A 141,666-nucleotide genomic window follows, 5' to 3' on the forward strand; every position below is an offset into this window, starting at 1 on the left:
GGTCTCCTATGCACATCTCTGGTCTGGGGGTGTGTCTGTAGTTCTGGATTGGAGGTGTCTGAAATGGATGTCCTGAGCTTTCTGTCTGTAATAGCATTAAAGCTAGCAGAATTGGAGCACCGGTAGAAACCTAATTTGAACTCCTATGATTAATTCGGGCCAATCTCCACCCTAAGCCTAATCTATATCTGTCTGGAGATATAAAACAGTGTCTCCTTGGCTGACTTCCTATCAGAACAGAAAAAAACCCAGCACAATGGTGTCTGCCATGAGTGAGGGAGCGTGTTCTCTGGAGACCAGAACTTTTGGGAGCTCACCAACTGGAATTTCTGGCTCATCCATCTAACAGTGCTGTGCATAGGCTGCCTGGTACATGAGAGGAGACCTTGTCATCACTTTTCTGACATGTAAACGGTTGCATGCAGCCCAAGTGCTTTGCAACTCCAAGGCCAACATTTTTCTCATGGAACTACTTACTCTGGGTGCATCCATTTTGAGGCTGCCCATCCTCGAGACATTTTGTTGCTTGCTTTTTTGAGATGAGATGAATGGAAATAGGAGGTAAACCTGTTTGTGCTTCAGCTAGAAGGAAAACAAACAAAAACTGAAGTGAATGGGCTGAGTCTTAACAACTCTACCTCAATCTAGTATTGCATTGGGAGCTATTCCTATGTCTGAGCTGTGGGTCTGGTGCAGACTTATTGTTTAGCCCCTGTTTCCCCTCTCCTGACCAACTCCATGGCTGCTTCACTGGCTCTTCCCATGCTTTTATCCACAGGCTATACTTCAAGGTGAAAATACATGTGTAATGCTGCAGCCTGACATTGTCTTTCCATGATGTCTGTAGCAGTGAATGCAGTTTTCCTTGTCCTCACTGACTCCTGGACCACAGAGCAGGCTGATTAAGTCCAGATGTTGAATTGAGTACAGTATCAGGCTGCCTGGAGACCAGGGATAACCACTGAGAATGTCCTGAGTCCATTTTGGACTGTCCCAGCTGCAGGCAGAGGTGCTGAATAAGCCACACATCTGAAGGTTCTTGCAGTGACTTCAGTATAATGTAGACAGTCCTACAGAAGTTGAGGGAGCTGCTTTGGGAGCTGGAAGTGCAGCCATACTTTTTCCCCATCCAAAAAGTGAAAGCTGAGCTCTCCTTTATTCATTCTATCTGGGTAAGGTTCTGTCCATGGGGCGACCTGGGTATGCTGCTGTTTGAACTGGAGGGAATAAAATAAGCAATGCCACGCAGCAAAGCTGTGGCAAAGCCTTTGTCAGCTTCTTCAACCCAAAAAATCACATTTGGATGAAATCCTTATTCCGAGGTGTTGGAATAATACTGGGTGGACATTATGTTCAGCTTTATTCCATCAGTGTTTCTCCTTTCAACTAGCCACCAGCGTGGGGTAAAATTGCTGAAGTGGCAGACACAAAGGATAGACAGGTTGAATGCAGCTTGCTCATGTATCTTTCCAGTCTATCTAAACTGCATTGTTAGTGCAGCTGTTCAGCCAAATCGTCCACAGGGTTTATTTTTGTGTGTAGAGGAAACAGAGATGAGCTTTCTCTCCGTGAGGGCAGATGGAAGATCAAAGAATCATTACACACAGCTCCAGTGAGACCAGCCTCTCTGCTAAATGTGTCCTGATGGGAGCAAGATTATTAATAGTGACCCTTGAGATAAGCCAAGATTCTAAGAGGCAAAGGCTCTGCCACAGTGTGACAGGTGCCTTTCAGGTTAGCACTGGTACTTGCTGAAGTCCTCCTTTCACTTTGGTGTGGAGGAATAGAGGAAGGAGTCTGCTTTTGAAAGACTGATCTACTGTTCTCCTGAAGAAGAGTAATGCATCTTCCAAAAGATCAAGTGTGCAAAATGTAAGCAGTTTGGTGTTTAGAAGCCATTGAACTCTCTCCCTTCCCACGTGTCACTCACCAGAATGTTTTCAAGGCTCGGAGCAGGAAGAGGTGGTGATGTTTATGGCAAGGTTTCTGCTGGAACTCGTACAAGGGTGGGCTTGAGAAATCTGAAGAGTGCTTTTGTGTGCAGGGCTAGTCTGCTGTCCAAGGCTAGTGTTTGCTTATGGATGTTGTGATAATAATTAACAGAGCAGGAAGTAAAGGACTGAATGATTTATGCACGCGCGGCATTATGCATTTAAACTTGGACAGAAACTGAAATCCTGAGAGGAGGCAGATTTATTTATCAAACGTGTAAGAACGTAAGAATGGTCATAACGTGTCAGACCAAAATCTTTCCAGACTAATATCTTGGACAGCATCCAGCAAGAGATACCTGGGGATAAGGAGCAGAACATGGCTTACCCTTCCATTAAACTGCCCTCTCACTCTGATTATGTTTCTAGACTTAAATCCAAGTGTTGTCTTCGACCGGTGACACCATCTGTACCGAGTTTGGGATTTGGCCTCCTGCAGTTCTCCCCAATGTCCTGAGCTGTCTGGTCATCTGGCTGCCATCATTAAAGACAAATACATTGCAGCTCCAATTCAGACACCCAGAGAGCTGGGTCACCTTGGTGCAGTGCTTCTCCTCCATCCCTGAGACCAGAGACTGCCTGTAAATCCATTTCTCCTCGCTATTTGATTCTGTAATCTTTTGGCTACGTTGCTTTCTAAATTCAGGTCCAGTGAGTGATGAGCTCTGGAGTTCAGTCTTATCATCCGTAATGGAGGAAACACTTGGCTGAAGCGTTTGACATGACTTAGTTCAAAAGCAAGAGCTTCAAATTGATGTTGGCTTAATGGAGCCAAAGTGTCCCTCGATGCAGATATGGTAAATGAGCTGGTGGCTTGTATCCCAGTAACTCTCCTGTATCATCTGGGCTCTGTGGTTTATAGAGATGCGCTTGTGTTTGTTTCCCTGGAACTAATGTGGCCTGATCTTAAAACTCCCTCAGAGTCCCAACAGAAAGGGTCTGGAATGGAGATTCCCATCCAAACCCATCCATTGCTTGGAGCAGTTTCCAGTTATGATGGCCTTGGGCCCATCCCTTTTAAAAGGAGTGGGAGGATTGATCTGTTTGTGTTCAGAGCAACCTCTTTCCTGCACGGTAGGACTTCAAGGGTCATCTGCTAAAGATGTGGAATCGCACACACTTTCCTGTAGCCTCAGACCAAGAGTGGGACAACTCTGAGCCATGCCTGAAGAGGTGAATATGAGTCAAGGAGAATTCATTCCAAAAGGCAGGCTGCCCTGGGAGTGCGTGAGGCAGGATAATTCAAAATAGAAAAGTGGTGCTTGTTTTTCTGATTCATCCTCCACCAATTATGCCAGAGCGATTTTACATTTGCTACAGAGGATTTCTTGAGCACTGGCCAAAGAGATTCTTTAAATGTTTCACTTGAAAAATAATAATAATAATAATAATAATTCTCTTTTATTTACAAATTTTCCTCTTCAGTGTGGATCTGACAGGGTCCTGGTCCTTACAGCAGGCAGTGGGATGAGTCCTCACTCAGGGAAGCTCTTGGGCTCATCATGTCCTTATAAGCAATTATTTTCTGTGTGCAAGGTGCTGTAAAGTTGTACAAAAGCACAATACAAATATCAAATGTGGTTATTAAGTAAAGATTAATTATCTTTCTGGTTAGGTTTTATTTATTTATTTATTTATTTTTTTTTTGTGAAGGCCTCTGGCATGCATACCTCAGACACACTCAAACTTATTAATTACTGTTATTATGTAAAAGTTATACTGAAACATTATGTTGATAAATTGCTAATGGAGACAGGTATGAAACGGAAACCTGGATCTCACAGCTCCAACTGCTCAGATAATTTCCCTTGTGGTTTTGGAACTAAAGGACTGAATTCAACCACAGACCCAAGTGCCCACAGCTGGGGAAGCGCAGCTGCAGATTTGTCCACCTCTGCTCTCTACTGGGTACCTCCATAGTGAGAGGTGCCTTGGGGAAAAGCCCTTTCCAGCTACAGCATGTTTTATTTAGTATTACAATGGGTGATGTTCAGAGACATCAGGGTTTTTGTTTGCAACACACTTAGATGAAAACACAACCCCTCAAAAATGTGGTTGAACAGGGAACTGACTTTAGCTAATGTGTCAGGGAAGGCAAAATAAATGCCTGAGTGAGCTTTCATCTTGTCTTAGCTCATCACGGAAGGTTTCGGTTCTTACAGAATCGTTCCTTAACTGGAGAACCCTATAAAGGATCATTTTTGCTTCACTAGAATTAGCTGCACTAATTTTTACTTGTTTTCCTCCTGTGGACTCATGCAGGTGAAGCTCTGGCTCCATGGAAGCTGATGGCTGCTTTGCCATGGGTATCAGTTGGTCTGCATTTCTCCGTCAGGCAGGGAAGCCATTGGCTGCCCAGCCTTCCTGCTGTGTAGCTGAGTTGCATTTACCTTTGGCAAGACTTGTGGTCCTGGTCAGGTTAATAAGGTTTATTGAATGGGATTGGAAATAGAATATAGGGTGAGCTGTGCCTGCAGCCTCTGATTCTTTCCTCCAGGGAACTTTGCTGAACACTCTTTTGGAACACCACCAGTCTTTGTTCTCCAGTGCTGCACTTAGCTTTCCCTGCAGCCTCTGTGACACCATTCCCATGGAAATGTTGGCTCTATGCACTTCAGCTGACCTTTGGAGCTGTTTTTGGAAGTTTTCAGAATGTCCCAGAAGTACCCTTCAGGAGAGCATACAAGTGGGGGTAGCATCTCTGGAAGACCATCTGTGGCAATGTTTTAAAGGCCACACCACACAAAAACACCAACTCAGGTCTTGGAATCTGTCAAGCTGTTGATGCCGTATGCTCAGTTTAATTAGCCCACCTCTTTTCAGGCCATAATTAGCTCAGGTGCAGTCTCATCATGGCTCTGCTTCCCGTCCTAGAAACAGCCAAGGGATCTGTGCACAGCACCAAACTGCATGGCATGAACACCACCCAGGTCACCTCTGAACTTCAGATTTGAGCATCAGTCAATGATGGCACACCAGCGAGGAGGTGTTTTTCTCTTCTTCACTTCTCTTTTCATTTGTCTTTACTTCCCAGGGGCTTGCATGGATCTTGGTGAACCACAGCATTGATCTCAGGAAGAACCTGATGCATTCTGCTTTCTTGCAGTTAATATTCACAATGCAGAGCTTAAGGAGAATGTTAAAAGCAGAACAGTGAGCGTGTAATGCTTGAACTTATTCTACTACTCTGCTTCTTTTGCCTCCATTGCTTTGATCAGGGCTTGCTTCTTCCTTTCAATGAGCTGCCCAGCCCTCCAGCAAAAGGGAACTTTCTGAACAAACCCGATTCCTCCTTGGTAGCCTTTTGTTTTGACACTCAGAAGAAGGCAGATTTATAGACTTTCCTAAGTCGTAAGTTCATTTTCTTTTTATTTACCTTTCACTGCAGCCCATTCGGAGTGAGATTTCATTCTGCCTCCGAGCAGGGCTGACCTGCCAAGAGGAGCTGATCCATAAATCTTCCCTTCCTTTTTCTTTCTTTCCAAAACAGAATTAGCTGAGTTTGCCTGTGAGGAAAACTGTTCTGCCATTGCCGGCAGTCAAACAGTGCAATTAATTAGTGCTTTCCCTTTTCTCTTCCCTCTAGTCTCTGTCTGATGGGGTTGAAAGTAAGCCAGGGAGGAGGGGGAAGGGACAAAAGAAGGGAAAATGTTTTGTTTGAAGTATTTATATTCAGTTAAAAAGTTTGCTATGTGATACAGCTCAGTGGTGGTGTCCCTTTTGCATCATGTCTAGTGGCCACAAGTTTAATCAAAGCATCCCAGCAGAGGAGCTGGAACTTAGGACTTTCTTGTACAAAGCCACATTTTAAGAGGTCGTCCTCTTTATGACCTCCTGAATCCTAAAACTGTGGCAGCTTCACCGTTGTGCTGCCTTCTTGTATCTCAGCTGGGAACATCAGAACACTTGCTGTGCTGCTTGGGTAGAGAACAAATTCCTCATTTCGTGGTTCAAGTGGGCTGCTGTTTGGGTTTCAAGTACAAAAGGATGGTGGGTCAGAGGTGGAAAAGGTGTTTGTAAAATGATAATGGAAAGTATGCATTCAGCTGAAACTGTTCTGCAGGGCAGGTCTGAAAAGGAAGATGCTCCATCTCTGCTCCTTCCCATTGTGGAAGACAGAGCATGTCACGACAGTGCTGAGCAGACGAGAGCTGCTTGCCAGCATTTAATTTGCTGAAGATTAGGAAATTATTACAACACTGTGGCAGTCCAGAAATACCATTGAACTCTGGGGGATGTGAAATGGAGATCTAGCCTCAGATTTTGTTGTGTTTGGAAGCCCAAGCTTTATCAGAGTAAAAACTGTAAGGATTGTTTAAGCCATATTGATAGTGTACCTTGACCCAATGGACTGGCTCAACATCAGCCACCTTTGAACTCTGGAATAACTTATATCTAGAACAAGGCTGAACTTGCTCATTTTCTTTGTGATCAGAAGCAATGCAGAGATGAGCTATTCCTGCTTTTTGTCCTCACTGCAGGGAAAGGAGGCTGCTAAAACATTGCCCCTTTCTGACCTCCAGCTTTCTCCACAGAAAGCCTTGAACCCCAGGTTTTTCTCCTAGTGCTGTCCTTGCTCTGTCCTACCCATCCTGTGCCCTTATCACGCCAAGGACAGCAAGCTGAGAAGCCTTCTACATGGCCGGACTGAACTTCAGCTGATGCTTCCATTATTTACAATCATTTCTAAAAGCACTCTCATGACTGTTGGGGTCGAGCCATAAGCAAACGCTTCTCTTATGATCACATGTGATAAATAGACATAAAGCTCTTGGTGTCAGCAGCCTCACCAATCTGTTTACCACTTGGAGCTCGCAGCAGCTTAGCAGTTGCAAACCATCACTTGTCCAGAAGTAGAAGAGCAGTTTCAGAAGTGCTGTAAGTAAATAAGAGTTCTGACGTGGGCACCAAAAATAAGCATGCACTGAGCTTTTCTGAGCATTTGGCCAGGTCGCAGTTGCTGACTGCTGAGCAGTTAGGAAAAAGTATCCCCTCTTTCAGGTGCTCAACACTTGAACAACCCCAGGTCATCTGCTTCTCTCATAGCTAGCACTGTTTTGCCCTGCAAAAATAACCAAGGTTGGAACCAGCACCACCTGACCCCTAAGGGACACAAGAAGGTTAAGTCCAGTCCTTTGTGGCATCTAAACTGGAACAGTAGCTGAGGTTGACCCTTTTAGGTCACTTTAGCTGAAAAATGGGAGGAAGTCTGTAACTGGCTTGTGTTGATGGGTGCAGAAATACCATTGAGGGCAGATCTGGTACTGCGAGGCACGGGAGGCTTTCTCAACCCTGATTTATGCTCTTAGAGCTGCCGTTGCAGTGGTAAATCAAGGCAGAATGTTTGCCAAGCTGCTTGGTGATAGTGGAACTGCACAGGCATTGGCTGAAAGAAACCCACAGAAAGAAAATGCAGATACACTTTCCGTAAGAAGTTGTTGGCTTAGCAATTCTGGTCTCATCTCTCGGGTACTTTCTGGATGGTTTAAGTGAAATGGTGAAATAATTTAAATTTAATGGAAGTGGAAATATTTTTTTTTTTTTTTTTTTTTTTTTCGGTGTTGCAAAGATGTGGAGGAGAAAAGCAAGGCTCAAACTATTCCTACTTTGCTGGTGTAATGGCAAAGTTTTCCAAGCTTGCTTTGCAAGTGGCTGGATTTTGGATGTGAGTGAAGCAGATGTGAGGAGAAGTGCCAGCCAACAAGACACATGGCTCTGATCTACCCCTGCATGGCATTTTACCTGGGACCTGAGTTGTGATCCCACAACTGTTCATGCTGGGGAATATGGATCAGCAGCAGGCCAGGCTGGCAACACCTTTCTCCTGCTGGTGAAGAGTTACTTGCTAAAATAGACTCATTGAGACCTATAGATTATTATGTTCATTAGTGGTGATTCATACTAAGAGTTTCATAATCAGGCCTGCTGGTGTAATATGTTCCTTTCCACAGTACCATTTATCTTAAAGATCTCGGAATACTTTATGTACATTGAGCTTTAATCCATGTTTTACCACCAGCGAGGGCAGGTAAGGAGGATTGTTTCCATTTTGCAAATGAGGAAAACTGAGGTACAGAGTGAGAAAGTGGGTTTGTCCAAGATTCTGGAGGTTGTTTGCAGAATTGTGTGCAATGGCCATCTTTGAATGAGTGTACATTTCCCATGCGTGGCCCCAGAGACCTAAAAGGGATCTTTACTTTCCCTGGGCTGAGCAGAAACCTGTCTATAGTTGTAAGGTTTGAAGGGAATCAGAAACTCCTGCAGCGTCTGGGGATGTTTAAATTTGCCATCCCCAACCGAAGTGTTGGGGCAGAAGTGCTAGTTTGCTTTTAGGGCTGGTTTCAGCCAATTGGTCTAAGATGTAGAATTAAGAGGTAGTGAAGAAACACAATTTGGAAGAGAAATCTCTCTACAGCTCCCATTTTCCATCCGTATTTCCACTGAAGTGACCTTTGTCTGCTTTCTTCCCTGCCAGGGTCCCCTTCTCTGAGGGCATATCCTCTCATCTCCGTTATCACCAGGCAGCCCTCTGTGGTCCCTCACCTCGTTCCAGCTGCCACCAGCTCCCATGTGCTGCCAGCCCAGACCTCAGCGGCTGCGAGCTCAGAGACGCCAGCCAGCGAGACCCACGGCAGCAGCGAGTCGGAGGCAGAGCAGCCCACACCTCGGTTAAAAAAGCCACGCCGGAGTCGGACCATCTTCACAGAGCTCCAGCTGATGGGCTTGGAGAAGAAATTCCAGAAGCAGAAGTATTTGTCTACACCTGACAGGTAGGAGTGCGCTGGGCTGGGGAGGGAGATCCAGTTCCTACCACCAACTGCGGTCCTTTAGCTGTGCAGAATGCACTTGTCTTCATCTGGTTTACTGCTTTATCTGAGCAGTCCATTCAGATGCTCGTTGTTCCCTTTTCTACATTCTGGGATTATTGCTGGCAGCCACTGACCTGAAAGACAGATCACACCTTGTGCACATCTGTAGCTCCCTTCTGTCCCTCCTCAACCTGGGGACAGCCAGACATGGCTGAAACTATCTAGGCTATAAATATTGCTTAGAAAGGAGCAGGAAAATACTGTTTTCTAACCTAGGAGAAGGACAGGGAGCAAAAGGGTTGAAGCAAGCCTGCTCAGCTGTCCCCATACTGAGTGCTCCCTGGCTGCAGAGTGCTGCTTTCTAACTCCATGGCGATACCTCTGCTGCTGGCCGAGGACATGGGCAGATGACCTGATTAAATTTCAAGGCTAACTTCTCTTGAGATCAAAGATGACACGAATAGGCTGTATCAATGGAAATGTCACATGGTGATAGATGTGCCTGCTAGCAGGCATCCAGGCTCAGAGATGTACAAGAAGCTGAGCAAAGGCTCTTTCTTCTTTTCTGTTCTTGCTCCAGACCCTTGGGAAAAGATGTGGCCTGGTTTCCTGCTGAGATGCTGAGGTGGATGGCTCTGTCTCTGTGGCAGCTGGGAAGTTGGCTGTAGCTTCAGCTTGCTGCTGAACTAGCTCTCATCTGGCAAACATGGCTAGCAATTCAGTGAGCAGTTAGTGGTCTGTCCATCAGGGAGAGAGCCTGGGATGCATAGGTGTGAAGGCTGCCTTGCTCCATCTTGAATTCTCAGGGACTGCTTGGTAGCAAATAGACAAACTAAAATAAGGAGAGGTTTTGTTTGTTTTAAAGGCTTTGAATGCTACCCTGCAAATCTAAATTACAGGAAAAAGCCTTGTCCGATTCCTATTCAGTTTGTAAACCTAGGGAGGGTTTGAAAGGTTCACCAGACCTTGAACTCCACGGGTGGCAGAATCCCAATATTAAAATGGTTTTGAAGTCAGCACACTCCACTTGTACTCCCTGTCACCAAAGGATCACAGCTAGACCGAATCTCATGAGCAAGTCTGAATGTCTCACACAGCTTTAGATCCCAGTGCTTCTTTAGTGACTCCTCCCAGTGTCACATAAGCAGATTGTTGACACCATTGATGAAGCACTCAGGGCTGGTAAATTAATTTAGTAGTATGACTGTTCCTTGGCTTTGTCTGTGTTAGAGCCTGGTGAGCGATTCCTGTCCCTGCACCACTTCCCCTGTTTGTTTCCTTGGGTTTCCAGGCAATGCTGACTACAGTAATGTGTGTGGCAAGAGATGGCAACTGGCTGCAGGTAATCAGAATGTGATAACATGCATTATGGCAAGCTAGCCAAGCAGTGTTTCTCTCTCTGAACTCATGGCTGGAAACGTGATCGTGAAGCAATGAATTGTGATCTGTGTTCAGTCCTGCAGCTTTTGGCCTAGACACAAGATTGTGCTGGTTAGAGGGCAAATAGAGCACCTGGTTTGTTAGTAGTAAAGGAGAGCAGTGCGATGCCTCTGCCACATTCTCAGACAAACTGGTAATATTTTTAAGTCAATGGGATAAGACATAGACATTGTATAGAAGTGTAGGCAGCAGGGAATCTCAAGTGGGGAAAAGCATGAAGCCAGGAGTGTGTATGTGAGCACAGAGCTGGTGTGGGGTGCGTAGGTGCTTGTAAATACACGAGTGAGCCTGACCGCCCGAGGAGCCCAGCTGAAACAGAAATGCTATTATGAACAACTTGGCCTTGACAAGTGTGCTTTCTCCCGTGCAGAAATAGGGAAATATCTGTCAGAAATCTCATACAGTCCAGAACACGTCGGAATGTGGCTCTGGGTTTGGGATGTCCCACCTGTGGGGTTTGCGTGACTCTGTGGGGCACTTGCCTGGCGTTGCTGAGGATTTCCAACTCTGCCTGTTGTGCAACTCCATTACAACACTGCCAGATGCATGGTACCATCACCTGTGGGGAAGGATAAAGAGCTAGCCTGAGCTGCATTTGCTTCATATCCTGAGTTTTAATATAGAAATAATGAATGGTTTCAGATGAACTTGCACAGGTTGGAGAAATGCGGAGGATGAATCAGGATTATGGGCTGTCTGCCACACGTACCCTTAAGCTAAACACGCAAATAATAAATTCGTTTATAAGCTTAAATTGCCTATAATAGCACAATGCATAAGAAATTAATAGATTTAGATGTACTACTGCTCTTTGAGAAATGAAAAAGTATCATTATCCTCATTATGTAGGTAGTGAAGATGAAATATGATACAAAAAGCAACGCTTTCACAGGCAGACTGATGCCAGGTGTCTTGCTTCTTACGTGGTTGCTTCAGACACCATGGGCCTATTTTTCAGGAATGCTGTGTAGCAGCAGCTCCCTGCCTCATGCACAAACGTGGAGCATCAGCAGTCAGCATACAGCTGTCCTGTGTTTGAAAAAGAGCAGGCAAGCCTTCAGAACTTTTAGAGTTGGCCATTTGTCCACCAACACGTTGACCATTCTTTCTTCTTCCAGCGACTATCTTTACACCCTGGGAGAAGCAAAGCAATCCTTTCTGGCAGTCCTGCTGCTGTGTGGTTGCCTGCCCTTGGCATCTGGGTGCTTCTCATCCTCTGGCAGCTCCTTGCAGTGTCTGTCTTCTCTTCCAGGCTCGACTTGGCGCAGTCGCTGGGGCTGACCCAGCTCCAGGTGAAGACGTGGTACCAGAACCGCAGGATGAAGTGGAAGAAAATGGTAAAGGGTTTGGTACCATTTCTCTCAGTCCTTACAAACTGTTTTTGAAAGAATAGATTCCGAAGCTGAGTGTAGCGTCAGTGATTTGTGTCTGTTTATACTAAATCTTGTCTTCTTCTTGCCGAATTTGCCTACAATTTTCTTAGAAATGTGCTTTTTTTATCTTTAAAAAGCTCACGTTGGAGCATAAGCGGTAGGCTGGAGGTACAACAAGCAGTAGGAAGAATGTGGAGCTGAGGGATGAAAGAACTTACAACAGAGGGAAGAACCAAACTATGTACCTCTGCATTTTTGGCATAATAATATTAAATGCTAATTTAGAAGCCAAAGTGGAATTGGCAAGAGAACAGACAGTCAGAAGCAATCCTGGCTAAAGTTTGAATGTTCTTACTTGGGCTTTAAATAGATCAAATGCTCATGAAAGGGTCTGAATTGTGCATAAAATCTTTATGTAATGTTGAGGACTGCGTGATCAGATCACTTTTGGGGCTGCTGCAGAAACTGGCTCAGATGGCTCCATCTAAATTCTGAGTGTCCTTGCTGGTATTTTTTGCATTTAGTTTTAGATATATGAGAAAATGATTGAACTCACTCTGTGAATGCAGGGAAGTTCTCTGAAGCTGAATGGTGACCACAGGTCACGTCTGAAGTCGCATTTCATCCTCTCTCTAAAGGAAGCCTCACAGCAGGGAAGTTCAGGTTGATCTGACTGTTAATCTCTTTGCTCCAGGTGTTGAAAGGTGGGCAGGAAGCTCCAACGAAGCCCAAAGGCCGTCCAAAGAAAAACTCCATTCCCACCTCAGAGGAAATTGAAGCAGAAGAGAAAATGAACAGCCAGGCTCAGAGTCAGGAGGCGGAGGGATCTCAGGCGCCCGAGGAGCCTAAAGTGACAGAGGAGAAGCCAGAAGTCTCTTTGGAGACAGAAGAGTCTCCAGAACATATACCAGAGCCCTCCTCAGAGGAGGCAACGCCATTAAGTTAAAGGGAAAAAGAAAAGGGAAAGGGAAAAAAAGAAAAAGCAAAGAGAGAAACCAAAACCAAATATATATGTGTGTGTATATATATATATATTTAAATATGTATGTAATTGTTGGTGTGTACATATATATATAAATATATATATATATATGTAGACCTTGTGTATAAGCTGAAAGATTGGTCACTTAGTGCCTTTGGGAATCAGCCATCATGGGCCACGGTGGAACAAAGGCATCCAGTGTGAGCAGTGGCACATGTTTGCCTTCCCACAGAGAACGATGGAGGCCTGGGTGTATTTCCAGAGAAAACCATGTCCAGAAACCCCAGACAGCTCCTGTCAAATAAAGGAGAAAGCCAGGGCTCCTTTCCTGCAGAGGGAGGCGGATGTGTAGTGGTGCAGCTGTGTTGGAGGGTTCCGTGTGTTCGCTTGGCTTTATCCTTGCCTATAAAAGTAGTGCAAATGGACTTGGCCTGGTCTTGGATCAGGGACAGCAAAGAAATGGGGAGCTCTGACAGCACCATTTCGACTTGTAACCAGCACTTATTTCTGTTAGGGATGGGCCCAACTTAAATATTTTGGGGGAAGAGTTCAGACACATGGGTTTGCTTTGGCCCAATACAGAGACCAAAGCTTCTGAAGAGAGACTCATACCCAGGTCAGCACTCAGATTTCGTGTCTCATGGTTATTTGGGTGCCGTGTCTGTGAATTTGCAATGATCCAGGATAAAACATCGAAGGAGATGAGGGTTTGGATTTGAGTCTGCTCCAAAAGCTTTGGAATGCTTGGATCTGGGATTTTTGCTTAGGGCCCACTTCTAATTTTTCTAGGGTTTTTAATGAACATTTAAATATTTCCAGGGTTTTGGGAGAAGGATGGATTTAAGAAGTTGCTGCGGAAAGTTTGCGTTTGTTTAAGATGTGTGCCAAGAATAGACGTGCATCATGTTTCCTAAAGTCTTGTTAAGGGTGCATTTTGCCCAAAGGCTGCAAGAGATGTATTAAGATAACCTTTATTTTTTAATTAAAACTGAAATATATAAACAAACCAGTTGTTGTTGTTTCTCTTTCAGAATGCTGGGCAGACTTTTCTGGGTCAGGTCATTTGTTCTAACAAACCTTGGAGAACAGGGGTGTCATCCAGCCTCCTGTAACCCTCCTGGGCAGGAGGCACTGTGCATGCTTCTTGCAGCACCTTGCTGAGGTAGGTGAGGGTGCTGCCCATGTCACCTTGTCACTGTGTGCAGGGCAATGTCTCAGGGTGTTGTTGCTGGTTTGTCACTTCCTCTGCTGCACATCTAGCTAATAAATGGGCATCTCTGACCCTGCCCTGTTTGGGGGAGAAGTGGGGAATAATAATTCACACACATAGTTCTCACTTGACTCATCCAAGGTGTGTTATATGAGGAGAAAGGGTTTCTTTTTCCCCCATTTCTTGCTCAGTGATGTTTGAAAGACTCTTAATCCACCTCAGCATCAGCTCTGCATTTTAACACACATTTACATCAGTACTCCATGCATAGCAAAGCTCCCACTGACTTCAACCAGGAGCATTGCTGCACACACTGTGCAGTGCTGACTTAAAACACCGCAATCAACTTTGAAAAGGCTTCTACAGATTTCAGTGCATCTTCAAAAAAAAAAGAGAAAACATCCACCCGAGTTGAGCAATGTTCTTTTTAAGAAACATAGAAAATCTCAGGCATGTTACACCATTTAGCATTTGTACCTGGAGGTAGAAATGGGACCAAAGAGTTCCCACTTACCTGCTGTGTTGGAAACACGGTCTGGGAGCTACAGAGAGTTTCCTCTGCCATTAAAACACACGGAGATCAGTTTTGGAAGCATTGTTCTTTCCACAGAGCCCCAACAAATTCGTGACAGGCCCAAAGAGAGGCAGGGATGGCAGAGCAGAATTTTGGCCCTTGTTGGATGGAGTCGTGATGCTGTGTGTTGTTTCAGATTCTTTATCTGTGGAAGCCTTTTTTAAAGAAAAACAACTTTAGTTCAACCATATCTGTTGGACTTGAAATGGCATTTAATTTTAAAAAGGCCCACGGCCTGTTTATACAAGAATGAGATTAGATGGTCTATGAACTGTGTAATTGTCAGGTATTGTTCTTGGATAGTAGCAACAGCACTATTATCTCAAAATAAAACGCTTCTACAAGTCTTAAGTGTGGTATTACTCAGGATGAAGGGAGCAATTTACTGGAAACAATTTTTCTGATGGGTTGCACCACTTAGTTTGGAGTTCACCGGGTTTGGAAGCAAGAAGAGGGGCATGGAATCAAACCATCAGATTTTGTGTGCACATCATTCCACAAACAACAGCAAGAAAACAAAACCAACAGGAAAAGCCAACAACTTCTCCTTCAGGGAGCATCAAAGATCTCCTGGTTTCTCTGACTTCAAAGTGGAAAAGAAATCCTCCGGCGCGTTTTTCTATAGCTTTTTGGAGATGGATATTGAGCCTAGCATCTTGGAAGCTTTAATTGTCAGTGTATACACTTTCTTTCATCCAAAATGTGTTCCACAAAGTAGAAAACAGATGTAGGTTTGTATTGATAGCCAGTGCGTTTATCTAATTTGAGGAATTTTAATGGATTTTTATGGGGATGGGATAGAAATATAGAAACAGGAAAAATGGGTTTCTTCCCCTGGAGCAGGAGGTGGTGTTTGGTGTTTCTGTGCTATTCAAGGAAAAGGAGAAATTCAAAGTTACAGAATTCAGAAAATTCTAAGGAAGATGAATTTCTAAATCACGAGCAAAGTTGGTGATTTTCCAGCAAAGAGCTTTGGGGAAATGTCACTTCCCACTTCCCAGATGAAAATAATTGTTTCTGACTCAACCCTACTTCACGGTGGGAACAATTCCAGCGATATTTTTTTGGTTGTTAATCCCATTCTAATCACTTATGAGTCAATCTGGGTGAGAATGCAATACTCTAGCTGCCTGGGCTAGTTTTTAATGAGGCCATAAGACACTGAAGATGTTTTTGTTCCTCTTTTGGATCAGTAGCAATCTTAGCATTTTATTTTTCAATGCGATGAAGAGCAAAATTAGCTCTCTTAAATGCTGTTTCATTCTTGCTTACTCTGAATTACTTTCACTCACTTAGCTGAGAGCTTCTTGAATGGAAAGCCTGTTCAGAATGTGTGTCTGTTGAGATGGAATGAAAACAGCAGGGGATAAATGGTAAAACCATTGAATTATCTCTTGGATAAATCTTTTCAAATTTCTCAGTTCTATGTCACATCTGCAGATGGAGAAAAACACCTACAAATTCTGGCAGAGTTGAACATGCTGATCCCACCCATTGATAGTAGACAAGAGATCCTTCTCTTGTTTAAGGACTCTGCTCCATTGCGTTTATTTCTCCTCTCATCACTGGAACACAAACAACTGAGAAACACTCCTCCTTTTCACTTCGGGCTGAGCTCAGATAGGCTTCAAGGCTGTGCTGCAGAAAGCATGGCTGTGCAAGACCAGCCTTCATTTGGAGCTGTGGTGGACGCTGCAGCAATGCTCATCTCTCAAGCCCAACTCCAAGTTGTGTTGGCTTTGTGCTCCTGGGATCGGGAGAAACATGACAAGTCTCCCCCTAGGCAGCCCCTTCAGAAACGAGGGACTTGAGAGCTTCTTTGCAGAGCCAAAACCTTCCACATTAATAATTTAAGGCTATTTTTTAGGGTTCTATCTCCCAGCTACCAACACCTCCTGTCCTAGAGTGGTTTGTCACTTATCAGGGAGGTCAGATCAAAGAGGTGCCTTTGGGGTTGAGCCTTGCGACTTCAGGGGCGTTTGGCTTCCAGTTCTAACAGCAAGAAACAAGCACTGATGTTGAAATCCAAACTCCCCTACAGGGATGGAAAGCGCTGATATCCGGAGCTCTGGCTGAGACCCACCTTTTGTTGTACCCACATTTAGATAATTTTGCAAAGCACTGAGCTCATCCTGCAAAATGGTATGTTTCCCCCAGGTCCCAGCAAGGATGAATGGGCTGTCGTCCAGTATTTTAAAAAAAAAATGGTTTAGCTCCAGGCACAAAGGCATTGGTGTTGGGGTGGGTTTTCAGTTCCCCTTTGTTTGCATCACTTGCTTCAGGAAGAAAACGGAGAAAGAAAGTAAGAAAGCTATGGGGTGAACAAAGAGGGGAGAACGATGTGAAAGGAAAAAAGCTGAAAAGCTTAACTGCATCAAAGTATGAAAAATAAAAACCAGGAGTAATTTTCTTGAAAATTCAACTTTCCTTAGAAGAAGATATGATAAATGAAGAAAGCTCTGGCTGTGTAAAGGCAGATTCATTGCTGGGGTTTAACTACAGAGGCAGTGAACAATGTATTACAGGTTTTTCACAAGTTTCCTCTTACACCGTATAATTAAAGTGTAACTGAGTAAAGAGCATTTGGATTACATTTATGCAATAGAAGATTTGGGCCCAAGTCTACATCTTGAAAAAGACATTGGTTTGAAGCATAGATCTGGAATCTGGGGTGTTGAATGTGAACATCCTGTGAGAAAGCTGCTCTTCTCCATCTCAAGGTGTGGCACCACCAGGTTGGATTTATCAGGTTTTACCATAAGCTTTAGAATAAGTGGTCTGGGGGCACCAGTCCAGAACAGAGTAGGCTTTCCCCAGCTCTAACTCCTTCCCATGTTGCTCATCTTGAACATACTGTCCCAACACACAGAAATAATTACACCTTAGCTTGGTAGTAACAGGAAGGAAGCTTCTTATCATGCTGGGATCCACGGATGCCAAAAGGGAGATGTGTGCTGCTTGGCTGCCGCCAGTGGAGAGAGAGTGTAACCCCTCCAGGGTGTTCTGACATGTCCGTTACCTGCTGGAAACACTGAAGCACTTGTTATTCATACAACTGAAAGTCATAGAGTTACTCACTGAGAGAGATTCCTGAAATCATCCTGGTCGTGGGCAGCCTGCAAGCAATGGGAGCTTTTGTTCCCCGGAGATTAGTGAGAAATGCTTTCTTCAGAAAGAAATTTCCCAAGTCAGAATTTCCTGGGGAAGAAGCCTGCTGAGCATGCCAGAGCACTGCCAAGAGCAGGGGAAGCAGTGGTACCCCTTGGGCAAATACTTCTGATAGTTGCTAAAAGCCAAATGAACCAAACCCTTCTAGAAAAAAACAATAGGAAAATGTCTGGGGCCTTTTGCATTTTCCATCTATGGGCCATCAATGTCTTTCTCCAAAGAGCATCTAGCATTCTTGTCAAGGGGCAAAAGCAGCAGCATCCTGGATGCTGAAGTCCTTGCCCCTGTCAGTGCACCCAGAGCCCAGCCCTCACTGAAGCCAAAAGAAAACTACTGTTGGCTTTATCAGAGCTGTGGTACCCAGTTCTGATGCTGAATGGATTCTTACAGGCATGCAGCGAGCTGGTGGGGTTTGGTTAAGGCAGAGCTACAGAGATTCCGTGTCCTGCAAGGTGCTGGAGAGGCTATTGCAGCAGCTGAATTGAGTACAGCAGAGCCGAGAGCACCTTTCCTATGTAGTTCAGTCATTCCATCCTTGTATACATGCAAGAAGCAAACCCCAGGGAGAAAATTATCAGCAGCATCCTTTCTTGTCACAACCAGGACATCACATGCCTGCTCCCATCACATCACCCTGCAATTATGGTGGGATGGCAGAACTCTGCAGAAGTCATAGGAAAGAGAGAGGTGTAGAGGCTCATGAAAACAGCAGGGCTTCTTCCTTGAGGCTGCAAGGGTGCAGACAATCCCTACAGATATTTCTGGCCTTCAGGTAATGATCAGCAAACTAACGCTCCCAAGCTCATCACTGCTGCTGTCTGCATGCAAAGTGACTGCTCCAGCTGTGCCCATGCCTGCACTAATGTGGGATGCAACACAGCTCCAGGAGCATCTCATTCCCGAGGCACTGATCCCTTGCAGGTTAAGGGCTGTACTGTACAGCAGCAGCTCTCTGCAGCCCTCACTGAGAGAAGCGAGCAGGAGCCCCAGCCACCCGAGAAGAGCTGAGTTTGCACATAGGAATTTCTACATGATCAAAATTAAATGCAGCTAATCTGTAACGTCATCCTTTTCTCCATATTTCACTTAATAGGGTGGGGGAGCATGACTCAGAGAAATTATTTCCTCTCTTGTCCACGCTTCTCATTACTGGAAATACAATGGTACATTTTCCCCTTCATTTGGTGTTATAGAAGATAATGATGCTGAGGAGGTGTCTGATAATGGGATTAGAAGCCCAGACTGGGAGTTACCTGCCTTATTCTGTGTGCCTGAGTGAATATTTACCCCTGAGGTAACAATTAGCTCAGTTTGTGCACTGAAAAGTCACCCATCAGAGGTAATGGGAAGCTGTCAAAGAGCAGCGGCCAGGCTGACATGGTTTGCAGCTCTTGCCAGCAGAGATGGGATAACTCCTCAGATTAGAAGGGTCCCTCTGGGCCTTTCAGTTGTTGCATTGCATGTATTCATTCATACTTCCCCTTTCACAAGTCTTTCAGGTGCTGTTTACAAACACATTAAGGGTGATGGTACATTTCTGCTCCTGGAAAGCTGTTTCAGAAGCAAAGTCCTGTGGCAGTCCTTCATTAGATTCCACCTGTGCCTCAGTACATCCCATTTAGCTGCCTGATTTTCCTGTCTTTGCTGTTGACTGGCCACTGGCACATGCTGTGCTCCCTCTCTGATGCTTCCATCCATGGGTTTTGTAGGTGGGCTCACGTCTTCATACAGCTTCCATCTGCTGCAGCCCTGTCTCATGAGATGAATTCTTTCCCCATCACTCTGGTGATCTTTTGCTGCTGAATTTATCTTTCTTGAACTTAGGTGTTGAAAACTGCACACGTTGCTGCTGAGGTGCAGCACTGTTCCCAGCAGGAATCTCACTCATTTTGGTGCTTCAATTTCATTTTGCTGTGTGTGCCACCTGGCTTTGTTAGCCAGAAACCTGGGATATGCATTCCCTGATTACCACGCTGGGATTTTGCTCCTCTCATGCCTTGTGCCTCTGCTCCAGCCTTCAGCTCCTGCTTTTCCTGCAGGTTATACAATCCTTTTCGGTATGGCATTCTGACTCAGCCTTTTGTCATCAGCACACGTTGATGGCTCAGCCCTGCTTCTTCTGCCCAGGGTTTTAATTAAAGCCTTGTAAAGCCCAAACAGCTCCATTAACAAACTTTCCTGAGCCCACTTGTCTCTCCCTGAACTCTTTCCTCACCTCCATCTGCCTCTGTACCCTGTCATAAAAAATCCCCATGTTTGTCAGTGAAGTTATTAATTCTCTATACGGAATTATACAGCTCATACAAATGACTTCTGTACCTCATTTCCTCGTCTGTAAAAGTCAATTTGCAGCCCTTTTGCTCTCTTCAAATTTTCTCCCCAGGTCTTGGGTACACGTGGCATTTCTCCAGTGCCACATCTGCTCGTGTTGTGTTATTCCAAGTGTTGCTCTTGGACTCCTCAGCTCTGTGATAAGCATCTTGTTGGCAGCACAGCCAATCTGAGATTGGTTCCTTGCAGAACTGTCTCAGTTCCTGCTTTTCTGCCCTCATTTCCTCCCAGATTTGATTCCTGCTTTGAGCAGTTTGAGTATTTACTCTCTTGGCCACACAAAATCAAGGCCTTCCACAAGAGCAGAACTGCACTTTCCCTACTTCAAGAAGCCCAAATGAAGTGGATACCAGTGCGGAGCACAGGGAGATGGGGGCAGAGCACACAGCTTCCAGCCAAGCCTGTTTCCTTCTGAGAATTCAAAGGTTGGACAAATAGGGGCAGGGAGTGGGAGCAATCCTGCACAGTGCCATTTCAAGCAGTTTTGATGACAATATCCCTCCACCTCTTTGGTGTTGTTAATCCTTTTTTTCTCCCCTCTTCCTCTCTGTTTATTTTTGTTGCAGATTTATTAGGTGCACATTTAAGTGCCATTTAGCTTTGCAGAGCTGTCATCACCAGCTCTTTATGAATGGGATCATTCACTGACAAACTATTTAAACCCTAAAAGGGGGGAAATTTACTGCTGCAGGTCAGCGAAGAAGCCAAGATCAACTGAAACTCAGCTGCATTTCTCCTTGAATAGAGGAATGTGACGAAGGAGCTCAGAGTTTTCTTTAACATATCCTCAACCTTAATTTATCCTCAAACGTCAAAGCGAATGTCACTCTGTTTTGCAGTGGTATTTTACCTAAAATAATGCCTTTCTTTGTGACAGCTCGCAGGAGCCAGCCTGGAGATGTGCACTGAGGTTATCACACCTGGTTCTCCCTGCTCACCTTTGGCTGAAGCATCCCATAAGAAAACAGAGGAATTCAGTGAAATTGAGCTTTCTTTATTAGATATTCTCCCCATACATCAAAAGGGAACAGTCTGCCTCCTACTTGCAGTGTGATGCATGCAGCCTCCAAAGGACAGAGCAAGGCCGCCTGCTTGCCTGCATTGCTTTGTGTGTTTAATCACATCCTCATCTTTTGCAGTCGACTTTAGTTACTTGGGAGCATGCAAATAGGTGCTTTGTTGTATGTGTGTGATGATAGCTTCCAAGAAGGACTGGAGGAGCTCAGGAGGGAGCGAGGTGGACTCTGGTTTCCCATCCCTTATGTCTCTGATGCTCTGACCCTATGAATTCCATCATTTTTTCCCAAGTGAAAGTTTTTCCTTCACCTGACCCTGGGATATTGCCAGGCTTATGGCTCATTATGCACGGGGGATCAAGTTGTATTGTAAAGTTGACAAAAATGACAATTTCATATATTTCTCTCCAGCAATTCCACGTTGCTGTGCAATGCTTCTTGACTAATCCACCTGGATTTAGAGTTAATCCTCGTGCGCTCCGTATATTTGTGTGTAAGTAAGTATTTGAGAGATTTAAATGGACACCAGCAACTCCTATTGGGGGTCTTGTTTCTTAACATACCTCAGAAACATAATCTGATGGAGGAAGATGGACACAAAGGCTTCTTCTGTAGCAATCGGCTTTAATTTCACTCTCTCTGCAGGGTGAAATAAAGAAATCAAGATCTACATGACCATCATTTGAAATGCTTTGCCAAAATTAGGTGCAGTGCCCATTTTGCAGATGTAGAAACTAAAGGCACAAAGAAGTGGGGCACATTTCCCAACTTAAAAGAGAACCTTCTTGCTCCTGTGCCAAATCCTTCTTGCCCATTAATAATGGGCTCATGGACTTCCCTGGGCAACCTTGGGTGCATGGCCCTGCCTGCCTCACCGTGCTGAGATCCTGCAGGGTCAGAAAGTGAGAGTGAAGTCAGGCCATAGCCTCCATAATTGCTGGTGATTCTAATTAATGAAGTTCTATTTTTACCCAGCTTTTTTCAGGAGGCATGGGTACTTTGGCATAATAGCAGGCAGCGCATTAAAAATAGGTGATCTTGCTGAAGTGGCTGCGAATAGTTACACTGCCTTCTGTTCTTTGTTTTTGAACTCGGGGGAAGTGGAGAGAAATATCTGTGGTTGCTTAATGGAGTATTAATAACTCACTGCTGCCATTATTCCATCTGTCAAACGTGGAAATGTTCCCCAGTGCTCCGTCAGTGTTTTTGAATGGAGACAGAACGAACGTGGCTGAGGCTGTACGAAACCTTCTATTCATAGGGCACCGTTCTGTGCTGTGCCAAATCCCTTTCCTTGCATTCTAGTTACACTGTCAACGAATTCATTAGCTCTTGGTGCAGAGTCAGGAGCAAAAGAGCTGTAATTGCAGCTTCTGGAAAATAATGCCTTTGGAGGACTGCTTTTTTTTCTTTTTTTTCTTTTTTTTAATTAATATAACTTTGCATTAAAAAAAAAAAAAAAATTGAAATGACATGCATCTCATTTTTAAATCTACTGGATTTTCCCAAATGGAAAGAATGGATGATGGAGACAGCAGGAGTGACCATACACAGTGCAGCCAGCTGAGCACTGTGCACTGTGCCACAGTTATGGTGGATTTTGCCACCATATGGGGAATACTGATATCCAGACTAAATTTCTCTTCTTAAGAAGTTTCCCCTGGTTACAATTAATTCTCTGCCTGCATTATGAGGGAAATGAAGGTGGGTTGCACATAGATCTGCCCTCACCATGATATTTTCCCATTGGCTCCAGCGCTGTTGGGATTACTTTAGGACAAGGGTGAAACCCTGGGGAAGCAGTTGAATGGCAGCAGGTAAAGAAGGGAGGAACAGGTTCCCTCCCTCCTTCAGGATGGACTGGAGTGATGGAGAATGTGGAGAAGGCATCTGTTATTGTGCAAGGTTCCCATTTCTCACCCAGTCCATAGAGCTCTCCCTTGGCTGTAAAGAAATCATCACCAAGATGCCAAGCATACCTTCTCTGAAGTCATCTCCCATGGATCATAAAATGAACTTGGGATGCTCAGCTTACCAGATATGAGTTTAGAGGAGATTTATTCCACCCATGGAGCAGGTCCTGAGCTTTGGGTGTTACAGACGTGCTCTGGACCCAATGGTTCAGTGAGTGATGCATGAACTCTTCAGCCTGCAATGAGCTCTTCTAGGCTGGGGATGTGCCAAATGCCCATGCCAAACACTCCCAGCTTGCTTCTGCAGTTTATTTCCTGGTTTGTTTGTGGTTGTGTTTGCAAGTGTAAGCCTCTTCCTTTCGATACTTAATGTGCTGTTTGTGCAGTGTGCCCTAACTGCTGACTGAACAAGGAAAATAAAAGCGGATAATAAAACAAGGTGTAAAGAACTTCAGGAACTTGGATAAATTTAGATGGTAGTACGTAGTCTGTTGAGGCAGGAAGGACACCCCCCTTGTTCTTTTCACCTGTTGCAGTAGCTTGAGATTTTTTCTTAGCTAAGATTACTGGGTTCAAGTGCAGCATAGTGCAATGCTATATAGAAACTCAGAGATGTAGTGGAGTCATATTTTTGGCTGACATAAATCAGCAGGGAGCCATTTATACCCTCCGAGGATCTGACTGGGGATTAGCTTGCTGCTCTGCTGTCCGCCCTGCCAGAGGCTCACCCCGTGGAGAAGGAATGGCTTTGACCCAAAGAAGTCATAAAGAGAGGTCGGGGTTACACACGTGAGCTCCCACGAGTCGGTGTGTGGGAATTCACAGCAGGGCAATGACTGTGGGCAATTATTTGCCTCTTCTGTCCAGGAGAGAGGACAGCGTGTTTCCCTGGAGGGAGGGGTGGAGGCAGAAACGCTAAAGGAGCCCCAGGTCTGTGTGACAAAAGCATGGAGAAGATCCTTGCAAGAAAAGGGCAATGCTAGGGAACAAAAGGAACCTGTAATTGCAGATAAACACTGCGAAAGCCATGTGAGTCATTAGCCAGTGCATTAAATTGTTATATAAGTTCTGGAGAGCAGAAGCAAGAGACCCAGTCAGTGAAATCTGGCACTGACAGGAAAAGCTGTTCCCACCTACTGCCTTCTGAGGCAGACAAAGGGTGAAGAAAAAGGAAAGAAAAAGCAGAAACCACATATAAACATTAATTAATGCTCTGCAGGCTTCTTCTTCTTGGCCACGTTAAACCCATAATCCTTGGGATTTTAGACAGTGGCTTCCTATTGGTCTCTGGATAATGAGTGTGGAAAGGAGTGCTGAGGGAAAGCCTTCTCCAGCACAGCTCACCCCCAGCAGCCGGGGGCACACGGGGCCAGGCACTGAGAACACTTCTCCAGCTATTCTGCTGCTCTCTGCCAGGGGAAACACTCCCTTGGGTGAACTCTGAGGTTAAGCTGAACCATTCCTGAATGTCATGCAGCGCTTCAAGGTGCTGTCATAAAGATGACACAAGAATTTGTTCTGAAAGTAATGTTTCCCTTCATCCCCTGCTCTCCCTTGGGGCTCACCGGCCTTGGAAGCGCTGCTGAGGAGGGGAGGGCTGAGGGCTGCTCAGTGCTGTAGTGAGGGGCTGTGTGCCCTCCTGGGGCACAGGAGCAGGGCACACAGGGCCTGGATACTTCCTGGCTGTATCAATGGACTTCAAGCCATTTATTATCATTTCTGGGACCCTTTTCCTTTACCTCGACAGGCAGGAGTGAGCCTGACAGCAGCCCCGTCCCTCTTCCAGGAGCTGTGCTCTCTGCCACGTGCACTGCAAACCATTCATTTTCTCCGGTGAATAATGATAGTTTAGGGTTAAGATTTATGGCATGGCTGTTAGTGCCTTGATGATAGATGTGCGAGGCTATTGAGCTCTTGCCGAAGGTGGAAATCCATAACGATGATGGAACAGTCCCTCCCCAGACAGCACAAAAGGTTGATTCACTTTTTTTCTGAAGATGTCCCCAAGCTGGTGATGCTGTTGGGTTTCTTCTCCCCTTTCCCTTGGCACACGCAGCTTTGTTCCTCCACTTTTATCTGCAAACAGAAAAGATAGGAGAAAAAGGGACAAAACCAAAAATGCTGGCATGTTTGTTGCTGGAAATTTCAGTACAAAGTAATATGAAGGAAAGAACAATTGTTTTTGGGAATGCATGGGAAACTGTTTCCTCTGTCAAAACAAAATGTTGTCTGGACTGGGGTTTGCTGGGCAGGCAGTGCCAATGCTGACATGCCTGGACCCCTCTCCCTGCCCCACTGCTCCCTGCTGGCATAACCCATCTGCAGCAGCCCGGGAGGAGAGCAGAGCATCGCGATAAGCAACAAACATTGCGGCTGAGCCAAGCAAAACAGAGGTGAATGCGCCGATAATCGTTGTTTTGGAATAAGGATTTGTGAACAAGCACCCAGCAGCATGTGAGCGGGATGGATCCGTGCTTGGCACCCCCTGGCATGGTGATGGGGTGTGCGTAGCCCCAGGCCCCCATCGGGGCTGTCCCTGCATGCCAGCTGCAGCTCTGCTGCTCACATCTTTCATCAGCGAAGATGAAGGTTGGCTTCCCAAAAACCTCACCTCCTGACAGATGGGTGGCCTCGAGGAAAGGGGCTTAGCCCCGTGCCTCCAGCACAGCTGCTTGACACCCATCCAATCTCAGTGAGAACGGGGAGTGCTGCTGGGAACACAGAGCCCCACGCTGATCTGCTGCCTGGCGGTGGGTGGTGACGTGGTGGGTAACCCTCCGATGGCACCCAACTGAGCAATGCTCCTTTCCCTCCAGTGATCTTTGTGGTTTCAGGCTCAGACCGGTAAATAATTGGAATTGCTTCTTGGATAGGCAAGAATGAGCAGATTGCGTTTTTATTTTATTTTATTTTATTTTATTTTTTCAACTTCCACAAGCACTGGGTGTGATGTTGACTTAGCTGGGCAGGCACACAGCAGCCTGCAAGGACAGGAGAGCAGCTCTGTGCCAGCTGTGCGCTCTGACACTCCATCCCCAAACCAAACCTGTCCTGAGCAAAATGGCCCTGGGGCAGCAGCTGAAATCATCCTGCCTGACTCTTGCCCAGAATGCACCATGGAAGCTGGTAGGGCTTTGGTCAGATGCAACAACCCTACAGCAACCCCTGGTGAGATGCTTTGAAACAGAAGTGTCTCAGGTTCTGACCCCAGTGTTCTCATTTTCTAATGTTCTTTCACAAAAAATTGGAAATAAATATGTACCTCAGGGGGAAAAAAAAAAGAGAATGGGGGGGCAAAATTTCATTTTATATCAAATCCAATTAATTTGACTTCCCACAGAATCCCCCTAGATTTGGTTTGGGTTTCCTGAAGCACTGGTGCAAGAGGGGAGGATGTATCTCCTCCACCCACGGATGCCCAGCTCTCCTTGCTGTGCAGATGGTCTCCAAGTGGCCAAGGAATGAGAAAAATGGCATCAGCTGCCCACACCTTGACCTTGGATCATGGCTCTTTTGACATGGAGTGGGTTGGGAAGCATCTTCTGAACGAGATGAGCTGAGTGTCTCTTTTTCCTCATTGCTTACCTGTTTGGTGTGATCGAAACTCATTTTCCTACCAGACTTTTGGGAGAATCACATTCTTCTGACTTTTCTACCAAGGGCTGCATACCAAAGCTCTGCTCTCCTGGCCAGGCAAAGCCAGGAAGAGCTTCACTCCCCTGAGGCACGGAAAGCCTGAGTGCTGCGCTGGCCCTGCCCCTTCTTGGATGCTCTCTGATAAGAGTATTTTAATAAAAGATCTGTCACTCAAATATTTCTGAATCATTAAAGAAAAAAAAATGAAAGAAAAGGAGTAATTGAAACTCTGAGCCTCAAGGGGTAATTAAAAAAAAAAAAAAAAAACACATAAAAAACAACACAAAAGACAGAGGAAGCAAGAGACCCTAAGCATAAAGCTGAGCATCAGGATCCCTCTGGGAATGGTTTTCTTGTCCAACATCTTGAGAGATCCATGATTTGTAGCCCAATCCTTCCATGCAGCAGAAGCTGATATGAGGTCCATTCTGGGGCTGGATGTTCTCTCTGTCCTTCACCACCACCTTCACCCCTACCCGAAGCCAGGAGGAGATGCAGGAAGGTGTGAACCACCTCAGGACGGAACTGATCACAGACAGACTGCTCTGTTCATTCCACTGCCAGCTCCTGTGATTTTGTGCTAAAGGTAAAGGACACGTGGTGGTTGTCCAAAATCCTGGCTTTGGGAGCTATGGGGTCTCATGAACACCCCTGTTCCTGGGAGAGGTAAAATGGAAATAAATCATTCCCACCTCTTGGGGTAGCTGGAAAAAGCTTGAAAAGTTACCTTCTGCAAGAGAACTTAGGAGGCAACCTTTATTGTATTCAAAACCTTGTAGCTTTCAGGCTGATCTCATTATCGATGGAGATGAGTCATGGGTTTTTGAATGTGTGTGGGTGGCAATATAAAAATTTCTTCTGAGTAAGGAGAGCGGGGTTTGGAGAGTGGGCAGTTGGTACTTTCTCTCATCTGCCCACAGTGTCACTCCAAAAGGCGATGGATGGAGTGAATCATTTCTCTTTTTCGTGGCAGTTCTGACTGAAGTGCACGCACATGGCCCATCCCTGCGCAACCACTTAGTGTCTACTTAACACCACTCAACCTTTCTTTCTGTAGGCTCTATCCAAGAGGCTTTTCAGCACGATGGATTTGCAGGTTGCGAGCAGGCTCCCTTTGCCACCATCTTGGCCAACACCATCGCCTCCTCTGGGTGCATACAGGGGTTGCTGTATATAAAGCCACACCACAGCAGTTCATCAGAGCTCAGGGATATGTGGGTGCTCTGTTGGCACTCACTGTGCCTCAGGCTTGTTTCACTGTCACTCGATAATGCACTTCACATCCCCTGAAATACAAACTCGGGTGGAGCTTCCCTTTTCACCCCTTTGATTGTTCATGTGGAATCCCAAGGGACTGGAAATGAAATACGTTGGCTTAAGTGATGTTCCCCAGCCCGGTAACTGGATCCTGGGAGGATTCCCTGGGGCAGTTTTCCACCAGGTGGGAAGAGGGATGTGTCTCACTGTGCTGACCCCTGCTAAGGCAAGCACATGCTTGAGTCACTTACTTATTTTTATTTGTGTGATTTAGAGCAATAAATCACGCTCGTGTTTCCCACTCTCCCATGTGTGGCAGCCCAGATGCTTTCCTGTCCCATTCTGAAGTGCAGCCTGGAGGCTCTGCATCTCCTACAGCTCTCATGGAGCTAACCAAGTGAATCCAGGGTTCACTTCACCTGTCCTTACCCATCTGCAATACTGGCCACTGGAAGAACTTGTCCATTGGAAAGAAATCAGATTCTACTCAGTTTCTTGCAAAAATTAAAGCAGATCATTTATTCCTTGAAAAAGCCAATTTAATTGAAACAAAACAAAACAAAACACACGTTCAGTAGGAAGTTTTTTTTATTGTTAAAGATATTTTGGCTCATTTTTCTCAAATGAGAACTCAAGTGAATCACTTCCAGTCTTAACCTAACTGATATTATTTGTATTTCTGCCTGACCCAGGTAGATGGAATCCCATCATTTCAGGCACTGTCTGTATAATAGCAAAGCAGAGAGTTCAGTGTTTTCCAGCAACATGCCTAGAAATGATTACTAAATTCATGAAATAGAAAAATATACTCCCTCCTACCAGTACAGAGAAGCTATCTGCTTTTGGATACTTATCAAAATGGAGATTCTGGAAGAATTACTTTGATGAGAACATTTCTGTTCCAAAATAAAGCCCATCCACCTTGGCGCAACATGGAAGCATATTTGTACACATCTCGTGTTGGGCAACTTCTCACCAATGTGGCTCTATGCAGTCATGCATAACAACATTTCCTTCTCTCACTGGATTGTACACCCCAGGATTTCCAGGTCTCTGATAGTTCACAGCACCTTCAGCGAGGTGGTTAAGTGTTGATTAATCTCCTTGGTACAGATAGGGAAGATGAGGGAGGAATTGGTGAAGCAACTCAAGGTCTTGCTGCAAGCTGGGAAAGGACCCAAAACCACCAGATTCATTTTGTTTTGACAGAGCTCCGTCCCTGTGCACTTTTGGGTCCTGTTTCCATTGGGGCAGTGGGGAGCAGTGATTTCCCCATCCTCCTCTATGCCTCGGTGGGGCAATCTTTTGCAAACGTGCACCCATAAACACATGGAAAGGTTGCCGGATCCTCCTGGCCTAATTGAAAGCACAGAGGTCTGTTGTGGTGCCTGTTGCTATAAACACCCCAGCAATTTGCACAAGTATGTGACATTGTAAAAGTTCCTGAAAGATTTTATCTCGTTGACTTTGGCTGGCAGCCCTTTATTCACAGGGAAATGCCAGGTAGAAAGACAATAAGTGTGTATCCATGTGCATATTCTCAACTTCCTAAAGGCCATCAAATTGGAAAGGGAGTGGGTTTACTTTACTCAAACAACTTCGAAGTTGAAGATAAGGTAACCCAGGAAAAGCCTTTCCTTTAGAAGCAATATATCGTACTCATCAGTGTTACTCCCTGTATGGATTGCCTGGGAGATCTGCAACCATCTCTCCACCATAACTTTGAGTTATTTTGGTGTTAAAATATTAGCTCATAGCCAATCTCAAGCTGTCAAAACTAATGGGTTGTACAAAATAGCTTCAAGGTTACATAAACAGAGTAGCTGGGAAACAATTCAGCAAAACGCATTCATCTCAGAAGAAGACATTTAGTTTTTAAGTAAATTTTCCACCTGAAAGCTGGCCCTCTTTATTTTGGGCAGCACTGGTTCGATAGGATTAAAGCATTTTGTTTAAGGAGAACGAGGGACAAATGGCAGAAGACAAACCAGGCAGAGAAGGGCAAAGAAGAGGAACTGGGGCTGCAACTGCCAAACACATGTTCATTGAGTTTTGTGGTGAGAAGTAGTGGGGATGGATGGGAGCTGGGAAAGGCAAGTGGTATAAATTAGGGCACACGAGGGCTAATAGGGGAAATGATGAGGAAGAAAAGGAGAAATCAAGGAGGGGAGTAAAGAATGAGCCTGTAAACAGCTAAAAGCTGGGGTTGAAGTGAAGGGCTGCTTGGTGTAGGGCAATGAGGGGAGATGGAGTCAATGGCAGAGTAATGGTGTTGGAATGGGAACAAGGAGGGTGTTGTGGTGATGGGACAAAAGAGGGTATCTGGCAAAACCCTCCAGCCCTGAGAGCCTGTGGCTTCCTCCATAGAGCAAAACATCCTATTGCCCAGGGCAGCGTGCTAGAGAGAGCTGCCCCTCGGCCCCAGCATGTGTTATCCTGCAAAGTGGACAGGACCCAGGGCAGATAGCTGCAATGCCCTTCTGGATGAGCTTCTAGCTTGTCCTCATTATTTTTACTACATGTTTTTTTCAGCTGCAAATCTCTCTGAGCCACTGAGTTCATTAATTTCATATTAGTGTAGCTTCCTAGATGCTTACAAGAGATGTGTATTTATATTGACCCTAATTCATGCACATGCCTGACTTTCAGCAACTGAATGGGCCAACGGGACTACTGTGTAATTAAAGCTAAACATAACTTGGTGTCTACTTTATGGAGGGCCTGCTCGGCTAATTAGTTAAATCTTCCACGAAAAATCACTAGCACACTTAACAAAGCAATGCTCTCCAAACAGCTGTTGTGTGACTATGCCCAGGTCACATTATCTTGTTTGCAGTTTAGATGCCTGAAATAGCTGCTGACTTTTCTTGTCTGGAGTTCAGTTGTTCATGAGAAACTCTCCCTCCTTCCCCTGTAAGACACGCTAAAGCCACCAAACTTTTATTGATTGAAATACACATGATACCTACCAGGTAGATGTGGTAAATCACAATAGTTGGGTAATTAAATGCAACCCATAAATCGTAGTGGAGCATGTGAACCAAGCACCCGGTATCAATGCTTTTAATTAATGCTGTAAAACAGTATTTTGGGCTGAGATTGAGGGGCAGATAATGTATCAAATGCTGGCTAATAAAACCTCAGCCATAGACATGGCACTAATGAGCAGTAGCTGATGTGATTGGAGACCCCCAACAGGTGGCCCAGTGTGAGCAGCGGCACGCAGTGTTATTGCAGGGGGATTAGCAGTGGTCATTATACTCTGGTTGCTCTTGTAATGCTGGATTAATTAACCAGCAAGCAGAATTATCTCTCCCTCCATATTCATCACCCACTAAAGTGTAGTGGCAGGTCATAGAGGATTAGGCTGGGGGGGGCCTCATTCTTCCTGTCCTCATGGCTGTGATGCCCATGGTGGGCATCTGCACCCCTGGATGTGGCTGTGTGTTAAAGAAGTGTTTTATAAGACACAGGGAAAGGGTCAGATATTAAAACAATGGTAAAGTGCAGAAGGCAGCATTCAAAAAAGGGGAATGGGCTCTCCTCTCATCCTTGCTAGGATTTGGTCTCTCTTCCCCCTCTCTCTGCTCCTGGGCAGAGATGAAACAGATAGAAATGATGAGGCATAGGAATGGGCACACATCACCTGGCATGGCAGCTGATTTATGGCTGTCTTTGGGAACCACAAAGCCAGGCTGTTTGTGAGCAGCAGCACAGGTGGAAGCGCTGATACTGCAAGGGAAGGGTAAATCATTTGTTGTTGAGAAGACTATTTTGTCAGCAGGGTTCTTGTGGTGTAGCCTCAGCAGTTTGTTTAGGAGCTGGCTGGATGAGTAAGGCTATGGCTGTGTTTCCTCTCCTGCCCTTAAGTGGTGGCTTTGGGATGTTTGCTTGTACCCTTTGGAGCTGCTCCACTGGTCCTCCTGCCCCAGGGCCAATGAAACAAATAGGCTTTGTGTGGTTTTCAGATGACTGTCAGAACCCTGTGGGATAAATATGAGTTGGCTGGAAGGGTGGAAGGCTCAGTAACTACTTTATTCCCATTCTGACACCTTTGCTTTGTTTCCTTTTGTTAATTGGTACAAAGCCTGGTGCTTGCTTACTGCTCATCTTGCTGAGAGGATTTGAAACATCATTCCCTTTGAATTAATTTTTCTTTGACTTTTTTCTTCTAGTATGCACTGGTAAGGAAAAGGTGAGAAGTCCTCTGGCTTTTGAGATGGCTCAGGTGAATCTGGCCCAGAGCATCTTCCATCCAAATGGAGTTTTTCTCTCTGCTTTGCAGCCTGCCTTGATCTGTGTGCGGGAGTTAGATACTGCAATGAGGATGGGCCAGTCGGGGCTCAGTAGGTGCACAGAATGTAAGGTTTGGGGGAAATAAGTCTCAGGTTCTTCCCTGGTTTCTCGCTGGTCCCTGTGCTGTTCCAGACACAATTTCTAACTCTTTTTTTTTTCCTCAGGGGCAAAAAAGGCTGGAAAACAATTGCGAGCAATGGCTGCTGCTCTCCTTTCCTTTGTCTGTTTGCTGCCTTTCTCCTTCCCACATTCATGAAGGCTGCATGCTTGTTATGCACGAACTCTCTGAAGGGAGGGTGGTTCTCTGGGTTTGGGTTTTCAGTGCTTGGCACAACAGGAGCTGTGAGCACTGCTAATGCTTTGTCACTCCGGAAAGTGAGACAAGAAGAAAACCTCATCCTGTAGTGAGCTGAGCAGTGTTAGAGCTGGCAGCAACAGTGCAGGTCATTTGGTAGCAACAATGTCAGGCAGGGACCTCTCCTCTCATTTGTATTCTCCCCCATTTCCCTGCTCCTATTCCTTTCTCTTTTCTTGTTTGCTCTGGGTCCCCTGCCAGCAGAGCAAGATAAAACTGACACAGCCTCAGCAGCGTTCTCCTTTGCTTTAGCAAAATGAGATGGCAATGCCTTGTCACCCCTTAGCAGCTCCCAGCCCCTAGGATGCTCGGCAGGCTGGCAGTAATGCCCTGTGCCATCCAGCAGGGTGCTCTCAGTGTTGCAACGGATACGGCTGCCCCCAGAGCACAGGCCTAAACGTGAGCCTTAATCATAGAATCACAGAATCACCACGTCCCCTGCTTGTGTCACGTCTTCTGTAGGGTTGGACGTAACAGCTCACAGAGCTTAATTGTTCTCCCACAGCATTAAAGCACCTCAGGGCTTAATTGTTCCTTTGCACTGATTGCCCAGTGGAACTCCAGGGCTTCCTGCAGATTCTGTGGGACAGATGGGGCAGCAGTGAGTGACGTGCTGGCTGCTGGCTCTCCCTCCTTCCCCACCTTGAGCCCTTCTCTCCAGACTCACATGTTGAGGCAGCTCGCTGTGAGTGAGGTGAGGAGCTGGCAGGGCAGAAGCTTAAATCTCAATTACTTTCCTTCTTGTCCGTTTGCACGGGATCCTTATCTCTCTCTGTGTAACTCTCCGTATTTAATTATATGCAGTGATAATCCTTCACACGCTAAGCGCATTATTAAGCAATTCCTAAGATAAGTAGTTTTCTGGATCCCCAATTATGACTGGATATTGGCAATCAAGCTGTCTTCCACTCTCCCTCCTGGGCTGCTTTGCCAAAACCTGTCATGTTTGGGTTGATACAACACAAGAACCACATGGGAAGTTTTCCCACAAGGAGGAATTAGGACGTGAGAGTGTCCATTGGTAAAAGACTCAGCTATCTACATTTCCATAAGGCCAGTTCAGGGCGACCTGGGGTGGCTTTGCTGTTCCAGCTGCTGGACACAGCAGAATGTCCCCTCCACAGGTGTTGTACAAACAGGCAGCTCACGACTTGAATTCTGGAAGATGTGAAGCTCTCAGGTTTTGAGGTTCCCCCTCCAATCTTTGCCATCACAGCTGGGATGGCAGTAATCTCCTTTTTTGCAGCCATCTCGCAGGGCTTCAAGGTCTGAATCTGGCAGTGAGTGGAAATGAGTTTCTTTGGGTTCCTCCCATGTTCCCTGATCCTCTGGCTCCCTTCTCATCTGCTCCCTCCCTGTAAGTTTGTTTGCTTCTGGAAAATTTACCTGTGCTGGGAAGATGAATCTGATGCTTTGCAACCAGAGAAAGGCTCTCCTCCACACGTCAGTACATTTAGGGCTGTTCCTCCTTGCCTTCCCATTCATCCTTTCCCAAACAGGGATAGTCTGCAGAGTGTTATCAGCCTGGTGTTGGGGTGAGCTGTTCTGGCTCCCCAGTCCCAGCAAGGGGATGATCAGGCTGGGAAGGGGTGGCACCTCGCAGTTGTTCTCCCTCTTTGCCTTTGTGTGTCACAGCTCTTCTGGGGCCACCTCAGATGGTTCCCTTGAGGTCTCCTTGTCCAAGCAGTGCCCAGCCCTGCACACGAGACCTGCTGTGCTGGGTATCACTGCTGCACCTCAATGGGCAGGGGATTATGGGGATTCCTCCTAATTCTCTACAGGAAAATGCTGTTTGTAAGTGTAATTGAGAGGGTGGCTTTGGAGTCAGTGAGTAGGAGCTTATGTTGTAGATGGATCGTGTTTCACCTCTTTCAAAGCATTTAAGAGCTTACCAGAAAAACAAATGTCATTGCACAATCTGTGAAGTGGCTCTATGCAACTTGCTGCCCCAGTTCCTCCCCTTCAAGATGAGTTGGAAACAGACTGATTTCACATCCAACTGCGAAGGTTACAGTTGCCCTCTCCTTCAGAGTTGCTGCATTTGTGTCTATTTGTCCGTATGTAAAGTGTTAGCCTACGACTTCACTGCGTATTTGGTAAGGTTGCTTTCTTCCAATCTCTGAGTATTCCCAGTGAAAGAAATACTGAGTCACAGTTGTTCATAGGAAATCTTTAATCTTAACTTTGCAATATATATATGCTCCCATTAACGCAGAAAGGCAGATGATCTGGCAGCAGAAAGAAGGAGGTGCTCAGTGCCTGGCTGATTCACTCTGGCTGAACATCAGTCCGGTGAACATATTTTTCTCCACCCAAATATTCAATTATCATTAGCTGATCTTTTACCCTTTTTTCAAATGGAAATGTGTGGCAACAGCTTACGTAGTGCCCAATATACACAATTCTGATGGAGAATCCCTGAACCTCAAATCTGTTTTTTTTGGGGCTGTAAAAACTGTAGAGAACTACTTGTACGAAGGACTTCAAATGTTTGCAGCTTGCAGGTATTACCGAGGGGCTTAGGAATAGGGCTGCAGGCAGGGCAAGTATTGCACACCTACACTGCCTGCACCAGCATTGCCCTCCCTCCCAGTGCCTTCCCAGGGCTCAGCTGTCAATGGAAGAGCCTGAGGAGCCTTTCCTGGCATTCAAACCATCAGGAGGAATAAGGGTTGTGAAACAGCACAGTGGGCAAGCAAAGAGCTTTGCAAATGATCCTTGGTGTGCCAACAATAATACATTTTCTGCAGTAATACCTCGCGTTTTGCTAGCACACTTCATCGTGCCTCTCACAGTGTTCTGCAAACAGTAATTAATTACAGCCTCATTACATCTCTGTTAGATCCATTTATTTATTTACGGAGAACTTTCCATCCCCAAGCCCTTTGGAATCTGTTAATCACCTGAAGGCAAACAGCGTTCCCGTGTGCCCAGAGCCATGAGAGCTGAGAAAATGCTCCTGAGGTAAAGCACAAAGGGGCTCTTGTGAGCACAGCTCTGGGCTGTGGTTTCAGCCAGGGTTTGATTCCTGCCTCTAACGCGTGTTTCTGCAAACCAGGTCTCTTTAAGCTGTCCATGCTATAAACAAGCTTGGTTTCTTGGGGCTGGGTGAAGAGGATGAGAATGCTCTGTACACAGCCATGGTTGGTCAGGATGGGGACTCTCCTTGCCATGTGCTTTTAACATCCATTTCAGTGGTCAGGAGCAAGGCTTGGCAGACTGGATGGCAAGTGGCACCTCCAGCTACAAAATGCCCCAACTATCAGTGTGGGCAACCCTCCTGACTATGGGAACATGTCTATGGACTCACCAAATGTGGTTGGACTTGATGATCTTAAAGGTCTTTTCCAACCTTAACGATTCTATGGTTAGCTCCATTGCAAGCAGGCTTTACTGAGGTGGCTGATCTCCTTGGTGGTGTCCAGAGACTTCTGTTCTGCAAGCACGGAGGTCCAATTGGCTGTTTTTAGCTGGCCAACTTTCTCTGCTATAGACCAGCAGCTCTAAATAAGTCGCAGGTGAGGAGGGTGAGCTGGGAGATGCTGGGATGAGGCCAGCTTCACACCTGGAGGCACAGCCCCAGAGGGTAGGGCCATGCCCATCACCTGCTGTCACCTCTGGCCGCAGCTCTCCTCCTGCACCACCAGCTCTCTGCTCTCTGCCCAGCACCAGAAGATGCCAAAAGGCACCACATAGAAGCAATTAGCTCCCACGAAACTTTCCACCATTAGGAACAATGGCTGGCTTAGTTCTCATCTGATTGAATTAATGATATTCTAACAAGTGACGGTTTTTCCTTTTGAATTTTCTCATTTGGAAGGAATTGCTCGTCGTAAATTACACATATAAAAATTAGGCCGGTGTTTTGTATTGTTTACAACAAGCACTTCGGGGTTATGGATGTTACTCACTGATTTATAATGTTTAATTTTTTCCCCGCTGTTTGAGCTCTCCATAAATCAAGTGGAGATGTCAACTTTGTGTCAACATTTCACTCAGCCTGCAGGTTACGGGCAAGCCGGGACAGCAGATGTCATGGAGAAGGTTGACTCTTCTCTTCACTGTCTTTCCTATTTTGATGAAACAATAAGAAGGTGAGGCTGGCACTTGTCAGTTATTTCTGAGTCACATTTCATTAGGCCTTTTCCAAACACTCGAGAGAACAATGTTTGAAGCAAGTGATCCAAGCAGCTCATGTTGCTGCTTGTGGGTTAGGGCAGCAGCTGCTGCAGGATTGCACTGCGAGGCTCAGCAGGTGTCTGATGGTCCTGGACCAGATCCGGATGATGTCACACAGCTCTCATCCTGGCAGGCTTCTCTTCCCTGAGCTGCAGCGAGATCCTGGGGTCATCATTTTGAAAGCCTGAAGAGGCTGGTTGCATTTTCTTTCAGGCATCCAATGGGGCGATGGGACTTCCCTGAGTGTCTGAAGCGAGTTGGGTGGAGCTGGTTGAGGTTGCTGGGGATCTGCTGGTGACACAGAGTTGGTGCTTGTGTAAGCCCCTCAATAAAGAAGATTTAAGGGGTTTTGGTAAGCAATATTGTGCAAGTCTGCAGTGTCAGCGAGATGAATGGGAATTGGGAAGCTGAGGATGTCGGAGAGCCACTGACAGAGTGAGGCAGTCCTTCTGGGAAAACTGGAGAGAATAATTTCTGTTCCCCAGTAGCTTAGCTTAGGTACACCATTGGCCCGTGAAGAATATCAGAAGATGTGAGTGATGGGTAAAGATCCCTGCACTGGGGTACAACAGAGTGCTGTTGGTCCTTCGCTCAGGTCATCAGCTTGCTGCAGAGCCCTCAGTATTGCTCTGCTGTTACTGGGAGCTTGGTGTCCAACCTCTTGAGCACTCAGAAGATGGTGGTGGTACTCCTAGAATCCATCCTGCAGGGCTGATGCGTGCTTTTTCTTCTGCAAATAACACCTTGGCTTTGTCTGAGGGTGGAGTCAAAGTGAACAATGAAGTCACTGGGCTCTATGAGGAATGGTGGTCCTCCATTTCTTCTCCATACCTACATCCACAGATGTGTTAGGAGGAGTCTGGCTTTATGTTAAAACCGAAGTGCCTGGTAGATGCAGGTATGTGTGTGGGGCTATCTCGTATCATTCCTGCCTACACCATGCCTACACTTGGATGGCTTATCGGCCTGCCATTTGCCTAAGTAATAGGGCTCGCCCAGTTGTAATAACAAAAGTAAATAAATACATTTTAATGATCCGATGCTGGTAATTAACGATGCTGAAAAACAGATGTCTCCCTGAAGAGCTCATAAGGAAGCCTATTGCATAAGCTCGCCCATTATGTGGATATGAGTTGATTATTAAAAGAAAACATTTAGCAAATGCAGAGCAGGATATTCATCTGCTATTACATAATGCTAATAAGCAATTGAATTCAAGCAGTGATAGCCTTCCAGCCCTCACCGAATGCCGAGTGAAGTGTATTTATGGACTCCTATGTGAAATAGGCCTCCTTGTTTTTCCAAGATGAGAAGAGATCTTTCAAGAGATAACAAGTAAAATAGACTCTAGCTGCTTTGACATGAAGCAAGATGAGTCCTCTGGATTAGTTTGGATTAGTCTGTTGCTAGTGGCACGGAGGTTTGGCACTCGGCCATTTATTCACCTAGAATACGTAGAGCTAATTGGAAAAGCACCTGCGATGAGATGTAGCTCACCACCTGCACTTTGCTGAAATAAAATAAGCCTACATAATTGACTACATTACCTATTAATGTTATGAAATCTCCCCCAGGCATTTTTATTATTATTATTATTATCATCTCCTCCTGCCTCCCCCCCCCTCCTTCCTCAAGATTTTATGAATCAAACTTTTGTCTCTTTTTTCCTTGGAAGACTCAGGATTGTGCCACTGCATCGAGACCAGGGCTGTTCTGAATGACTCGCTTCTCCCTGCAGGGGAAACCTAGGAAATTAATCCTCCTCTTCAGGGAGAGAAATAGTTTGACGTTTCCTGCTTGTTCTCATGGGGTGGAGGGTCACCTCGTCTCTCTCCTTTCTCTTTTTCCCCAAAAATCAAATGGGAATCTTTTGACTGCTGTGTGTAGGTTTTGGGATATCCCACTGTCTTGATGGTACAAAACTTCTTGTGTCTTTTTTTTCTTTTGGCAGATTGAACAGAATGGGTTTTGCTTGCCCAATCCTCACTGACAGGAGAATTTTGGAGCTCGGTGTGGGCAGCTGGTTTAGAGAGGGTGGGCTCTTGGTGACTGTATCTTAAATACACTGGTTGTGCTACCCCTAATTGGTGATATTTGTGCTATAATTTGCAAAGATTAGATGTAACAAGTGAGTGAGAGCTGGCATAGGAAGGGAGCATGTGGCTTCAGGGACCTCTGCCTGTCAGCATGGGACAACAGCAGGGGGTGAGGCTTGCAGGGGTTAAAAACCTCAGACAAAACCTCTGTTGCTACATAATTGCTTGAGAAATGCAGACAGAGAAAGGAGTGGTGGAGAAGAGCCATAGGAAATACCTTCTGCTTTATCTTTTCCACCTCCTGGCAACTTTGCCACAAACTTGAACCAAGCTCAAATCAAACCATCTCTGTGCATCTCCAAAGAACAACACGGAGAGTCTCAAGGCATCTCCATGGCTCTTGATTGGAAACCCCAAACTCCTGTGGTCAGTGACACGATGCCAAAACGTGGGCCTGACCTCCAAAATGAGTGATAAAACAGGAATGAATAGGAGCTAACCTTGTTCCTGAGCTAGCTGAAGTGTTCAGCTTCGCTCTAGCTGCCAAACCTGCATCCTCAGCACCAACAGCTGGAGATGCTTTTGGGCTTCAGCTTGAGCAAGCAGACCCAGTTGCTCTTTTTGCCATTTCAAGTCACGGAGGGAAAGGGCATAATTACTGCTTCTAGTTTATCATAATTGTTGCAGAGGTCTGAACTCTTCTGAGAACTTTTTGGAACAGCCCCATTGGGTGCGTGAAAATGGAAATCTGCTGCATTTTTTCCTCTCTTTAGTTAGCAGAAGCAGTTTTCTGCAAATGGATTATTTATATATAAACAGGTCTGCCCTGAACACTGAATGCAGGTCACGGAGTGTTCTCCCGTGGGATGCAAAGTCCCACCCATTGACTCACTGTTTGGGCCAGAGAGGTAACCTTAGTCTGGCTCTTCGAGGCTGTATGCAATGCAGTAGAACTCAGCAAACATTCAAGATCGGGCTGTGCTCCAAAATGCTCCTAATCCGAGGAGGGACTTGCAGCAAGCAGTAATGAACTCTCGCCTGAGGGCTGCGGGTAAAAGCCAGAGCTGCGTGGTGAGAAGCAGAAGGGTGTTGGGCCTTAGGAATCCTGCTCAGCCATGGATGGAGCCAGCTGTGAAACACCACTGCCAATCAAACTCCAGGCTGTGTGTGTTGCAAGACTTCCCCTTTCACTTCCCAGAAGCTCTGTAGCTGCTCATGCCCAGCATTAAGAGACATAGCTGTGATACCTCAACAGGGCATGATTTCCTCCCCTTTCCTGGGTAGGGAATATCTCCAGTAGTGAAGAGCCACCAAGCCAAGTGGATGGAAGAAGTCTTGCCATGTACCCCAAGAGGCCCCAATGGCTGAGGGCCCCTCTGCAGCTGAAATGAGCAAGATAAATAACTGTGAATAAGTAGAATGCCAGTGAAGTGTGTGTCTGTGGATGTTTGCAAGGGAAGATATTCATCTCTTATGAATATTGAAGCCAAATCCACGTTTCTCACAATCAAAACCCACTGAATGCAATTTCTTTCCAGGAATGACAGCACCTTGCAGGTGTTGCATGTGCCATGAATCTTGCCTGCATTTCAGGGCAAATCTGCTGCTAAGATCAATTCCCTTTACTCAGATACACAGCAGTGCAGCAATTCATCCCAGGAAAACCAAAGCCAGGCCTGGGCTGAAGGGCTGATAGCATTCAGCAGCACTGCTGTGACAGCTCTTCTCTTCTTGAAGCTCCTAAGTGTTTTTGCTCTTAGTATTTTAATGGACCTCTCCAGAAAAGAGCAGTGTCAAAACAGGAGCTCAGATTACCAAAGTTATTATACTGTTATGCACGAGTGATTATTTTATGTATGTATAAACTTTTTTTTTTTTTTTTGCAAAGGCAGCAGTTCAATAAATAATTAATGTTTCTTAATCCTGCAGCTATTTCTCTCGCTGTAAAAAATTAATTGGTTTTCCATCATCTGTTTCCCTTTAACCTGGAGGTATCTGGCACAGCGGCTGTGCCCCTGCTTAAACACGCTCCTTGTAATCTTTGTCATGCCCATGGTACAGAATCTGGGGGATAAACAAACTAATCAGAGATATTAGAGGCACCTCCAGGAAGATTTAGTCATCGTAACACTTCACTCTTATGCAGCATCCATCTGTCTGGGAATAATTAAGCCTCTCAACCCTTGATGAGGTAAATGCTGTGCTCGTTGGTGTGCAGACTGGTAAACAGAGTCACAGAGAGGTTACAAGGTTTGCCCCAGACCACACAATAAGTCAGTGGCACTGCTGAGAAGGGAAATTTCCCCATTTTCTGTGTTGCTACAAAGCCGCATCGCCTCTGAGATGCGCTGGAGGGGTGAATGTGAAGGGACTTTGGGTTATGTTCCACCTCCAACACCTGGCCAGTAAGCATTTAACACCGGGAGGCCCCTGATCTGCCTGGGGCTGTGGTGTCCCATCCCCAGAGGTGTCCCCAGAGGTGGGGATGCAGGGGGCATTCAGCCCACATCAGGGAGGGGCTGGGGGCTGTGAGGTCCCTCCTGACCCAAGCCATTCTGTGATCTTGCAAATACCACAGTGGTGATGGGTTGATGGTTGGACTTAAGATGTCGTAGTGGTTTTTTCCCAACCTTTATGATGCTTTGATTCTAATCACCCTCACAAACCTCAGCTGCATCCTGGGTCTCTTTTGTGCTTCACATCTGCAGCCCATTGCTGCTCAATCCTCCTCCTCTTATCCCTGGTCCTGCATCACCATCAGCCCTTGGTGCTACTAGACCCACAGCCAGGAAAGAAAAACAGCAGGAAGGTTTACTGAGCAACAGGCATATTTAAGCTAAAAGTTTAGAGAAAAAGGTACTTTACAGGAGGGAAAAAGGTTTGCTCTTATTGCTTGTCAATTTCTTTCAAAGCTTTCCCAAAATTTCCCTGGTCCCTGTTCTCCTTCTGTGAAAGCTACTGGCCTGTTGATCTGCTCTGTCCTCCACCTTTCACCCCTTTAGTCTCAAAATTTGCAGACTGACGAGGGAATTGGCAGCCTTTACATCATCTCACAGCATCTTTAACGCTCTCCAAATGTTTGCTGCGGGGTGACTTTGAGACATGAGGTTTTCTCTTAGCTTATTTCCTCTCTCTGAAGCTCCCCAGCTGCTTGCAGGCACCAAGCATCCCATTCACCAGGAGAACACACAGCATTAGTAACTTCTCCTGCGCTGCTCATGACGGCAAAGCTTCTGCTTTCCTTTCCAGTGTACAGTCAGAGGCTGCAGGGCAGTATGATACAGCAAGGAGCTGCTGCCCCCACGTAGTGGGGAGCAATGTGGAACTGCAGAGAGAAATTGTAACTGCTGGTGAGCTGGAAAATGTGACTTTTAGGGCAAATAGTTGAAGTCTTGGCTGTTTTCTGTGGACTGCAGAGAGCTATGCTTTTGTGTCTGGTGGCTCCTATGTTTTAGCCACTGATGTTGGCTAAAATGGCCATCACAGCTGTCACTTCACTGGTGCTGTGGAGCTAAAAAGGGGTATGTAATCTGCTGTTTCAGGCTCCTGTGTCCTGCATAAACCATTGCTCTGGCTGCCATCTCCCATGGGAGGGCTTGCTGCCCGCGTGGGCTGAGGACTGCAGTTTGCTTTGCTGCCTAGGGGCACTCAGTGTCTGCTCATGCATGGTGTGCCCAAAAGGGTTAACTGATGGGAAACGAGTGCCAGTTCAGCCTAGGGGAGCTAGCAAGTACAAGCATTTTCCTAGTGTGAAGCTTTGTTTGATACATCTGATAAAGTCTTCGGTGGGATCCATCACTGCCATTGTATTTTCTGGAGCAAATTCCTTCCCTTTGATTCGTAATCTGCTAACGTCCCTACTGGCCAATCTTGTACAGACAGCCCCGTGGGCTGTAAAATCAAATGGAAAACGTGGGCTCAGATGGCACAGCCAGTGCCTGAGCTGGAAGGGTGTGACAGGGGAGGTTAGAAGGTACAGATTCATGTTCCAAAGAACCTCTGCATCTGGATCAAGCTGTCACAGATGTCTGTGAGATCACATCCCAGAAGCTATGGGGGCTGTCCTGATGTTGTCACAATGTCCTGGTGTCCCGGTTACTGTCCATATAGACAAATGAGTTTATGGTTAGAAGCAAATTTAATGACAGTCTAGACCACCTTCTTGTTAAATCCAGTCCAGAAAAGAATATATATTAATTCCTCCATCCAGCCATTACCTTTGGGTTCATCTACAAGCCACTTTTGAAGTGAAGCCTTGTCTGGAAAACTGGCAAAAACACCTCATGCTGTATGAACTCTTGATCTGGTGGTTAACTACTTTGTCTATTACCATTTACATCTTACTGCTGGTCCTACTTTGTTTTGTATCCTCAAGAGACCCAGATCATGATCCTGCACTGTGTGACCCACAGAGACTGCAGCGATTCCTGGTAGGGGCCGAGAGATCAGCACATCATTCCCCATGGGAAAGCAGGTCTAGGAAACCTCACCGAGACACAGACTGCATAGAATCATACCAGATATATTAATACATTAAAACATAGCAGAAATGACATATGCTGGCATAAATAACTGACTTTGCTCGTTGCTCAAACTTCGCCTTCAGAATTTTCTTCTTCTGTTGCTGCTTTACAATAGCAACAGTTATAGTCATACTACTGAGCATCCATCTAATTACATCTCAATTTAATTATCACCCTTCGTCATGGCTCCATTCTAATGAGGTCTTCAGGTTGTTACTGTCGATGATGAAGTGGCTTGAGAGGTGTTATCTGTTCAATTGAATGAGAGCCATTCAAGGCAGGGACCAGAGAGAACCCATATGGGGGATGTGCACAGCCTCTCTGCCTTGCACACAAAACAACCCAGATTGTGAAATACCTTTTGGAAAAGCAGATTATGAAAAAAAATTAAACAGCCACGGGGCACCCAGGTTGGTGGATGGGTTCCAGAAGCATTAGGTCATACGTTAACTTCATTATTTTTTTCTCGCTCCCAGAATACTCCGGCACTTTTCCAGCCATTATCAAAAGTCCCTTTTTATGAGAGCAAGTGTCTTCTACAGCACAGCTCTTCAGATTCTTTTCCATCGGCTTTGTTCTCCTCTGATTTCAAAGCTTTTCTTTCTTTACCAAGTTGGAATGGCTCTAAAGAGAGGAGCTTAGATTTTCTCCCAGGTCAGCCCTAAGGTCTGTATGTTTCTACCTGAACAAACCTGAGAGCAGGGCAGAGGCCTTGCTGTCCTTGCCTGTCTTGTGCTTGGCCTCTGCCACTTAGCTCTTGTTGCATGTTGACATCCTACAGGCCAAATTAGCAAGTGGGGAAGAACCTCCTCCTTCTCATCTAAGTAATTATTCCCCTAGAAAGGCATGGACCCAATTAATGTTGCAATGAAATTTTGGAATTTGCCCATGATACATTGCCACATTGAGCAAAAGTCTGTTACAAAGGCAGAGCAATGGCATTGCTTTCGGCCCAGAAGGTGTCACTATAAAGTCCTGCCTGGTGCAAGAGCCAGTCATACTGTGCTTTATAAAATCGAGGGAGATGGAGTGGCTTAAAACCAGCCACAGAAATCTGTGGCAGAATTTGGGGGAAAACCACCAGTAACAGAGTGGTTGATGAGCTCAGACAGCAATGCCTGCATTCAGGCAGCACAGCAGACCCAATGATCTTGTCTTGGTGTGCAGGAGCAGCTCTGACTGGCAGCCACAACTTCTGGAAGTTCAAAAAGCCCGTCCCGATGAGTGCCATGCAAATGGCATGGTGACCTCATTCATCTCGTGCATTTACGTGTTTTCTCAGGGTCAGCCTGAACCCCTTTGCTCCAGTTCAACTATGTTCCTTCCCCATCCTACCAAGAGTGAAGAGAGAGCCTATTTCACTGCCTCATTTCAACGTTTCACGTGGCTTCTGACTTCCTCTCCAAACTCCCCTCTCTCAGCAGAGCTGCTCTTACTGGGTCTTCCCTCAGATGTCATGTTTCTAGGCTGCTCATCAATCCTGCTGCTTACTGTGTTGCATAAAGCAGATGGATGGTTGTCCTCAATCCACAGATTGAAATTCTTTTAAATTCAAGGGGATAATTGAAGCCTGTTGGATCAATAGCAGGTGGTGATCTAATGCACTGACTGTAGATATCCATCTGGGCAGCAATGGTTAGTCATCGATACATAAATATAAAGGTAATCACCTGTGGCAGAGTCAATGTGGGCTTACAACATTCACATCCAGGTCAGCCATACATGTAATTTGGGTTCCTGCTGACACTTCCCTGTGATAGGAGCTGAACCAAAACCAGACAGATCCTTATGACTCTCCTTGGCTTGAACCAGAGACTCTCTCAGAGCAGTTACACACTCATGTCATCCATTATAGGAGACTGCCATAGTGGGATGAGCCACAAAAGCTGTGGATTCTGCCATACTTTACATAGGGCTCAGCCAAACACTCCTCAGGTCATTAAAATGTTTTTTCCCCACTGAAGAAAAACTGTTGTTACTCAAAATAATGGAGGGGGTCTGAATTGCCACCTCTCTGTGATGTCCACAAGGACAGCCTGAGCCCTGAGGCTGAGCAGAGTGGGATGAACCCAGGTACCAGTGAATGCAGTGGGATTTAGAAATGCTTTTGCACACAGTGAGAATCTTCCCCCAGAGTCCTTGCTACGTCGTTCCATAGTCCATGCACCTTTCCACAAGAGCTGTGTTGCTCATTTAAAGCACTGAATCCAGGAGATTTCAAGGCACAGAGTATCTTCTGCCTCCTTAAGTAGGCGTTGAGACATGGGAAACTGAACTCAACCCAAATAGCCTGAGATATATCTTATGCCATGACGTGGATTCAAAAGAGAGAGAGAGAAAAAAAAAAAAAGAATGTATTAGCACACAAAATATTAAGTCATTCACATTTTCTGCAATTAATTTATCTGTCATCAATGGGCTCATAAACTATTCGACTCTATGACAGCTTGGAAAGAGAAGATGCCAACTTTTCCTGCAGGTGTGCATCTGGTTGGGAAGACATCAGCAACTGTACGTGCAGGCAGGGAGGATGATAGGAGGGAGACAGAGGGGTTGTGAAATAAGATGGGAGTGAAAGGGTTGGCAAAAATGCTGGTTAGCTGCATTTGCCCTCCTTAAGGATGGGAAGACATCAAACATCTTTCCCAAAAGCAGGCTGAGAGCCCCTTAATGAGCAGTTTTATTGATCTGGCTTCAGGCGAGGAACCTATAAAAAGAGTCCAGACCACTATAGAAATGGTTTAGCACATTTCCCATATTCAGTGTGATATTTAAAATATGTATTTAGCACCAGATATCTGGTGCTCACTTGCCCATGTGATCATAAATCCTCCTGACTTCTCTGAGAGGTAGTTTGCTTTATGGTTCTTTCATGGCTGCTCTTCAGAACTTCTCCCTTGGAGCTTGTAGCATGAAGCCTGTGTTTTCCAGATGTCACTACACTGAAAGTACGTGAAGAAGTAACTTAGAGGCTTTGAGCTGCTTTGTGGGCATGCTGTTTGGTGGGTTGATGGGTAGATGAGATGACTGTAGGTCTTTTCCAACCTTAATGCTTCTATGATTCTATTTTAGCACATTTCTCCCAAAGCAAATAACATTGCCCTGGAGAATCCCAACAGGTGGGACCTGTGTGAGTGCTTGCAGCCTGCTCCATGACATGGACCTTGGTGGGAGCTCCTGGGGTGTATTTTGGAGGGAGAAACCAATGGGTGTGAAGTGATGCTTGAGAGACTGAGGTGGTTTTACATCACATTTAAATGACAAAAAAGTTTTTTTTACATCCCCAGAAACAAAAAAAAAATATGTGGAAAGGTCCTGATTTGAAAGCTCTGTCAAGAGGAAGAGGCTTTGATGCAATCCCCTGGTAGATGCTGCTTGTGCATTGTGGTTTTAATGCTTGTGTGAATCCAATTTGTGAGGGTTAGAGGGGCAGTGGGGCGATGTCTGGTTGGATCTGGGCACCACCAAACCCTCTGTCTTGTAATGGCAGAACCCAGGTGGGACGCTGGAAACCGCAGCAGAGCTCATTTGTGTTCTGTGCACTCTGCTCCAGCAGCACATCCCACTGAGAGGGAATTAAAGCAGAACGGGGGGAAAGGGGAAGAGCAAAGAACGAGCACAAGGAATGTCACTCCACAAATACGGAAACGTCTCCAACGTGCCCCTGGCGTGTTGCAGCAGACAGCTTAAGCCGAGCAAAAATTCTTTGGCAGTGACATCAATTCAGCAGTAAGTAATGCGTTTTCTAGGGCTGAGATTCAATTTAAGGTCTCTCCAGTGAGTGGAATGATTGAACGTTGTTTAAAAAAAAAAAAAGGAACCAACAAGTGAGAGTCTTTGTGTTAGGCTCTCATCTGCCTGTAATGTGAAAGCTGTTTTCCCATTTTTCCTCGCTTGGACTGTGCCACATTGGCCTCTAGAATAGAATGGCCTGGGTTGAAAAGGACCACAGTGATCATCTGGTTTCAACCCTCCTGCTATTGCAGAGTCACCAAGCACCAGACCAGGCAGCCCAGAGCCACATCCAAGCTTCACAGAGCCACACTGCACTGAACTCTGCTCAAACTGCCACAAACGTGGCTCTGCAGCAGCTGCCACCTCATCCCACAAACCCAGAAGCTGACAATAATGCTTTTAGATGTCAAGTGCCTGATCCATTCCCTCTACCAACGTGTTGGGACCCAGCAGAAACCACAGCTCACTGAACACTGGGAGAGCACAAGAAGGGCATCAGGGATCTGTGCCTCCTGGAGCAGTGTGGCCCAGAAGAAATTTTCTGCTTGGTAACTCCTGCAGCTTTCAGCAGCCAATGCTTTATAGTGTTGCTAAGCCAAAATCTCCCCCTGCTTAATAATTCTCAGCAAATCTCTCCTCTAGAAATGGGCGCATTTTTTCATACTACAATAAAAAAGAAATTAGAAATTGTCATGATTTCACAGGGAGCTCTCCCTGCCTATGAATTTAAAACCAGCCTAGATAATGCTCTGGTGAAAAGGCAGTAAAAATAGTTTTCTGCCATCAAGGGAAGGGCTTAAAAGTTTATTTTCTTGCTGAGTGATTGGAGTTAGGCAAAACCCATCCCCAAAGGTTTCATTGCTGGTGATGCAGCTGTAGGGATTGCCAAATGCATACTCAACAGGAGACTTGTTTTCTAAAAATAGTGATTAGATCGTTAACTCTGTCTCTCTCTTGATCCAAATTAAGTCTGTGGACAGATTTGGAGCTGGTGTGAAGGGAGAGGTGCTGCTGAACTTAATGCTTTCCACCAGCTCTGCGCTCCCATCTGCTGAGCACCAGGCTGTGGGGAGAGCAGCAGTGAGCGCCGTGTTGGCAACCCCAGGTCTCTGTCCTTAAATACGGTGTGCTTTCACCAAAAGCACTGCTTCATGCAGAAAAGGGGTTTTGTCTCCTGCGGCTGTTTGCAGATGAGATGTTTAATTGGAGCTGGTTGGAAATTAGATTGTAGCTGGTTGTGTTGACTCTGCAATGAAGGGAGATAAAGGGGGAGGTCAAGCCAGCAGCTCATCCCAGCACTTACAGACATGTCTCAGGCCAGGGTGAGCTCAGCTCACTGGGTTTCACTTCACTGTGGGTGTCTGCACATGAATGGAGATGGTTCTGAGGTGGTTTGTAGCTGGACCGAGGAGGTTCTGAGGTGGTAGGTGGATGACAGCAGGTGCTGGAGGCTTTTCCTGAGCACCTCCAATTCCACAGCACCTCTTCCACGTGAGCTCAGCTTCCGGGAGATGTGAATGCTGGCTCCTAAACTTGCAAACAGCGCTGGAAAAGGTTGCAATCTCTGTCTGGGTGAGAGCTGATGGCTTTGCAGAAAGGAGGGATGCAGAAGGGCTGGTCCGGATGCAGTACAGCATCTGTCTTCGGGCCGGGGAGGTGATGTGGTCCTTCAGGGCCAGGTTGGAGCACTCCGTGGGCCAAGGTGTGAGTTTCCATAGATGAGCTGCAACCCACACATCTTTAGTTGTCTCTACTCCCATCAGTCAAATAGAAATAGAGGGTTTGCACATCACAGCTTCACCCTGCGCTGAGTTTTGCTTGGTGAGCACAGAAAGCAAGCCAGCAGAGCTGAATTCCCCTCTCTTACCTCCTTGCCTTGCTGGTGGCTCAATAAACTTAAAACCCAATAAATGGAAATGCAGGGGAAAAAAGTTACAATAACACCATCAGGATTAGATCAAAATAAAACAAGCACCAGAGCAAAACTCTGTTTAGAAATCACCCAGCGCTGCATAATTCATCAGCCTCCCATGGACCCCATTTTCCTGCCTCGTGCTTCAACGACTTGACCAATTTGGTTTATAGAGTCATTTGGGTAAAAGGGGGAAGAGAAACGTTGCTTAAAAAGTAAGTCAAAGGCTCCAACATGTGTTCCGGGCGAGCTGAATTCAAGATGAGGGTTTTAGACTTCCCGTGGGAGCTCCCTTTCACAGCTCTCCCCTAATCCTCTGGAAATGGCCTGTTCCCCACAGCTGTCGGCTGGCCAGATAAACTATTTGTTCAATTATTCTTGGCCGAGATGGAGCAGGCTGCCTCAAAGCTGCCGGCTCCATCCCTCGGCCCACTTCAATCACCTTCAGAGGAGCCCGAGCCCGTTTGAAGGCCGCCGTCCTCCTCGCAGGGCCGTCCCCACTGCCACCCGCGCGTCCTTTTTATCTCTCCTCGACCCCTGGAGGTGGCTGGAGGTGCTCCCACAGGGGCTGGCAGTGAGAGCTGCTCCGGTGTCGGAGTGGCTGGGCGAGAAAATAATTACAAACGAAAGAGAGATTAGCAGAAGCTGTTGCGACAAATGCTCCCAAAATGGTTTCTGGAGCTCCGGCGGTTGCTTCTAACGGGAGAAGTCAGCTGCAGCTGCCATCCCTATGGCAATGTGGGGGAAGGCAGGACCCACTGGGATCCCAGTTGAAAGCCTTAGGCCTGACAAACCACGGCATGGCGGGATGAGATGACGGGCTGGGGCAGCTTCACGTCATGCAAATGGACTGCTAATTCATGCAATTTTTTTTCGCATTCGTCTTCCCGTCTCTGTCTCCATCCCCAAGGCCTGACTTCTGCAGCAGTGTTCAAACCCATCTCATAAATGGCTCACAGCTGCTGAGTGACGGCTCTCGCCTGGTGCTGGGAGTTGCTCCATCACCTCCAGAGGAGCCTGAGCCTCTCTGAGATGAGTGTGAGCTTTCCCTGTAGTTTGTCGTGCCTTTGGGTGAGGCTCGTTGTGCCCAAACTCCCCCTGTTTAAACAAGAGATCAGTCACCAAGTTGTGTGGGTTGTCATACAGGGCATGCAGAAATGGTCTTTGATGGCCCTTGCATGAAACCATACGTAATTGATTCTTCGCGGAGTGAACTTTGGGCATTCCCACTGCCCACAAGGCTAAGGGCATTTTGTGTGCACGGCCTGGCCTGCAGGTGGGTATTTTTGGTGGAGTAATGGTGTGAAGTGGGCACTGGTTGTGCTGCAGGAGTGCGTGTGGTGGCCGAGTGGTGATGGAAGAGCTGCCATGTCCTCATGTGGAACCCAAAGGAGAAGAGGAAAACTCTGTGCTTGCTTCTTTGCAGACAGAAGGTGAGTGATGAATGAGAGCTGTGAAAGTGTCGATTCCCAGCTTTGATCAGCATGCCAATTATACATATATATGTTTATGTATATATATATATGGATGGATTTTGTATTTTTTTCCATCAAAGTTCAGGACTAACTGCAGTGTCTCTTACTGCTGGGAAACGGAGGAAGTGTTCTCTGGGGAGAAGAACACAACCAGTGTGTCAGTTATGTACTGAACAGACTGAATGTCTGTTCATTACCAGCATCCCAGGGTGGTTGACCTGAGGATTAAATACACAGCAGTGGGGCTGTGTAGGTGTATAGGAAAGTCACTGAGACTGCTGGCAATTGGAAAGCTCAATGTGGGAAATGTGCTGGCAAGGGCTACGGTAGCTTGCAGAGAAATGACACAAAATAAAGCAGAGAGCACCAAACTGGAAGAGTTGCCCCAGTTGAGCATCCCTTGGTTGCTCTCACTGATAATTTGGGCAAACCATCAACATTGCACCAAGGCGTTGCCAAGACCTCGTGCCATGGAATTAGGACATGTCTGTGCTTCCCTTTTCTTCCATATTTGCAAAGGCAGAAGGGACGTGCAGCTGCATCCCTCACCCTTCGATCCAGCACTGCAAATCACCAGGGCCAACCACTGACCCCCAGTACTCCACCCCACAGCCCCATAGGTTGCTCCTGAAGCCCCACATCATAACATCAGCTCATCCCCAACCTCCTGGCTCCCTTCCCCATCCCAAACGACGAGGGCTGAGGCATCCCACCCAGCACTTTGATGCACCCGCAGGGACAGCTGGGCTGTGCCACAATCCCTTTGGCCCTTTGGGCTAAGCCAGCATTTTAAAATAGTCCCCCCCAGCCCAATGGTGACAACTGCACAATTATTTTAGATGCTGTTTACGGACCCGCGGCGTAACTGGAGCCCACGGGTGGCACAGAGGAATGGGAGGCAGTGGGTGAAGGGGGCTGGAGGTGAGAGGAGCAATGTGTGGTTTTCAGCCTAATGAGCAGCCCCTTGGCTCTCACAGGGCAGCTGAGGATGGTGGAAAACCCATTCATATGTGCAGAAGTCCCAGGTTTTCTCCTCTCCGGTGGTTGAGCTGTCCCATGGCTTTCAAAATACACCTATTATTAATTGTTATTTATTTTTAACTTTTCAGATTTGGAACAAAATTATACCGTTCCATCCACCCTGAAGCCATCTTTAGTAAGCCAGAATCTGCCAGCAGGTGCTATTTCACATCAGAAAAACAGGGATACGATCTGAGATTCACCATGAAGCAACAGCAGACCCCAAAAAGGGACTCAGCCTCCATCCTCGCTGCTGCCTGGGGTGCACGGCTGGGCAACAAACCGCAGCTGTGGCACGGCTGCAGGTGGGTGTGATGCTTCAATCCCCCTCACCGCGGGATGCTTTCAGCCTTTCCCATCCGTTTCAGGGCTGAGCGTGTGGCCACATCGCCTCCTCGCTGGGATAGATGGCGATGGAGGCTGCGCGATCCCCCTCGTGCTTCAGTTTCCCCATCGCCAAAAGAGAGGCGAGGGATGCCCGGCCCTATAAACCTCCCTGCGGAGGAGAGAGGGCTGCGATAAAGGGGCAGGAGGGCTCGGGGCCGGCTGTGCGGTGGGAAAGCAGCACCTCGAGCATCCCTCGGAGCTGCTCCGTGCAGCCCCAGCACCACCTGGCGGCTCCTCATCGCCCCGGGCGGCGCCTGAGAGCGGAGCGGCTCGGGATGGCATTCCTCCCTCTGCCACCGAGATGCGCCCTTGCTCCACGCAAAACCCTCCGGGAGGATTTATATATTTTATTCTTTCGTTGTTTCATGACTTGTTTTATCTTCTCTTACCTTATTTTGTTTCGTGTTTTTTTTTTTTTTTTCCACTGTTCCCATTTCCCACAGGCTTTCCCCCAACTCTGTGCTCCCTTCTCTCAGCCTCCATCCCTTCTCTGCATTTCCCTCACTGTTTTCTCGCTATCCACCTTCGCTTTCCCTTAAATTCCTCTTGTCTGACTGCACCATTTTGTTTTTAATGATTTTTTTCTGTCTCTTATTAACAGCTTTTGCCTTCCCAAGCACTACGCAGTGCTGGTGTCCTGCCGGATGGATGCAGTTGGAATTGCAGCACAGCTGAGCTCTCTCTGTTTTTATTCATCTGATTTCAGCTGTTTTTACCCACCCAGCGGCTCAGGTCTGTTCATGGGGGCTATCCCAGAAACCTTTATTTTTCTGCTTCATTTTGGCCAACTTGTGCCCCAAAGTGTCTTCCCACTTCTCTGTGTGCTTTTGATCTGGCTGCGTGGTGCAGCAGATGTCCTCTATGGAATGGATTCTTTCTCTCATTTTGCCTTGAGGCAGGAGCCTTGAGCATGAGCTGAAGGATTTCTTATTTCTTACCTTTATCTGTCAGCTTGCTTTCATGGCTGTGCCATGCAGCTCATCAGCCTGCTGTCCTGGCCCCTGAAATCACAGCTCACCTTCAGGCTGCCGTCCTTAACTTGCAGAAATGAGGAACTCATTTCCTGGCTGTGACGCTCCATCATTTCCCCCATTTCCCTCAGCAATTAATTCTGAGCTCTATCCAAGCAATTCTACACATCCTAGAATAGGAATTGGTGCCAGGGCTGATTTCACATCAAGGTAACATGGTTTGGGCACGCTGCCATTTGGGATGGAGCCTGGTTTGTGTCTGCAGCCCACGGTGACCCCAGGCCCACCCTGGTGGCAGCCCCATGCTCACAGCTTTGGAAAGCCGAATGCTGATGCATGCTGGGCAAGGTGCAGCCCATGTGTTGTTTCAAGGATGGTGGAGGGAACAACCTCCAGCAGAAGCATAGCTATAAACCAGAGATTATTTTTGTGTGCGTGTGTTTTGTTGGGAAATGTTTGTTTTGGATCATGTGAGCATTGCTGAGGTTAAACATGCACACATTCAGCCTAACTGCCAGCTCCGGGATGGCGTTTGCTGCAGTAAATACACACAGAGAGGTTTCCTATTTCCCCGCCCCATGGGCTCCATGGTTTCGTTCTGCAAATATTTCACAGTGCAAATTTCCTGCTAGGCAAGAAACAGCAGCAATAGGCAACAGAGCCTGGGCTGAGGGCAAACTTCAATTTCAACGCTTTGCCTGAGCAGCTCAGCTCTGTGACAGCAGGAGCCATAGCAGGATCACAAACGCAGCCCAGCAGCTTGGATTTCCATCCCTGATGAAAGAGCAACCCCACGTTCTGGTGCTTTGTTGATATTTGTAGACATCCCATGGCTTTCGTTCCATAAACGTCCTCAGGAGAGCCAGCCTCTCTGCACAGAGAAAGAATTATTCCTATTTCCAGGCCCTCCATCACTTACTGCTTACCTTTAGGTGTAGGGGTGAACCTAAAGACTAGATGGTTGGACTTGGTGACCCTTTCCAACCTTAAGGATTCTGTGGTTCTGTTTAGGGACACAATCAGTGAACGTGCTGGGGAGGGGCTGGGGTTGGGCTTTGTGATCTCAGAAGTCTTTTCCAACCTTAATGACTTTATGATTCTGTGACATTAATGAACCAATTTAGTGGTGGAGCTGCAGAGGTGGAGGAGAGGAATGCCTCAGTGCTGCAACCCAGCCCCCGTGCTGCAGAACGAGATGCTGCTGCAGTCAGCATGGAGCAGATGCCTGCAGGATGCTGCCTTCCTCCCCCAGCTCAGCAGCTCTCAGAGAGAAGAGGAACAAACAGGGCAATATTTTTACAAGAAATCACCCATTTAAACAACACTGTAAGCAAATTGCTTTATTTTCATAAACGCCCCTCTTTCTGAATGCTGGGGTGGGCAGCCAGGCAAAGCTCTGAGCCATGAAGCCATTTACAAAGCTCCCAGACAGTAAAACTCAGCTTTCTCCCTGCAAATTCCCTGCTGCAGGTGTATGTGCTCTGGGTGATGTAAGTATCTGTGCTGCCCCATAAAAGTGAGTTAAGCTGAGGGCTGGCAGGACTTGAGTACAGGAGGCTCTGTCAGTGCTTCTGTTACAAATAGCGATAATAACGCTTACCTCCCTCCCCAGGGTGTTGTGGGGGTTAATTATTTAACATTTGTAAAGCACTTGCAGGGCTGGAGATGAAAGTGGGAAGTATTATTAAGAATAAACTGCGTTTTGTAGGAGGTCTGGTCAGAAAATTGCGTTCGGAGTTGAAATATGGGTTATGATCGTGGGTCCCTGGAGGAGCATCTGTCACAGCCTGGGATGTGTGGGAAAGGAACAAACTGAGAAAATGAAGACGTTTGGTGACTCCCTTCATTGTTGCAGCATTGGGGGGGATGGGGATGATGCCCTGTGCCCCTGCTTTCTGCACAGGGTGGGTGATGCAGAGACATGGAGAAGGATATTTGGTTGTTGAGGTGATTAAATATATAACCGTTTGAGGTTAAGGATTCTGCACAAAGCTTTACCATGGCCAGCCAGCATTGCTCATTGAGTCAGGAAGGTTCTGAAGGGAGAAAACTTCAAGCGAGCTGCTCAATGTGCCTTGAGGTGTGGGGCTTTGGTGTGCCCGGCCCCCGGCTGCAGGTAGGTGGGGAGGTGCTTGAGGCGGAGCACAGCTCACCTGGGCGAGGTGCAGCAGCAGCTGGCAGGTAATGTGGGGCTCTGTGGGGAGGGACTGTGTGTTGGGCAGGGGTGGGATGGTGATGGATGGGATGGGGTAGGATGAGATGGGGTGGGTGACCACCCCCCTGCCTTTGGTACTGCACTGCAAATTCTGTAGCAGGGAGGGAAAGGAGCCCACCTGGTTATCCAAAGGGTCCGTGAGTGGGCTTTGGGGTGGTGGACCCTGAAATTTGGTGTTTGGGTTGAGTCCATAAGGAGTGAAGGATGTGGGTGGGTGAGGAAGGAGGTGCTCTCCATGGAGAGTGAAGTGGGGGTGGGGGTTCTGCCTGCTCCATTGCTGGGGTGTCCCACCAGCATGTCCCAGCAGTGGTGGGGGCCATGGAATGGGGTGAATAAGGATTCACAGGCTGCACCCAGCAGTGGGACACGATGGGCGGCCGGGCAGCAACACCGGGCAAGGAGGAAGTTGGAAATACAGCGCAGTGCTTGGGGCTCAAGTGCAGTGGAGGGGAGCAGAGCTGCTCAGGACAGGGGTCCCCATGAATCCCCCCTGCACCTCGTGGGGCTGCCTGCAGGGAGCCCTCCCCACTGCGGCTCTGCTCCTAGCCAAGTTACACACAAAGGCTCTGTCTGACAGCGGGACTGAAATCACCCTACGTGCACCGAAGCAGAAAGCCTTCCCCCATTCTCCTCTCTCTGCAGAATTGCCCAGAAATTCCTCTTTTCATGCCTGAAAATGAGGAAGGAACGAGTCCTTCAATGCCCTTCTCCAAGGCCGGTGCCTCCCCCGGCAGGGCTCTATTCTGGGAAGGTTTCTTCCTCCTTCCTACCAGCTGGAAACCAACAGCATTTCAGTTTTGCAGTGCAGCCTCAGGTGCCCAATAAGCCAAGGAACACAGGTGTGGGAGTTTTAGGTGAATAATTGCTTCTGCCTTGAGTATATCAGAATTGAAACGGTTTCTTAAATAGTTTGGTATATAAAGGCTTTTTCTTGAGGTGTGACAAAGGCAGTACTGTGCTGTTGGGTCACGGTGTGGGTCTGCCCAAAAACAGCTCCAGGTGCAGCAAAGGGGAAATGCTGCTTGTGGGGCTGGGGGTTTTCCAGGTAAACGGCAGGGGAGGAAGGAGCAGGGAGCAGTCAGGGGTTGATTGGTAAATTGGAACAGGGGTGTTCCAGAGCTGTGGGGATGTGGCGCTGAGGGACCTGGGCACAGTGGGGTGAGGTTGGATTCGGGATCCGAGAGCTCTTTTCCATCCTCAAGAGCTGTATGAGACTGCAGAAGCAGCAGCTTTGGGATGATTTCAGGACATGTTACTGCCTTGCCTTCTGCCAGTGGTGACTTCGTGGCACTTCTGGTGGCAGCAGTTTGGGGTTTGAGTTGCAGTGGGAGCGCAGCCCTGGGCTGGCTGAGTCCCATGGCAACCAGCACCTTGAAAAAGCACTCCAAGCTCTCAGGCAAAATGCAGAAGAAAAATGCCTTTTAAGATAGCAACACGTGTTTCCCAAAAGAGGTCGTTTTTAAAGTCAGACCCCGTTTCCTTAAAACCACAAATAAACAAATGCACGTCGTAAAGAGAAGCAAAAGGATGACAAAGCGCCCGCCCTGAGCATCTGTCATTAAGGTGGCTTTAGGTAATTTGTTTTATTGCTCAGCTTTCTCTGCTGGGCTGGGGGATGGTCACTGCTTTGTGGCTGTGGGTTCACATCCTTCCCTCTGATGGAGTAAAAGCAGGTTCTGTTTAAGCTGATAATTTTCAACCTAAGAGGAAAAGCCTTGTGTATCTTCTGTAGGCAGAAAGCTGCAGATGCAGCTGGGCTTGTAAATGCTGCTAACAGATAACAGCGTGATGGTTCCATGTCACTGGTGTGGGTGCAGGCAGAAATACAAGAAAAAAAATGATAATAATGGGATGAAATGGCTCAGAGGGGCTTTAGGCTGACATGAATGCATCAGGGGTCTGGCTCCTGGGGGAGTGATGGAAGTGCTGCTCACACCAGGAGCAGCTCTGGGCTGCTTGGACAGATGGGGGATGTCAGGCAGCAGAGCTCCTATTTGTGCCACTTTTGCAGTTTTTTCACCTGCAGAGATGTTATCTCACTTCTATGGCTGCTCCTCCAGACACACGCTGAGACCTCCTGCACTCTCAGAATCAGCAACAGGAGGCCAGGACATTCCCAAGAGAGTCTGAATTAGCCACGTTCTTCCCAGACGTGGCACCCAGAGGCATTTCCAGCTGGGATCCAGGCAGAGCTCAGCTTTTTTGCAAGCAAAGCCATTTCTCTTCATCTCTGAGTCAGTGCTCCCATGGGGACTGCTGCTGTCACACCAACACTGCAGGTCCTGCAGAGAGAGAGCAGCTCTGAGCTGTCTGATTTGTGGAGGCTGAAGGGCAGAGTTAATTGCACTGGTGATGGCTGTGAGCTGTTTCCAATCGCGAACTTTAGAACGTAATTTCCAAACTGGTGACATGGAAGCAGCGCCCTGAACGAGTCATTATTGATGCACTAATAAAACCTTTGCAAGAAAAAAAGAAGGAAAGAAAGAAAGGAAGGAAGAAAGAAAAGAGAGAAGTAAAGCAAATAAGGCAAACTCTATGGCCCCAGGATTTGGCTGAAAAGAAATGGCACGGCCTCACATCAGGAAGGTGAGAGGAGGAAGCAAAGCCTGTCGAGTTCCTTACCATCCTCCTGACAGTGCTGGATGCTTTCCTGGGTGATTTGGTGCATTAACTTTAAGACAAAAAGAAGCCAACTCCTCTGGGAGGCGATAAGAGCAGAGGAAACAGTAAATCATTAAGCCAGCTCGGTGTAATGAACAGGCAGGGGACAAAGTGCATTAATTACAAGGGATGCGGGTGTGTTGTTGAGCAGATCAGACAAGTGGGAGCATTGAGAATTCATGCCCTGCAGGGATGCCCGGTGTCAGTGCTCACAAATGGTGGTGGCAACAGCAGCTGCAGCTCCAGCGTTTGGATTTTGGGTTTATTCCTGTTTGAAGGATTGCGCCACCCCTCTGCATGTGGAGCTGCATGGGCAGACAGGAGCTGCTCAGAGCTGAAACCACAATCGTTGGCTTTTCTTCATCCTATCAGTGGGTTGTGCATTTAACACAGAGAACGGCCTTTCAGTTTCCCCACTTTGAAGTCCGTCGGGTCCTATGAGCACCAACTATGAAATATAACTGCAGGAGATGGTTTGTGAAGTTATATGGCATGCAGTAGAGCATTATGACATGATGATCACAGCAGTTGCTGCAGGAGTGCCTTGCCGTGTTGTTCTCTCAGGGGTTTACTGTGCTTTCGGTCATTGCTTGGGCTCCCCTGCACGTACACAGTGTGGCTCATTTCTCACCACAACACACACACATTCAGCCTCCTTTGGCCCAGACCAGGCGTTCCCTTTGTTGCAGGGTACAGGTAGATGCTCTGATTGCAGGTTTGTCTCCTTGAAAGGACCAAAGGGCCCATTGTATTTGCCTGCTGGACTGTGCCAGCAGAGCTGGTAAGCAGCGCCTTGCTTTGATTTTGTCTTTAATTATCCAATGTGTCCACTGTCCATAAATCTCTGCTTCTAAGCCACAAAATAAGGCAGAGCCTTGCAGCACTGCTAAAACCTTCCTGCAAAGCTGCTATCAAATACAGCAGGAAAAAAACATTTTAAGCATGGCATTATCTTCCTAGCATTAAGTTTCCTCCTTTATTTTTTGGCTTGAAAATGTTGCAGGTATTTGATGCAGGCTCCTGCAGCACCAGCCTGGTGGAGGGGGCATAGTGGCTTGCAGGCAGCTGCATGCATAGGGCAGTGTTTGCAGCAGAAGCAATGTTTGCCCCAAAATATGCCCTCACCATTGTAGTGGGCCGCGTCTGTGCCGTGAGCTGGCTCCTGTTGGTGCAGCTCAGAGCCTTAAGGGACGGAGGAGGGATTGCTCAGCATCACCAGCACAGCTTTTGCTATCAATTAAAATCTCCTAATTGACCAGCCCGACACAGCCGACCTGTACCCGTGCCAAGGCAGGCCCCCAAACATATGCTTGAGCCCACATCAAAGAGCTAATTGTTTCTCCACCTAATTAAACAAACCGGCAAATGGCAAGCAGGAGCCGGCTGGGTTTTAATTGCTGTGATTCTCCTAGGAAACGGGTCCCTCTGCTCCTGCAGCCCTGCGCTGTGCTGGCACTGAGGGCTGAGCTGAGCTCTGCTGGGAGCCCTGCTGCCTGGTGGTGCTCAGGGGGAACGCTGGTGCAGCTGGTTTGGGTTGGGGGGCATTTCTGAAGCTTTGTTTTTCACCAAACCCTTTGGCTTGGTGCATTTGGGTTGAAGCAATTCCAGGAATTTAAAACGTTTTTGCTGGTAGCACAGCACTCCCGGGGCTGTTCAAATCCTTCTGTATGAGCTAAACAACTTGAGTGATGTTTATTTGCAGCAGCCCTCCCAGTTTTCCCCATGTGTTGGCCTTTCTGCCCAGCCCCAGCTCTGCAGGGGATGCTTTTGCTCAAGAAGCTAGGGAGAACCCCAAAGTTCAAGCAGGGATGCCAGAGATTGCAGCAGGGACAGGGCCTCTGCTAGACCAGTCGGGGCTCTGGTGCTTCCAGTGCTCCCCAAAAGGTGAAGGGAACAAAGCCTTTGTTTTTCCCCACAGCATCACACCAAATACCAATGTGGTTTGTGTAATGGTAGTGTTTTTCTTTGCCTTCTAGCCAGAGGACGTTGTCAGCATGGCAAACTTCAAGGGCCATGCACTTCCAGGCAGTTTCTTCCTGGTCTTTGGGCTCTGGTGGTCTGTGAAATACCCACTGAGGCACCTCAGCCAGAAAGCAAGCAAGAAGTCCCAAAATAATCACTGCTTCCAACGCATGGATGCCATTGAAGGAGGAGTTAAAATCACCTTTGCTCTAATAGGTAAGAGCTATGTTGAATTGACAATGCCAACAGCTTCCCATGCTGTAGCAATGACCATTATGGAATCCTCACTCCAGAGAAACTGGTCCGGATGTGGAAGGATGCATCTCCTTGATGCTCACCTTGTGTTGAGAGACCAAATCTCACATCCCTTCCCAAAGCTGAGCTACCATTAAGGCAGCCAATCCTGACCCGAGTCAGTGGCTGTTGCCTTCAGAAAGCCCCCGAGGCAACCAGCAGCATCAAGCCATCATTGCATATAAGCCACAATCTTGTGTGCCCACGCAGGGATGCTGGCAGAGCAGTTCGTCCCCGATGGGCCCCATTTGTACCTCTACAGTGGGGAGAAACGCGACTGGGTGAAGCTGATGAACTGGCAGCACACCACCATGTACCTCTTCTACGGCCTCTCCGGGGCGGTGGACATCTTCACCTACGTCTGCACCACGGTGCCGCGGGGGCTGGACCGCCTGATGCTGTCCGTGGCCGTGTTTGTGGAAGGTCAGTAGGAGATAGGAGGGGTCTTGTTGGGTGAGTCACAGTGAGAACAAAATTTGGCAGGCTGAGATATCGCCCTGGACATGCCTGAGGACAGGACAGTTCTGATATGTTATCAACGGACTGCCTGCTGCAAGATGAGAAATATAGGCATTGATGCATCCTGGCTCTCCTGGTTTGGGGTTTCTGGTGTGACAGCGGGCTGAGTTTCCTTGTTATGATGAATTGCTGGTGGATAGCCCATCTATCTTACATCCACTGAGCTGTTTGCATGCCCCGTGCTCCCCCCAAGGGCCATTAATTGTGCTGCAGGCATTGTCATTCTCATCTGCTTGCATTGCAAGTGGCAAATTGAAGTGACTTATTCTGGCTTCAGCACATCATGAATATCATTATGTCTTCAGACTGTCTTGCATATTGTGAGCCTGGATTTCAGACCTCTCGGCTCACACAGGGCAGGAAGAAGACACTAGGAAATGAAGTTCTTCCTTACATTAGTGAGAAATATTGGTGGTAGGTGGGCGGTTGGACAAGATGATTGCAGAAGTCTTTTCCAACCTTGGTGATTCTATGATTCTGATATTTTCTTTTCCCTTATCTCAGTGGTGTTTGAAGCACAGCACAGGCAGCTCAGCAGGTAATGTGTAGCATGTAAGAAAAGGGAATCACAGAATTGTGGAATATCCTGAGTCGGAAGGGACCCACAAAGATCATTGGGTCCAACTCAGTGCACCCAGGAAACGTATCTCAGAGGAGACCCAGGTGCTCCCCGTGGCCACACCACTCATGTGGCATTAAGAAACAATTTCACTTCCATGTCTTCCTAGATTGCTAATTTGATATAAACTAGGGGCTCACTTCGGATAAAGCTCCCTGAGAGCCGGTGGGACATGATTTACTCTCAGTGGTGGTGGTCAGTATGGTTGATGCTACCCTAAGCATGGTGCTCGTTTTGGCAGGTTGTCTCTTTTATTACCACGTCCTTCACCGCCCCATGCTGGATCAGCACATCCACTCCCTGCTGCTCATCGCCATATTTTCAGGGGCCTGCAGCACCATGCTGGAGGTCTTCCTCAGGGACAACATCGTGCTGGAGATGTTCAGAGCCGGCATCACCATCGTCCAGGGAACGTGGTTCTGGCAGGTGAGTGCTGGCTCCTCCTGCAGAGCAGAGCACTGTGGTGGCAGAGCCACGTGGAGAGGAGAAGAAGCCATACTTCACGTCTCAATCACGCGTCTCTAAAGAGCAATTTTGCAAGTAGATCGTAACCCAGAGTGAAAATTTCCTCATCTCAGGTCATCTCTGATGGCTGCTCTGGCTGAGATGGCTGTTTGTCTTGGCTTATTGCTTCTCTGGGGGGAAAGGCGAGTGCTCACAGTAAGCAAGAGGCGTTCTGCGGTGTCTGACAACCAAGTCCTAATTGCTTAATGTGTCTAATGCACCCTGCAGCACTCCCTGTGGCTCAGTGGAAAGATGCAGTTCCCACCAAGCAGTCAAATGGCTGAGTGAAAGCACGGCCACCTGCTCGCTTTGGTGGTGGAGATGCAAAGAGATCAGTTAGAGAGAACTGCTCCCAAAACTCAGCTGCCAGCAACAGATGTGAGCTCTCCTCCTCTGCCTCAGCCCCAGAGCTGCTGTGTTGACTCAGAGCAGCCCTTATCCAGAGACGTGAAACACCAAAGGCGCTGCACAGCTGCCCAGGGTGTGGTGGAGTCCCTGAAGGGGTTTCATAACCATAGGGATGTGGCACTGAGGGATGTGGGCACAGCTGGGGTTGGAGATCTCAGAGGTCTTGTCTGACCTTAATGGTTCTATGATTCTACGGTTCTATGATCCTATGACTCTAAATTTGGAGGGCTGGGAGTCTGCAGTGCAGAGAGACAACTAGAAGCTTCAAAGCTCCTGTAGCAGCTTCTCATGCCTCCAGAATATCTTGGAAGGTCAGGAAGCGATAACACCGTTTGCAAACCAGCCCAGGCTCATGTTTCAGAACACTGATTTCCCCCCAAGGTAACAAAGTTCTCATCCCACTCAGGTCGGGATCGTGCTGTTCCAGCCATGGGGAGGTCCCATGTGGGATGAGAGCGACCACAGCAACATCATGTTCCTCACCATGTGCTTCTTCTGGCACTGGGCAGCTGCAGTGGTCATCCTGGCTGTGAACTACAGCATTGCTTACAGGTACGGCTGGGGTTTGGGAGGAGTGGGGCTGGGCTGAGATGTGAAGCCACAGCTGGATCCACAGCCTGTGCCTGCTGCAGGTTTCAGAGCACAGCAACAAATGTATGCTTTATTTGTTGAATGCACAGAATGCAAAATAGGGGCAGCAAGAGGCACAGGCACTGAGCATGGAGAAGGCAAGAAAGCACGACCCCGAGCTGCTGTGCAAGCTGTGCACTGTTGCTGCTCTGCATCGGGTGCTGGCTGACACCTGAAAGTCAGCATTTAATTCAATAGAAAAACCAAAGCTTTCCCATCACCACCCAACTCCCTCCCTTTGTCCCCTCCCTCACAAGGACTTCGATGCATTTGACCTTCCTTGAGCTGTTAACAAGAACGCCTGATGTTTAGGACCTCTGTAGCAGTTTATCCCCTTCTGTGTGTTCACTTTGCCAAATGTTTGGGGTTGGGCTGTCAGTGATGTCTTGTCCCATGTGTTGCAGCTGCATGCAGCGGTGTGGGAGAGGCAGTGGAGAGCCCTACATCAGCCTGGGGGTCCGGAAGCAGAAAGGTGATATGGGCTCCCAGGCTGCATTCCTGAATGGATCGGATGAAGAGTGAGGAGGATGCAACCTTCTCCTGCAAACTGGAGAAGAATCAGCTTTCCAGAAAGAAAAAATACAAACAAAACCAAACACAATGTCTGGGGAGAGTGGAGAGGGGCTGCCCTTGTGCTGCTTGGAATCCTATTGTGTGCATGGTGGTCTCCGCCCTCTGTTGTACCCAGATTCACCAGCTCTGACACAAGCACTGATTACAGTGATTTTAGCAACAAAATGAAGCACAGAAATTGACTGTTAAGATAGATCCATAGAGATGGATGGCATCCTTTGGCCTTCCCAACTCCTCCACTGGCCCAACCTGCTATGCTGCAAGATAGGGAAACTCCATGCTGGAGTCAGGCCCTCCAACACCCCCACACCACAGCATCATCTCAAGGAGGGAGATGGAAGGAGCAATCTGAAATTACATCAGATTTGCAACACCACAGCTTCATCGTGCACAACAGGAATTTTATTGCCAAAGCTGTGAACTGAAGACATTTTAAAAACAGATTTCTATTCACCAAAAGTTCTTAAAGAGGGAATAAATATGAAGCAAAAATCCTTTCAGTCTGATAAATTCGGGAGTGTGTAGCAGTGGCTCTCAGTCTTGTGGAGCCCCGTGAGATGCATTGCTGAGCACCAGGACCCACCAAATAGCCCTGATTTCCATAAGCAAATCCCCCACAGCTGGGAAAGTGTGATGAAATGGGTGCACGTTGTGTCCCCAGCCCAACTATGCTGGATAATTCCTGGCAAAAAGGTCACTTCCAGGTAAGAGGAAAGCAGATGCTCGGCCTCCCTGGGTTTCCAGCCTTTGGAGCAGGTTTGTTTCTTGGTGCTCATTTTCAGGAGGCTCAAATGGGCTCAATGCAAAGGGAATTTAGCAGCACAGCGATTCACCTCTGCAGATCTGTCCAATTAATGCCAAGCAGTGAAGTGCCATGAATTGTACCTGGAGGGTACCAGCAGATACTCATTCTGCTATGGTTGGGGGCAGCTTTCCCCAAAGCACACAGTTCTCCTCTCTGCTGTGATACGAGCGAGACCCAGGGACGGCAAGCAGGAGGAGTTCTTGGAGTCCTTTTCTGACATTAACGATTCTGTGATTCTACGGCAGCGCCGTGCAGCCAGCAGCTCCTCACGCACAGAGCGAACCTCGCTGCAGGGCGGCACACCGAGCACTCGGGGGCTCCAGGGGGGGCAGAAAGCAAACCCAAGCGGGCAGCAAAAGCAGCTCGGTGCGATGAAAACAGAAAAGCCGACGCCACTCCTTCCAGCCCACGGCCACACGAGGGCAGAGCTGCCAGGAGCTGCGGGCGGAGGCGCCTTGGGCTCCGTTCCACCCCCCCCCCCCGCGGGGGGGTGCCGATATAAAACCCCCCCCCCCCCCCCCAGCATCCCCTCGTCCCCACCTCACGCTTTTCCTCTCCGTAGCTGGAATAGCTCTGTCTGCCTCATTAACTCCCGGCCCTACAAACGTCCTCCGGTGCGGCGCTCGTTAATTTGTTTCCCTGCTCGGGAATGTGTTCTTTCCGAGGTATGAAGGTCAGCAAAGGAGGAGAGAGGCAGGCTGTGACCGTACAGAAAACACAGGAGGAGAGTGGTTTGGGAGGAGAATTAACAACTTGTGTTTTAGCTGAAAAACGTGTTTGTAAATAGCTGAGGTACCCAAAGAATTGTTCTGGGTGCTCGGAGCACAATAAGAGCTCCAGAGATGGTTTATTATACATCAGGCACAACCAAAAGCCATCCTCACATTTATTTCTTGCGTGACAGACATTCCAGAGCAGTTCTAAATGATATATATTGCTTTTAACACAGCCTTGCTTTCGTTCAATAGGATCCTATATAGCATATGGAGCCGTACAAATTGAATTATCCATTAGCATCTTGAAACTTGGTGCTGGGCCCAGTGTTGGTGCAGCTGGAGGGGGGGCCTTTGGAGGGCTGTATTGCCTGGGGTTGGTTTGGGGCAGTTTGGTTTTTGCTGTGCTCCTGGATGGCACTGGTTGGGGCACAGGGATGCTGATGTTCCCACAATTGGAAATCTGCTCGTTCAAGGCAGGAAAGAGCTGCAGGTGCTCCATCTAGCCCCATTTCTTCAGCATGCCAGGAGAACACAGAACATCACCCCAGAGCACCAAGTATCCCACACCTTGCTGTCCTCCTATCCACCAGCCTCATCCCGTGCTCTTCACCAGAGGTTGGATCTACCACTGCCACTCTCTGTGGCTGCATTTATGTAAAGCTGAAGGGATGCAGCACAAGCCCAGCCTATGCTTCTACCACCTGCTTCACCTCCCCTGTTGCCTGTTTATGAAAGCCTGTCTTAGCATTCGTCATAATAATAATAATACTTTGCACTTCCCTAACAACCATCCATCTGCAGAGCCCGAGCTGCTGGCAAACCTTTAATTAGATCGTGCCTCCCACCACCCCCAGGAAGCAGGCAAACATTATCACATTTTTTCATTAGCACTGAGGCCGGTGATGAACCTTCAGGGAGAGGATGTTGCAGTTACAGCCAAGAAAAGAAGAAATAATTAAAAATGAAATGGAGTTCCGTTTGCTGTTTAGCTTGAAAACATCAGGGCTGGAGCCCAGGGAGGGCAGGAGTTGCTGGGACCATCCCATAATACTCCCCTGTGCCCCAGCAGTCTGCAGCTGGGGGCTGTAGGTGCAGCTCACTGAGCTCAGCCCCTCAGGCAGTGATTTCAGCACACAGTGTGGCTGATCCTCCGAGAGTCTGGGGGCTGCTGGCATTTATCCCACCTTACCGTCAGCACTTACCCTCACTTTCCACTGTAGGGGTTGCTTCAGTGGCTAGATCCCCTTTTCCCCAAGCGTTTCATACCCCAGCTCTCCCCAGGGACTCTCACAAACAGGCTGATAAGCACTTGATTACTGTTTGCCCTTTCTATGAGACCTTTCTCTGCTTGCTGTGCTCCTGCTGGCTCTTTAAGCTCTCTTCCAAAAGGCACCTTCAGCTCCCAGCAACTGTGCCTTCTCCCTGCAGCTCTGGCCTCCCACTGCTGGAAGTGTTTTGTTCCTTCTGCTTGCCACCAGCTTTGAGGTTAGCTGGTTTTTGGGGGGATGTTGCTTTGTAGGGCTAGGTGAGGAAAGGAAGGAAGAAAACAAAGGCAGAAAGGGGAGCTGAGTTACACAGAGGCTGCTGAAGGTGCTGCTGCTCTCTGCCAGAAACCTGGGCGCTCTGTTATTTTCGGGGAGGGTCTGTAAGGAGAGCTGCTATGGGGGCTTAGGGAGAGCACTACAAGGTGCTGCAGCCCTGGTTTGGTGATGCTGCACTTTCTGGCATCCCATCTAAGCTGAAGGCTCCTGTTGCAGCATGCTCAGCTCCCTTTCTGCCCATGCAGAATGATGAGCAGCACCTGTGGGTGAAAGCACTGTGCTCCTGTCCCCATGTGCATTTCCCCTCCCTGCCAGCACTGAGCTTCCTCCTGCTGGATGGAGCTTTGCACGCTCTGCAGCTGCCTGCAGGAAGGCTGGAGGCCTGCACTGCATGGCAGCACGCCAGCAGCTGCCTGTTTTTCCTCCTTCCTCCTTCTTGCTATTGCTGATATGGAGATAAGTTGTGTAAAAGGGCTCCTGGCTATGGCTCAGTGGCCTTTATGGCTGTGCGGGAGAGCAACCCTGGGGGAGGCTGCATGTGTTGTTTCCCCTCCTGCTATTCCAGCCTTAGGGCTTCCCTTGGGTGCTGGCTTATGTGTGCAGCTCTTGACAGGGCTGAGCACTGGGCACAGCTTATCCTGCAGCCCAAATGGGGGATTTTGGGGTTGCGTGGGGTCCTATGATGTGCACCCACATGTGTTGCGACCCAGAGAAATATTGGGTTGCAACTGCACGGAGTGCTTTTTGTTGCCTACATCTGCTCCTTGGGCAGAGCTCATTGCCTTTGCACCAGCAACTCAGTGATTTGGAAGGAGATGGGGATGCTGTGGGGTCACAGTGTCTGTTTACCTCGAGGCACTTCATTCATTGCTCATCTGTGCAGCTGGTGAGGTGAGAAGGCTGGATATGCAGGGATTACTTTGCATGTTGGTATGGTTTGTGTCTGCAAATGCTTAACACTGGGCAGCACTGAGTCAGACAAGAAAAAGGACAAAAACCAGGCTGCTGTGTGCTGCAGAGTCTGCTTTGGGGGGCAGTGGGGCCAATTCTTCTCTCCCCCTCTTGGTTGCTGTGGGCTGGAGATGGAACTCACAAAGGCTCCGCTTTGATTTGGAAGCCCTGACCCCAAACTCCTGCCCACAGGCACCTTTCATATGGCATAATCCCTGTACAACCCCATGCAGAGATTACTGTGCCCAGATCAGGGAACTCTGAGCCCTTCCAGCAGAACCTGGCCTCGTTGCTGCCACCTCTTCATTGGCTCTTTCCCCAGCCATCCAGAAAATAACATCATAACTGAATACACATGATCACCACTGAAAGGGGAATCGGCTGCTCTTCCCAGTTTAGTGGCAAACTGTGGGATGCTCCTTGCTTCTGGCAGATCCAGGTGTCCCCTATTGTGAAACCACGGCTGAGTCAGTGCTGCAAGCTGGCCTGCGGGGAGCCCAGCTCCAAACATCCTGTCCGAGGGCCACCTCCCTGCCTCACCTCTGCCTTTATCTGCCCCTTCTGAGTAACAACGCGTCTGGCGAGGGAGAAGGACAAGCAGAAGCTGCAGGTAAATTCTTCTCTTTGCCCATAAAGGGAGGCCAAGCTGCCGTGTTTGGCATGGATGCAGCTCCTGGACCTTGGGAAGGGCCGTGGGGAGCCCAACTCTGTGATGTTTTTTTTGTGTGATGGTGGCTGCTGGAAAGCTGTTGGGGTGGTGTTGGTACAGGCAGCCTCCTGCTGCTCTGCAGCGTTAAGGCTTGTCTGGGGAGCTCTCAGGTTCTGGGGTCGTGGGGGAGGATTTGCAGGAGGAGAAGAGAGAGGTGGGGATTTCTGCTCAAGAGAGAAGTGCCCACATAGCAGAGATAGAGGAGGAACTGCAGAGAGGGGTATGTGGGGAAGGCTCTCCAGAGCCCATCGTTCAGCATGGAGGATGCTGGATGCTGCCCTGGATGCTGCCCTGGATGCTGCCCCTCACACCCGTGGGTACTCACACATCCATCTCTGCCTGGGGCCAAAACCACCCATGGTGCTGCTTTGCTGCTGTGTGATGGAGTTTGAGGGGACAGCCTGGCAGCTGGGCAGAGCTGCAGTCCAGCCCACACCAGGCAGTCAGCACACTGTGCCATAAGGAGAGCGGGCAGCTCCCATATGGCTGCTGCAGGAGGGCACTGCAGCCTGCAGGGAGAGAAAGACAGCACAGGTAACAACTCCTGACTGCAGCCATGTTTCACGTCCTCTGACAGGCACAGTTGCTTGCAGGAAAAATAAGTAACCCAGCACTGCACTCTGGGGCTGCGACTCGCCTGGAGCCTGACCAGCTTGTGTGGGAGCGTTTGGGTGCTGGGCTGGGTTTGTCCTTACTGGGACGTGCTGCACCTCAAATGTGTGAGCTGTGAGAGTGGTTTGTTGCTTGGAAACGTGTCTGGTTTCTCTAAGAAATAGTGGCTGTTCCTTAAAATAAGTTTTTGTTGTTGACATTTTTTTTTTCCTTTCTCTGAGAGAGATGAATTCAAGCGTCTGCTTGACCAAAGGGTTGGGATGGGGAATCTCTCCTATTTGAAAGATAAACCTCTGGTTGTCATTTGGAAGCCTGGGTGCTGCTCTCCTCTTCTCCTCCTCCATGGAAAGCTAATGCTGTGGCTGTGTCCTAATCCAGGTGCAGTCCTGACTCCAGCTTCAGGCTGCTGTCATTGCAGTTAGCATCCTTGTAGGACAATGGTAACATTTGGTTATATATCATGCAATTGTGCATCGCTTAAATGTGATTTAAGAGCATTTGTTTTTAGTCACTTCAGCACGTGGCTGCGTGTGCAAGGAAGATAAGTGCCCTGGATGGGTGTCCAGGCTATAATCAGCAGAGACACAGTCCCTTCTGGGGCACGATCCACCTCACCCTGCAGCTGAGGTACAGCAGAAGACCTGAACCAACTGCTGGGATGGGGCAGCTCTCATCAACCCTAAGGACTGTTGAGTCATTTCCCTGCCATGAGGAAACCTTAGCATGGCACAAAGAGTCCCAAGCCTTCCCCAGATCCTGGGTGATGGATGCCGATGCTCTGGAATCCACAAGCTGCCCCAGCACTGCAGCTCCAGCCTGGCCAGGGATGTCTTGCAGAGCTCTCCCACACCCGAGGCACTCGCCACGCCACATCCTACCCTTATTTCACAGTGCTAATTACTTTCTCGTGTGGGAGGACTTGGAGAACGTGCTGGAGTTGTTCATCCAGCCTCTGCCATTTCCTTTGGTATTTATAAACACGGCGAGGATATATTTGTGATGCAAGGGGCCCCCTGATGCAAGTTGGTGTGGCAGCTTTTCTACAGATGAGTAATGCTTTCTTCCACACAAAGCCCAGAGGTGGAGAAGGAGCAGAAAGGCTGCGAGGAGGGCAGGAGTGAGGGCTCCTCGGGTGGTAGATGTATACAGAGTGTGGAGAGATGCCTTGCTCACATTCAGCACAGAGGTTGTGTGGAATATGCATGAGGCTCTTCTGGGCTCACGTTGTCACGGCTCACTGTGAGGCTTTGGCTGATGGGAGCTGCTGGGCACTTCAGCTGGATTCACACCCAGCGATTATCTGGTTGGGAAGGAGCTGATATTCCGAGGAAATAATTGCCATGCTGCTTTTTATGAGCAGAAGCATTGTTACAGGACCTCAAAGCATGGAGCTGCCATGTCTTCTTGAGTGTTAACATCATTTTTTTTTGTCACAAGGAAGTTGAGGTGACTGAAACACAGATACAGAGGTACACGTGATGGCAGCTTCTCCTTTAGGCACCGTGTCTCTGCATTCCCTGTTGCAGTGGATGGTGCAGCTCCCCAGGAGGCTGAGCAAGCTCTGGGATTAACCTGAGCCTGTTTGTTCCTACAGACACCAGGAGTGATCCCAATGCCGACGAGTTTCCTTGGCAGCGCCCTCCGGGGCACCTTCTTCCTCATCTTTGGTCTCTGGTGGTCGGTGCGATACCCCCTGAAGTATCTCAGAAGGAAAACAAATGCTGAGAACCAGCCAAGCTATGGGCTCCGGCGTGTGGAAGTCTTTGAAGGGGCAGTCAAAGCTTTCTTTGCCCTGGCAGGTAAGGGCTGAGCAGTCCCTGTCCCATCACCTACTACCAGCTCACTGAGGGCTGTCACGGTGGCACACAGCTGTTGCTGTGTGGGAGGACTTGGGGACAAGCTATGGCTTGGTCTGCTACCATCAGTATCAATATTGCTGGGCGGATATCACTATGAATTCCCCATCTCGAAGAAACATTTCCAAGTTTGCCCTTTCCTCCATGTAAAAGGAAAATGAGACCTTTCTGCCCTCTTCCTAGGGATCCTGGTGGAGCAGTTTGTCCCCTCTGGTCCCCACCTGATGCTGTACAGCCCCAAGACTCACAGCTGGACGGACCTCACGCATTGGCACTACACCACCATGTACCTCTTCTTCCTCCTCTCTGGCATCGTGGATGTGGTCTCACACTCACCACTCAAACTGCCATTGGGTTTAGATCGGCTCTCGCTGTCTGTGGCTCTGTTCATGGAAGGTGAATGGGGGGCTGGAGGGAGGGCTGGGGTGTCACCAGCATGCATCAACCAAAAACCCCCAGGCTGTATTTTGGTGTGGTGTGCTCCATGTGCACAGGGGTTTGGAGTTCTCCTGGTGAGAACTCCTTGCTCTCTCCAGCATCACAAAAATGCACTGACTCTTCTAACACAAAGAGACAAACCCTGACGCAAAGCTCTGTGATGCCTTACAAACTGCAGGTGCCCATTTCTGGGCTCCTCCTGGCTGGGACACAGGGATGCCTGTGGCTTTAGCAGTGCCCCTAAGCTATGGCTTGGTGGTCCCCAAAGCTGGGAGCTGCACAGTCCCTGCAGAACAAGGTGATAGCAGTTGGCTGTTTGCTGCTTCACCCTTCCCATCAGGCAGATCTTAGCGAGACCTATAGCATGGCCATAATATTCAGATTTTTTTTTTAATATTTAAAAGGCAGAAACAAATCCCAGAGCATCCTTTCCTAATGAAGTGTTGATTTTTGTCAGGTTTGCTCTTCTGCTTCCATAACTTTGGTGATGCTACACTGGACCAGCACCTCCACTCCCTGCTGGCCTTCGCTATTTTTGCTGGAGCCCTCTGTGTCCTCCTGGAGGTGTTCCTCAGAGATCACATCATCCTGGAGTGCCTCAGGACCAGCACATTCCTTCTGCAGGGCTCCTGGCTCTGGCAGGTCAGTGGGAACCCAGCGCTCCCCCCCGAGCTGTGGGCTTTGCCCCAGGAAGGAGCAGAGATGCTGTGATCATAAGGGTGGGAAACCACACTCACAATTTTCCATTCTTATTATGAGTAATGTTCCAAGTAATGTTTGGATCCCTTTCCCCAAGATGAGCATCCCATGTCCATGACAGTTTGGCTGATGAGAGCACTGAGGCAGTGTGCTGGGTGTTACAGGGATTATTTTGTCCCCATCTCATGGCAAGCTGCAGCAGCAAAGGGATCAAAAGAGGAGGAAAAGCAATGAACAATCATAGAATGGCTTAGGTTGGAAGGGACCTTTCAGATCATCAATATAGTAAAGCCTGATGCTTCTGCCTAACACCTCTGTCTGTGAGCAGATCGGGTTTGTGCTGTCCCCTCCCTGGGGAGGACCAGGCTGGGACCAGACTGACAGCAGCAATTTCTCATTCCTCACCATGTGCTTCTGCTGGCACTACGCAGGAGCCCTCATCGCCCTGGCAGCCAACGCGGCCGTGTCACGCTGGTATGTGAGCAGCTCCAAACCAAAGCCTCTCTGGGAAGCCCAACGTTGTGTTACGAGTGATGAAAATCGTGTGCCAGGGGGGCTGCTGGAAAGGGAGGGGGAAGGCTGGGTATCAGGGTGCTCAGCATCCTTGCTGATGGGTTGGGGTGAGCAAACAGCTCTGCTGCCTGCGTCCTGCTGAGCCGCGTTCCTGTCCCTCCCCACAGCTGCAACGAGTCCTGCCAGCTGCGATTCGGGGACATCGACGTGGAGTTGGACTGCGGCCTGTGCGTCCGCAAGAAGGGCTCTGGTGGGGCACTGCTGCCCGAAGGCGGCCCTGAGGAGAAGTGAGGCTGCAGCGGGAAGTGGCGGCTCCTCCTGCTGCTCTGGGGATCTTGAGATGAACTTCGGAGTTCTGTTTGGTTAAACTGGAAGCAGAGGAAGCGGGAGGTTGAGCCCCAAAGCTGAGCTGCTCCTGCGTGCTCCCGGCCCCCTCTGACAGCGAGGAGTTTGCCATTTTCTCAGGACTGGTTTGCTGGCAGGCGATGTGGTTGGTTGGGCTTTCTCTGAACCCAGCAGGAGGGATGCAAACTGCCCCCTGAAGCAGCTCCTGGTGCCTGCTGCTCGCTGTGCCGCTAGCAGAGGGGTTTTGTACAAAGCTTTGCATGCACAGAGTGTACACGGTCGCAAATAAAGTGCTATAATAAACCTCCTTATGGATCTCCTCACTGTTCCTTGAGGTCGGAAGCACTGCAAGGCAATGTCTGGCTGCTGGGCTGTTTGGGAGTGAATGGAGAACTGGTTGGGGCTGCTGGAGAGCAGTTGCACACAGCTGCAGCCCTGCGGGTTTAGATCAGAAGTGAGAGGCAGTTTTGGAGCAGGCAATTGGAGCACAAGGATGTGGCGTGCTCAGGAGATGGGGCCTTTGCTTTTCTCCTAGGTCTCTCACTTGGCTTGCAGCTGGACAGCAAGGAATCGCTTCCTGCCACTGAGACCAAGCTGTCATTAGACAGGATTAATGAGAGAAGAGAAAGTTCATCGATGGTGCTACATCCCCTTCCAAGGGCTGGGTGAGGTGGCTTAGCCCACACCTCCACAGACCCCACCAGGCCTTGAGGGAGAGCCCACCCTGCCAGGGCAGTGCCATTCCCAGCCCTGCAAGTTCCCTGCAAATGGTATTCGCTGCCCCTATGGGACCAGAGGCATGGCCACACAGTTGGCTCATTACAGACTGGCTGCCATCGATGGGAAGCTGAGTGCAGAAGTTATAGCCCCATGTACTGTACTTTGATGGAAAAGAAAGGGAAAAAATCCTCTTTCCCCTTTGATCAAGTGTTGCACTTTGCAGTTTTTTTCTTGTCTTGGTATTACCTGGAGTAGCAGAAATGCTGAGGCACAGCCTGAGGCAGTGATGGAGCACCTGGTGGGAAGGCAGGGCCAGCACAGGTGCATGCAATGTACTGAGTGATGGAAGGGCTGCAGCCAGGATCCACCCCTTCCCAGCCCTCATTCTGAGGTTGGCAGTGGACATGAGAACATCTAGTTGTAGATCTCTGCATACCTGAGGCCTTCTAAAGGTAAGCAGCTTTTTTTCTTTTGTTTCTGTGTATATAGTAGCTGTATTTGAGCATATCCTCACTTTCTGTAGCTAGGACTTTTCTTCTTCAGTATTGTTGCTGTGCTTTCCATCACATTATAACATCACAACTAAGGAATGTGGAATTGCTCTTACTGAGGTTTTCACTAGTTAAAGTCCAGGTTTTAGTGGAGATGTTTCCTTTTCCTTGAAGAAATGCAAATAAGAGCAAATACTTAATGATCCTCATGCCTGCGTGCTGAGTGAGCTCAGCTCCGTGCCCAGAGCAAATGCCTGAGGGTTCCCTTGAGCTGTGCACACAACATGACCTGTCATTGAGCTGGGCAGTAGCATTGGGTGGTGTTGAGATGTCACACATGTTCACTGAGTCAATGGCACAGAAAGAAAGAAGCAGGTTGGTGTAGCTCTGATTACATCTGTAGAGCAGTTCCTGAGGAGCTGCAGGTGGAAGCGATTCCCTACAGAGCTTTAGCCCCAAGCTGGAAGGCAACAAATCTTGGTTAGTGGGCAGTGGCAGCAGTGAGGAAGTTCTGTGGGCTCTGCTGGTGTAGCAGTATGGTTTGGTTTGGTGCAAGGACACCCACCTCCCTGCACAGCCCTCATATTCAGCCCCAGGGAGGCAGCAGTGATGTGGACATGCCATTCCAGGTGGTATTATTGTCCTCACGGTCCATGGCTCCTGGAATCACCTCTACCCAAAGCAAAGCCTCCATTTGCATGCTTGCAATCCATTAATGCCTAACTAAATGACAGCGCTGGAGCCAGGAATGAAGGCAATACCCACTCGTGTTGTTGCTGCTTCCTGTCTGTTAATGTAAGGCTTGGGTTAGTGGCAATGTTTTCTGTTGCACAGTTAGTCAGGGATTGAGTGAGCTCCTGTGCTGGGGGAGTAGTGGCTCTCCTGCTTCCCACCTGCAGCGTTTGGTTATGGATTGTGAGAATTGTGTCTTAGCACTGAAATTCTTGAGCCTCTAGACCCAAACGCTGCTCGTGAATCATATGCTGAGTCTCAGTGGCACTTGCAGTGGAGTGGTATTACTGACACAATGTTCTGTTTTTCCCTTGAGCTATTGCTGTGTGTTGTGTTTGGTGCTGCTGGGCAGCTGCTGCTCCCAGTGCTGCTTTGCAGATAGGAGCAACTGCAGGTTGGGGAAGAAATATAGTAAAGGCCAAGCACGGGGATGTGTGGCACAGAATAAATGGTGGTGTTTGGGGGGCATCCTTTGGTAACTAACAGCAGAGCTTGCAGGTTTATGGCTGTTCAGCAAGCAAGCAAGATGTGAGTGTTGCTTCAGATAAGAGCAGTTGCCTTGTAAAGCACAGAGCCCAAATATTGTCACAGAGCAGCAGTGTTCCAAGTTCCAGCCTGGGTTTTAAACTGAAGCCCAGAAATTGCTGTCTGTTTGGCAGGGTGAAAAGTGTGCTGTAATGCTGTCATTGGGGTAGCTGGGCTGGGGGCTTCTCTGAGATACTCAGGGGGAAAGAAATCCTTAAAGAGTGAGCTGAGCACGTGCTGGGTAACAAAGTGCTTCCCCAGGGGAACCTGGACAGGTAGCTGGGAAGGTCAATGTGGTGCTGGGGCTGTGAGGGGTGGGGAGGGCCTCTGGAACTGGCAGAACATAAATAGCTAAATGCCAAAAGATGAGTTTTATTATTTACTTGTTGCTATTTAAAGGGAGTTCTAAAGCAATCAGTACTCCTCAGTGTGCTTAAACAGTCTTTTGTTTCCTGTGCAGGGTCCAACCAGGACATGCTGTGTCAGCCCATGCAAGCTGCAGGCAGGAGATATCATGAGATATCAGGCATCCTCTTCCAACTGCCTGAGCACAGGTATCAAATAGGATTTTACTTCTATATATTCCGGGGCCCCCCCCCCGGGACATTCAAGAAAAGGGCAACTGGGCATAACAGCCTCTTTATTTTTATTTCCCCTTTCTTTCGCAGGTCGGTTGTGCAGAGGTGAATGGAGCTGTCTGTTTCTCCTTGTGTGCAGTGATGGAGACTGTCCTGTCCAGCAGATTGCAATGGATGCATAAATAAGAGCACAAAGCTGTTGTGTTGGCCCATTATGCTGCAGGGTCACCTGGTGTGACCTTCCAGAGAACCCTTGCTCTCAGATGTGAGCACAGCACTGGGAGAAGAGCCCAGAGGGAGGGCTGAACCACTCCTGTTGCCATGGAGACAGCAGGGACCAGGAGGATGCTGCAGAGAGAAATCCCAGGTGAAACTGGCTGCCCTGCCCCTCCTGCTCTGGGATGGAGAACAAAGGGATGCTGTGAGAAAGGAGTGACAGACAACACAGGTTAAGTCACATTTGCCACAACACTCACAGCCCCATGAAGCTGGAAGGGGGGAATCACAAGTCTGGAACACAGGAATAGCCTGGAGCTGTTCCAGTTACAGCCAGCAATTTTGGAAGATGATGTTAAGCTTCCTGGACTGTGCTCAACCACATCCTCAGCTCTTAATTCTGCTATCAAAAAATCTGCTATCAGATTTTTTACTCCTTCTCACTGACAAGCTTCAGGGCAACCTCTATGGGAGATGGGACTGCTTCTCTTAGCCCCAGCGTTTCTCCTTACCTTCAGTCCCATGCCAGAACAACCCAGCTGCCATGCAAAGGCTGCCTAATGTGTCACTCCAGCCCCTCCTTCAGCCTCCAGCCTGCTCTCAGTGAAGGATTGATGCTGCAAACAGAATAGTCTGAATTGAGCTGTCCTGGCAGACCGCACGACAGCCCACAGGCCATAGGTTAAGTGCTCCTGCAACAAAGTGCAGGCTCCTCGCGGGTCACTGGTAAATACAACAGAACTCCGGGCATTTTTAACCTCTTCCTGCAGAACCAAACCCCACGTTAACGCTGAGCAAAGCTGCCCAGCTCACCTGCAGTGATGCTGTTGGCTCTTATGGGACCACTGGGGAAGCTTGAGCAGAGGCAGGCACTGCATGGGTTAAGGATGTCCTGACTTCACGCACTGCAGCACTTACAGCTCCCCTGGGCTCCATCCCGTGCTGTGCAGAGGCTCACAGCCAGCTGATTGGCACAGGGTCCCAGTGGGGCTTGAGACCAGAGAGCACGAGCAACTTCCTACAGTGAGAAATCACAGCAGAGCTGCTTGTGTGCAGGGGGATGTGGGTCTGCCTCAACAGAGCAAACACAATGCACCTCGCCAGCCCACTTACCACTGGGATCAATGCTTATCTTCAGCCACAGACATTTCTTTCAGGCTTAACTACATTCCAAAATACCTAATTTCAGCATTGAGCACGGCTTGCCCTCCATTTCCCTGCCTTACTCTTCATCATTCTGCTTGCCAACAAGAAGTTATTATGTCCTATAAAAACAGGCTGTCTCCCAGCTCATCTGTTTTCACTGTTTGACCCTTGCAGTGCACACACTGAAGCTTCTGCCATCTCTGTAGATGCCAAGCAACGAGTTACAACTGCTTCAGACACCCAGACAGAAAGAGGTTCCGGCTGCTGACGCCAACCTCAGCCTCTGCACTAACCTTGAGATCTGCAGTTTGCTCCCAGAAGCATCGATGCTCAGTCCTAAACCACCACTGCTGTAACAGCAAAGGAGGTTGGCAAAATAAATCTGCCCACGCTACATCCACCTACTGTTGGGCACAGAATGGTTTCCATATACATTATCCCACTGCACAACCTCAGAAGAGCAATTATTAATGAGCAGAGAGACAAAGTCATCCCACACTTCCTCCCCTGCTGCGTTCCCAGCTCCCAAAGACACCCCACGTACAGCAAACACCTTCTTAGCAGAGATCTTTGAGCACATTTCTAAACTTTCTCTTTTTCTAAGGCTGCAATCAAAATCCATCGTAAGGAATTGATCTGCAGCACTCAGCAGTGATCACCAGAGCATGGAACTAATAGATTGGGATTTGGGTCTGATGAATTTATTTTGGGGGTGTAATGCTATAACGTGCTGGAAAGCACAGCAATAATAGTTGGGTAGCAAAGTTTTAGGCTGCAGCAAGTAAGGATAAGTCCAAGTGCAACAGCCATGGACACAGAAACAAAGGAAGAAAGCTGCTTACCTTTAGAAGGCCTCAGGTAGGCAGGGATCTCCAATAAGATGCCAGTATCTCTACTGACAACCCTTAAATGAGGGCTGGGAAGGGGTGGATCCTGGCTGCAGCCCTTCCATCACTCAGTGCATTGCATGCACCTGAGCTGCCCTGTGCTGGCCCTGCCTTCCTACCAGGTGCTCCATCCCTGCTTCAGGCTGTGGCTCAGCATTGCCACTACAGGGGGACCAATAGAATTCATTGAAGGAAAAATCTAACACCCAAATTCAATTCCTTTCTGTAGAATTCAATCTACAGACTTCGTAATTCATTTCTTTTCCAGCCATCCTACCTGAGGGTGCAATCCAAGAAACAGCTTTGGATTTGAGAATCGCTGCAGCATCATCTAAATGAAATTCACAGCTAAAAATCAAAACTCTTTCCCAAGTAGTTGCGACAAGCCAACAGACGGCATTTTCTAGGACAGCATCTGTTCATTCCTGCAGTCTGAATAATTCAGCCAGAATATGGGAGTTCCAATGGAACTCAGGAGCCCATTTTAAGGAGAAGCAGAACACGCAATCGTTTCCTACTGAAAGCTCTTAGAGCTTCGTGTGTCCTCCTGCCTTCTCTCGCCTCTGTTCAGAGCCTTTGGGAACCACCCAGGTCAACACAAAGAAAGGCCAGGTCTGTCTTCTGGTCCCCAAAACCAGTGCTCAAACAGCAGTGACTTTGCAGTCATTTCTGTGAGACGTGAGAGAGGAAGAATTTGTGCTTGAGGTCACACTTCAAAGAGGGGAAATAGAAGAGAAACGACAGACAGAAGCAGGGACAGCTGTGAGCTTCACAGCCTGTTGGTTTTAGGTGTTCTGGAACAGAGAGTTAAACCAAACACTCAAGTTCCCTTCCTAAAACAAAACCATTAAAAGTGATACAGTAAATGCTAATTACAATTAGCAAACTGCTGCCATGGGCTCTTCAAATCTTCAAAGTATTTCCAATTTGGCCATCAACAAGAAGTGCACAACGAAACTGCATCACACACTGAGGTTTGTCTCCCTGAATACCCTCTTATCTGTAACCCACCCATGCTCCAACATGAGGATGTAATGCCAGTCAGGAGTCCCAGGCACTGCTTTAGCATCATGCCCACAGAACCACAGGGTTGGAAGGGATCTCTGGACATCACCTCATCCATCCTCCCCCTGCTAAAGCAGGTTTCCTACCCAGGAATGCATCCCATGACACTGAGCTCTGCCAGCCACGTGCTCTCAGCCCACCTCACTGCTCACTTATCTATCCCACACCTCCCCAGCTTACCAGCAAGGGAGGCAGCATCAAAGCCTTGCTGAAGTCAAGGTACACAACACCCACTGCTCTCCCATTTACCAGCTGCCATGGCATCACAGAAGGCTACCAGATTGGCCAAGCACAATTTTCCCTCGGTGAATCCATGTTTAGTCCTGATAACCTTCTTTCTTCCAGTCTCTTGGAGATGACATCCAGAACGAGGAGCTCCATCACTTTCTCAGGGACAGAGATGAGGCTGACCAGCCTGTAGTTTCCCAGCTCCTCCTCCTTGCCCTTTTTGAAGGCTGGAGCCACACCAGCTTTCCTCCAGCCCTCAGACACCTCTTCTTTTCTCCATGACCTTTCAAAAGCAGTCTGACCATCGCTTCTGCCAGCTCCCTCAGCATCTCATCAGGGCCCACAGCTGTGTGCATGAGGTTGCCCAGGCGATCTCTAACCAAGTAGATTCTCCCCAACCAAGGGGAAGTTTTCCTTTCCCTTACTTTCTTCTCTCTGTAAAAGTCAACAGGATCTGGAAGTACCACAGAAGACTCTGGGCAAGGCAGAAGCGTCAATCTCAGTATCAGCATATTTCTTCAAAGATGGGAAGTAAAGGAGAGGTGGACAAGGAGGTGGGAAAAGGTCTCCCCAGGTTTGGCAAGGACAAAGTGGGAGGCAAGACCACGAATAAAGAGAAGAAACCATCTGGAAGTTAAAGTGTTTATTGATGTGTTTAAACTTTGTACATTCCCCACAGACCACACTAAGGAGTTTGCAGGTAAATCTGTGCATAGTGGGAAGAGACATGGAAGGGAAAAGAAAGTAAAGTCACAGGAGAAATAGAAAAAATACACCACAGGTTACCAGAACCTCCAGATTTAAAAAAGCCGTGAGCATTAACACCAACTATACAAGCAGTACAAAGACAAGATGGTGAGCAGAACAACACCCCTTTTGTTCTTCTCGGGGCCTTGCACCCAATTTCCCTTAAAGCAGGCAGAATCCCTTTCCCAACTTAGCCCTCTCTCCTCTCCCCACGTTCATCAGCTCCCGAGGTGCTGTCGCAGCGATTTGTCATTCTGGGGAAGACCCAAAGCCATGCCTACAGCCCAACAGCACTGGAAAAGATGCAAAGGCTCAGAACACTGCACCTCTGTAACTACTTACCATGTTGGTGAGGCAGGAGAGCTGGGGCAAATTAGAAAGTAGTAGCAAAAGGGGCTGTTAATGCCAAGGTGAGTACTGAAGGAAACTGGTTGAGAACAGAGGATTTAAATCCAATACCAGGAACTTCCAACTCTAAAGCAGAACTGAATCTGAAAGGGGAATGTGCAGACCTCAGTATGCACAAACCATGTTCTAACATTCCACTAGAGCAACTATAAACAGAGATGCTAGAAGCCTTTTAACTCCTTGCCTCCAGGGAGTCTTGATTCCTAGAGCCCACACTGCTAAGCAGCAGGGTGCACATTACTGGTGTATGAGGATGGGATTTTTCTTTTTTCTTTTTTTTCCTTCTTTTTTTTCCTCATTCTAAGGATTTTTGTTCGTTGCCATTCCAAATTCCTTCCTTGTTTATGCTCTCATAGTTCCTATCCCTAAATTAATCTCTTTGCAACTCCCAGCAAAATTCACTTAAAGAAAGAAAAAAAAAAGAAAAAAAATAAGAAAAAAAAATACTGCTTTATATATAAAAGCCAGAATGAAGAGCCACAGCTGTCTCCTTTTTACAAGGCGGGCTGGTACAAACGACCCTCAATATACAGGTGGTCTATCAGAAATAAAAATCAACATTTCCCATTTTATATATATAGAGCTTGTATCAGACAACAGTACAACGGAACTGGTATCTTTCAGATTATTAAAAAAAAAAAAAAGAAAACTACATCTCAGTCAAATATCTGCAATAGATCCATTTTTCCCATTTAAGGAGATTTATATATCATATTGTTATATTATCATTTCTTCACCCATTTAAAAGAATGGAAATTGCAACTCTACAGTAGTAATTATAGTCTTAATGATCCAGGAGTTCTGAATGTAAGATGAAGTCCTCTTGAAGCAACGGTTGGTCAGTAGTTGATCCAAAACGCTGGACCACTTTGGCCCTTCTGCCCTGCTCCTTTCCTGATCAGGGCTGCTGTATCTTCATCTCTTTTATATCTGCATCTGCTCCAGGTATTTGTAAGTGGGGTTCTCATAGCCATGGTTTTGCATCTTGCTCAGATGCCGCTCTTCTGGGGTAAGCATTGGGTCAACCTTTGGACAGACAGGATGATTTCTGGTCAAAGGAGGCACTCAAAAGGCCTTGCTTCACAGCAAGACAGTTAATACAGCATGTTGGATAAATACCAGCAGGAAACAAAAAAAAACTACAAAAATTATCTGCTTAACAGGATTCCTCAGCCTGGTGTTTATGCTTTCTGCACTCCCCTGCTTCTTTGGGGATGTTCTCCCTAGATTTCTAATACATTATTTAACATGACAAATTTGGGACCCATTTCTCTCATTACAGTGGTCATTATCACTCCCCTCATCAGCTGAGCAAAGGGGAAGAGCAGCTTTCTCCAGATTCCATTAAGCTGCCATTAGCAACGTGCATTTTGGGAGCTGAAGGATGATGAAAAAACTGCTTCTCAGTGTTCTGCTGATCACACTCTTAATAGTTGCTATATTAGTTGGGAGGACAAATTACTACAGATTGACTGACTGACTCCCCTGCTAAAGATATCGCCTCAAAAGCTCCTCTACTGTTAAATCCTATCCTGAGCCAGACAGGGATGCCTACTTGAATTCCTTGTGATAAGTGAATACAACTGTGATGTGACAGGCCCCAGCATGGCACGCTGACAAGTGCTACCTGCATGCTAATATATAAGTGACAAAGATGGCAGCAAGGGCACAGTGAAGCCCCATCCAGCCGAGAGCACAGCAACTGATGGTTTGGCACCTACTGCCATCTTCGCCCCCTACACGCAGCATGTGATTCAATGCTGACTATTTTCATCCTCCGTTATGGAGCAGAGTGGTTTCTCACCTCCACAATTCCATGGCTGATGGTTCCATACTGCCTTTTCCTCAGCATCACCAAGCTGATGACTATCACAGTAGCTATGGCAACGGCAATCACCAACAGACCAATGAGGGCACTGCTGCTGAAACTGAAGTCATCACGAAGCGAGTTGTCATTATCCTGAAAGGAAGACAGCAACGGATCAGGCATAAAAAAGGAGTGATGTGAGATCTGCAGAGCTGACTGCAAACCTAAAAGGAGGCCACCAGTAAGGTCTTCAACCAGCTGTGGTATCAAGACACGATGCGTGGCAGTGTAAATATTTAATCCCCTTCTATCAAAAGGACAACGAACACAAAATTGTTTCCCCGTTTAGGCATTCCGGACAAGCACTGACCCACAGTGCTTTCATATCCCACAAAGCACTCCTGCAACAAAAGAGTCGAGTTAGCATCTAATGCTTTTACTGTTATCTTTATGCAGGGGTGCCACACTGCATTACGCTCTGCATGACTTCCCAGAGCGCTGTCAACACACCCTGGGATTTGGTAACATGCAGGAACCAAAATGCAGCGTGAGGAGGTCAGCAGGACTGCACTCAGCCCTGTACGTACCGGCTCATCCACCAGCCCACCAACGCGCTCCGCATTGAAAATCATCTCCTTCACATCAAGGGTTTCATCAATTACCTGAAAACAGCCACAAAAGCATTTTATGAAAGGAGCTGTAATAGACAGGTGGGAGAAGGAACATGAAGCCAGACAAGAGACTTCTGATGAACACTCGCAAGGGCTCAGAACCACCTACCATTCTACCCTGTTCTCCAAAGCGTGGGATCATCTCCAACTTTTAGACCCGACCAAGAAAATAACTGCAGCCATTTGGGAGTCTAGACTACTGGAGGCCTGAATTAAAACGCCTTGCACACAGCACTTCTGTCATTTAAGATCTGACACGTGGCTACAGGACGATTTTGAAAGAAAGCTTGCAAAAATCAACTTTTTCTTTTTCAAGCCAGGCAATTGCTGTAAGGCAGCTGTCATTATGACCGAGCAAATTTGTTATGCTGCAGATAGAGCTACGCCTACCGGATCACCTGCCTTGATGAGGTGAGACCTACCTACTCAGACAGAAAGCTACCTAGCTAAAACAAAGGTATATCAAAGGGTCTCTTTCTGGGAAAGCAATTACTAAATCAGACACTTCACCAGCTCAGACTGCCAAAGATCCAGATCTCTCTCCTTCCCTCACCCTCCCACCCTTCTGATGCTAATCAGTATTAAGAGCCTACAATAGTCAGAAAACTGACTCCCCCACACCATATGGACAGTGAATACACTGGCATTCTGTTAGCAGGAAGGAGGAATGAAAACAAGCCACTGCTATTAATTAGTGCCCGCGGCAGGCTGTGCTTTATAAAATAAAGGTGGAGGGCTCACCACATTTTCATCCACTTTCTTCTTGCTGTTAATCACTTTTTCTTCAGCGCCAATCAGCCCATCCAACTCAGTCATGCCAGAACCTGCACCAAAAGAGCAAGGCAGGGACCATCAGTCAGCCCTTAGCACCACGCAGGAAGGATTACCTACTCTCTGTAGAGCTGCTACAGCTACTGCATTTAACTGCACGGACCGCTGATTATTAAGCTGTCTTCATGCTGTTGTGTCAGAAGGGGAGCTCATAAGCTATGCTACAGTGACAAGTGATCGGGGAGGTTCTGTTAATGAAGGGAAATGAGGTGGCAATGAGAGAAGCAGACAGGACTCACCAAAACAGGCTGAAGTGTGAATTCGGACACACCGTACTGTTAAGTACTGCTGTTAGAAGTTCCAAGACAACACATAACACAAACTGTGAGCGTGCAGTTCCTTCCTGCAAGTGTCACCCAGGGTCACCACCACCTCAACGTGACCCGTGATGGCAGCACGTCTCCTCTCTGCTGGCAGCCAGCACACAGGGAGAGCTTCCAACCAGCATCATCCATTCTTTTGGAATCGAGCGCATCAGCGAGCATCTCAGGAATGAGAATCTCAAGGTCACCCAGTACAGCTCTGTAAGGAGCTGCTGCCCCAAATCCAGCGTGAGCCCAGAAATGGTAAAACCCAGGGTAAAGGAGGAGCGAAGCACTGCACTAGCCTTTGTACCAGAACGTCACTCACCCATTTCTAGGCTAGAACTACTATATGCTGAAAGAATATCAATTAACAGAAGGCTGCTCTGGATAAACTGTTTTGATCTCAAGCATTTATAAATAGATCCAATCAGCAACAATTTGATGCAGGATACTCCGACCGACTGCCACATAACAAGTTAGGAGACTGCAAGTTTTCCACTGCCAGGATGCACAACGTCCTTCACAACACCCACACCCCCCAGAGCACAGCAGGAGGCAGGGAAGCTGCAGGCAGGTCCCTCCAAGGAGGGGCACGAAGTGGGGGAAAATATTACTACAGCATTTAATGCTTTGCAGGTGATTGTGTGCACCTCTTCACAAGCTGCTGAGCTTGCAGGTTGCCTGAGACACGACGTCAGCCAGTGCTGAAATTGGCACATGTTCTCTGACAGGATGCAAAGGAAAGGGCAGTTGGCTTTGTGGCAAGTTTTTACCCTGACAAGCTTGCTACTGCACAAAAACGCCAAGGAAACCAACGTTTCACTCCAGCTCCTCCCAAAAGGAGCATCTAGACTTCTGCCTCACTCCCTTTCCCTTCACAGCTCTTTGGAGACTGTAATTGGATTCCAAGCACGGCCACAACTGCCAGTCTGACTTCCCACGGCCGCTGGAGCAGCTCATGTTATTGTGAAAGTCAATGATTTGGATTTTCTGGACAGACTAGACACAAATAGTTTTTAAGAGAACTACTGTGCCAGCTTTTGGCCTATGGCTGCTTCACCCAGTTCTCAGGGGTCAGCACAAAGCAGTCCCCAGAGCTGGGGTTCAGCTGCTGCACTGAGCTTTGCTGTTTGTCACACAGTGCTGTACCCAGTTCTATAGAGCTCTAAGGTGCAGTTTAGGTTATATACTTCCTAGGAAAAGAAAGAAAAAACCAACCCACAGTAACCACACACACAAAACAAGCACATCTCCCTGGCAGCCATTGAGAAATTCGATGAAAAGAGGAAGAAGGGGGAAATGTAGGATGTAACCTTTGTTCCCACATCATCAGAAACTTCCATTTACCCAAATGGGGAGAAGGACAGCCTATACTTATCTTTAAGACAGCACATCAACCAAGAATCCAACTAAAGACTGTCACAATTCTTTCCAGTGTGGTCAGTTGTGCATTGCTCCGTAATGATGAAGGTGACTTTTGTAAAGAAATGCTGGCAATGCTGTCTGGTCTTCACCACATTACAAACTTATCTGTGCTCACACTGGATGGCTATTAGCAAAATCCTTGGCTTTGAAATTCTGCACAACACATACGGAACCAAAGGCAGAATAAAGCAACTGTTTTACCCCCCACGTGTGCCACTGCTCTGCAACAGCATTCTGACAACCAGCTTCCACTGCTATGCTGGGAACTGGCTCAGTTAGCAGGTTGGCTGGGCAGGATCGTTACCTGAGACTGTATCTGTGACACAGAGCATAACTGAACATCAATATGTCCATGCCCCTCTTAGAGCCCAGTCAGCCCCTTTTTAGCCAGCCACTACAATCAATAATGAGCTCAAGGAGAAACAGATAATCACACAGGACTTTGCTCGTATGGAGGGATGCTACTTGCGAAAAACAGATGCAGAGAAAACACAAAGAAGGAATCTCCCATTTACCTGCTCCTGAACACATCTCCCACAGTGCCCAGGAGGGTGTTTAGCTGGGAAGTACAGCCTGGGACTGCTGGGGCACTCAGATCCCTAGATCAGTGCTGCTATCAGGAGCAGAACAGCCTTCAGACTGTTCAGACACCAGCATTACCTGGTTTATTTTGATCACTGTTGAGTATCTGAGTCCAGACAATGAGATATAAAGTACTGCATGGCTTCAGACAGGCTGCTAAGCCCACATTTCTGGAGGGCAAAGAAGTTAATCTGTGTATTCTGAGACACCTGCTAGCCCATCAGAAAGGAACACACAGAACCAACTGGATATTCAGACTAGCTTATTTTTTTAACACTAGGCCTAAACAAGCAAACAGAAGGCTTCTAAGCTAAATGAGGGCAGGGAAATGAAAACAAAGGTGAGTATGAAACTAAAATGAAGCTATCGGGCACACAGAGAAGGTAGGAGAGTGATAGAAGCACTGTGAGGGAGCAGCTTAGAACCAACCTTTTTTCATTGGATGGTACAAATCCGGCTGAGGATCTAGCAGGAGGGAAAACAAAAACAAAAATAGCAGAGAAAGGAGATTAAGAGAGAAAGGAAAAAAGGCTTGCGCGTGATTTCTGACTCAGACCCTGGGAAAAGCTTTTAGTCTACAGCTTTCTTTAAGCTCAGGACTCTCTCTCCAAGCGTTTTTAAAATAAATACACACACACGCACCAGATGCCAACACCCGCTGATAAAAAAAATAGGTAAGTATTAAAAAGAAAAAAGATTCTAGTGTCCCTTCAGCAGGTCACGGCACAAAGTCTTACACAAGAATTTTTTGGTTAAACAGTGACAGTGAATTCCAGAATCAAGCTACACAGTAAAAACTCAACACTTCCTGCAGAAAGGAAAGAGAGAAAACAGTTTTGCAACGAGCAAAATCAGGAAACCAAGAATGCAGCTCAGTGCAAATCTGTAGCAGCACTACTTGTTCCAAATGGATGCAGTCGGAGCGTACACAGGCTGGGGGAACTGCTTTCCTCTTCAATGACTCCAAGGGATGGAACATCCTGTGCCACTGAGCTGCCCTAGCAGTTAAGAAAGCAGTGCCTATGTTCTGTGAAGCCAGTGAACCCAACTCTTCAGTGCTACATACCTTCGTTTTCAGGCACAGCTGGGAATGTTTTCACCTGGAACGGACGGAAAGGTTTGCCCTCCAGGGGAATTTCTTCACTTTCCTCAGAGCTCACCCTGACATCCACCTGGGATTCAGAAATGGACGATGTGAACTGATCCATGTCTGCACGTTGCTCCTGAAGCAATTCATCTGAAAGGAATAAGAGGCAATCTTAGGCAAACTGCATGAAGCCTGGCAGGAAGAGAAAGGGGCAGATGGTTTGAACTAGCTGATGCAGGGCTGCAAGGCAAACACTCCTCTGGGCTGCCAGGTTATCTTATCTTGCATACACCAGGGTCTCACTCGGAATGCTCACTAAAGGTACCCGCCAGAAAAACATGCAAATAAGAGTCCAGAGGCTTGAGGTTTTGGCCCAAGGTTTTGGCAAGAGGAGATTAAAACCCTACAAAACAAGAAAGCTTCCACTTATTTTCATGCTTCTTTTTTCATCTACCTCTGAATGACAGCTTTGCTATTCTGCCTGTTGTTGACTTTGACAGAGTGAATGTTCTTAGGACAAGCTGCTCGACCTGCTGTGCTGCAAAACCCACGGAATATCTGCCCTGCAGTTCCTGTGTCTACCCCACGTGCTTCTTGTTTAGGGCATCCTCAAGGGAGCTAGCAGTCTTTCCACTTCACTTCCAAGGCATTGATCCTAGGCTAACGCAGTGGCAAGGGAGACTCACTGGCACAGGGACACTCACCAATCTCATCCTGGATTTCTTCAGCCACATATGGCACCTTGTAGAGCAGAGATAAGCTTTGATTCATCCGCTCCTCAATCACACGGAGATGTGTCATCACCTGCAAGCACACACAAACGCGTTGGAGTAGGCACAGACTGCCAGTCACTTTACTGGTACCAGTACTCCACTTATTTAATAAAATATCTATTACTAGAGGAATTGCTATGACAGACAGCAGAATGGGACCTTTCTGTTGGTCCATCTAGCCCAGAGAGAGCAAGAAAGAGAGGGAGAGGACTCAGCTGCCTTGCACAGTAAGCAGCTCTCTATCGGAAGCTCTGCAGACGGTTGTTTTCCATACCCCAGATACGGTCATAATTCATTTCATGCTGCAACTTCAAGTAAGTGCTTTGTTAAATGGATTATCATTCCTGACTACTAGAAAAGACTTGTGAAAAGGGAGCATACAATATTATTTATCCTCTGTTTTCAGAACAAAGGTGCCTTTCAGAACAAAGGACACATCATGTTTCTTGTACCCACTACACCCGCTCACTGGCAACAGCTTTCTCCCTTCACTTGATAAATAAATTCAACCACAAATCACATTCCCCTGGTGTATTAAATTCACTGGTGAAGTCAAGCCTGACCTGCAGAGGGTGCTGCATAATCAGGGATCACGCAGACCAAGAAACACATTAATACAGACAGCCAAATGTTGGAGAAAGCTAAGGAGTTGAATGGACCTCTTTTACAGTCTAATGTGTACCTGACCTTTTAGAGCAAGGATGAAAGCAATTTAATTTTACATGTGGCAGCTTGTCAGTCAAAGGAATCGATTGAGGAGCTTAAAGTGCATCTGAAAAGTAAAGTGAATGGAAATTGAACTGTACCACCCACATCCCTCACATGTCGATTTGTTGACACTGCAGCCTTCAGAACAAATTAAGGACTGTTGAGGTTTCAGCTTAAGAATACAGTTCACACACTCCCTCTTGGGCTTTGGCAGCTTCAGAACAAAGGGTCAGGACAGACTGCATTTGATATGCTAAGTTCTCTCTCAGAATGCTATGTATATTCTTTATCACAAGCCAACCAACAGTTTGTAAACATCACAATTATTATCAGTCTTTCTGAGGACATGCAGCTCAAAAAGAAAGCAAGAATCAGTGGTAGAACAGCAGAGAGACAAGACTTGAAGGTGTACCACCTGCCCTGAAAGACATGAAAAGGTCTTTAAAGAAATGAAGGTGCATGCAAAGATGACCAAGTCTCCAATAAATAAATTCATGGGTACTGAACAAAAGGAAACACATCAAGATGGCACCAAAGTAAACCTAATCCCTAGACTTCCAAGGTAGTAGAACCCCAGCCCTCAATTATTTTTTTTTAAACACTGAGTCATGCACTGAAGAAAGCTGTGCAGAGTATCTGATGGCAGGCAGCACGCATACAGAATGGGAGACCTCCACACAAGCCTGTCAAGTTGCTATAGTACCCAGCAAACTCGCGTGAGGACTTGATGCATGCCATCTAAAGCCTCTGCTGGGTAACAACGCCTCCCTTGATAGAAATGTTCTTATACCTGAGATTTCATCTGTGCAGCCTTTTCTGGGTCAACTGCCAGGACATGCTGGTAATGGCGGATGGTGTGCAGGCGGTCCTTGTTCTCAGCACGGACGTAGCGCTTCAGAGCCTGCACGATGCGGTGGGGCTGCGGGATTTTGGGGAAGGTGAGAGGGAGGAGTTCAAAACCCACTCGATTCAAATAAAAACCGCTACTGAAATACAGCATTTGAGAGGTGAACCTGCTTTGCTACTGGACAGATCTGTACAAACCTCTTACATAAGACCTTTTTTCCCTATGTCTGTTTGATTCAGAACGCTGTGCCTTACGAGCACTAAAGAAAGCAGAGTGATTTTAAATAGACAAAAAATAGCGTGAGTCAATCAGGAGACTCACAGCTAGGTCTTCAGCAGGAACAGCCACAATGGAGAAAGCTTTACTGAGAAGCCCTTCCTAGCTTCTAACCCAGCAGGTCACAGCCTCCTCACCAAGCCATTCCCACCTTCCACTCCACCCAGCACTGCCTCACTGTAAAATACCACTGCAAAGGAACTCACCCGTGGTGGGACAGCTTGCAGGGCAGCCAGGTAGTTCTCCAGGGCAATCCGACGGCGATCATTCAGTATGGCTTCCACACGAGCCAGGTGAGTCTCCACAAGCTGCTGCTTCTCACTTGCTGCCTCTTTCTCCAGAGATTTAACCATTGCCTGGAAGTGCTGGAACAAAGAACAGATAAAACGCTGCGTGCTTCAGGATCTCTCTCACTCACATAACTCCTCAGAATAAACAGAGCCTGTCACACTGCATGTCCTAGACATCTTCAGCAGGAGAGAGGGGAACTGACAGATTGGATGCAGATTTCGTATTTGTGAGTTAACTACTAACAATTTACCTTTCAAGCTTCCTAAACAACCCATTTTAAAGGTCTGAAGGGGGCTTCATATGTGCTTATGGCCTTGCACATATAGATTATTTCAGAGCTGAGAGACCAAGACTACACTGAACAAATGTTGTAATATTAACTCTTTCCCTGGTAACTCAACCTTGTAATACAGGAACAAGACTGATCCCTTCACTCTAGGGCTATTAATCTGAATTTGCAGAAGTCAGAGGTATTGCATAAGGAAATTTCCATCAGCACGCCTTCAGATCAAATCTCTGCACATTCTGGTAGAAAGGTCAGAACCAGAATCTCCAAATGAACCAGAGAGATTCATTAAGCATTGTTCTGTTTCATCAGAGACAATGGAAAACTCTTTCAGACTTGCACAGATTTCAAACAGCAGCTTATGCTGAACAATGTGGAGAGAGACCTGTGTTCCAGGATAAATCCAAATTGGGCTTCTAATCCAGTCAGTCACTTATTTGTACACTGGTTTGAGGGAACTTCATCTGTTTCCCATTGCCAGGAGAGTCTGCCTCTAACAATGCCATACAAAGCATATTCCTGATCAACTTCATCATCTAACTGAACTCTACTCACAAGGCTAAAGATTGGCATTTTGGCAGCAAACCAAGCTTTATCTGCTGTCTAAGTGGTTTTCACTAAGTCTGCCCAAACAGGAAATGTGTGACCAGAGCACCAGGGCCAATCTGAACAGGGCTGTGAGGTCGCTGCTCAGTGCAAAGCAGGCTGAAGGTCTGAAGTTACAGTTTGGCTCTGTTGCTGCTCTGCTCTGGGGTGGGATAGCTTCCTCCTACTTGGCTTAGGAATGGACCTGGCACGACATCAGATCATCTCCAACTTCTAGAACAAAATATGTAATTGAATCAAATCTCCTCTAAAAGGTACCTGCTGACAGAACAGGAAAGCTGCTCTTCCAATTCAGTCATTTTTAGCTTTGGATATTGGTATCTCTCCCTCAGTTTATTGACAAGATGAAGGCCAAGCACCTGTGGGTTTCTTCTTTAGGCCCTTCAACTCTTACCTGAATGAGAGTCTGTCTTTCTGCCTTGGGGAGATTTACAGCTTGGTGCTCTGCTTCCTCCCATTCCTTTTTCACCTAGGAAAGAAAAGGACAGAGCAGATCAACAAGACAGACATTCATATGTGATCTTCAGAGAAGAGATAATCTAACTGCCATGTTGTGGCCAAGTTTAGGAAACTCACAGAAGCCAGTGACTGGAAAGTCAGCCTGCCATCAGTTTGTGCAGAAGCACGGGGGCAGCAGCCACACAGTGCAGTACAAAAGGCCAAAGCCAAATGCTCACCCGATCCATGCGGTTGTGGTGCCTGACCTCCAGCTGCTCCTTCGCCTTCTGGAAGCGGGCATGTTCATTGTCATCAGCTGGGGTTTCAAAATACACATCCACATCATCAGTTGGCACTGCAAAGAGAGGGTAAGGATAAGTGGAGGTTCAGAAAACTGTGATCCTGGACTGTAAAAGACAGGTAGGGAGAGAAATCTCCATGCCTGAAGGATTAACAATCCATCAGGTGGAGCCTGCTGAACCACCACCTACCACGAGTCCATTTTTGTATCTCTAAGCTGCCAATTTACTGCACATCAGTCAGTTACGTCAGCCCAAACACACAGTAATGCACTGTGACAACCAGCACCTGTTTGGTCTTTTCATTAGCTTTAAGACCAGCACTACTCAGCTCCAGGAACAGAGTGACTTGCATCGCAGAATAAAGAACTTGTGTTCTTTTCCCTTTCCCACTGGCTCTGAATAGTTTAAATGACATTTTGTGCATTAGCTGTTCACTGACAAGCTGGCTCCAGATATCATTATCATGATTAAGGAGCTCGGCAATAGATCTGCACAAAACACCACCCAGTATTTTAACACTTCAAACCTACCTTCCGTAGCAGATGCACCATACAGGACTAACAGGCAATGATATTAGACAAGACAGCAACAGAAGGAGGCTCAGTGAGACAAACTGACTTGTCCAATAAATTGGGGCGATTTGCATCTTTACGACATTCAACTCCGACAAGGGGAGAAACAGGATTTCAGAACTGACAGAACTGCAAGTTTTAGACATACCACATCCCAGAGCCCTTTCTGAAAGGATCCACAGCAAACAGCACGTGCTCTGTCACTGCCCTTTAACAGACAGAGAGCACAGTGGGAAAGCTAAGGTAACCCTTCAACCATTTTGCTAACATGGGCAGATAAAACCTCCAACACTTCACTGGAAGAGACTGCTTCTGAGCAAAAGTCACCTTGTGCTTCAGCATGAATGAAGGGAAAGAGTTTAGCAGGCAATGGACTCCACAGACCTTTCCCTTTACTAGGGAGGGAGAGGAGGAAAAGGGGAAGAATTACTGCATGAAAGAATGGCAACATACAACACAGGCATTATTGCTGTGTGCAAGGACAACGCCAGACCTGCACTGTGCTCTGGGCCTGCTCATGGCATTTCTGAACCAGGCTCTGACTCTTTCCAGCCCCAAATCCCTTTGTAACAGGACAAACTTTTGTATAAAGAAGCTCCTGACATCCACATCTTTTATTTCACCACTTCAGTTAGATCAGCCCAATCTAAAGCACTTGCATGAAGCCCATTTTGTAAACAGGATTATGGCTGTATAGTCAGACTGCCAAGCCCCAGATAACACAAAAAGCCTTTCAAAAGGCTTTAATGGTAGCTGAAGTGGAAGTGCTGGAGTTCAACAATAAGATTAATAAGGAGGTTAAAATGTTTTTGGTAGTTTTATCATCTGACATAAAAGCCAGTTGAAATTGGTGCCAAAAACCTCAAGCTCTCAAAAAAAAAAAAAAAAAAAAAAAAAAATGCAGGGATTGAATCGTGATTCATATTTCAAACTGAGCTGAAAGTGGGAATCTGAATTCTACACTGCTTCACTGATGTTTTCTTGAAAATGTAATAGCAAGAAAACGCCTACCTCCAGGAGAACGGCGAGCTTTTCAGGACTGACTAGTCAAACACATGCTCAGCAATGTGACTGGGGAGAGAGAGTGCTTTCCTCCATATATTTGGGAAAAAGGCCATTATGCAAAAAGGCAAGCGAGGTGCTTTCATAACAAGAGGGGAGAGACAGCCCCTGGTTCCTGCTATAGATACAGAAGATGACCAAGCCCTTGGTAAGCCGCAGACCGATGGTGAGGACAGACAGCACGCGACCAGAACCATTTTTCCCCATGAAAGTCAAACCTAAAGACCTCGAGAAGCAAGAGACAAGAGGAGACTGCTGCAAAAGGACAGACACCAGAACCAAAAGGATGGGCTACACACGGATCCTCTCTTGACCAAGGCAAGGAGGAGGAGACACCAAACGCCAGACAGACAATAGCTAGCTGCAAAGGGGCCAGCGGGAGGCAGGACTTACTCATCTTTTTACACACAGCCATACAATACTCCTCTGACTCAAAATTGTTCCTGTTGCCTCCGCAGCCTCCATATATAAAGCGAACGCATTTTCTCTTGTTAGAGTCGAAGTACCAACGAGGCATCACAGCCCGGCAGGGCCCTGTCATCGCCTCCTGGGAGCAGACAGCTGTGTGGAGACGGGGTAGAACGTGAGCTGGTGAGGAACACAGGCCGTGCCGAGCAACGTACAACACAGTGGTGGCCCTGGTTCACACCTCCTCCTGCACATCTGGGCTCGGCGTCGCTACGTCAGCCCCTCATCAAAGGGCTTCTGTCAGTTTGAGGGGGATTCTTAACATCTGACAAGTGTTTGCCACAAGGACTGCAAGGGAAAGGCTGCACGTGTCGCTGTGCAGCAAGCTGCCCAAGCCAGAGTCTCAACATGCAGCTTTCATCTGCAAGAGTAATTTCACATCAGTAGCACTAGGAACAGCAAGGATCTATTTTGCTGATGCCAGAGTTATGTCTTGGGTGTCCCAAAGGTAGGGCCTGCACTGCACAAAACCAGAACGATGGAGAGAAAACCCATTAGGGCTGCTTAACGCATTCAGCGATGTCCTGTTCCACTGCACTCTGCCTGGACAGATGCTCAGTGTCTCACAGGTGAGGTGTAAAAGCAAGTGAAAAGGCAGGCTAAGTACACGGAACATGATCGCTGTGGCAATTAGAGCTGTTAGATTTTGAAGGCTATGCACTAGATACTGAAAGTCCAGATAGCCATGGCACGTGGGCTGCTTCACAATAAGCAGGCAATGTAAGCTGATGGGTTATTTTGAGGCAAGAGAACAGATATGCTGCGTAAGTCAGCAACTGTACATGGTGCTTCAAGAAAAGAGACTGTGTACCCCCAAAACACTGCAGTCAAATGGTTCCAAATCTGCCTCAACATCTGCAGATCTGTAACAGCTCTGTACATGTATGACCTAAGCAAGGAAAATTATCTGCAGCACGCTGGCATTTTACCAGCAAGATGCAAGAACTGCTGGCAACGATTCAGTGATCTGTAGCTAATTGAATTTCAATCCCTCCTAACTCCTCCTCCTCTCTGCGGACGCTTGGACATGCAAAGTATAGGACACTCTGCAACACAGATGCCCTCAGAATGGCACTGACCACTTAGCAGGAGCTACTGCAAATACTTATGCAATGAAAGTGGACCGATTGTGCTCATTTTCTTCCCTCTGTGAAAAGAGAAGGATTCATGCAAAGGCTATTACTGTTTGACATGGAGACTGGAAGGGGGGCACCAAGTATCATCCTCGGCCTCAAAGGGCAGCTTCAACACCATCTCTGCAGAACACACCCCGCCACTTTAAGCCTCCTTTTTGCGATCTGGGTATAACACACAAAATCCAAGGTACCCACCCCGAACCAAATTCAAGGTGTACCCTACACGTCTCTCAGATTCTCCAAAATTAGCCTATGCCAGTATTATTTTCTGACTCAACACTGCACCTTCATGGAGGTGCTTGTTGAGTGTGCCAAACACTGGGCTTTCTGCCAGCAGTTCTGCTGTTTATCTGGAAACATATGGCCCGTGCTCCAGAGAGTTAATTTCAACACTTGAAACACAAGCATCATCAGCTTCCCTCTGTTTGCTAACTTATCTGGCAAATAAAACTTCCAAGTGGCATTTACTGACTTGATCAAAAATCCATCACCAATTGACAGCCAACATGAGTACAAGGAAGGAAGAGGCCTGGAGGCCAGAACATGACTTACATTTCATGTCGCTGCTGACTTCTTTTTCAGAAACAGCCTTGTCACTGGTGGGCTCTGTAGTGGTCTCCTCATTGTAATCATCCACTTTGTAGCTATCATAATAGTAATCACGATCTTCCACCACATCCTCTTCTTCCTCCCCTTCGTCTTCCTCATCCTCATCTTCCTCCACAGCTGTTCCTGTGAAGTCTTCTACGCCTGCCTCTGTAGGGAACTCACTGAAGGGATAAAGTGAAGTCAGGGAGTTAAGGTAGAGCCAGCTCCTTTGCAGCCAGCCTTTGGCATAACAGAATAATGACTCCCTTTTCATCTGTTTTAGGAAAACCAAAGATGATAAAATAAGTGTATTGATGGCTGATCAGCCCCAGCAATGAGACTCAACAGCCCAGCTATTACAGGCAGAGCTACTTCATGCCTCCAGCTCAGCGAGGGGCTCCGAATGTTTATTTAAGTTTCTTTTCAGTAAGATCAAACCTGCAATATCTGTGGGGAAATACCTATTGCAGCCATCAGTCTTTCTGACTGAGAATGGAAAGAAGGGGCTGTTCAACTGCTGTAAAAGGAGCACTGAAAAGTCACTCATCATCCTGCAAGGCGTGTTAATGCTCAGGACTCTCCTTTGGGAAATTGAGAAGCACAGAAATTCTCCTCTCAAACCCCACCGCCTATGTGAAACAGGTAACAGCAGCTTCACAGACAGGGCTGCTAACCTGCGTGAGCACTAAGAACCTCACCTTTTGTAAGTGTCATAGTCTTCATCCTCATCTTCGTCCTCTTCCTCTTTGGACAGAGCCTCATCCACAATTTTTGTCTGGGGACAACATACGTACTCTGTTCCATGGAACTGGTCTACTCCACAGGGCAGCAGCATGCCATAACTGTGCAGGATCATCCCTTCTGTCAGACAGGCCTGAAAGAGGAGCCCACATGTGGCAGATGAGGATCACACCCTTGCTTTGGATAACGTTTGCCTAGCAGAGGTCCCAATGATGGTAGAACCAATAATCTAAACAATAACAATGTACGACCTGAACGTTTGAACACTGCAAGCAAATGGATTTGAAACCTGTAGCATAAGCAAAAATCCCCAGAAAAGTCTCTGATCCAGAGCCATGCAGCACCTCCTGGTGTTAATGAACAACCCCCAGCCCCTCCCCTATCAACCATCCATTTGTCAGAGCCCTGCTAAGCTCTGCAGAAATAATCAGCTGCCAACTCAAGGGAGAGAGCACTTGGAAGAAAGGGAACTGCTGTTTGCTTTCCTGGGTTGGCCATTTCATTAAACTTTATCTATTAAACTTCACATGAGTAAGTGAGTAATTGCTCAACGGTGCTTTGTGTCAAGATTATTTTAACGTGCTGTAGATGAAAATCAATTGGATAATTCAAGAAAAAGCCCAATTCAAACTGTGCTTAGACATTATGTCTATACACTTCTCTTGAACTACGGAAATGTATTGTTTTGTGGCACTGCAGTCAAAAATGCAGTAAGAAAGGCTTTATTATGCAGATCAGAACTCTCTTCTGTTCTGCTTTGTAACAGCACGGATATGAAATGAGCCAAATATTTCTGGAGAACAAATCTGTTGAAAGCAAGTGATCTTTATATTTTCTGTACATAAAGTTTGCCCTCAATTAAAAAGCAATTCCTCTAGCACAGCTTCATTAAGACAGGTTTTTCCTCCCAGGAAATTAAAGAAATAGAAGCTTAATTGGTACATCCTTAACCTCTTATTTACTCACACTGTCACAATTAAATATTGTGTTACTCTTTCCACAAAATTTAAAACATGTATATTTAACTGTGATTTTTGTTTTAATTACTCTCAGCTGAAATGGGTGCACAGAGAATTTGCAATATTTTTGCTAGGCAGATTTAAAAAAACTCCAACCAACGTACATAACAAACCACCCAAAGCCCCCACGGTCTAGATTTGTTCTGAGAAGATAATCCATCTCTTATGTAAAAGCTCACTAATCAGTCACAACATAACTCGCATTGCACTCCAAACCAAATCCCCAGCAGCAGCACCAACGTTAGTGGAAAATGTGCATGAAAAACCCCAAGCATCCTCTGCCACTGCGACCATCCTCACCACGGGAGGAAGGACGAGGCACCGGTTCGTGTGATGCAGCCCGGGGATATGACTTCAATTCCCAGCTCCATCCCAGCCTATGATCTTGGGAAGCTGCTTAGGACAGTCTTGCATAACTCAACCAGCTACTGAGCTTTTTGGTGTCACTTGAGCACTTTTAAGCATTTTTTCATCGCTCTCCGCCTCGGGCCGCAGCCTGCAACACGGGAATGAGGGACCCCAGAGATGAACACCTTTACACTCCATCTCTACAGCCATCCAAGTGCACGCACCCAGGTTAAACACTCTTGCCAAAGCATCTCAGTTACCTCTTTTGCTGCCGTGTGCCAGTGCTGATGGCTTTCACACACATCCATCCGCTCCTTGTGGAAGAACCTGCACTTCTCCGGGACCAGCAGCACGTCGCTCACAAACTCACCCACTAAAGAACAAGAGATGGCCACAAGGAGGTGAACAAGGGCCCATCCATCCCATCACAAACATCCTACAGGGGACACCAGATGCCGCCTCTGTCTCCAAAGCACGCTCTAAGTGCCTTTAAGGTCAGGGCAGGCACATTTGTGGCACAGCTATCTGTGCTAAGGCAGGGAAAAACCACAGCCTTGGGATTCCCAAGAGAAGAACGGGAGAACGGGCTGATGGCTGAGCACTGCACAAACCCTAAGGCTGAACTGAAGGCAACACACTGGCAATAAATTGCTGGAGCAATTTCATGCAAAGTTTTGAGAACACTGCATCTGCATACGGAAGCTTTCAAAGCACTTCATCATCAATCTCTGAATGAGCTGTATCATACCAAGGCTAGTTCAAGCTGCCTGCTGTTGTAATATCCTGAACATTTTTACGTGCCACAAGTGTTATCTATGTTTTCAGTATCTGGGTATCTGATTAAGTCTTGTTTATTTTGTTTTTCAGGTTTCCAGATGGCTCAGCTCAGGATCAGCTGTGGCACATTCCCCAGCTCGGACAGCCCTACCCACAACAGAGGATAGCAAAATAAATCCAAAAAAACAGAGTAAAAAAACAGGGTAAAACCAGACTCAGCAAACACACTGCATTCCAGCATTTAGATAACCATGGCCTCACCAGTGCAATCAAGTTTTGGCACAGCTACAAGACCAGACTTTGCTTTTGAGAAGAAAGGGGACAAAGGTATCAGTTTGCCCTGCAGATTTTGCATCAGTTGAATTTAACTGTTCAACTTAAATATCCACCACAGCTCAGTTTAGCACCAACACGTCGCATCAGTATCAGACTCAGTCCAAACTCCTAATAAACATCAGCACTGCAGAACAAAATATTAAGTTCTCTCAGAGCTGAGATTTTTCTTTGCAGATTTAAAATCCAATTCTGGTAATTTCTAAATAAGAGAACGCCCAGATACCCTAAAAAGGGTAAGAAAAGTTCATCAGTCCAAAGGCTGCAAAGCAGCACGCTCACACACCTGATGGGCAGCTTCCTCCTTTCAAACTGACTCAACTGTAAAGTCAAGAGGCCGTGGTTTTGGGGGCAGAAGACTCAAACGGATCAGAAATAACAAGCATTAATAAACAGCTGCCACAGAGCCTGTTTCTAATATAGGAATGAAACACATGGAAAGTTCTCTCATCTCAGGCTGTAAATGGAAAACCACTATGCATGGCACATTCATGGGACTCCTACTTCACTGATGACCGCTATTAATTAAAAAAAAAAAATCCTCCTTTTAGAATGAGAGCAGCCAGCAGAGGTGTTCCCATGGCACCTGGCAGCTCAGCCAGCAGTTTGCCTTTTCACACCTCACCAGTTCAGCCCCACTTCCACCATCCTATTGTTACCTCTGTTTTACAGCTGGGTGCTGGTGCTAGGGGCCCTGCTCTCCTCTCTTCATCTTTGAAATACAAAAGAGCTTTCATTGGCAGGGGAGAGGCAGGAGAGGTTAAACACAGTAGGACAGCAAGATCCTATCTCAAGACTGTCAGCTCCTCAGTGCAGCAAGGGAAACACCAGCAGCAACAGGAGGAAAACTTGCTGTTGGACTACAGTAAAAACGCCCTGCATACCCCAGAGGTGCTCATCATCCATTTACAACAAGCAGTTTGCAAACTGATAAAGACCACAGAAATGTATTTTATGACTCGTAACTCAGATGTAAAAACCAAAGAGCTGACAGGCTGAGCCCCACAAGCCCACAGCACTGCAGCAGACGACACGCGTGACAGCCTTTAACAGACAGCTTCACACTTCTCCAATTTTAGGGTTGTGCCACACAATCACGACAATTTCCAGCTGAAGAACACGCTTGGGAGAGGATTATTTTTAAAGCAGATGATTCCTTATGAACCCAGAGACCTTGATTTCATCCTTATTCCCACCAGCAGTACTCTGTCTGATCAGTCAGGTTTGGTTGCTTCTCCAACTGAGTTTCTACACCTACAAAGAGATGCGTCTCTTTATGGGGATGTAACCACACCAAATTCAGTTTTTACTAATGCTCTGCAGAAGGTTTTGCGTACAGGAGAACAGTACCTACACAGACCTCTGGAATTTCCTTGTGTTTTCTTATACCAACCTACACACTAACCTGACACACATGCAGTAATTAAGAAAACCAGCACAGCAGTGTCGGTCACAGCCTACGGGTCAAAAGCTGCATGGTAAACAAGTGCTGCCTGATTGCAGTGGGTGGATGGACTCTGGAAAGTACAGTGAAATCCGTGACAGTTCATCTGATACCTTTCACAGTTCAAAACTGGGGATGAAGGATATAGCTGCAAGAAGCAGGGTCCTTCTGAATCAGCTAAGTTTAAACATAGGCAGTGAAACAGAATAGAGATCTCTTGCCAAGACTGAAGCAGGAAGCCTGAACAGGGAGAGTGTTTAAGTTTCCAAGGCAACAAAATATTAAAGCTCCACAAAAATAAGATCAGAGTACTAAATCCCAGTGTCTGTGATATTCAAATACAATAGCCTTCAGGTTTTTATGGCAGTTGCAGAGAGAACGGGGATTTCTTTTTCACGCCAGGCACCATTATTCCAGTGCAGCTGTTATCAAGCTGTTGATCTGCTGGAGAAAGGCAGAGTCCCATCTTGTGGAAATAAAACCATCTGAGTGGAAGTTGGATGTGGAAATGGCAACCTGATATGAGAGAAGCTTGATAAACGCAGATGTTCTCTCTCTAAGAAGCCAGGAGGCAATTCTTGACCCCCCTCCCACAAGAATGCAGGGAAGCACGTCATGCACTCACCCAGGCACTTGTAGGGCACAACGATATGAGTGCGGTCCTTGCACTGCTTCTTCCCCCTCTTGCACCAGCTGTCAATACTGACAGGCTGATTGGCTTCCACGACATTTGTGATCTGAAGGTCTGGATACATCTGTTTAAAAAGAACCACAGATAAATTCATTTCCAGAAAGGACAAGGAATGCACAAAATGGCTCTCAGACAAAAGAAGCAAGGCCAATTCTCTGAGCAAGAGTAACTTCAAATTTGTACACGGATACACATTCTCTTCTGGATCAAGCTCCCAACAGCTGAAGACATAAAAAAGCCCCCGGCTGTTTATCACGCAGGGCATCAGCAAGAGAACATGTCACCACTTCTTTACACGTGACAGGAGAAAGCCAGGTTAGTGGCAAGAGCTGGGCACAGAGCTGAGGCCTCTGGCTTTGCACAGAGGTGGAGGAGGAGTATTTTTATCCCCTTCCATTTTGGCTGGTGCAGTGATAGTGTGATACCCTCCGGAAGAGGGCAAGCAGCAATAGTAAGGACTAATAACATCTTCAGACTGTCTCATCATTTCCCAAGCTAATATGCACCTAACTACTCAGGTTTCCTTATGCCTGCTCCATTTATAACCTATTAACACTTCTGCTCAAGTTCTCAAGTGCAGACACTGATTTATATTTAGGTTTCCGCTACGTGAACCACATGCAGCCCCTGTTACATCAGCCTTGTAAAACAGTATTAAAAGTTTTCCAGTCCAGACATAGTGTGCTCTATCACCTTCCCATTAAAAAAACATTCCTGGTGGTATTTTACATGCCTGTCACCTCCACAGAGTAATTAAAGACACTCTTCAAGGCCAGTATGCTGCAGTACCTGGAGCACACTGAAAGGAGATTAAGGCTTTACTGTAAAGTAGGAAGAACCTAAAAGTACAGCCAACGTTTTGATGAAACTATTTGGCTAATATTCTGGCTGATATGCATTTGTCACTGATAGCAACACAAATACATTCCAGCTGAAATAGGTGTCAGGCTCCCAGCTGCTGGTCTAACTGGCCAAACCCTGAAAACAGTGATACCTCCCTGACCTGCAGACCGAGGGCCTTCTTGGGGCAGCGTGAGCTGATATCAACTAAAGCTAACTCCTAAATTCCACTGCAGTTCTGTGCTGATCTTCCATGGCAGCAACACAGCAGGGCTGTTCAGAGAAGTGAGACAGTCAAACACAACCCTCCTGCAGGGTTAGCTTGCTACTGACTGGTTAAATTCAAATCCAATTCCTTTGCAGCAGACAAGAGCCAGATCCCACAGCAATCCTCACCTCCTGGCAGTACTGCAGAATCTCTTCCTTCGTTCCAAAGCAGCTCTTGGTCCCAGAAGTGTCAGGTTCCCATTTCCCGGTCTGGATATTCACATGCATATTTAGCTTCCCACAGAACATGGCAATTTGAGGCTCTGCCACCGCAAACCCTGTCCCAGCATTGGCTGCCAGTGCCTGTGAAGACAAAGAAAAACAACGTAAGTTGATTGCTTTACCTGACAGAAAGCAGAACAACTCAAAGCACGAGAAAGGCTCCAGCAAAGAGCTCTCACTTCCATCAGCAAAGTCTTGCAATTACATTTTGTAGCCATATTCCTTGAAGCTGATGGTCTCCACGGTCTCCACTCCAGGTTTTCACCAACAATGCATTTGTTTTTCCAAACCCTATTTTTATTTTTGCAGCAACAGCTTCTTGAAACCAAAGGGTAATTCACACTTGAAGGTTGTGCCCACAAAAGCTAAAACAGATGTCTGAAGAACTTAAAGAGCCTCTCTCCATCCCCAGTATTTGGGGATAAATAATTAATCTCATTAACACCTGGCAGAAACTCCTTTCTGCAACTCTCAGTGTTGCTTCTGCTAATAAATTAATTGCTTCCCACTCCAGGAGGATGGCTTAGAGATTCAAGCCGGGTGCTCGCCCAGAGATCTACAGACATCTGGGATATAGACACCTAGCTTGCCCAGCCCTCCAGGTAAGGATGGCTCCTGCTAATGCAGCTCCCCAGCCCTGCTCTCCCTCGCCCCACGCACTCCCAGGCTGCTGCCCTGCCAGGTTCTGCTGCTGTGCATCAGCAGACAAAAGCCTGACAACACAAAGGCACATCCGGGTCGAACTGCAGAGCGAGCACTGGAAACAAGGCCAGCTTCCCTTCCTGAAATCCTGCTGGCTGAACAAAAGAAAAACGAGATTAAACTAAACTGTAGAGCTGGGGTTTTTCGGAAGGGTTGGGAGTCGGCTGTCCTCTCCCTGCGTCACCAAAAACCAACCCTAAGAACAACAACAAAGCAACCCATCTGAAGAACTCCCAAATCAAAAGCTCTTCGAAGTGGTTTGGGGGGAGTGAAATCCATTTCAATTGCTTCAGATAAGCCAGATGAGAAACAGCAAGACAGCTCCAGAGCAGCGCTGCCCCAAGGCTCTGTTTTTCTGGCAGGCTGCGCTGCCCCAGGCCACCAATCCTGCCTTCCTGTTTAACCTTTCAAGCACTCAAAAATGCATATGTCTCTGCAGGCACTGCTCATTCCCTACTGCCTGCAGATCCCCACCAACTTCAATCGACACACATACATTCACAGCAAGGCAGAAATGATCAAGAGAGGAATTCAGCTGGTCAGCCCCAAGTGCAGCTCCTGCTTTCTACATACTAGGGGAAAAAAAATGACTCCCTTCTAACCCCAGTGTTCCCCTGGCCCCAAATCATGGCTGGGCCTCAGGGCTAAGAGTGACCTGAGATACCCAGGCACCGTGCCAGGCTTTGGAAAAATACCCCTCTAGTTTTAAGAACTATTCAACAGCACCTTTGAGAGAAGCATTCACACACAAAAAGTTTTATTTGCTCTGAAACCCTTTCACCCAGCAGACATCCATGAGAGCAAATCTGAGCAGAGATCACAAAGGAAAGAAGTACGGAACTGTGTATATCAGATACCAGCACCCACATCCCATAACAAAACACCTCCAACTTCCAACCACTGCTCACTTCTCTGTGCCAAACCTCACAGCCCAATGGCTGGCAGCCCTTTGCTGACACACGTCGACAATGCAGAGCACCAGTTCTGCCCAGAAGATCAGTGTTAAAGCAACTGATTTGCTATAAACAGCAAACTTGACATCTCAGAAGTCAAAAGCCCAGAAGTTACAACACACAGTAGGAACACACTGGAATCCCTTGCAAAAGAGAGGAGCAGTTTGTTGGCTTGCTTCTTGAGAGGCTTGGGAAGGCATGCTGCACATCTCCACCATTCACTGTCCTGGGGGAGAAAGTTACACTGCAAAACCTTCACTTGTTCTCTGGTCTGTCAGCCTCCTGGAGCACACAGCCACCACCACAGAGGGGTGCAGAGCAAGAGAACGACACAAACGTTGTGCAAGAGCTGACCAACACCACATAGCAAAGCCTTGGCTCCTGCACTGCCTTCCTCACTGCCCCTCTGTGCCAAGAGGAAAAGGGAAGTGCAGAACGGTCCTTTACAAGCCCAAAAACACACACAAACTTTCCAAGAGGGCTTTTAAATCCCTCTAAAAACAAACACCTGGTGGGTACCAACAGCCAGATACATTAGAGGAAGCAATCCACGACAAAACTTTGTTTTGTTACATTATGACTACATTCAAGATTTGAGCTGAACTCTGAGAAGAGCAAAAAGAAATGCATCACAAACATGCACAGCACTGGCCCTGGTAAGAACAAGGCATGTTTTGAGCAGTTTGGACATTGCTAACACAGCCCATGCTTATGAAACTTGCTTTGAAGAAATGTACTCGCAAGTATGCAGCAAAATAAGGTCAGTGAGTAAGCAGGAGAGGTGCAGCTCCCATCCAGGGGCAGAAACATCCACAGGTAATCCATTCACAGCTGCCTTCAGGAGCAAAACTCCTGTTCAAACACATACCGACCTCCTGAAGTCACCCACTGTTTACATTCTGCTGTTAGCTGCTGCTTAGTCCTGCTCTCTCTCCTGCCTGACACCTCACACTGTGGCAAAGGTACCATTCCTCCTCCAGGATTGCTCCAACAGTTTGCACATCAGTGGGTGCCGTTGCCGTGGCTACAGGAACATGCTAAACCCCAATTCGCAGCTGAACAAACGAGACTAATTACTTGCTTGATTTCATCACTTTCAATCAAATGGAAAAAGTCTGCTCTGGAATCGCGCAGTTGGGTGAGTTAATGAACTGTGATGTGCAGGAGCTGAATCTTTAACCCCAAGATAAAATCTGTGAGTAATGAGCTCCCATTTTTCACCAACCACATCACTTAACTCGGCATTTTGATCTCATCATACCTGTAAGGACAGAACGCAGCACAAGGAATCCCAGTGGAGGCCACAGCTTTAACTTCACCACTCAACTGACGAGCCTCACCTACGTGGGGCAAAGACCAAGGTTCCACTGCCCCACATTGGTATCAGTGTACCAAAAAGAACTGCTCGGGCTGAGCAGGCCCTGACTGCCTCTGAGCACAGCCCGCATCTCTGCTGCCTCCAGGCACACGTGGGGATTTCTCCTTCCATAGGACAGGCTGGTCTCTGGCAAAATTAAAAGAAAAGCTCAGGAATTGATGCACAGCCACAAACTGCAGCACTGGGGCCTGGTGAGTACTGCAGGAGAGCACACGGAGCAGAGCCAAGCTGGCCCAGGTCTCCGTGCACTGCTCAGCATTCAACCTCACACCCAAGGCATTCTAAACAGAATACTTAAGATTCCCTGTATCTGGATTAATAACTCCTGAACGCGAGCAGAGCTTTCCATTTGTGCTTCCAATGGTGCTCCGAGTTTGTTTTCCTTAACCTCTTCCTCCTGTTTTTATTCAGCAGATAGGTGGCTTGAACCCAGCAAGGCTGATGAACGTCTGACACAGCAGGCAGTAAATCTACAGACCAGCAGCTCATCCTAGCTCTACTGCTTTATTTATTTATTTATTTCAATTGCTGATAATTACAATAATGCACATGGGCAGGACTCCAGGACAGGAAGAATTATTGTCTGCAGGCAGATCTGGTGTGAGCTGATAATACCAGCCTGTTTGCCGTTGAATTTAGGAGGCAGAAATCTCAATCAAGTAGCCTACAGCTTCCTGTAAGTTGCTGAAGGGGAGGCATCTCATCTGCTCCTCCTTTATCAGCTTTGGTGGTGCAGCAGCCAAAAACTGGGAAGCGATGCAGGAGCTGCACTGCTGGCTCAGTGCAGTTTATATTTAGATCTGCCCCATGCGTGGCCAATGTGCAGCCTTGAACGCTCAGAAATTCAGTGACAACATCCCGTGTCCTTTCAGATCTGCTGACAGCAGCCAGAGCTCTACAAACACCAACACGAAGCCAAAGCCCAGGGCATTATTGCTCCTGCACTCTGATCTGCCCTTCTCCAGAGAAAAGGGGCTTCCCACTACCTGTGGCTCACTGGCAGCCTCTCTGCCCTTGGAATGTGCACTAATTACACAGCAGATTATCTCCCAGCTCCTCCTCTAGTCTATCGTGCTCCACAAACCAAGCCTGCATGAGTCACAGGGCAGATAATCTACCTATCAGACATCTGCAATGGGAGACCGTGCGATGCAGACAGGGAGAGCAGCACTGCTGCTGCTAGTCATGGGGAGCAGACTCAGCAAAGCCACAATCCAAGGCTTCCCGAGCTGCTTGTGTAACATGCTTGCCTTCAGCATTCTCTTTTCTACCCCTAGAGAGGCAAAGTTCAGATCTACTCATTCGAAACATTTCCTGAACAAATGTTACTTTGAGCAGCCCCACTGACAGCCCCAAGCTTCCCTGACTTGCGTGTAACAGCTGGGACCAGAGCAGCTTGTCATGAGAGCAGCCCCAAAAGTCCGAGGCGGGGAGAAAAGACCAGCAGCACATCACCAGCAGTTCCACGCCACCATGCACAGACGGGTGCCAAGACTGCTGGCCATGCTGCCCTGCTTCAGGGGCTTCACAGCATTGGGGCTATTTAGTGCAGAGCCCTCCTAAGTCACATCACAGCACACACAGACCAAACCTGTTTATTGAGAGGCTAAACGAAGGCACAAAGTCAAGTGACCTGCCTAAGGTCACGCATGAGAGGCTCAGCCTGGACTAATCCTCAGCCCCCGACGCTCCAATCTGTGCCACCACGCTGCCCTGCACAGCAAGACTAATTACTGCTTTCCCACTTGAGTTATTCGGGCATCGGAACCATACAGAGTCAAGATGCCTTGCTATCTTGCCCGTAAGGGAAAACTGGAGTACAAGACAATGTTTTCACGTGCACTAAAAATCCAGTCAGGGAAAAGCCACTGGGAAACGCAGCACGTGGCTGAAAACAGAACCGTGTATTTATGGCTGCCAGCAGCACAATGCAATGTGAGGAGCAGCACTCAGACATGCTATTTCCTAAGTAACTTTTCCACACAGTTCAATAATGAATCCTTTCCATCTCGAGGCACTTTATCTACATAATAGCTGGGGAATACAACCACTGCAGTAACCAGGATACAGAGATTCCATAATACACAGGAAAGTACAGTTACAAAAACCTTTCACCACTTCCAATTTGTTTGAAGGAAAAGCAACTAGCTCCTAGACCAAACCTCATCCCAAATCATGCGCATACTCTCGCTCCCTTGTCTTCCTAGTGGGCAGAAATGGAAGAAAGGAGACAGAGAAGAATTTATTATCACCAGGCAAAACAACCTGAGCACTTAAAACTGCTGATCCAAAGCGATTCAGCATTCCAGAGATATATTTAAAAGAATCTGTGCAGATGTTGTGTTAGAGAGCTGTGAAGCTCACCATGACAAGCTGTGGGGGGGTGGATGCTGCAGAAATGTGGTTTCTCAGCCTGACCACACGTCTCACCGCCCCGATGTCACGCGATAAGATAAAAAGGCTGCACAGATTGTGGTCTGATCTGCACCACCACGATCCAAAAAAGCAGGCAGGAAACAGAAGAGCGTATTTCAACCGAGCATCAAGAATGTGAAGTGGCAAGGAAAAATACCTGGAAAAAAACACGTGAGATAAAGGGAAAATAAGTGGAAAGTCTGCAGTGCAGGCATGCTTTGCTTTCAGCCACTCCTGAGCTCGAGTTCAGCTCCCCTGAAGGATGTTGCTCTGTATCACCATTTGGCTGTTTATGTGCATGGACTGCAATGGTTTGGAAGCACGATAGAATACCCTGAAGTCCTGCACTTGGGCAACACACAAACCTCCTGTAGCACACGGGCAGAGCTCCACAGGCGCTGCTCACACCACACTGCAGCACTCCATGCTGTAACTCAGATCTTCTGGAAAACACCTGAGCTGGTAATTCTGACACACCAACAGCACAGACCAAACTTCTCCACGGGACGGGGAAACCAGGTTTTTACATGATTTTGGCATTCCAGACTGTGCTAATGACCATCCTCTGAAAACAGGAAAGCCTCTGCTCCAACACAACGTTGCTCCCATTCTGCCAAGCAGCTGCTGATCCAGGCTCCACAGAGTTCAGTTTGCAGTTAAGCTGCTTGTTAGGAAGAGATCCTACCACTGATGGGGTGGGGGGGAACAAAAAAAAAACAAAAAAAGTGAAAGAATTAGCTTAGAAAAACCCATCTCCAGTTCCCACACAGAAACAGCCCTTCGGTTTTTGTGACTGCAGCTATTTTGGATCCCAGCAAACAGCAACCAAACCAAGGAGAAGCTGCCAGCTTCCCTCCACCTATGCTGGCAACTGGACGTGCACAAACAAGTGGTTTTAAAGAAACCTATAAATAAATAAAGGCAAGTGCTGAACGACTGCAGGAAGGCGGCCTGGAGCAACACCCGAACCGCGTGAGTCAGATGGGCAAAGTTTATTTGCTTCTTTCTAAGTTCATCACCCAACAGCCAAACATTTCTATGAAGCATCCCAGCACAAAAAGCAGGACTCAGCCTGATCTCACCACCTCCTTCCTTCTTTCAAAGGCTGGTACAGAAGGTGAACCCCTCCACCCCAAGACTCACCCACTGAGATTCAGCATCTACCAGAAGAGAGAGGTCCAAGAGCAGAGCCTGAGCACCCCTTGAGTTTTGCCAGCAGTGGGATCACACAAAGCCACGAAAAGGACTTTGGAACACCTTAATGGATTCCCATCTTTTACTCTTTAAAAGCAATCCTGACTAATTCAGGAGCATTTTATTTCTGAGGCATTAATTTATCAGCTGGGGTTTAACAGTCACCACGTCATATCGTAGCTAAATCAGCATATGGAAACTCTAATGGATGTATTAAACAGCTCCTTTAAGAGGAGTGATAGGCCTCTACTTAGACTAACTGCTTAATGCTATTAGAAAATTAAGGAGTAATTTATAGCACAGACTAAAGCTGGACCGGATCCCCTTTATTGATTTTGCTGATCCAGAAAGTAAAACTAGTTCGACAGAAGCCAGCACAGAACGTCAGGGACGTCAAGGCTGCAGTCCTGTGAGAGTTCAGCAATGCTGCACATTGCACAAGCCTGCCCAAATTGCCTGTGCTAAGTTTTACAGCTACAGGAGCTCTCGAGGTCTATCAGTTTGCACAGCACTGCACTGAGACAGAACAGAAGAAAACAAAACACTGCTGTTAGCAACTTCCTCCTGGTTTCAGGGAGGAGCAACACATGGTACACAGAAACCCCATTTCCTACAAGCTTCCTTAAGCATTTTCTGCCAATTCTGAAGGTAGGTGTTATAGAACAGTTCTTTCCTATTTCCAGCCAACTTGGTGTGAAATACATGAGCTGGGCAGCAGGCATGGCAATGTTCTGTGGCTGCACGTTCTGCTGCTCAGCCCCCAGACAGCTCTTAAGGAGCATGAATGACACTGCAGCGAGGACTTCGAAGCACAAAAGCATTACAACAAACCACAAGCTTTATTACCAACCTGGGAGCAAAACCTGCCCGTCCTGCAGTAGCAGGGGAATTCGCCCTTTGGAAAAGAACCAGCAGAACAGTTTTGGACAATCTAGCTACACCTTCAGGAACAAGAGGCAATATACACCTACCCAGCAGCACAGCATAAATGCTCAGCTGTCACAGGTTTTACTTTCTTTCGCTGTACAAAGCAGATACGGACTGCAGTGGAAATGCTGACTTCACACATAAACCCCACCACTACGGAGGGACGGGAGGGAAGATCGATGGCAGTATTGATGTAACAGGCCATTCACCATTTTCCTAGCCATGGGCTGAGTAGCTCCAATAGTTTTCTCAAAGTCAAAGGCTGAGAACACTGCACAAAGTTCTCACGCCAGGGAGTGGCAGTTTGCTTTTCATTAGCTGACTCCAGACGCGGCCCAGCAAGATTTGTAATGCAGACACAAAGCTGCAGACAGCAGCCTCACCAAAAGCTGGCACATCTCTGCAATGGATTAGTCCTATGGAACGTGTTCAGGTGCCTCACATCATAAGAAATCAGCACTTGAGAAGGAGCCATGCTGAAATTACAGCTTGGTGATGTAATAGCACCAGAGAGCCAGGAATGTCTCATTCTAATACCCTTATTTTGGATGGATATATAAAAAAAAAAAAAAAAACTTTGAGGGCCTCAACATGCTCCTAAGCAGCCTAAGGCTCAGCTGTCTTTGAGGCTCCTCTCCATGCATCTCCAGCTAACCCAGCAGTGCAGGATGAGTTTGGCAGGAGCTGGGGATGCCAGGGATACTCAGAAGGTTGTGAGAATCCCGCACTGAGCGCTTCCGGCTTTGACTGAAAATACACAATAGATTAGGAGGAGGAAAGTGGGCAAGAAAAAAAATCTCATGTGTCAAGGCTGCAAAGCAACCATAAAACCTGGGCAGCAACGATGGATGGACTAACTAACCAGCTGCGTGATTCCATTGGAGGTCATCTGAACTTTGACAGTTCTACCTCCAAACAAAAGGGACAGGACTATTAGTCCAGAGTAGCAGGAATACAAAGAACAGTTCTCCTCATGGGGACCACTCTTCATCCCTGAGGGCAGTTCTCATCACTGCAGGACCAACCCACTACTAAGCAACCTCCCACCAAGTGCACAACTTCAAGTCTCAATCAGGAGGGCAGGGGTTTCATAGGGACCCCAACTACCCATCCACACATGCCAGAGAAAGAGAGAGCAAGAAGGTGTTTGTACAGACACCAGCAGGCTGTGTTTCAGCACCAGGCTCATATTCCAGCTATTTGGAACCTGAAATTCAGCTGAAGATGTCCCCATCCTGATGCATTCCACCAGACTGTACCACTCAGGGATGCTCAGAATGCATCTTCCTTTATATTGTGCTTCATATACTCCACAGTGTATTTGGCAGCTCCACTGCTAAAGAGCACCATCTTACATGTGATGTACATACATACACAGATGTTACACAGATGTTGCTCAGAGATGCATCTGAAGAGAGATTCTAAACCAGAGAAGTAATTCCAAAGTAAATATTACAAAACACACAATTCTCTGCTTTATAGATCTAGAGTATTCAGAGTTATCTGTTGTAAAGGGTCAAAATTGACCAGCCTCCTATTATGGCACAAGGAAATGAAGAGTCTGTATAACTGGCAACGCATCTCAAAGTTAGCATCACAGCAATAGGTGCTGGAAGTGCAGCTACAGACAGCTGTGAACATTAAACTCCCCTTAGGTGGTTACCTTTGCTGCCAGCTGTAGCTAAATCTTGGTTATGCTCTCAGTTCTACAACCAAGACAGATTTAATAATCACAGGCTATTGAATATAATAACATAACAGCATGAATAAAGCCATCAACCACTTAGACAACAAGGAATAACAATTTAACTTGTTGCAAAAATCTTTTAAGGACAGTGACAGGGAACACAAGAAGTCAAACCAAACCCAAGGCCAACCAGGCAAAGGAAATCGTGCTGTGGCTGCTTCTGCCTGAGGCAAAAGGCCCACTGGCCTCTGCAGGCAGCGCTGCCCACTTCTCCTCTTCCACTCTATGGATGAAGTTTCCAGCCCCACGTTTTGGGGACGTCTTCATAATGTGCTTCTCTGGAGCAACCATTTCAGCTGTTTGCATACACCTGACTAACAAGGCACTGGCCCTTTCAGAGCTGTAATACCCTTGAAATGCATCAGCAGGAATCACAAAAGGGCTACAGTGATCCATTCTGGTCTGTGCCCCCCAATGAAAGAGGGAATTAACGTGCTACACATGTCCAGTGGAAAACCTCCCATGTGGTTACACTTTGAACAGTGTTCTTCCCCCCCACACTAATTCTCATTGTGGAGCAAGGTCCAAAAGCTTGCTTAATACAACTGAGCACAACAAATCCATCCCAACCCAGGAATTCCAGCCTAGACTTCAAAACGCTTTTTGCTGGTATTGCAGGTTTGACAGTTAGGCAAATCTGAACGGAGATTTCTGGCTGTCTTAGCAGCCCTGCTCCATTAGGAATCCAGCTCTTCCCTTCAGTCTTCCTCGGAGGCACAGCGCTGAGCAAAGGATCCTGAGCAAAAGGAGGGGAGAGATGGCAGAGGGATTGCAAGGGGATCAGCTGGCTGAGGGTTATCCCTTTGTCTCCTAACCTAAGAAATGAAGACATTCTGAAGCAAGTCACAAGAACTGAAAATGAAGGAACACATTATCCAAAACACGATGCATCAAAGCAGTGTAAGTAATCCACGTCAGCTGCTGCGATTGAGCGTGACAAAGACATGTTGAACACGCATAGGATAAGAGCACGAGCCCATAGCTGGAAGGTGGGAGACCTAAAGCAACCACAGGCTGTGATGCAGAGCACAAAGCCAGCTGCAGAAAGCGCAGGGACAGGGCAGCAAAACACTACACTGCAACAAGGCTGTGCTCTGGCAGGCCATTCATCTCCTGCCTTTGTTATTGGGAAATTGCTTCCGAGAAAGCGGCTGCTGCCCTGAACAGAATAGCCACACAGTGCCCAGCTTTGTTGCACAGCAAGCACTGATGCAATGGGAACAAGCCAGTGTTTATGAGGAGCAGTGGAGGGGGCAGCGGGTACAAAGCTTCTGATGGTGCTCTTCAAGCCAAGCTTCATGTTTCAAAACCCCAAACTTCTTTTGGTTGGCCTGCAAGAAAACACCTTCCCCACTGCTTGATGCTTCCCATTCTGGGGCTATGAAGCCATCCTGAAGGACTCCGGAAGTTATTTGAAACCCTGCATCTCCACTACTTAGAGGCACTCATTCCAAGAGCCCAAGTGGGAGCTGCAAGAATCCTGCCCCACTGCAGAGCAGCAGCTGCTTTCCATGTCACCTTGTGCCCTCAACCACCTGCCTCCCTTTCTCCCAGCACACATAACACTGAACGAAAACACGAGCCTTGCCATACAGCCAGCACTGCAGAGCTCACCTCTGGCCAAGGCTGCTATGCTGGCTAAAGTGCACCGCTTGGATCTCAACGCTTTTCCATTCTTTTGGGCTCCTAAATGCATACCTGATCTTGCTGCGTCAAACGATCCAGACATCAAATTCAATTTCTTCAGCAAGAGCTTTGATAAATTATGCAGAGAAAGAGTCACGTTCAAACGCCAATACACTCACTGGGAACTCAAAGCCCAGGTTTGAACCAACGTTTTGCATTTAATCTTTTGAGAGGAATACTTAGCAGATTAAAGCAAATCTGCCCCTCTCTATTTCAGGCCACAGTTACTGTAAGACGACCAGGGTAAGAAGTCAGCACCCAACACACAGCATTAGTGACTGAGTGCAGTTCACATCCATTGCTCTAGGACCACTTCTGTCAAGTTATGAGTCCCAGCACGAATGGGAAATGATTAAACACCGACAAAATAGGAAAACTGCTAAGACCCAGCAATGTGCCACACCAAATCCAAAACCACAGAGGGAATTTGGTGATTAAAAGCTTTATGCTGCAGGCCACCATACGTCTAAGCAGAGCCCAGCGTCTGTTGTGAATATGCACTCCAAATCCACTTGAAATCTAACATGAGTGCATGATGCTTATTGTAACAGATGGCACGGGCAACATTTTTCTTTTTGTTGCTGTCACTTCACACTACGCAATGACATCATAATTAGTGGGATTCACCAACCCCAAATCCAAACAATAGGGATGAGTCTTTTGGCAGGGAGCTGAGGCTAAAAATAATGTAAAAGCCTTTAAAGAATAGCCCGAAGACTAAAAATGCAAATGCTTGGCTTTTCATTTAAGCACCTCAGTTTCCAAGTTAACAGAGGGCAACTCCCCAAAAATCCCAAGTCATTCACACAGCCTCCTGTGCCCCTGCAAGGACAGCAGCAGCAGATGATTTCTGAGCTGGTATCCCTGTCTATCACAGTGCTTCAAGGCAGCACAGCTACGTGAGGAAAGACAAGCATGCAAGAGCAGAGAGATAACAGAACAACTTTCCCCAATGCAAGAATGAAAAGCCCACTGGCCAGCAGCTCCCAGCACGCGCTCAAGAAATGCCATCTCAGCAGCAAACGTTTGCTGGTTGCAAAAGCAGACCTAAATGAGAAAGGGCACTTCCAAGGTTAAGCACTACTTTTACTTCAACACATCTGCTAAGGCTGGTTGTCAGCTTGCTTGATGTGATCGGCAAGAAGACAGCAGTAAGATGATAATTAGCAACTCTTAAATGGAAACTTCCCTAAGCAGCAATCTTCTGTGACAGCCAGGAGGAACCACGGCCCGGCTGTGCGTGCATCTCCCTCCACGTCCTTGACCTGAATCAGGCCATACTTCTGACTGCTGTAATTTTGTTAGAGAGCTTACCGTATGAAATTACCTAAATGCATCCCTGACACAGAGCCAAAGCCTGGAATCCCAGCACGGTTCTCTCCCCCAGCACAGCTCCTCCTACATGATGAGTCACGCTGCAAAGATGCACTGTGCCCAGCCTGCATGGCACACAGCTCCTTCAAACCGCCCAGCAAAGGGCCATCATCCAAAGCTCCATCATCTCTGCTGTTATTTATTTTCGCATCACATTTAAACGACGCAGGCAATTTTTAAGCTCTTTGCATTCGGCGACTTGAAAAAACTCAAAGTCATCATTTCATAACGATTTTCAGTTAGTCTGGAAACGCAGCAAGGCCATCCAAGCCAAACTGTTATTGATTCTGTCTCCTCAGTAAAGCCCTCCAAAGCTTCACGGAACAGTCCCCACGAAGCAGAGGGTGGCCAGCGTGCTGCAAGGTTAATCTCCATAGGGATGGAAGGGCAGCCCAGCCCCCAGCACGGCCCTGTGCAGTGCCACCAAAATAAGGAGAGCATTCTCCCTGCTGGCAGCACAAAGCAGTCCTGTAACACTGGGCAGTCAGCAGCTCGGCAGCACGTGCCTGTGGTCACCTGGCTGTGCAAAGCCAGGCTGTGCTCTGCTGCTGGTGAAATTGGTTTGCCATCCTCCGCAGATTAGGATTTCCATCGTTTGTCTCAAGTCAGAGGTTTTGCAAATGCAGATGAAGTTAATGTGAGACTGCAGAGCAAGCAGCAGAGCCACAGAACAGTCAGCTGCACTTCTGCCTTCTCTTTTCTACGGGATTGTTCAGGAATTTGGGCAGGAATATACACTCGTCCCAGCTGAGAGGACTGCAAGTCTATTGCCAAGTAAAAGAATTGCTATCCACATGCAAGATCTCAATGAGGATTTGGTCATTTACCTCTGCAGAAGCTCATAAACAACAAGAGCTATTTTTCCTGAGATCCCAAACCCTCCAGCACCCACAGCCTGCAGTTGGCCTCAGCCCAGTGACCACTCAGCCCAGTGCTCCCAGTACAGAGCCATCAGATCTCCTAATGAGGCAAACTGAGTGAGGGTGCCATTCTGGATGAAGCAAAGAGGAGCCCCCAGCTTATCCTATTTTTTAAGTAAATAGATACATGGAAGAGTCACTCAAAGACTTTGCACAATGCTGTCTCTCTCACAGACCTGAGATTTAATGGCACCTACAGCAAAGCATTGGAAATGGAAATTCACAAGTGGAAACACAAAATGCACACAGGCAACGTGCCTGGAAGGCTCCACTCAGAGTAAAAAGCAGTGATAGGAAATGGTACTATGAGTCCAGCTCACTTTTTGAGAGAAAAAGGACAACATCACAAGTTCAGATACAGTTCTGAAGCAGTAGCCTCACCCAAATGGTTTATGGCCGTGGCGAATATTGAAGTACTCCAATTAAGAGCCAACATCATCTTAAATTAACAATGGTCCAGCGGTGCTGACTGCATGAATTAAATAAAAATAAATAACGACAGCACTGTTTTACTGCACATAAGCAGCACGAGAGCAAACAGCTGAAGGACGACATCAACTTCCACGAGCTCACAAGAAGCGTGAGATGCCAAAGAGCACAAACATGAAGGCTGCCTTGTCCCAGTATGAAAGGCTGGGGAGAGCACACACCTCATGTTTCCAACTGGAGAACAAGGTTATGGTTTAAGCACAGTTGTAGAAGCAGATGCTGCAGTCAAAATAACTTATGTTTACAAGATTGAGTCTTTACGCCTCTCAAATACACATGCAAAGGGAAAAAATAAAAGGCAACATTTTTACCAGCAACATGAAGAGAGAAGCACCACCCATACAGAACAGACCCCATATTGCTTCTTCCTGCACTGCATGGCACTGGAGAAGGTGAAACGTGCAGCAATAAAGCCCGAACACAGCCAAAGCCACCCGTACAATGGATTTTGAATAGCCCTCATGTTGCAATGGGTGTTCTTCACAAAAGAAGTCTAGAGAGTCTTGAGAGATATTAATGCCTCATTAACATTTAAGGTCACTGACACAGCACCTCACAGCTGAGGCTCAGGAGAGCTGCAGCAAAGCACGGAGCTCACCTCCATGGAGCAGCCCAAGGCAGCGCAGAGCATCCCACAGCAGCAGGTGTCCATCATTGCCTCCTTACACACATCTCTGCTTCAGAGGAGGTTTTGTGGAGGCTGAGATGAGGCACTGCAAACAGCTGCTTTGATAGCAAAGCATTTTTCCTAATGCTTCCTGGGAAGTGAAGCTTTGGGAACTGAGTGCAAAGCAAAGGCTGTGCTCAGGACTGGAATTTTCCTGAGCTGTTTCTCCTCAGGACTGGAACACAGAAGTGGAAATTTCCCCTAGGTGGAGTTCTTTGTTCAATGCAGCAGGCAATTACAAGTCCCTAAGGTCTGCAGAAATGGCACAAGGCTGATATTTTCGTTAGTGAGAATTTAAGCACACCACACAAAAACAACAGCAACACAAAAGGCACAACCCTGATGCAAGTCAGCACGTTGTTTTCTTTACCCCAAACCTCCGTTACCTGAAACGGTAACAGATGCATTCAGGATAGTTTGGGAAGAGGACCAGTAAAACCAAAGGCTATTAAAAAGAAAACCAGAAGCAGCATCAAGTCTGCATTGCCTCAGATTCGATTACACACAAAGGTCAAGCAATAAAAAAGAAACTTTCCATCCCTGAAGGCCCTGGGGACAGAGCACAAGCAGTTTATCATAGGAACAGAGATCAAATTAGAATGGATTCATTTTCTTTTTTTCAGTTGGCATCTGCACCCCATTTGAAGTTCTCTCAGATTTCACAAGCAGAACGCAGGAGCCCCCAGTTCAGACACGAGCCCAGGACACATCACCCCTTAAAGACAACAGCCCCACTGGGCAGAGCATCGTCTCTGTGCTCCTACATCCCAGCCCGTCTGCAAGGAGGCTGTCAGAGGTTATCTGAAAGGAGGGCTGACACCAGCCAGGAGCCCTGGGAAATGCCCTACTCAAAGGCTCAGATGCCAGTAATAAATAAATAAATATGCCTGCCACTCCTCTTCCTCCATGCAGGGGAGAAAGAAAAACAAATTGTAGTCGATAAGCGGATTAACGGGTGTTCTGGGGACAGGGACTGCTAGCTAAGATAATCAAGCAAAAGAAAATCCACCTAATGGGACATTGCCAATTCCACTGAACTGATAAATGCAGCCGCTTCTATGCATTTTCCTTCACTCTGTAATGCTTTCAAATGTCCTCTTTACAAAAAAATCTATCCCCTTTTTTTCATTACATTACCTGCTATCCGCCAGTAAAGGCGATAAAAAAAAAACCAGCCACCATTTCACTTCCTCAGCTCTGCATCCAGCTACGATTCCAGAGCAAATCTAGCAGCAAGGAAGACCTGCAGTCCCCCACTGACAAGGCAATGGTGGAGAATACAGCAAAAAAAAAAAAAAAAAAAAAAAAGAAAAAAAAAAAAGTAAAATGTGACAACTGACATTTTGCGCCAGCAGATGAAGGAGGCTGTCACGCCTTCAGGATGCAGATGGTGCTGCGGGAATGGCCGAGCAGATTGCACACCGAGCAGCAGGGTGCACCGTGTAACCCCTGATCCGTGGCTCAGGAGCAAAGACTCAGCCTGCGGCAGGGCGAGCCCGGGACGAGCAGCGAGGCAGGACTGGGTCCAGGTTAACCCTCTTCCATCAGGTCAGCACCGCTGCACTGATGGCGCCTTCCCAGGGCGCTCAGGGCTGCCAAAGCCTCTGCTGACCCCACGACGGGTGGGTGAACGCTGAGCTCTGCTTCTTCAGCCCCAGCACAACAGTCTGCGGGCCACATCTGCTCCCACAGGAGGACGCTGGCTTTTCGTAACACAAATCCAGGGGCACGGCGGCTTCCAGAACGCGTGTTGAATGTGACAGAGGAAGCGACCTACAGCCGGAGGAGCTTCTCAACAGGTGCACGAGATCGGATGGACGCAGCCACCGCCCAAACCGCCCCCCCGGTGGACCCCGAGTGACCTCGGCCGGCCAGCCCTGCTGGAAGCATCCTCAGCACCGGCCCGTCCCGATCAAACCAGAGTTACGTGGATTTAACGCAACGACACGGAGCAGACGGAGCGCTGCGCCTCCATAAGCGGGCAAAGCCACGGGCAGGTGGCACGCAACGCAACCTCAGAAGCTCGGCTTCCTGCGGCAGAGCTGGGAGCGCTCCGGCCCCAGCCCGGCCCGGCCGAACTGCGCACCCAGCTGCGGTCCGCCCGGCCCCGTGCGCAGCGAACTGCGGGGCTTCCCTCCCCCGCCGTGTCAGCGCCTCAACCGCACGTTGCGGCGACTTCCACGGACGAAGCCGGAATTTCCCTCCTCTCGTTATCTCCGCACGCACGCATACGTGAAAGCCGTACCCACACGCAGGCGAACTGCAGCGATTTACTCATTTCTGCGCTAATCGGGCACCGCTCCGCCGCCCGAAGCACCGCTCGCAGCCGCAGCCAGGCGCTCCGGGCAGCGGCCGCGCCCAGGGCCCGCCGAGCCCCGCTGCCAAGGCAGCCCCGCAGCGCCCTGCAGATCCGCTGTTAGACGGCGAAGGATCCCTCGCGGCACCGCCCCGCGGATCCGAGCCGGGCCGGGGGAGCCTCGGCCAAAGGCAGCCTCCGGGCTCCGCCAGGCGACTCCCGGCCCCCAACGGCCGGCCGCGCGGCTCTCGAGACTCCGCTCGCACCCACCTCGATGTATCCGGCCAGCGTGACGGCGGGGCCGGCCAGCCCCAGCAGGAGCAGGAGGGGGAAGCGCCGCGCCGCGCCCATCGCTGCCGACACCGCCGCCGCCCAAGCGCTACTGCGGCCCCCGCGCCCCCTGCGCGGCGCGATGGGAGCCGCCTCGCCAAGCCCCGCCCAGCGGCCAATCGGAGCGCGGCGGAGGTGGGGCTCCGGGGAATGAGGGGGATTGGGCGAGAGCCACGCCTGCCTCGCCGCACTCGGCCAATGGGAGGAGGAGCCGTCGCGGCGGAGGTCCCGCCCACGGGGGCGCGTTCCCCCCGACCCTGAGGGAAATGGCGGCCGCGGGTTGAGGTGTCGGAGCGGCTCTTCGTGTGTGGAAAAGGGCCGCGCGGGGATGCGAGGACAACGGGCGCTTGAAGCTGTTGTTTTGCTCCCACCGGCGTGGTCAGGCTGCAGACGTCAGGCTTCCCCACATACTCGGAACGAGCGGCAGCGCTGCTCACCTCCTTTGCACACAGGGCGCTCAGCCTGCAGCCCTCCGTCCTTCCCAATGAAAGACCGTTTCCTTTTATTTTCCTCTTCAACAACAAAAGCCGTCACGCAGCAGCACGGCCCGCAGGGATCACACCGTGCTCCAGCATCACCGCAGAGCAAACCGCGGCAGGCACATCGCAGTCACGCTACATAGAATCCGTGGGTTCACTTCAGCATGGAAGCACCCTGTGGAGAAAAGCCCTCAGCACAGAACGTTATAAAACACCTCCATTCCCAACTTCATCACCCTCAGCTTCTCCTACAAGCACTGCTGGCTGCAAAGGTGGAAGGGAATATTGCTGAAGTGCTGCAGAGCGGGGTAAATCTGAGCAGTAGATCAATAAGCAGCCCCAGCTTTAATTAAAGCAGCTGCCTGGCCCACTACTCACTTATTACAGTCTCTTTTTTGTAGTATTTGAACACCTCTAAATCTCCTTTGCTGCAGTCCTCAGGGATGTGTAATTTTCTTCTCAGCTTGGCCAGCTTCAGTGGGAAAACGCTTTTAATGAGTTCTTTCTAAACTGATAGATCTTAATGAAAATATTTTATTGTGCAGTGTGAACACAGGACTAAATAACCGAGGATATTCAGTCAGGCTCAGCCCCTCTTTAAATAAAAACAAGCATTTCTCCTTCTCCCAAGGCCAAGGAGTGGAAGCTGGTTACAAATCTTTGAGTAGAGGCTTTCATTGCTGGCTGAACTCATACAGCATTTAAAGCGCTATATAAATCAATATAATTTTAACACTTAATATTTACATACTGCTCAGTGAATATTTAATATTCATAACCCCTCTCAGCTGGTGCATTTTGCAGATGTCAAAAAGGCTGCCAAAAAATTGGGCTTGTTAATTTGAGGTACGAGAAGGTTTGATGTTCAGGGTACAGCAGAAACTGAAGTAGTTGGCTGCAGGTTTCTGAGTACCTCCAGAAATAAAGTCACGAGTGGCTGAGGCATGCAAAGCATCAGGGCTGTCGTGAGAGCATGAATTCCTACAGCCACGCTGTGCCCATGTGAGACGTCAAAGTGATACAATCAGAATACAGCAAGTCCTCTGCTGCAACCTGTTTGACCACCTGTAGAACTACTGCACGACCAGAGTGTATGACAGGAGCAACAGGAGCAGCCACAGGGTGAGTGGATTTACCTCTGCTGTGCTCCATCAGCCATCGTGGAGCCCTCACAGAGCAGGAGCACAAAGTGCTGGAGCATCAGGCTGCAGTAAGGGCTGAAAATTACCTTCCAGAGCCCACCAGTGATCCACCACCCCGCACAGATCCACTTTGTACAGTCCTGGATGAGTGATCCTGGGACTGCTTCATTCTGCTCAGCATTAATGTGGAGGCAGTGTTTAATATATGCTCCGTGAGGCACAGGAAGGTTACATTAATGCCCATAAAACCCTTTAAGATTCCCAGGTGAAAGGTTCTGTGAAAGTGCAAATAACTCACATACTTTATGTTGTCTAAAGCCTCTCTACTTGCATTTAACACACTAGTTATAGCTTCTGGAGCTTTCCACACATCTGTGCTGAGTTTCTGTACTGCATAGCAAAAGTGCACAGTGCAGATTTTGTAGCCAGTGGGCTGGTGGAGCATCATTTGGCTGTGCTGTGAGAATGACTGCTCTGGGACCAGAGCAATCTCCCTCCTAATGCAGGTGGTTGTCCAGAGCTGCCCAACAGCACGTTTACACAGCAAAATGCAAATTTGATAAAACAATAAGAGGGAAAAAAAAAGCACCCAAAAAAAACCCCAAAACCACCACTTTCAGGGATCACAACAAGTTTTACTTGTGCTTGCTTTTCAAATAAGTTCTACTCAACGTTGTATCAGCACAATATGTTGGCAATGGTCACAGCCCCATTTTCTCCATAGATACATTCCAGATTAGAACTGATAGGTAGCTTTCTGTTGCCTGTGACAACAGAAATAGAACATAGAACTGCTGCAAATCTGCAGCATTCCCTGCAGCACCTTTCCCTTGTCAACCCTGTTAGGCATGTGGCAGCTTCCATTTCCTTCCAAGAACCCTATTTTAAATGCCTGAGCATGTATGTTCCAGGGCTTTCAGTGCCCTTTTCCCAGTGCATCTATGCTGAAGATGCACTGGAAATCTTACACTCAGCCTTGGTTGGCCTGGAGGGAAAAATCCTCCAGTACTTCTGCTTATTCCTTCCATAATATTTCAAGTGAACATCTCTCCATTATCGCCAGCGAGATCACAGCTGAGTTGGGGTCATAAAAACGTGCCCTAAATGGTGCATGTTAAACTCCTGTGATAAAGGGTGAACTGGAGTCAGTGAGGAATGTCTGATGCAGGAAAGGAGCAGCGGCTTCAGCAAACAGATGTGCTGAGATCGTGCCAGCACTGGAGAATGAGTTCACAGAAGTGAGAAAGCCTTCGAATATTTTCATCATTCTCTTAGACTCAACAAATTAAAGCATAAAATTGATCCAGCCTGTGAACAGTAATGTTATGCAGCTCTTAATTAGAATAACTTGATGGAAGATTTAAGTGGCAGATCATATTGCTTGCACTAACTGTACGTGACAGATATGTGCAACTGTGGGGTTGTGAGGGTTGCCTCCTAAACCTCCTGGTTTTAGGAGGCAAAATGCAAACTGAATGCAGAAAGCAAGCACAGCATATGGGTGTGCTCGAGTGGAAAGAGGACTCCTTATTCAGGCACAACTCACACTGATGAGTGCTTCAAGAGAAAAATGTATTAAGCAATCTGCAAGTATGAGATACAGTTAATTGCAACAACTCATCCTGATCTGCACTGCATTGAAGACAAGTCTCCTAACTGCCAACAAGGCTGTTTGAGAGCCATAAAGAAATACCAAACTTTTAATAGTAAACTAATGCCAGCTACACAAATGCCTCTGGGAAACAACATTTCTCTGGAAACCAGAAATAACATTGAAAAGTTGCCAACCTGCTTTAGCACTGGGCATCTATATTGGGATGCAGCATTTATCTGTGCAAATGTAGGGTTCCTGCAGTTTTGCAACTCCATCTTCCATCTGTAGCTCAGGGAGGCAACAAGTGGCAGACAAAACACAGAACTTGCAGAAGCAATGCAAGAAAGGTACACACAGATAATGAAGGTACTCCAGAGAAAGGGGATAACAGAAAAGACAGAGACTTTCTGGGCCTTGAAAGATAGGAGCTTAAGAGATGTTGATTTCCACAGGAATACGGCGGAATTAAGAAGAATGAAAGGGTGAAGAATAAATAAAACTGGTGCGTTTGAAGAAGAGTCAGACCTTAAAAACAGAAGAGTAATTGCAGCTGTGAGGAAAACCAGCACGGGAATATGTGAAGAGAGCATGATACAGTAAATAATGGTGGACAACAAACCTGTTTCTCCTCAAAGACATTTTTAAAATGGCTTGACAGGGAAGGGAGAAGCAGCACCTTTTATTATATCAGTGAATCCTTACCTTCGATGGCCTGTTTCCAACTGCTCTCCGCCTAAAACAGTGCCATTAATCTGACTTTCACACAGCAACTCCATGCAGGTACTCCAAGGTGGAGAGATTTAAACAGCAGCTTGTGCTGTGCTCTACTCGAGCAGCAGGATCCTGGCTCACAGCACGAAACAGGCTGGTAAAGAAACAATCTTAACCATAACAACAAACTTCAAAATAAGCCCTCCTTTGGGTTTAGAAATATGACTGCTTTGCTGAGGCACAGAAAAGATGATGCCTCAGAAAATGTAAAATACATCAACTGAGGATGCTTAAGCCCAGCACTGCAAGAGCACAGCTGCTAAAGGACATCACTGCTCCTTGGGTACTCTGCATGTCAGTCTCAGCACCTGGAAAGGGCTCTGTGTCCATGGTCTCATTTTTCAGATGAGGACAAGATCAGCAATTGTGGTGAATTTAACTGGACTGTGTTTTTGAGGAGGAGGACTATTCAAGACAAAAGCAGCAGCTGAAGGAAATGAGCTATCCTTTTTTTATTTGTGCATCTGTAGGATTCACTACCCAGGAAAGGAAATTATCTCTAACATATGATATAATGATGAGCCTATGGTTAGGTTTGGGATCCCAAATGCCGGAATAGAAGGCAGCCTAACCACTTTTTCAGTCATCAGTTTTCATCAGCTGCAAACTGGATTTTGTGCTGCTCAGCTTCTGTCTCTGGGTGGATCTGAGGCTCTGCACACTGGAAGGATCTCAAGGCAGATCTCCAGCCCACTGCATTTTCAAAGAGTTAAAGCAACCACTTTAGCTGACAAATGGAACACAAAACACAAGAGATGGAGGGAGGAAAGGAGAAGAGTCCGAATTGCAAAAAACATTTAGTAATTCTTCCCTTTGACATCTATCTTCTCACTACGGGCTGATGGCTTCCTGTCATCTTTTTTCTTTTAGCCCACTTACGAAGACAGAAATGTCATTTCATCTCTGAAAACAGTAGAATGAGTTGCCCATACATTGGCCAGGTGTTGTAACACTGCCCAGGGAAGCCGTGGAATCCCCATCCCCAGAGGCAGGTAAGATGTGTGGACACGGCACCAAGAACGTGGTTTGGTGATGGGATGCATTTTGCCAGGTTGTGGTTGGACTCGATTTTGGAGGTCTCTTCCAACCTATATGATTCTATATCACAAAGGGCAAGCAAACCATTCCAACTTAAATAACCTGAGAAGTGCAAAAAACCCCAACAAAACAAAGTCCACCATCAACCGAGGACATTTTCTGCAGCTTGTGGCTCATTACGATGCTGAGGTTTCTCCCATTGTCCTTGGACATTTCTTCCCTCTCTCCTTGTCTGCTTGCCAGTTTCACTCAGACACTCATTTCAGCACTGTGAAAGGCTCTTCATTTTATAGAGCTCTTTCATGAAAGATGAAAATTCAAATATGTTATAATTAGCTGCAGATCCGCATAAGTCAGTATTATTGCATCTTTTATATTAGATCTGATTTTTTCCCCCACAAATGTGTGTCAGATATCAGAGCAGAATGATTAACGATATCAAACATAATGGAAAGATTAAGCATTGATGCAGGAGGGTTGTTCAAGAGGAACAATTTTAACTTCTCTCCTCTCATAATTTATTTTTGTCCTGTACAGCAAAAGAAATCTGAAATGGAAAATAAAAATGCCTTGTATTACCAGCAAGAAAAAAAAAAAAAAAGAGAGATCTGATTCATGATTGAATTCTTCATTCAGTATTCATTGGTGGATTAAAAGCCAACTCATCTTAACAACTGGCACTGAACAACACGGAATATAAAAGCCTGGGGACTCTGTCCTGCTGAATAAATGTGGAATCATCTGCAGCAGCTTTGAAGATAAGTGCAATTCAGCAACAAAAGATCTACCCCTCCTTCTGCAATCAGCTCTGATTCAGCGTGTTTCACCAAGCATCACGGAGTTCCCCTGTGCTAACAAGCTCTTCTGTGGCACACTGAAGTCACCTCATTCCTCCCCCATCACTTGTTTGTACAGTTACTCAGTTTGCAAGCAGCAGGGTGTGTTAAGGAGCAGCACCTGACACAGAGACACAAAATAAGGAATTTTGAGAAGACTGGGAGACATTTCACCTCCATCAAACGTTCTGTGCCTGGTGCAGCAAACCTTCACTACTAGCAACTTCTTCCCACCAGCAGCACAGTACTTCCAGGCCTTTTTTTCTCCTATGCACATAACAGCAAAGTGACTCCACCAGAAGCCCCCGACTTTAATTTGCTGTCAGCACAGACGGCTGCAGTTTGCATCATTCTGTTCAAACAAATACTGAGCTACATTTCCTGTTGCAATCATCATTACAAGCTTCATGGCTCCCAACTACCCAGTCATTCTTATGTCAACACAGGAATATTTACTTCAGTTGCTTGAAATGTGCAACCTGGAAATGAGGAGCCGTGCACAAGAAAGCACAGCAAAGACCCAGAAGTTCTGCCTTCTGTTGCCTGTCACCAGAACACGTTTTGGAAAGGAGCTGAAGGGTCTGCTACTGAGTCAAAGCCTAGTCTTCAATTGAGCTGCAGTGAAAATCAGTGGGATTTTGCAATTCCCAGGCACAGGGATTCCGGTTTGCAGACCTTGCTCTACAATCACAGCCAAATTCATTCTTTTCAAATGCTCCAAAATAGAGACAGTGCTCTCTACTACTGATTTATCAACTTATTTAAAATAGTGGCTTCGTACTCTGTACTTTTTTATAACATTTGAAATGTACAATTCTTCAGAGGACCCCAAGAAAATAATTAGCAGTACTTTCAAAGCTTTCAAACGCCTTCAGCAAGCAGCAGCCGGGATAGCAGCTCTCTTAGCAGTAGGAAATAAAGAAATACATGTTTGAAGTCTGCTTCAGCTGAATAAAAACAGAGAGCACAACTCAGCTGGAGGAACTGGGACATTTGTGCTGATGAATCCCGGTGTCTCCAAGGGAAGGAGTGAACCGCCTACAACTTCCACCTGCAAACCCGTGGCCCGAGGGGCAGAGCAGCCTACTTTGTTTCTCCCCTGAATCACGTCTCCTGCGAAGATGAGTCAGCCCAAGAAATCTTGGTTGCAAGAAAACACGTCGCTTTTCCTGTAACTTTCCCTCTGCAGTTCCCCATCTTGCAAAAATGTGAACTCAGAGTTCTGCTACAATTTCCCCTCATGCACCAGAAGAAACAACAGCCTGTCACATCTAGGCAGGCGGCTTGCCAAAGGCTGAAGGCCTGCCTTTCCCCCCAGTGCTGAAGGCACGACCATGAGAGCAGCAGCCTTGCACAGATAACTCCATGGTCTGCATCACACAAAGTGATTCTTCAGGCTTCTTCCAAGCATTTCTGCCTTGTCTCAGTCCTTCGGTTGGCTCCCCAAGGCCTCTACCAATGGAGCTCGTTGGTTAAGTCATATAAAAGGAGTCTTAAGTAGAGCATTCTATTGAGGTTTGAGTTTTTGCTTTAAAATGCAAATGGCTGGCAGTGAATTCCCTTTTGGGATTTAAGAGCTGAATTTGAAACGGACAACGATGATACGAAAATCTACTTCAGAAAGCATTGCAGGATGAGTAATGTAACATTTGCTGTATGAATACAGGCTTCTCTGGTCAGCCAGACAGGTTCATTTATTTGCATGTTAGTAATTTCCCTCTAAACTGTTTCTGACAAAGTTTGTCCTCATCATCCAGCCCGGTGCAGCCCCACAGGAATACAACAAGGAAAAGTTGTCCACGTTTTCTATTCCATATATCAGCATGTTTAAATGTTTCAGCATCCTATCAGCCCACAAACACCTCCCCTCCTTAAGAGCTCTACCCAGACTGGAGACGTAACTGTGTGACAGACCTGTTTGCCAGCTCCTTCATTGGCCAGAAAGGCTCCAAATCTCCTCAAGAAGGCGTCTCTCCAGGAGAGATCTTAAATCAATATTTATTTACCAATTTCCTTCTTCCCAGTTTGCTTTCCAGGAGAAAAAATAAACATATGATTATGTCCTTACATCAGTTTATGCTTCAGGACAAACATCTCCATGTGTGCATGCAGACACAGCCCTACAGCCTGATGCAGACCCACAGGATGTGAAGTGCCATAGCCTGCATTTAAAATCCAGGTTAACTTCACATCCCATTCCTTGCACAACCAGGCCTTAAGGAACTGAACCAGCTTCCTTGTATTTGCTCTGTCTTCTGGAAAATATACTTTTACATAACCCTTCAAAAGAATTCCCTGCTATGCACACAAAAACACACCAGTTTTAATGAGCCTTACACCAGCACAGAGTGGAACTGTGTCATCATGATAGGAAACCCACAGATCACATCTAAAAGGGAACGGCAGACTTTCTGGCCTCTGTTCAGAAGGGCCAGACCGTGTGATTCAGTTAAAGGACTAGAAATTATTTGGATGGGGGTATTCTTGCTTTATCTCTGGCTAGGAAACACACGTATGGGGAAGGAGAAGGAGCAGCCCATGGTTCCCCAGCCTGATCCCACAGCCATTGCTTGAGGGAGATCCCTGGGCAGGATCAGCAGTTGGATGCCTCCAGCAGCTCAAAGCCCAAACAGCAGCAAATAACACAAGTACTACTTCAAGCTTTTCCTCCATCTACACAGGCAGAGACAGGATATATCAAATACTCCTTTCTTGCCCTTCTTTTGTTGCCCTGCTTCTCTGCACGCTGTCCAAGTTTCCCCAGCCTCTGTCCCTTCTTTTTTGTTACAGACTGACTTCAATCAAACCCCAGATCTCAAAGCCCCCAAACAACCAACAAAGAATGTATTTCAGCATGCTAAATTTGAGAAGCCACAGTAAGGGCTGTGGTATAATACTGTGATATCACTAACAAAGAACTATTACTGCATTGTGAAGGAGAACAGCATCTGGCACAGGACAGGAAATCGTTTACCAAAGAAGAACCCAAGAAGTACAGCGATGAGAAACAAGAATGAAATGAGTTTATGGCTACAGACATTGTTGTGTTCCTTAGGGGTTCTCGCATTAGGAAAACGTTTCTTTAAATCCTGGGAAGGAAAAACACTGCACACGTTGAGCCTGGTTTGCTGCCTTTGACACAAACACTTGCCAACAGCATCTCAACAATTGCACGATTCACTATAGAGAATCTCATTGAGGAAGAGCCCTGAATTCTGTACAGCAGAGGGCTCTTTCATTCATTTCTATTTTCCATTTATTTTAATCAACCAATATGTCAGCTGTTAAAGAAAACCCGATGAAAGAATAGGGAAGGGGATGAATCCTCAATAGAGCTAAAAATACCGAGCTGTCTTTCAGTCTTAATTACACTTTCAATGTGTTTTTGCAGGGTTGCAGTCGCTCTATTTATATGAAATAGTATTTTGTAAAGTATTTTTGCATGCTTTCTACCGCCACTGTAACAGAAATGGATCAAAGGCAGAGATAAAGCAAAGGCAGAGATGCAGTTGGTGAGATAATTGCTTTGCTTTGGTTCCACATTTGGTGTTGTTTCATTTAGCTTTGAGGATGGAAGTTGAACCCAACCCTGAAAATAGGAAAGGAAATGAGTTTGAAGCCCCAAATTAGAAAGCATTTTCTTTACACACTTACTGCAAGTTCTGTTTGCTTCCATCCCACAGAAGAACAGCAGGTTTATGATGGCTCACAACCTTTGTTCACAGTACCTCCAATAAGCTCCAGTCCCTCTGAGGGCATCATTGACCACCACAATTACTGCTTCACCCACCCTGAGCTGAATGCAGTAATTCTGTGCCTGCAAACTGGAGTGATAGAGGCAACGGAGCTGCTTTGAGAGCTGGAAGCCCATGGGGCAATGTGGAGATACTGCTGTGATTAGCAAGGTGCTCGGCAGATTAGCAGCAGGGATGCCTGAACTTAGAGATTAGAGATAAGTTTTATCCTCACGTGCTGCCTACATGGTCAAAAAATGCTCCTTCAGTAACAGCTCTGCTTACCCAGGTCTGGAGTTGGCATGGGGTGAGCACTGACTTTCCTTTCATCGAAAGGTGGACATTACAGTGGAGTAAGATTTAAACACATCCAACATCTTCAAGCCACAACCAGGAGCTCAAAACCCAGCCAGTGCTACAGAGAATTATTTGCCCATTATTACAATGCCTGCAGTGCCCAGATAGCATAAGATGCCCTGGAGAAAAAAATACCTTCTGATCCAGATCAGCAAAACAGCTATCAAACCACCTCCTGCACACTCTGTTCCTTACTGCAGCTCCCTGCTGTGCTCAGGGAGGCACCTGGTTCCTCCTCCACCCTCTCCTTTGTGCCCTGCCCAGGTGCAGAGCAAGGAGTCCTCTCACTCAGATACCCCAATACCTGGCAGCCACCACCTCCAGCTCCTGGAAAGGGCTTCTGAAAGCTTGGCACATTGCTTCTTGCCCCCAGTCAGACATTATGGAGCAAAAGTATGCATGACAAATAAAACAAGAACAAAAAGATTTCTCTGAGCTCAGAGCTGCTGCCATTTCACGTGCTGCAGCTGGGAAAAAGGGCTTCCAAGTGTAGGACAGCCTGCTTCAGCTGCAGTGCCTGAGAGGCTTCACCTCCTTGGTTCCTGCAATGGACACTTGTGATGATGTGAACATACACAACAGTCTGGGAAAGCAAGAGCCACAGCCTTAACTCTGCATGCAAACAGCTTTGGGGCTGGGAGTTTCCAGCACTTTGAAGTAGGGTGGGATGATTTGATGAACTTGGGTAGGAAGAAATGAAAACAGGCAGCACCAGCAGGTTTCCTCAAAGTCGTGCAGAGAAATAGCAAGCAGAGGACAGGGAAGGGAAGGCAGGCTCTGCAATTCATTACTGAAATCAACACAGACACATTTCATTACAAACTGTTGCATTTGAGGAGGACAGCAGGACTGTGAAATGGCTCATTCAGCTTCATAGGATGTTCCTAAACGGAACAGAACTTATCCAGGAGATGAATGCTGCCTAATCAGACTGATCTCATAAGTGTAAAGTGACCAAATGATCTCAGATGCTTTCCTGTCCTGTGCCTTCCTAAGTAGCTCAGCACTTAAACCAGTGCCTTCCAGGACAATCCAACCACGGCAGCAAGGAAGACATCTCAGTTTAGAAATCAGCTGCTCTTTGCACAGGCTTGCAGCTGGCAAAGCCCTCCATCAAAATGATTCCAAATTTGCTTTAGGAAATAGCCCTGATATTTCTATGGTGCTCTTATTATGCAGTCAGATCCACACTAAGCAGGAAATTTTAAATCATTTTGAAAACAAGGGCTCAAATTCAGGGTTCCTTTGGTAAAACTCTCAGCACAGATCCATCCTGAGCTCTCACCACAGCCTGTTAGCTTTAAGAACTGCCTTCCTGAGCAAATGGAGTTTAGAGCACTGTGGAATATCAGTTCTACTCTGACAGCAAAACTCTTAATACAGATTTCCAGGAGGGCTCCTGCAAAATTAAAGCAGAGCAAACCCAACATGATGCAGGACACATCAGCACTCTCAGCTGGATGCACAGCAAATATTTTATTGTGAACTGCAGCATCATGCTCTAGCAAGCAAATCCTGAATTTTTCCACTGTATGCAGGCTGAGGTTACAGGAGTTCAAAGCAACAGTTGAACAATTCTGTAATAACAGAGAAATGCTAAGCACTGACAGAATTGTTTGAAAGAATGAATGCTTGCCTTACCATGTAAACGCATTGCTTTGAAGAAAATACCTCTGCCTGGTGTTTGGCCAGGTGTCTGGGCACACCTGGGATACAGAACAGTTGTGTGCACACAGCCAACAGAGCTTCTCCTACAATGGAAAACAACAAGGAAAAAAAAAAGGGGGGTTGAAATAATTGGGTTATGTTCCATTCACTACACTGAAAGATTTCTGGAGAGCAGATTAATATGTTATTGCTTTGCAGAGCACAGTATCCCAGTTCCTCCTGCAATGCCATTTGTCTGAGGCACACTGGGGGACCTGCCAGCACTCCCAGCTCCGGGCAGCTCTGCACTTCCCCCATTGCAGCTCATTGCCGTGTTGCTCCTGCTGGCTGCTAGCAGGAGTTTCCCTTTGGAGCCGCCTGCACCAGGGCAGAGGCTGCAGCTCAGAGCTTAACTGCTGTCTCAGATGATGCCATTTTTCTTTTGTCAGCTTCAGAAACAAGGCAGCGTTGAACTCTGGCAAATCTTGGCACTCGCTCTACGTTTACCTCATTTGATTCCTACTGCTCCTTTAATGCCCTTGTTTTCCAAGGCTCAGGTATGTGTCTGTAGTGTGGGTGGAATATACTTACCTTTCCAACTCAGTTCAGTTTCAAAACATCCCCTCCTTTACACCAATCAGTCACCAAAGCAAACATTTCTCTTCCCCTGACACTACTCTCCACTTGAAGGACACATCCCACTGCAAAGAACTGCTCTGCAAAAACACTTTGAACGTAATCCAAAGTGACATCTAAATCAATACAGCCCCATGCTGCTGCAGGTGTCTGCTTGTGCAGATCTCTCTGCAGGGTCACTTATTCAAACAGGACACTGCAGTCTCAAATACCAGAGATGCTGATAGCAGTACAACACCACCAGTACTGAAAAGGTTGTTTTCCTTGCACTGAACAACAAAAATCCAGAGCCCTCTGGGAAAGCACCAGCAGTGGTTTCCTTCTCAGAGCTCAGATCGTTTGATCTTGGGGAGAAAAGGTAGGGGAAAAACTTGAAAAACAGAGTAAGTAAAAACCATAGCCTAAGGGCACAGAATAAATAGACACAAATAAAGCACACAACTGCTTCTGAAAGCTTAAATGGTGATTTTAAAGCACCCGTGAACTTTCAACAGAAAATGAAATGCTATGTCAAAAGAAATACTGCACTAAAATACAGCCTAGGAAGCACAAAAAAAACCCACAACGCTGCACTAAAAACAAGACCTTACCTACAGCAAGGCCTGCAGCACCAGGGCACCTCTCACCTGGGGCCGTTTATAAATGCCAGCATCCCCACCCCACCACCCACAGGCCCAGGTGCTCTATATAAGCAGAGCCCTGGGCTGCCCCTCCCCACCTGCATGGATCATCCTGTAAGAACAGGGCTCTGGTTTGTGGCTGTTGGTTGGGGTGGTGGGTGCTGTGCTTTGTTTAGCTTTATCTGTCCTTATGAGGCTGTGCTGTAGCCTTGGGGCTGCTCTGTTGCTGTACCTCTGACCTGCTTTATGGTTTTGGCCTTGTTTGCTGCTCTAGGTATCTGGATTCAGGGTGCCACCTTCAGTCAGGCTTGTTTTGTCTGGGCTCCTTGGGATGGGGCTGTGGCTGTTGAATGCTTCTGCAAGCTCAGAGGTGTGTCCTTTCCCATAAGAGCTAAAGACTTCACGATGGGAGCCCTTCCCCTTAAAACTCAGTAGGACTTTGTGAAACTGCTTCAAGGAAGAAATTGTATGGCTTGGAGACTTGTTTTCAAACTCTCAGTTATAGGATTCTACTAGAGGGGCCAGTAAGACAAAGTAGAGAACATACTGTACAAGGAGAGATGAAAGGAATGCACACAGCTTAACAAAAACAAATCATAGGAGAGGATATGACTGCTGTCTATAAATACATGGGGAGAGTAAACAGTAGAGGGGAAAAAAAGAAGTCCCCTATCCAAGCTGCATAAAAATCTTGGCGTAAGAACAAATAAGCAGAAATAAGCCTTGAAAGAATTATCCTTATTTGTCCTCAGTGCCACTTTGTTGTCTCCCAGCAAAGGTTGCAAGAGTGAAAGTGCCAGCTTCAGCTGAGAGGAAACCTGCTCAGGTGCTGCACTGCTCAGTCTGTGATGCTCAGCAGCTGGGGGCCCTTCTGCCTCCCACACCCATGGAAGGATCTGAAGTCCTCATTTCTGACCATGTAAGGAAGAGTAACCGCTCGACTGATATTTCTGTCGTGATCCATATTGAAGTGATTAGTGGGTTTTCCCCAGGCACAGTGCTTATTTCTGCTGGTTGTCAAAAAGCCTGCATAAATAGTACGAGTACCTAGATTATCAGAGGGGTATTAATGCTTCTGTGGAGGCATTAAACACAACTTAGCCACTTTGCCCATCTGGTCGTCTTTCATAGCTGGAAGTAGCAGGGCTGGCTCTGAGGGATCCCCCTCCCAGCAGAGGTGGCTCAGACTGCCTCCATCACCTCATCACCCCCTTTGAAAAACAGCTGTCAGAAGGATGTGTTTTAATAAATCCAGGGCTGGACAAGGGGAAATACTCTGGGAAAGTGAAGTCCTTCAGATCTTTCACAGTTCTTTAAAGACTCTGTTGTGATGCCTAGATATGGTGTTAATTCTAAGAGATAATATTTGACTTTTATTTCTGCTCAGCTTCTAGCAGACTCAGAAATATCAAAAAGCATCATTAATAGTTTTGAGTCATCCCAGGCTGCTTAATGGGGAGGGAAGGAAAATAGCCTTTGGTTACTTAGCAGTTGGCACAGAGTTATCTGCTGCCAATGAGAGTGCATCAACAGAACCAGACACAGGGCAGGGGCGACACAGGGACCAGAGCAAAGCATCAGCAGGGCCGGGTTCTGTCCCCATTGTAGGGCTGCTCAGGAAGGAGGACATAGGGATCCATTACCAGCAATCCCAGGTGAAGGGGCTGACCTGGATTTGAAGCTGAGCTCGATCTGCACAGTGCAGATTTCTGGGAAATGCTCCAATAATTAAAAAAGTGAAGAACGACTCTGCTGCATTGGTGTTCTGTGCGTGACGTGGCCTGCATGCGCTGCTGCTGTGCCTGTGGGATCTGCTGAACTCAGATCTGGAGTCCCTGCCAGAGGCAGCAGGCAGGCACTGCCATAGGAACAGCTGTGTTCTTCCTTACTGCTGTGTTGGCAGCTCCATCCCAATTCCTGTATCCAGCATGGCTTTGTTACATAGGTCCTCATGGTGAACTGAAAAGCTTCCTTTTCCTAGGAGTTAGTGCACATTTCTGTGAAGTGCACAGGAAAGCCCATTCTGGAGCACGTGAATTGTTTTGTAATTCACTTTTCTGCCTATGTTCATTAAATGTTGGGGAATGAATGACATTATTGTGGGTGCAGAGCAGCTGAAGGTAGCTGAACCGAATGCATGTGATGAAATGCTTTCTTTAATGGTACAAATTGAATTTACCTCTTAAGTCAAAGCAATCTGGAGATTATTAGGTAGATGCTGCTAGAACAGCCCAGCTTGTTTGGTGGAACTTTTCCGTGCTGAACGCAAAGGATAATTTGGCTTATTTAAAAGAAACTTTTTTCTGGAGGGAATGACAACAGGAGCACTTTGTTACACTTGTATGTTCTATTTGTATGTCTTGCATGAGGCAATCTTAATTACCTTTATTATGGCTTGCTCTAAATCAGTAAACTCATATCGTTACCTTCACCATGTTTCATATTCTCCAAGCAGAATGCAAAGTAATCACATTTCGGCTGCATTATAATTCAGAAGGTTCTAACAAACATTTTCTCCATCTTCTAGATTGGTATTTTAAATCAGCCTTGTGTGAGGGAAGTTCAGTGGGTGCTACAATGCACAGCCCAATTCCACACAGTTTAATTTGCAAGTCTGGATGCGAGTGCCTACTTATCATGCACAGATGTAGACAGGAGAGGTCAGTGGGGCCATCAGTCATGGCCTGCTTACATAACTCAGATGAGTTTACAGCACTCGAGCATTTTTCTTCATCTCTTTTTAATTTACATGCCTCTCAGAATGGGAGAATGTCACACAAAAATCAAATAACCTCAACAAAACGGGCAACCAAGAGGTGTGGGCTGAAGGAAAGCTTCAGAAAAGCTTTGCAAGAGGTCTGGAGGGAGATGGGGGGTTGCTGAGCATCTTTAGGGAGAAGTGGCCCAGGAAGCAGGTGGTTTGCCTTCTATGGCAAAAACTTGTGATGGTGCCTTTACTTGGCAAAAGGGATGGATGGGGGTGTTTGGGAGAGCAACTCGGGTCAGGCAGATGTTGGTGAGTAGATGAGATGGAGCTGCTGTGCTCTTCCAGCCGGAGGGAGGAGAGCACAGCCCTCACTGGGAGGAGCTGAGTGCACGCAGTGCTGTGTCCCCTTGCAGTGGCCGTGGGGATGACAAAGCAGGGAAGGCAGGAGGACAGCGTGCACAGCTGAGCAGCGTGCAAACGAGGTGGTGCAGAGATGGAGATGCAGACCTGATGGCCTGTGAGATGAGAGAAAGGATTCAGTGCAGGGTTACGGTGCTGTTCCAGACAACACAGGTGAATAGGGAAATTACTGGGACTACCTGTGAAGACTAGAAATAAATCAACCTAATGTGAAGGTTTTTCTCGCTCTGACAGTGTGAGGCCATTAGGAAAACAAAGAATGAATTAAATGTGGGAAATACAATGGGCATTACATCAGATTCCAGATACGGCAGATGATGAATCGGAGCAGCACGCCTTCTCTGCATCTGGCAGCTTGTTATGTCCTCTAAATGCCTGCCCTGTATCGGCCTTTCTAAGCTAAGGGAAGAAAATACCCATGAAGAACTTTCAGAACGTGACCCATGTACCAGGAAAGGACAGCCCTGAAGTCCTCCTACACTCTTCTGTGCTCAACTGCACAACCACAGGGTTGCATGGAAACACAACACAATAGCATGCTTGTATGCAAGTCAGTGCTGAAATGCTAGGGAGACTCATAGGAATCCCAAATAAAATAGGACAACTTGAAAATCTTTGTTTTTTTCTTTCTAAAATGAGTACAGATAGCTGTTGAGGAATATGGGGAATAAAGCAATTTTATTTGGTCTCATGTATTTCCTTGTGCTATTTGTTATCCCAGCATTTCAGCATGGTGTAATGAAATTGAGACTGGTTTTTATAGGATAAAGGGAGAAATTGACTCTATAAGTACAAGGAACTGCCCAGAGGACTTGAGCAGAGAAAAAGGTATAAGGAAATTGGGTAAGAAATTCAGCTCACTTCAGTTCCAAACATGTTTCTTGTGTAACAATTCAAGTCACTGAGTGTGAGTTAGAGAATTTGTATCTGATTTTTTCTTTTTAACTTGGTTGCTCATGGAAGGGACGTGTCAGTGCAATAGGGGCTGCTTTCTGTGCCCCAGTATAAAGGGCTGCAGTGGGGACTGTAGAGAAGTGGCTTGCACTGAGAGCTGAGCTTGCTGCAGTTCTCCAAGGGCAGAGGATGAAGACAAGCAGCAGAACCTGCCCTCCCCTGGTATGGGCTCACTGGGCCACAACAGGCCAGGTTTGTGTGTGTGCTTGTGCATAAACCGTGTGTGGAGCAATCTGGATTAAACTGAAGGATGCTCACTCATATCATCTTATTTAGGAAGTCTCTCCTAAGCCACTAGCTCACACAGTTTGCTGAGTGCATGCTAATGGAGAACAGGGACTGAGCAAAGCTGTATTTTTGCACGCTGCCATAACACAAACACCTCCTGAAGAAGAGCTGCAACAGGAGGAAGGCGATGAACCCCACCGCTGTGACCCGTTAGCTGAATTCCCCAGAGCGGTCAATCAGCGCGGCTCCTCCCCACCGCCAGAGGGCGCTCCGCCCTCCCTCGCCCTCCCAGCAGGGGGCGCTGCTCGCCTCCCCCAGTAGTGGGCGGAGCGCCGCGATAAGAAGAGAGCTCGGATTGGCGGGAAGGACCTCTGCGGAGCGGTGCGGAGATGAGAGCGGCGCGTTGATTGGCGGCGGGCACCCGGGGGGAGGGGGAGCGGTGAAGGCTTGGGCAGCGGTTCCCCCCCCCCCCCGTGGGTGGGCCCCCTCCTCCCCCCCCATTTGCTCCCCGACCCCCACACTTGGCCTGCCCCAGAGTCTTTTCTCGACGACTTTTGTGCCTCATCTTCGCGGGCGGAGGCGTTTCAGCCAATCAGCGCGCGCCGCCGCTGACTGTTGCCAGGCAGATTATGGTAATGAGGTCCGGGCGGCCGCCCCCCCCCCCCGCTCTGCAGCTACCATTGTGAGGTGAGGACAGGTGGGGGGGTTTGGGGCCGCAGCGGGGCCGGCGGCGGAGGCCGGGACGCGGCAACCGCACGGGACCCCCTCAGGTAACGCGATGGGACGGTCCGGGAGGGCAGCGCGGTGCGGGGCCGCCGCGGGGCCGCGCCGGGGGTTTCGGCCGCGTTGTTTTAGTCGCACCCAAGATGGCGCCCGGAGCTGGCGGCCGCTGAGCGCTGCGGCCGGGATAAACCGTTCGCTCCCGGGAGTGGGGGGGGGGGGGGAAAAAGGGCGCGGGGGTTCCCCCCCCCCCCCCCCCCAACCCCGCGGGAGAGGTACGGTCCGCTCCCCGCCCCAGCCGGGATCCCCCACCCGCCCGGCCGGAGGGAAAGGGGCTGCCCCCACCCCTGCCCCCCTCCCCGGATGGTACAGTCCGGACCCCGGCACCTCGCTACGGGCGGGGGGTGTGTATGTGTGTGTATGTGTGTGTGCGTGCGTGCTGCAGCCATCTTGTTCCCCCCCAGTGCTGTGGGCGCTCAGCCCCCCGTTACGGCGGGCCGCTCGCTTTCCTCGGCCCGCTCTTTAGCCCGGCTCCCCTCCTTCAGGCAGCCGGGCCTTCCCATCTCCTCTCCTCTGCCCGCTCGGCGCGGCCTTTCGCCGGCAGCCCCTGCCCCTCTGCCCCACTTCCCCCCCCCCGGTGCCTCCCTCGGTGGTTGGTGCTGTGTGAGCGTCCGTCTTGGGGGGGGCGGCGGGGGTCAAACTGAGGAGAGCGGCGGCGGGAAGGGGCGCACCTGCCCCTACCTGATTGGCCGCGTGCCTCGCGCCCCCGTTTGCCATTGGCTTAGAGAGAGGAGGGGGCATTGCGCCCCACTCCTCGGATTGGCTGCGGTGGGGCGAGGAGAGTATATAAGGGACGGGTGGGGGCACCTGCGGGCTTCAGCTGCCCCTTTGCGGAGCGGCTCCTGTGGGGTGGCTGTAGGGTTGGTGGGAAGGGCTTGGCAACCCTCACCGCCATGTTGGAGGTACCAAGGTGGGCCTGGCCAAGGGCAGAGCGGGATCAGCCCCCTGTTTGTGGCTCCTGCCGTGTTGGGTGCTCTGCAGGATAGAACGAGGGCCACGTGTAGCTTCTGTGTGTGGGCTCTGATAGCTGCCCACGTGGTGCTCAGGTTGGTTTCTGTAGCAGTGTCGGTGGTTGCCTCAGCCAGATGAGCTCCTTCTTGTGGGCCGTGGGTTGGCTGTTACGTGTGACTGATTTATTTCTTTATGGGGCCTCTTGCTTTCAAGGTTTGTGGTGTTGAGTCGCTGGAATTGCTCCTGTGTTGCTCTGGCATTGAGGAAGTGTTAAACTATCGAGTGAAAATGGAAAAAATGAGGCCTTGGGTTTTTGTCTTGTAGACCATAAAAAGGCAGCTGACCCCATAAAGGATTCATTATCCTGCGTGAGAAACTTCATGTTGTTTGGAGGCTGCTCGTTGTGGATCCCTGGAAGGAGCCTTTCCAAAGCTTAAAAACCTCCTTCCCAGGTCTTTTGTTTTTGAACCTGACCTTCGCAGCCGAAGGACTGAAATGAATGGGCAGTGTTTGCTGTTTGGTTATCTGCACGCAATGCTTCCGTCACATTAGTGCTGTATTCATGGTCCTTAGGGGCTTTCAAAGGACGAGTGAGCTCGGTGCTGCCTATCCCTGTGAAAAGCATATCAATATTTCTATTTATGAGTTTTGATGGCGATGGAGACTATATTGAACTTTTTCTTCTATTACTTCTTTCAATGATCGAATTTTCTTCCTCTTGGCCAAGTCAGAAGATGAAATGCTTGTGAATCAACTGATTTTACAAGAGGGTTATTGGGCTCTTGTGTTGTGATAAAGTAGTTGGTGGTCCCAAGCCTTGTAACACCTTCATTTTTAGGAGCAGTAAGGAGGTGTATTTCTCAAGTTAGTCCTAACACGAATAACTTGTCTCCTGGAATGTGATGCTTTTTGGCACTTTGCTACGTGTGTTCTTCTCTTGTGTGTGAGCTTTGTGAGCTCTTGTGTGTGAGTTTGAAATGAAGACAGCTTTATTACCTTGGTGTGGGATGAGATATCGATGTGACTGTTGTTATCTGATGGAATAACTGGCTGCTTGCTCTTGACAAGAAGTTGGTGTGAGGAGCTTGCTCTCATCCTGCACCTCTCTTTGCTGTTAACCTGCATAGGAAATCCTTAGATGAGCTCTGTTAATTTGCTTTGTAGTAAGCAGCTACTTTCAGTGCGTTTCTGACCACCTGCAGTTGCTGTCAGCTGTGTAAACAAAATTGTAATTAATTTATAAGTGTAGCTCATTATGGAGGCTGACTTAACGTTGTGGATTTTGTTTTGGCTTAAAGGAGAGCTGAGCTGTTTGCCACTTGTACTTTTTGTGTCAGTGCACCATAGAAAGATAAGCGGCCTGATCTGTTAGGTCGGCACCTGCGTCGTTCAGGAGGCCTGGTTTGTTCTCAGTTTGTCCTCTTGCACTTCACACCAGCAGTCGATCTGCAGCAGGCGAGACTTGGGGCTGCTTCTTAATGTGCAGAGAAGAGGTTTTGTCATTTGAAAGTGGTGATTTAATGCAGAGGAGTGGGAGAGGGAGGAAAGAAGCAGCACAGTTTGCAGGAATGGGAGCAAATTGCAGCTTTAAGTGGTGGTGGCTTTGGGAGGAGGAATAGGAGACGAGGGAGGAGGAATGGAGCTGAGTGTGGTGGTGTGGTTTTCAGTTAAAAAGGTGCATTTGCAACAGTGTAGGCGCAGTTTGCTACAGATGCTTCTTGTTACTCTCGAGGAAGTGCCTTCTCTGCTTTGTTCCTTTATCATTCTTCTCTGTCGTTTATAAACCAAATCAATTAAGTAAATGAGGTCACTACCTGGAGCAGCTGAAGCCTGAGAATTGTGGTTTATGGCAGTGGCAGATGCTGAGGATATCACAAGGACCTGAGAACACAAAACATTTGAAAGAAGAAAATGACATGAAAAATATAATAACGTGTTCAGAAAGCTGAGGAGGCGGAAGAAATCAATTATAGGGGTGACTAAGAAGAACATGTGTAGAAACATAAATTTTAATCCTGTCTCTCTTCCTACTGAGAACAGGAAGGACAGAGACTGTGAGAAACACTTGGTCATACAAGAACTGAGGCTGCACAGAAATCTCATGTAGAGAGGGAGCTGCATCTCCAAGCAGGTCTGGAGCCAGGTCTGTGCAGCTCTCCTGTAGGACGTAAATCTGCCTTGGAATTCACTTGCAGTTCCAGATGATCTCCTGTGTTTTGTGGGATAAACAGGCCTGTAGCTACTTATGTGCTACTTCCAGAGCATAGCTGCACCATGCTGTCATGGTATTGTTTTGGAGCTTGGGCAGTGCCTTCAGTACATCACAAGAGCCCTTTCATTGGTGCAGCAGCAGAGGGCTTCTCTTGGAGATCTGAGAGGCCTCTTCCATCTCATTGTGCTGTGATGGATGTGGTGCAAGGATGCAGCTAGATCAATTCATTATGTGCAATTTGAGGAAAGAGTGAGTTGGTGTTTGGCTGAGTTGTTCTATTTATTATATGGCTAAATAAATTGAAGCCATTTTTCCTTTTGTGGAAATAAATAATCTCTGCTGTCCCAGCCCTGTGTATGATTTCTATTTCTAACTCGCCGATAAAGCATAAATATTGTGGCTATATATTACCTCCCCTGCTTATTAACGTGCAGACAATGCACAGGAGCTGAGCTCCTTGAAACAATGTGTGTTTTTGATGAATGAGGATGCAGAGGAAGAGCCAGCAGTCGTGACTCAGTAGTCAATGAGGTTGGAACCCCAGCCGTGCTGCTGCAGTGGAAGCACCTCCTTGCCAAGGAACCTCAGGAAATGCAGCAACTCTGCCTTCTAGGCAAGCTGGGGTAATTAACTTAAGTGTGGGATATAGCTTTTGCAGGCACGTGTGATGTTCCTTTTGAGTATCATAAATCACTTCCATATTAAAAGCTGGAGGAAGACCCCGTGGTCATAAAACCCCCTTTTGTAGCAATCTTGCTGTCCTTGCATATGGTTAACAGTGGGAAAGAGTGGTCAGTGAGCTCAGTACTTAAAGAATTAAGCTAATAGCCACTGCTGTTATTGCTGCAGGGAACTCCAGTCTATATGCGAGCCTCTTTTACACTAGGGAGTAAATCACATTAGCTTTTTTTATGTGCCATTATTGTAAAGTGGCTTCTCATCTGAGATACTGCAGTGGCTTTATGACTCCCTGAGAAGGAAAGCAGGTTTCTCCCTTTGCCCAGCTTTAATGTTCCCCCCTCGCTGCCATCTCAAAGAAGGGACAAGGATGGATGTTTGGCAGCTGCTGGCTCCGGTGCTTCCTCAGCAGAATGCTCTTAATTGAACTTGGAGAGCTCTCTGCAGATGAAGCCTCAGGAGTTTTTGTCTGTATCTCCTGCATGGCCCAATGGTTGAAGGAAAGTCTATTCCCTAACAGCAGCTGTGTGAAGAAAATACAGGTGCTGTTGATCCTTTTTATGACTTTCAGAGCTGAACTTCTCTTTGCAGCGCTGCGTGGTTTCACTTGTCAATTTCTGTCAGAAATCCTTGCATGTCAAACAAAAAGAGCAGCTGCTTTACCTCTTCTGAGCCCTTTTCTCAAAGCTCCATCCCATTTCCAGCTGATGGGGTCACAGGGGCACCTCAGGGTGCTGTGCTGCAGATGCTGAGGCCTCCTGCAGGTAGGCGGTGCTTTCATCAGCACTTGCCCTTTGGGGCTGGATGGCTGCTGCTGAGGACAGCAAGGCTGATGAGGACGTTGGTGTTGGTGGTGAATGAGGTGCTTTGCCCTGAGCAGAGTTCATCCAGAGCTGAACGTGGCGAATGGGGAAAGCTGCTGATTTAATGATATGGCTTCAGATGCTGCTGAGATGGGAGAGAGGGGTTACAGTGTATTGTAGAGGTCAGCAGGAGTTCTCAAGTAAGGTTTCCACGGAGATGAAGAGCAGATCAAACGCAAAGAGGCTTTCCATGCAGAGGAGAGGCATCACCATTAATGAGCATTCTGGATTGGATGAGGAAGAACTGAAGATGAAGGCCATAGGTCTGTGGCAGCTTCAGGTCTGCAGTGGGTGTT

The 141,666-nt window shown here is 47.5% G+C and overlaps 5 protein-coding genes and 1 long non-coding RNA gene across 12 annotated transcripts in view; 4 read left to right on the forward strand and 2 right to left on the reverse strand.

The window, feature by feature from the left end:
* Positions 1-12,603, forward strand: part of BARX2 (BARX homeobox 2) — a 26,444-nt gene extending 13,841 nt beyond the window's left edge. Inside the window, exons 2-4 of the mRNA XM_042832135.1 lie at positions 8,467-8,761; positions 11,493-11,577; positions 12,308-12,603. Coding sequence (XP_042688069.1) covers positions 8,467-8,761; positions 11,493-11,577; positions 12,308-12,559 — 632 coding nt within the window. The 3' untranslated portion in view covers positions 12,560-12,603. The remainder of the gene's footprint in view (positions 1-8,466; positions 8,762-11,492; positions 11,578-12,307) is intronic.
* A 42,086-nt stretch (positions 12,604-54,689) lies between these two features.
* On the forward strand, positions 54,690-63,468 carry LOC122167495 (transmembrane protein 45B-like). The gene is made up of 6 exons (XM_042832134.1): positions 54,690-54,770; positions 59,442-59,643; positions 59,932-60,144; positions 61,101-61,285; positions 62,178-62,323; positions 62,806-63,468. The coding sequence occupies exons 2-6, from the start codon at positions 59,460-59,462 to the stop codon at positions 62,921-62,923; spliced, it is 846 nt and encodes a 281-aa protein (XP_042688068.1). The 5' UTR covers positions 54,690-54,770; positions 59,442-59,459; the 3' UTR covers positions 62,924-63,468.
* Positions 56,358-57,512, reverse strand: LOC122167496. The gene is made up of 2 exons (XR_006171038.1): positions 57,427-57,512; positions 56,358-57,086 (listed from the first exon to the last, which is right to left on the reverse strand). It is a non-coding gene; the product is annotated as an uncharacterized LOC122167496 (long non-coding RNA).
* Positions 63,469-63,569: 101 nt separating the features above from the next.
* On the forward strand, positions 63,570-72,445 carry LOC122167494 (transmembrane protein 45B-like). 2 transcript variants are annotated; one of them, XM_042832132.1, is made up of 6 exons: positions 63,570-63,678; positions 69,903-70,107; positions 70,348-70,560; positions 71,060-71,244; positions 71,630-71,775; positions 71,982-72,445. In XM_042832132.1, exons 1-6 carry the CDS (start codon positions 63,613-63,615, stop codon positions 72,103-72,105), a joined length of 939 nt encoding a protein of 312 aa, XP_042688066.1. In that variant the 5' UTR covers positions 63,570-63,612; the 3' UTR covers positions 72,106-72,445. The 2 variants fall into 2 exon arrangements, with proteins under 2 accessions (XP_042688066.1, XP_042688067.1); XM_042832133.1 differs by lacking the exon at positions 63,570-63,678 and adding an exon at positions 66,597-67,597.
* A 6,930-nt stretch (positions 72,446-79,375) lies between these two features.
* Positions 79,376-118,759, reverse strand: APLP2 (amyloid beta precursor like protein 2). 4 transcript variants are annotated; one of them, XM_042831968.1, is made up of 18 exons: positions 118,664-118,759; positions 101,553-101,726; positions 100,251-100,380; positions 97,332-97,444; positions 95,662-95,837; positions 94,928-95,145; positions 93,165-93,332; positions 91,075-91,190; positions 90,792-90,866; positions 89,421-89,579; positions 88,882-89,010; positions 87,315-87,414; positions 86,590-86,760; positions 85,953-85,988; positions 83,125-83,204; positions 82,297-82,371; positions 81,707-81,862; positions 79,376-80,928 (listed from the first exon to the last, which is right to left on the reverse strand). In XM_042831968.1, exons 1-18 carry the CDS (start codon positions 118,742-118,744, stop codon positions 80,827-80,829), a joined length of 2,259 nt encoding a protein of 752 aa, XP_042687902.1. In that variant the 5' UTR covers positions 118,745-118,759; the 3' UTR covers positions 79,376-80,826. The 4 variants fall into 4 exon arrangements, with proteins under 4 accessions (XP_042687902.1, XP_042687901.1, XP_042687904.1 ...); XM_042831967.1 differs by having other exon boundaries at positions 83,122-83,204; XM_042831970.1 differs by lacking the exon at positions 93,165-93,332 and having other exon boundaries at positions 83,122-83,204.
* A 17,714-nt stretch (positions 118,760-136,473) lies between these two features.
* Positions 136,474-141,666, forward strand: part of PRDM10 (PR/SET domain 10) — a 36,964-nt gene continuing 31,771 nt past the window's right edge. Inside the window, exon 1 of one of the 3 annotated variants that reach the window (XM_042831871.1) lies at positions 136,474-136,573. The gene's annotated coding sequence lies outside the window, so the exon portion shown is untranslated. Of the gene's footprint in view, positions 136,657-137,487 lie in introns of those variants that run through there. The other 2 variants (XM_042831870.1, XM_042831869.1) reach the window with 2 other exon arrangements.

The sequence above is a fragment of the Centrocercus urophasianus genome, unplaced genomic scaffold (assembly GCF_019232065.1).
Source record: "Centrocercus urophasianus isolate 14NV4802_14NV808 unplaced genomic scaffold, USGS_Curo_1.0 seq_37, whole genome shotgun sequence".
Taxonomy (NCBI): Eukaryota; Metazoa; Chordata; class Aves; order Galliformes; family Phasianidae; genus Centrocercus; species Centrocercus urophasianus.

Excerpts from the sequence above, each read along its gene's own strand:
- LOC122167495 (XM_042832134.1), top strand. The coding sequence starts at position 59,460 with ATGGCAAACTTCAAGGGCCATGCACTTCCAGGCAGTTTCTTCCTGGTC. Across the intron at positions 61,286-62,177 it reads AGGGAACGTGGTTCTGGCAG|GTCGGGATCGTGCTGTTCCA; the intron begins GTGAGTGCTGGC and ends CATCCCACTCAG. Across the intron at positions 62,324-62,805 it reads AACTACAGCATTGCTTACAG|CTGCATGCAGCGGTGTGGGA; the intron begins GTACGGCTGGGG and ends CATGTGTTGCAG.
- LOC122167494 (XM_042832132.1), top strand. The coding sequence starts at position 63,613 with ATGGGTGCACGTTGTGTCCCCAGCCCAACTATGCTGGATAATTCCTGG. Across the intron at positions 63,679-69,902 it reads GGCAAAAAGGTCACTTCCAG|ACACCAGGAGTGATCCCAAT; the intron begins GTAAGAGGAAAG and ends TTGTTCCTACAG. Across the intron at positions 70,108-70,347 it reads AGCTTTCTTTGCCCTGGCAG|GGATCCTGGTGGAGCAGTTT; the intron begins GTAAGGGCTGAG and ends CCCTCTTCCTAG.
- APLP2 (XM_042831967.1), bottom strand. The coding sequence starts at position 118,744 with ATGGGCGCGGCGCGGCGCTTCCCCCTCCTGCTCCTGCTGGGGCTGGCC. Across the intron at positions 97,445-100,250 it reads TGTGCCCTACAAGTGCCTGG|TGGGTGAGTTTGTGAGCGAC; the intron begins GTGAGTGCATGA and ends CTTGTTCTTTAG. Across the intron at positions 91,191-93,164 it reads GGCTGTGTGTAAAAAGATGA|TGCCAACTGATGATGTGGAT; the intron begins GTAAGTCCTGCC and ends CTCTCTTTGCAG.